Source organism: Lepidochelys kempii, chromosome 6 (genome assembly GCF_965140285.1).
Source record: "Lepidochelys kempii isolate rLepKem1 chromosome 6, rLepKem1.hap1, whole genome shotgun sequence".
Taxonomy (NCBI): Eukaryota; Metazoa; Chordata; order Testudines; family Cheloniidae; genus Lepidochelys; species Lepidochelys kempii.
In genome coordinates, this window is record NC_136385.1 from 109,146,189 (window position 1) to 109,268,084 (window position 121,896).

Sequence of the window (121,896 nt, forward strand, 5' to 3'; positions counted from 1 at the left end):
GTCAGACAAATTAATTATCAATGGGGTATGGAGTTAAAAATAATGGAATGAGATCATCCACTTATTTTCAATGGACTGCACCTCTATGAACCTCTTTTCAGTTTAGAAAATTCTCTGTAAGTCTGTGAAACTAGAATAATTACCTGTTCAATCAACATCCTTTCTGTTACCATCTTTGTGATGTAAACTCTCAAATTCACCTTGTCAATCCTGACCTCTAGCCCACTGTTCAGGCTCACTTCACCTCCTGTCTCTCCAGTTCCTCCTAGTGGGTGCCCCATTGCTTCCTTAAACTAAACATGGCAATAACTGAACTTCAAATATTTTCTCCAGATGCTTCTCCCCTTTCCAGTTTCCCACTAAAGTTCACAGCTTTAACTTCCCCCATTTTACTCTTCTCAAATCTGGGTTCTCACAACATTTTATTATTTCTAAAATCTTTTCTCCTTGCCAAAAGCCTGGCTCACACCACAGTCTCTCTCACTGGCCTACTATAATCCTTTTCTTCTCGAGCCTTCCTGAGTTTCACCTTTCCGTCATTCATCTATCCCATATTCAACAGCTAGAACAGACCTTTACTCTTGCTATTTATGTCGCCCATCTCTTCAAGTCCCTTCACTGGCTCTTTTTCTCTTTCTGCATAAAGTTCATAATCTCCAGTCTTAAGGTTCTGCAAATCTAGAACTCATCTCCTGTTATTCCCTTCTGCATGCCCTACACTCTGACTGCATATCTCAAAGCCTGTGGGCCAGATTTCCAGCTGGAGTGGTACAACTATACACTGGCCCTTACTCAGGGCAACACCTAATGTCTCCAGGTCAGATGCACAGCTAGTGTAAATCAGCATGGCTCCAACAATGTTGATTTAGATCAGGTGAGGATCTGATACTTAGTCTTGCCATTAGGTAGCATTGTGGCACAACACTGATATCAGTTTAAGAGCAGAATTCCACACTGATTGCACTGGGTAGACCTGTTTAAAAACCAATGACACAAAATGACTTATGTTTTTAAAGTGGTGGCTCATTCACCATTTTGACAGATACATAATAACCAGATTCCTATAACATAACAGATGCACAGCTCCCACCTACTCCAGCATGCCTGAATCCAGTGTCTCAAAGAACCCCATGGTGGGATATGAAGAGGGTTTTGACCCCCTTGCATGGGCATGTAGACTCCAAGTCACACTCTAGTCCGAAAAGATTTCCCTTCCCTGCTTTAAAATGGACTGAAATGTTCTACACATAAATGCTCTGAATAAGGGAAATCAAATTAACAAGACCCAGATCCTCAGCTGGGAAAAGTCAACATATTTCCATTAAAGTCAATGGAGCTATGCCAGTTTACACCAGGAAGTGGATTTGGCCCAAATATGTTCATATTTATTTTCAATAGTGAAGCCATTGTCCAGCAGATGTTTAGGGCATAAAACTCTGGCGAAGAAGCTATTACTTTGGCAGTTCTTTTTTTTTTTTCCAGAATCCTTATTCTACATTTTGACCAGATCTGTTTTAAATACAAAACATTATATGTACATAATATTAAGGCTGTGATGCTAACTGGCAAAAGCCAGGAAATGGCAAGCTCAGACTAATCCCAATATCAGTGCCATGAATGAAGAAATAGCAAAGGTTTTGCAGACAGTTGCCAAGAGAGGCTGAAATGAAGATGCCAGATAAAGCCAAGGTTGTATCTGAGGAAACAAGGAAAGTGCTACAGATAAGGAGTGAAATATAAAGAGATTTAAATGCAAGAAACGAGGCAGATTTTTGTAAATCTGTATAAAGCTATAAAAGCAAAGATGAGAGAGGAAACCAGGAAGAACAATATTGAACTTCTCAAGACAACAATGAACAAACAAAACAAAAACTTGAAAATACAGTAGTTGGAAAACAGCACAAGAAAGGGACATACCATTTTATTACAGTGCCAGAAAAAAAACAGAACTGAATCAATGACAGGGGAAAAATCATTAAAAAGACTGAAGAATTCTATGGAGAGTCCTGCATTTAGTGCCAATGGCCATCAAAAAAAGCACCTCTGAAATCACAACCGAATAAACTGTATGACCTGCACCAAGCATCAGGAGCTGCCTTCCATGTTCTATGGAACGTTCAGTGGATAGTAGAGAACCTCTTCTGATGCATGGTTGGTGTCTTTTGTAAGAGGAGTTGTTGGTCCCCAACCCCAGAGAAAGTTTGTCTATCTCACAATAATCAGCACAGTTGGTATGAATTGGTTCTCTAAACAGAGAGGACAAGAACTACCTCATGTAATGAAGAGACACAGGGACTAAGATACCCTCCAGGGATGAATGAATATGGAAACTGCACTATGCTTTCACCCCTAATGATGATCTCCCCAGGCCAGGGTTATAGTACTTTGGTAAGCTGTGTGAGAAAGCATGTTCTCCTGCTGCCTGTATTGTACCTACTCTGTGGACAAATGGAAGGTGGCTTCATTTTTAAGAGCAGCCAAGCTGACATCTTCCAGTAGCACTAAGTGCACTGACATTTTGGGTTTGTTTTTGTTTTGCTTTACAAGGGATGGTTGCTGGGGGGTTAGGATTAGAGGGAGGGAGGAGACTGAAAATGACTTGCTTAGTGCCAAATTGTTCCTGGTCCTTCTGCAAATGTGCAATGAGGGGCTTAAGGAGTAGGAAGGAGGGAACTTGCACAGACAATATAAGGTCCAGGCAGGAGCACAGGGACCACTTTGTCCTCATCCCTTGGGGGTGCATGGTGCCCTAATGGGGCATGGAGGGGCAAAGAGGAGGTGCAGGCCCACCATCCCACCCCTCTTCTACACTAACCCACAGAACAGGACCAGCATGCAGGTGAAGAGTAAGCTATACCCCCTAAAGGGGTGTAGTAGCATATACTCCCCCATAATGTACCAAAAAGCTCAGTGAAGTATTTCCAAGCTAGCCCAGGGCCAGGCAACTCCACCCAGACCCTTACTCTGGGCTTTGCTTAACAGACATGATCTAGCCTTAAGTCATTCACTAAGGAGCCGATGCTGTTACGCATACGCCTATTAAGTAGTTCTTGTCTCTGCAATCCCCACTGCATTACTCAGGATGCATACGGATGGCACAATCTGGCCTGACCTGCCCAATTTCCTTTTAAGAAGCAAAGCCAGTGTGGAATATTTCACAACAGGTGCTTTCTGACTCCACCCCATTACTTTTTAAAAGGCCAAATGGTGTGTTTTAAAGCAGATTATGTGAGCAAATTTGTTCCCAGACTAAGCACTCGAGTGCCAAGCTTTCACCCGGAGAACACAACAACACTGGCATAGCCTTAATGATCGGATGCATTTATAGCGAAAAAAATGCTTATAAATTCATAAACCCTCTCCTAACCTTACCTGTAACACGCTCCTGCAAATGTTGCAGTAATTACTAATACTGTAGGTATGAACTGTAATTAGACAATTTGAAACAGTAAAATCTTGCAACAGATCTTGGAGCTCTGCTGAATTCCACCAGCCAAAGAACTGGCCTGTGATCTGTAGTTTACCAGTGACAAAGGAGAAACAAAGTATGTTTCCTATACTTTCCATTAGCATTTGAGCAAACATTGTGTTTAATATTAGAAAGCAGTACGCATGTGGTTGCTTAGGAATGAAAAACATTCCTTGATGCCCTCTGATATGCACCAGGTTGCTGTGGGATGCTTTTGTGCATTCTACTTGAGCAGTTACTAGGGCCTGGAGTCCACAGGAACATGACATTGTAATCTTGGTCATGTTTTATTTATGGGAAACAGTGCAGCAGATAGGGTGTGTTAACAAACAAAAGATGATTGCTTCAGGGGCACTCTCTCGTCCTGAGGTAATTAAGACAAAGTAGTTTCACTGGTTGGGGGATTCATACTGCAGACAACCTTTTCCTTGCTAAAATGATCTGCAGCAACCAGGCCAAAAGGGCTAAATCAAAAGCAACACGGGTAGTGTTTCATCTTTGGTTAAAGTTGCATCATTAAATGGAGCTGGCATACATTATACTTCTTAAAAACCCAAATAACATTAAAAGCTACTGAGTAGAAAATGTCAGCTTGTGTGGATTTGAGGCTGGAGAAATATACAAAAGAGCATTGCAGTGACCCTACATCTCTTTTATAACCTAAATTGAAAATATTGGCTGTAATGCACTAGGCTGGCCCCTGAGAGGTGTTATACAGCCCACTGGCTTTCTGAAAAACCTAAACTACGAATCAAGCGCAGATGACAAAGAAGCTCAACATCTCAGGAAAAATGAATACATCACTGAAAGGTCACGATTCATAGACAATAGGCTGTTCAAATGTATTGGTTATTTGCAAAATATACAGCTGTGATCACTGCTGAGTGTTACTTGTCTGGTGACTTTACAATAGCATGGTAAAGACATAGTATGTATTAACTTGGAAAATATAGTAGGATAGCAGTTCTCAAACTGTGGGTTGGGTCCCCAAAGAGGGTCGCAACCCCATTTTCATGGGGTTGCTAGGGCTGGCATTAGACATGCTGGGGCTCGGGGCAGAAAACAAAGCCCAAGCCGTATCGCCCAGGGCCGAAGCCCGAGGGCTTTGTCCCTGGGCAGCGGGGCTCAGGCTTTGGTTTCAGCCGTGGGTGGCGGGGCTCAGGTTACAGGCTCCCTGGCCAGGGCTGAAGGTACGGTTGGGCCTCGGCTTTCTCTTTGGCCGCCTCACCCAGGGTAGCTAGGGTTCAGGCAGGCTTAGGCTTCGGTCCCCGTTCCTGGGGTCATGTAGTAATTTTTGTTGTCAGAAGGGGATTGCAGTGCAATGAAGTTTGAGAACCGCTGTACAAGGATCATCTTCCTTCCATGTCTCTCTGATCCCCTCCCCCGACAGGCTCGTCCCCTTTCCCCACAGCAAGTTCAAGCTTCAAGGTGCTTCACAAATTGTCCTTTCCCTCTCTTTTGTCTCCAAGCTTGTCACCCCTCCCTCCCTTTGCACCTGCTTTGGTCTGTCAATAATGGCAGCTTCATGCCCCATTTTTCAGCCTCTTCCCCAGCTGTCTCTATGCCATCTTTCATGCTGCCTCTTATATATAGAATATCCTCCCTGAATTAATCCATGAGGTCTTCTCCTTCTTCAAATCCCTCTTCAAGACCGACCTATGCTTTGATACCTACAAGACACCATCCAGCCAGTGATGGTTTGGTTCTGTGTCAGCAGGGCAGAGTGGATTTTAATTCCTGTTTTTAAAGTGATCTGGTATCTTCAGGAAGCACCATTCAGTGCAAAACCTGCTTGTGCAATTGTGTGACCTTATTTGTGTTACACTTCTCCTTTCCCTCTTCCCTCCTCTTATTTATCATGCTCTTTTGTTGCATAGTCTCAAGTTAGACTATAAGCTCTTTGGGGCAAGGAATGCCCCTTCCCATGAGTTTGTAGAGTGCTCAGCACAATGGGGCCAACACTGAGACCTGTAGCTGCTACCACAATATAAACAGAATGAAACTCACCTATGATAATAAAGGGCTTAAGTTTGGCTTTGCTGCAGGCCTCATAGATTGGGTAGTGCATGGTTACCCTGCCCCAGAAGCAAACTGGGAAGGAGCTAGTATCTGAGAGATCCACAGTCTGCCTCCAAGTTTCCTGCCATGTTTTGTGGAGGGGTAGGACCCTATATCAGCCCTAGATTTGGTGCAGCCCAGTTCCCTAATGCATCAGCACAGCTGCGCTGAATGCTGTGCTGAGGGCATGGAGACAAAGCTTTTCCCAATCCCTGCCCCTTCCCATCCACATTTGTGGGCAAGGGATAGAACAGCCCCACAAAAGCTGTTTCCCTCCTTCCCTTGCAGTATCTATGGTATGGGTAGCCAGCACAGGAGAGTAAAGTGATTCCCCTGCCAGGGTGTGCAGGACAGGCCACAATAAGGTCCCAAATACAGATCTAATACTATACCTAGATTCATGGCTCTTGGCACAGGGAGGTACAAATTGCTCTTTCCTGCACCAGTGAGGTCCAGAGAAGATTCTCCCCCAGGGAAGGGCAGGCAATGCTTCCTAGGTCACCCTCTCCGGGGGTTCAGCTTTCATTTCTGCCAGGGGCTCTGAGTAGATGCACTGAATCATATCAACCCCTTCTCCCTTTCAGACTGTGCTAGCCCCCTAACATTGCCTTGTGCAGAGGAGATTGCAGCACTCTAGTACTGATAAACCTCCCCCTTCCCCAGCCCCATGGGGATTTTCCATCGTTAGGGCCCCTGGTTTACATCAACAGAAGTCAGTGTAAAACAGCACTGATCTATCCCCTGGTGTGTATGTGTATGCCTTTGTGTGCATGCTGGAGGTTGAGTTAATAGAATGTGTTAAGGAAAAATGAGGAGGTGAGAGCAGGATAAATAGGATCATAAGTGTTGGAGATGAAAAAGACCTATTAGATGATTAAACTGCCAGTGCAGTTCCCCTGCCAGTGCCAGTCTCCTTATAGGGGATGCTTCAGATATGAAAGTGGGACTACATTTGATCCTGTCCTACAGACTCCATAATAAATAGAGAAAGTAGGCATATGTGTACAGAACGCGTATGGCTGTAGGTGGTGGCGTGGCAACAAGGCTGGAGCAGAACGGCTGTGCCATGCACTTGGCATCAGTCTGAAATGGTTAACAATAAACAAACAGGATTTGGCTGTCAGCACTTTTAAAGGAACAAACACAAAAGGTGACTGCTTTGGCTGCAGTGACTATGCAAAGGACTTCACCTGGCCCTGGAATTCTGGGGTTGGGTTGGGTTGGGTTGTGCTGAGCTGAGCTGAGCTCCTCTCCCAGGCTCACTCAGCTCCACCCTTCAGCCAATTTCCAAAGCAGGCAAGCCTTCTTAACTGACCTGCTGGCTCCCTAATGGTCAGTCTCTCCTGGCACTTCTAGGCCTCTGGAGCAGTAAATCTTGTTGGTAGCCTAGCCTGAGCGGTTTACCTTATTCAGAAGGCATGTCAGAGCACTGTCACCTCTAGCAGGGACAGAGAAGGCCTGATAGACCCCGTCACAGAAGACATGAAGGATTTATTTCCATGCACGTCTGATAATTTTCAATTCCTGTACACACCCTTCCCAGAAAGGTGAGGAAGGACTGTAGAATCCATGTAGTGGCACATTATGCAGCACCACCTATCCCCACCTTGCTCATTAACACCTTCTACTCATTGCTGAGCATGATCTGCCGTGCCACACGGGAGCAAGTACCCACTGACAATTTTTTAAATGAACTAAGCAAAAAAGATACACCTCATTACAGCAAAATAAGGCAGACACAAAAGTATGAAAACATCCATTGTATTTAGAAACACGCCTGATACAGCGTGTCGGTGGGATAGTGTATGTGGGGGAGGACGTACTCTTAAGGCACGTCTAGACATCCCGTGACAGCGAGCCTCCCAGCCTGGGTTGATAGCAGGAGCCCTGCTTGACTCTAAACAGCGCATTGAGGTCCCACCCTTGTCTTTTGGTAGGGTTTTGTTTCTCTATATCGCTATTGAGATTTCAACTCTCTTAGGCTGGGATTTTCAAAGGAGTACAAGGAGTTAGGCACCCAATTCCAATTGCAATTAAATGGGTGTGGAGCGTCAACTCTTTACTCTCTTTTTAAAATCCCTGGTTTAAGTGTTAAGTGTTTTGGTTTGTTTGTTTTTTTTAGAATCATAGAATCATAGAATATCAGGGTTGGAAGGGACCTCAGGAGGTCATCTAGTCCAACCCCCTGCTCAAAGCAGGACTAAATCATCCCATCCCCAACTAAATCATCCCAGCCAGGGCTTTTTCAAGCCTTACCTTAAAAATATCTAAGGAAGGAGATTCCACCACCTCCCTAGGTAAGCTTTCCTAGGTTTCTTTTTTTTTTTTTTTTTTTTTTATGGGTCATTCCTGTTTTGGAAGAAACTAAGATCAATTGTCTTTTTGAATGTGACTGATGACACAGACCATAGCCTTTATCCCATGTCCCAAGCCATCTGCATTACAGCTAGGACATGCCCGCTAGGTGGTTTGGAAGAGGGGCAGTCTCCTCCCCAAAGAAGTGCTCTTCTTGTCCCAGTTGAGATATTATGTGTTGGTGTCCACTTTCTGTTTTGCAAGAGCAGCAATGCCTACCTGCCCTGTTTGCAATTACATTAGCTAGCTGCCTCTTATCAATATTTGTATATTGAAGCAATTGGGCTAAATCCTCCTGATCTTGCTTGCTGCTGACAGTAATGGAACTACTTGCTTAAGTAAGGCAAGCAGCATTTGGTTCTCAGAGGGAGTAATATACACCTGATTTGCACCAGCTGATGATTAGGTCCTATATAAAATGCATCCTAGTGCATCATCTTTTGCGCTTGAGGCAGTGACCTTCCTTCCATGGAGAAATTCTTTGCTACCCCAGATACTTAAGTCTTCAAAGAGTCATTGGAGGCAGCTGTTACTTGCACATCAGGATGAGCAGATCATTCTGATGGAGTTTGGACACCCATTTTCTCATTGATCCAAGCTGTTCCTGTCACTGCTTACTGATGAAGGCTGCTCATTGTGGCCTTGGTGTCTTGTGTGTTGAATATAGATGGCATAAGAAGTTAAGTGCACTTCTCCTTACATGCAGACAAACAGTATCCTATGCCTGGAATCCACATTCATATACCCCATTGGTTCATCTCTACTTGAGGCACTTGGAAAATTAGGGTTTGAAAGCTCACTGCACAGAATGCCTTGAATGTGCAGGAAGAGCCTCCAATGAACTACAATAGAAACCATTGCTAGTAGACATAAACTAAAGCAAGAAGACACTTTATATTTACATGTATAGGTTGCTCCAGCAGTCTGTTGTGTGTGGAGGCAGTAGTTCAGTTGTTCCCAAACTCCCTAGACAAGCATGGTGTGACAGTGTTGTAATGGCAGAGGGCCAGATTTTTAAAGGCATTTATGCTAACTTCCACTGAGATCCATGGGAATTTAATTGCCTAAGTATCTTTAAAAATCTGGACCAGAACACCCAGACCCAAGGGTCTGGAGTGCCTCATCATAACTAAGAAATTCCCCTCTAGGTGATTCACAGAGGGGCATTAACAGGCTTAGGAGAGGGCAAAGTCTGCTCTTGCTTGGCTAGAGGAAGAAATGGCCAAGGTGCTGTGCTTAGAAAAACGTGATGGGGAAGAAAAACAAGTTGCCTTGGCATTCAAAAATCACTCGGCATTTGAATTAAACGGTTGATGTGAAATCATGTCCTTGCATGCTGGTAACAAATAAACCACTATCCCCTGCATTTTTAGAGTGGGGATAGGCATGTCACTTTCTCAGAGCCATGTGACCAGAGCCCTGCACATTAAGACAAGAACATACCTTTGGGTAAAAATTGCTTTGCAAATTACATTGGACTAAAATGACATGAAAGCTACATAATTCTGCAGTCTGATCATCCAGATGTATCACGGAAGTTCAAGCAGACAGCCAAAATCTGCCTGACAAACCTAGCACTGATGATTCGCCACTGCTCCTTTGAGGGCAAACCTATTTGAGAAGCTGGACTCAGCCTGACAAAACAATGTAATGAAACTTCAGACTGTCTTCAGAAACTTTGAAAGCTATTATACCAAATCAATCCTTTGGAACAATCCATACAGGTTTCTCTGTCAGGTTTTAAAACATCCATAGATCTAGAATGAGTAGTACAACATCTTAAACTAACTATAATTATTGGGTCATATCCTCCACTGGTGTAAATCAGGCTAACCCCATTGGATACAAGAGAGCTCTTCTGATTTATGCCAGCTGAGGAGCTAATCTGTGTGTTTTGTTGTTATGCAGACTGAAATGAAAGGATCAGTTTTCCATAATTTGCTTGAGAGTATAATGGAAATCAGAGATGGGGAAGACCTACAGTACCCCAACCTTAAATGGTAAACCTTAAAAATCACGAGGCAAGCCACCAAAATCAAGAGATTGTCTTAAAATCATGAGACATTTTAAAATACATTTTGAGTACTTTTTATTTGCCATCTGTTTTTTTAGCCTTTAGAACGCACTTGGGTCATTTTCATGCTTTTGTGCATAACCATAAGAGCTAAAATTTATTCTCTCAGATGTCTAAGGAGATTGGCCTAAAGTATTGATCTAGATCTGAACTTCCCCAAACACTGAAGGGGTTGATATCTGGTGTAGTTTTCAGTGCTTCTCGCTTCATGTAAAATTAAAAGAACACTGCTGAAATATGGCCAAAAATTTAGATTTCTATTTTAGGGCTTCATCCTGCACTACTAAAATCAGTGGGAATTCTGCCATTGACTCTAATGAGAAGGCAATCAGGCCATTAGAGACCAGTTCTGCAATTGGCTCCAGGTGGGCTCACGGTTCCACCTCTGTATCTTTCATTCCAGGATCAGGACACTAAGTAGCAAAACTTTGAAGTCTTTTATATCCATTGGAGATCTCTCTCTCTCTCTCTTTCTTTTTTTCTCTCTCTCCCCACTGGGCAAGACAGAGTGAAAGTAAATGGGACTTAGGCTCCTAAGTGTTTCAGACGTAGATTCTGAAAGATATTTAGGTGTCTAACTGCCATTGGGCTTCAGACACTTTGTAAATGGGACTTAGATTCCTAAATCAGTTAGCTGTTTTTGAAAATTATATCCACCATCTAACAGGCTTGATTCACCAATTCTCCATCTGGTTACAAATTTCAGCTGAAACCTAGTGCTGTTAAGCAATTAAGAAAATTAATCACGATTAATCGCACTGTTAAACAATAAGAGAATACCATTTATTTAAATATTTTTGAATGTTTTCCATATTTTCAAATATATTGATTTCAATTACAACACAGAATATAAAGTGTACAGTGCTCACTTTATATTTATTTTTATAACAAATATTTGCACTGTAAAAAAAAGAGAAATAGTATTTTTCAATTCACCTAATACAAGTATTATAGTGCAATCAGTTTATCATGAACGTTGAACTTACAAATGTAGAATTAGATACAAGCAAGTGGCTGAACAAGAAGTAGAACTGACTGGATTTGTAGGCTCTAATGTTTTACATTGTTTTGTTTTTGAATGCAGTTATGTAACAAAAAAAATTCTACATTTGTAAGTTGCACCTTCACGATAGAGATTGCACTACAGTACTTGTATGAGCTGAACTGAAAAAATACTATTTCTTTTATCATTTTTACTGTGCAAATATTTGTAATAAAAATGATAATATAAAGTGAGCACTGTACACTTTGTATTCTGTGTTGTATTGAAATCAATATATTTGAAAATGTAGAAAAACATCCACAAATATTTAATAAATTTCAATTGGTATTCCATTGTTTAACAGTGCGATTAAAACCGCTATGAATCACGATTAATTTTTTTTAATTGAAATTTTTTGAGTTAATTGCATGAGTGAAAATGCAATTAATCAGGTTTCAGAGTAGCAGCCTTGTTAGTCTGTATTCGCAAAAAGAAAAGGAGTACTAGTGGCACCTTAGAGACTAACCAATTTATTTGAGCATTAATTAATTAATTGATCGACAGCCTTACTGAAAACCATTTTCTCCTTTGCTTATATCTCAACATCTCCCTCCCTCTGCTCTTATTTTCCAATTGAACTCTGACATTGTATTATTTCACTCTACAGATCATTTTGGGATAGTTTGCAAGAACAGTGCTTTGCTCAATAAAGTTAAATTGTGTTGCATTTGTAATAAAAATTCAAGGCATTTTCTGCAGAGTGCTTGGTTTCTGGTTAGTTTGTTTTAGCCATCCTCACACTGGCAAAACTGCCATTGATATTAATATCATCTTCCCCTGGCTCTGCTGGTGGGATTGGGCTTGGTTCACAATGGGAGGTGTCATATAAAGAGTTTGCTCCCTTGGAGCAAGAGTTTGCCCCACTCCAGAAATGTGTCACCTCCTCAAGCCGTGGAGCTCTCACTAAATAGTGTTTGCTCTCTATGATAACCCACCCCACTGTGGCTTTTATGCTCCTACCTACTTTTAGTTGTTCCTCTGCATCACGCAGCAGGGGAACTATGAGTTTCTAAATTCGGTAAAAGATATGGAAAAGAGGGTAATTTACATACACTTTTCACATAAACAAAAAAGAAGAAGTGAAAGAGAAATATAAACTCTCCGCTCCCTTTTCCCCCAAAGGAATGAAATAGTTATAGCAGCTTAATTATGTATTTTAATTACATGCACATTAGAAAAAACTATTTATAGAATTATGTCTTTAAGAAAAGAACAGAAGGGCAGCGTTGCTATGTGTTTTACAGCGGCCCCTGAATATCAGATCAGGTGTTCAGAAATCACTACTTCCACTTCTTTTTCTGGGGCTGAATTTTTGTGTTAATTTCAGTTTATATGCTGGCCAGATGATGAGTGAGTTGTGCAAAACCCAAGAGTAAACAAAAGACGTCATAACCAGCAACTAACTGTCTCATGGAAGATCTTCCCCATTGTAAGCTTGACATGTAAGTTTTGCAGGAAGGAATGTTTTACTTACACCACCACTGTGCCTTATACCTGCACCCTAGTGGGAATCCCAGTTGACCATGTTCAGCTGGATCCTGTTTCTAGCTGCTAACTAGGTTCTGGAGCTGAGAAATAGGACTATTAGTCTACTGGTTCCTAACTTCTGCTTGCTGGGCTACTGTTTCTCCCAGTAGAAATCAACAGCTGAAGGATTTTGATGGTGTCCACAGGACAGTTCAGTAGGGATGGATTTACATCCTTAAAATGATTGTGCAAACTAAGGTTTCTATATGGGGTTTCAAATACATACATAGAGATTCATCACTGCATTATTCAACTATAATCAATTTCAGTGGAGTTACAGCAGCATAAAATTGGATAACACAGGAATGAACCAGGGCCACAATGTGTGGACTAGAATCTGATCTCAGTTACACAACTGTAAATCAGGAGTAACTCAAGTGATCTCAGTATTTTAGATTTTCATCAGTGTACCAGAGATCTGAATCTGATTTTATATATTATACACGCAAACTCAAACACCACCACCCCACACACACAGTACAGCACGGGGTTAACTGATAAACAATAATTCTCAATGGTAAAACCTTTTTTTAAAGAGCACTGTACATATTTTTGAAGTTATTTTAATTGATTGCCACTCTGTGTAGATATATGTATCACGACACTATGATTGCTTTCCTTCTCATTTTCATTAGCTTTGATGTGCTCTGATATACCAGTGACTTCAACCTTAATCAGTGCTGTAGCTTGCCAGCTCCACATGAAAATATCTAAATGGTCTTAAACTTGCTGCAGGAGATAGTCTCAAGTATCTAGGCGTGTACACACACACACACACACACACACACCCCTCTAAACTGTGTGAAGAAAAGGAAATCTGTACTGGGTATTTCATCTTTATGTAGCATACTTGCCCCTTGATCAGCAATTGATTGGAAAGCATAATTAGAACTATCTTTTCCTGAACTAGTTTTCATCCCAAAGCCCTGATCCACCTAAACACTTAAAAATGTGCATTACTTTGACCAACAGAGTAGTCCCATATTGTAACTTGTCATGATAAAACCTACAGGAAGTGTGACAGGGACAGAATAGGTTCACACTTTTTTTTAACAACCCTATATTTTTAGAATTAAAATATGAAATGATGTTTTATCCTATTCCGCCTATAGTAACATCTAGGAAATGTATTGTAGGGAACAATCTTGCATTTGGTAAGAGATGGACGAAACGAACTAATAGGTCTTTTCCATCTCTAACGTGTGATCCTTTCCAGGAAAGAATAGTCTGTCATCTGACAGAAAATGGAATACATGTTGTCATTGAATAACTAAAGGTCAGTGTTTAGCTGAGCTGGGAGAATAATTCATAGCAAATCAGCCACCAGACAAATATTGCCTCTTTTTTTGTTTTACAAATTGATCAAATTTTCTCAAATGCATCTGTTATTCAGAATTATTTCTGCAACAAATTCTTGGTCTGTTCACAAATCTCTCATTGTGAGTGCTCAATCTTCAAGCTATTTTGGCTGGACACATAGATCATATGTACATTTCTGTTCCCTGACTGGCCTTAGAATGCAATGCAACCCTTAGAATCCACTTTATGGTGTGAATACTAGTTATTATATTTTCTGTTAATATTCTGCAATATGGCCCCTAAAATTTATGTAAATTTCTTGCCAGTACACTCACTGGCTCAGATTCTGATCTCATATATATTTATGTAAATCAGGAGTAAGCCTATTAAATCCATAAAGCTACACTGGTCTCAAATTAATATAAGTAAGAATCAGGCCCTTCAAAATTAAATTGGTTGATAACCTCATGTTCCTTTATTACAATAATGCTAAGGAAGAGGTAATTTAAAGGGATTCTGAAAAGAAAAAATGAGTTAAAAGATTTTTAAGTTTAAAATACTTTTTGGTTCATTGCGTATCAGACCCTGAATACTAGGGTCCTGATTCTGATTTCACAACAGTTTTACTAAACCGGTGTAACTCCACGGATTTCAATAGAATTCTTCCTGATTTATACCCATGCACAAGAAAAATCAGAATACGGATCAAAGCTTGGCAAATACTGCAAAAACATTCCACAAATATTCATTTGAATTTGTGAACACGTTTGCTTTGCTAGTATTTGTTGTTTCGCTTTTCATTAATAGTCTAACAAATGGGCCTGATTCTGATCTTTCATTCACACCAGCGAATCTGAGGAGTTGCTCTGTTTAAGTCAGTAAAGCTACAAAGTGGTATAAAACAGTAGTAAGTGAGATCAGAATCAGGCCTTATTGTTTAGGGAAAATGAACACTGAAATGAAAAATATATGACACTTAAAAATAAAATACAGTGTCCTTTAAAAGAATTCTTCAGTTGCAGAGTGCCTTTAAAATGTACCTTACTTGGCATTTTGGAAATTGTAAGAGCATGAACTTTAATTCAATTTAATTGTCAAAGAGCCTGATTCTCATCTCACACTACCATAACAGTTAGAATAGTTTAACTATTACATCAGTCGAGCCCCGATTCAGCAAAGCACTTAAGCATACACATAACTTCAATAGGTTTCAGAGTAACAGCCGTGTTAGTCTGTATTCGCAAAAAGAAAAGGAGGACTTGTGGCACCTTAGAGACTAACCAATTTATTTGAGCATAAGCTTTCGTGAGATGAAGTGATCTGTAGCTCACGAAAGCTCATGCTCAAATAAATTGGTTAGTCGCTAAGGTGCCACAAGTACTCCTTTTCTTTTTGCGGATAACTTCAATAGATTCATAGATATTAAGGGCACAAGGGACCATTAGATCATCTAAATTGACCTCCTCTATATTCCAGGCCATTAAATTTCACCCATTTACACCTGTATTGAGCCCAGTAACCTGTATTTGACCAAAGCATAATTTAAGCATGAGTAGTCCTACTGAAGACAAGGAGATTACTCACAAGCTTAGAAATATGGTGCCTACCCACATATTTTGCTATATCAGGACCTAAGTGAGTTAAGAATCTGGCCCTCAAAGCTTCACAAATAAATCTTCAATTGTCTAATAGCAGTTTTGTATACAATTATCCCAGTCAAGGTTTTCTTACAGTTGTTAAAAGTGTTAGCTTGATAGGGAAGAAGAGGCTGGTGGATTCTGTTGAGCTATTGTCTCCATCCTTACAATACTCTCCAAACTGAGCCTTATTCCGCCTTTAGATGCATATAAGTAACTCCCCCTGCACTCAGTCAGAAGGGCAAATGTGTATCTAAAGGTAAATTTTGGTGTATGTAAAATATTGCTTGGAAGCCCATACTGAGTGGGACAAATTCTGCTCTCAGTTAAGTCAATGAATGGTGTTATTCCATATTTACATCGGAGAACAGAGGCCCTGATCCAGTAAAGCCCCTAACAACCTTTAACCACTGGGACTGCTCACCTGCTGAAAGTGAAGTATATCTTTAAGTATGTTGCTGGGTGGGGGCTTGAGTGCAAAGTTCAGCTCAGAAAAAATAGAAACAACCACGCTTACCTTCCAGTACTTAAAGCTACTTGTTCTGGGACATTTTAAGTGTTTAAAATATAGCTCCAGCTTGCATTGCTTAAGGCTCCAATTCAGGAAAGCCCTTAAGCACATGCCTTACTTTAAGTATACACTCAAGTCTCATTGGCTTTAGTGGGATTTAAGCACATGCTTAAAGTTAAACAAGTGCTAAAATGCCCTTCCTGAATAGGGATGCTTTCCTGAATTGATACCTAACTGAACTGATACAAAGATATTCCATAAGTCTAATGAACCATAATGATCCTCAGTTTTTCAGGTCCTCCCAAATTTAAAATAAACAGGAAAGACAAGATTTGGAGATCAAGTCAAATGTCCAATTTATTTTTATAACTTGAAACTGGAACAAACGTTGTTTTGAACGAGCGTACAAATGAAATGGTAGACACATGCTGAACTCAACATTGTGACAATAAGGGAAAAAAGAGGCCAAAAATCTTGTACAGAGAATAAAAGGAACAATAAATATTTCACTAAGCCATATTGAAATGACCTCCAGCCATCTCAACATTTTATCCATAATAAAAAAAAAGTGCTCTTGTTTTTTAAACAGAGCACCAAATACCAAGCAATAATAAATAGTTCCAAACTTGTAGTAAAAGACAAAACCTCCAAGTAAACAACAAAAGCTCATACAATAAGTAATAGAAAAAGGTAATAAAAATATTTTGCCTTGCCGGTACAAATGCAAACAACTTAAATCAACATTACTTTGCTTTGCAGTTCTAAAATACAAAGAGCACCATAAAAATGAGTTTGCTTGTGATAAACAAAACCTTGGACTGTCTTGTACTCAGGACTGGGATGAAATGCTGATTTTTGACCCCTTTTTTTCATATAGATATTTTCCTTCCCAAAAATGAGATTACAGGCCCACTCCTGCTCCCACAGAAGTCAACTGAAGTTTTGCTATTGACTTCAACGGAAACAGAAGCGGGCACTGGAAGTAATAAATTTCAACTTAATAAAATGTTAAACTGAATTGTGAATATAAATATGGCAGCATAATAGCTACTGTATGTCTATGTAATATTGTGCTTATGGCCTAGTAAAGTATGATTCTCCTAAACAGGAAGAAGAGGGTCTCCATTGTCACTACAGTCTGTAGAAACACATTCCTTGTGCTTTTTGGGTGACTTACCGTTGGTTTATGAATGATTTAAGTCACACGATTAGACAACTGCTGGTTTAACTACCTTAGTAAGAAACAATAGGACTAGCGGTGCTCCCAAGCAATTTGCTTTAAAATGAAAGTTGATGGTTTTTTTTCTTTCAAGGAATTGGTCTTAGACTGGAAACCTAGGATTCAATGCTGATCTTCATTAGACTGGTGTGTATTCAGGGGTACTCCACTGAATTCCATGAGGTTACTCCAGATTTACACCATTGTAACAAAGATTAGAGTTTTCACTATAAAGTAGTATACACCTTTAAGGGGCCAGATTCCAATCTCAGTTACACTGGTATAAATCAGGAGTAAATCTTATGAATTAATCCTGATTTACACCAGCGTCACTGAAATCAAAACTTCACCAATAGGTAAATCTTAGGATAGGGTGAGGTCAAGCAAGAAGGCAACATCTGCAAGATAGCTGGGTCAAATTCTGCTCTCAGTTCCAACCATGCCACCCCAACAGCTTCAACTGCATTGCACAGATGAAAGTGAAGGAAGAATTTGGCATGGTGTTTTTTTACCACCTTTTTCTGAAACAATGCAATTTCCTCCTTCTCTCCCACCATAAAATATTCAATAGAATGTCATCGCCACTTCTGCTACCTGTCCCCATCCCAACCAAAAGAGAGAGAGAATAGAAAAGAGAAATCAAAAGGCACAGAATTTCATCCCAGTCCCTCAAACATTCAGAAATTTATGGAATGTACAGTTAGGAGTACAGCAGCAAAGCAGATAATAACATGGACTGGCAAGACCTGTACATGGAATAGGTCCTGTTCTGACAGGGAAAACGAAGGCTGTGCCTGGACCAATTTTACTTCAATCCAAATTACAATTGTACCAAGAGCAGGTCACTTTAGCTGTGTCAAAGCAGGTGTAACAGCTTTTAAAGAGTAAAATTACTTTATTCTGGAGGGCAGGAGTTAGGGAAGTGAGTGGGAGGCAGTGGTGGTAGAGAAGATGCTATAAACAGCTAATCATTTGCAAGGGGGAAAAAAATCTCCTCTCTCTCTCTCTCTCTCTCTAGAAGGGGAATCTGTGGAATGTTACTTCAAACATCTTTACAAAAACTGAATTTCCCTTAACATGAATAGGCAATAACCATTCAGCCTGGTTCACCCATACCTGGTAAAACCTTGATGCAAGGGGCCCAGGAAACTTTGAAGATATTAGAGCCCTGTGGGAACAGCACTTTTTTTTGTAGGCCATTTCTGACAAAAAAAAATATATATATACAACTAAAATCATTTGTGAACAAAAAAAAAAATAAAATGAAAAAAAGCACTTAATTATTTTGTTTTGTTTCTTTTACTTAAAGGTCGTCTAACAACCCCTCCCCCCCCTTTTTTTCCTGTACAATAAGGACTTAACATACAAATTTTTTTTTTGCAATATTTTATCCTGCCAAATTAAAAAAATATATTATTGGCAGCCTGTTTGCTTGTTTTTATTTTTATTTCCAAATTCACTAACAAAAAGGTACATTAAATCCCTTTAAAAGGACAAGCGTACAGTTAAAAAATTACAAGCTTCAGTAAAAATACAGCGAGTGCCTACATCATATGAATCAACCAATATCAATATCCATTCCAGAAGGGGGGGAGGGGGAAGAGAAAAATAGGTATAGGTCAGAAACGTGATTTTTTTCTGCAAAGCAATAACAATATTAAGCACTTTTTTCTACATACTTTTTCTACATGGTGTAGCAATCACCTTTTAATCCCCAAATACAAGTTTCTATACATTTTTTGAAATAAAAATTCAACACCCAAGGCAGAAAAAATTTTACTAAAACTCAAGACTTTACAGTTACAGTGACAAGAACAAATTTATAGACCCACCATTTAAATTTTACTGCAACATTTTCAAGGAAAAAAGAAAAGGTTTTTTTTTGTTGTTTTTTGTTTTTTTGTTTTTTCTTTCTGGTTTTGTAAAATGCCCAAGCATTCTCCATTATTACAAATACTGGTCCACTTTTACAGTAATCAAGAAATTTTAATATATATAATATATACTAAAACCCCGTCACCAAAAGAAAACAATATACACATGGCCATCATGGCATTTTTTTAATAACCTATTAAGCAAACTTTGAAAAAAAAAAGATTGCTCAAACACACATACACACAATTTTTTTTACCCTTGTATGTATTCAATACTGTAAACGTATTTTAAGACAGAGTGCACTAAATTTAACTTTTAAAAAAAATTAGCCATTGTTCCTGAATTGTTTTTTTCTCATTCAATGATAACTTGTAATTTGTGTCATATGAGTTTTAATTCAGCAGTAAATCATTTCCATTCCATTTCCTAAGCAGCGTTGTCCTGAAAAAAAAAAAAAGCTGAGAATAATTCAGCTAATGGATGTCCGAAGTTGTGCTGGGTATGCATCTTCATTTGATTGGGTCTTATGGCATTTTCATGTCCACTATCTTCAACCAGTAATTTTTTTAAGTAAATGTGGCTCTTTTTTTTCCCCTTAAAGAATGTACTTTCCTTGTTTTACTTTTTTAAAAGTCTTTTCATTTCACAAAAACGTTTTGCATTTGTCTCAAGAGACTCAGATAGGAAGATCAGTTTTCAAGGCACTCACGTCAAATTGAATGGCAGTAGAAAAACTGTCCAATAAATTATTTTTATTTTATTTTTCTTTATAGTGACAGTATTGTGAATGCCATGCTTAGCAACACTGACACTTAATCTCAGCTGTTCCCTTACAGTTTAACCCACCTTTGGGCCAAGGAGAAGAATATGCTGTAATTTCTTGTTCAGAAGCCATTTTCTCTTAAACACAAACAAAAGTTTTAAAGTGCGGGTCAACATAATCAAAATGTCTAACCTTAATTGTCCACTCTTTGTTATCATTAGTCCTAATATGCTAAAAAATAAAACAATTGGAAAAACTGAGCAGCTGCATTCTTTCCCTACAATGCTTTGCTCATATAGGGCTTGCTCCTGCTCCCAATTAAGTCAATGGGAAAACTCTCAACTCAAAACTCTCTTGACTTCAGTGGGAGCAGAATCAGGCCAATACAGGTATTATGATTAATTTTTTCCCTTCCTTACAATAACATTGTTGTGCATTATATGAGATAATCCTGATATTTTCTACTCGCCATCCTTATAAATTCTATTCTATCAGATTGAGAAACTACCAATCAGCCCTAGTTACAATTGCCTTAATTACAGCGATTCTAGTTGCAGTATACTACTGAGCTAAGTAAGGGGTTTGTACATATATCCAAAACTCGGTTAGTTGTGTGTGTGTGTGTGGTAAACTAAAAGAATGGCATTTCATTCATCCAAGGGTGGAGAAGATGCTAAAATACCTTAAAAGAGCTTTTATTACAACTATGAGGATTCTTTCGGTTATCTTAATTACTGAACCTGGAACAAGTGACAAAATGGCGGCGTCTCAGTACATATCATTAATAACCCGAATAAACTATCTGATAATAATCCACAATTAAGAATGCTATTGCTTTGTTCAATGTAGCTGCCTTCAGAAAATACCTGCACCCATGTCTTTTTAGTTGACATAACTTTAATGTTGAAGTCTACATAGAAAAGGCCTCTATCTTTAGCGACATTGTCAGTGCTACATATCAGATCCAATTCCAAAAGAAAGTGCTAATTTTAAAGATTGTTATCCGCTGTACAATTTTATTTTCCCTAATCTCCAAGGTTATTTTACAAAAAAGGAAGAAGAAGAAGAAGAAAAGAAAGAATTCAGTTAAAATGTTGGCTTCTTCACAAGAAATTACACATGCTTAGCTTAAATTTCAACAAAGCAGCGGCCCCAAAATTATAATTTAAAAAGATATGCCTCTCCCCCTACAATGCAAGTAATCTCAGGCTACTACTGGGTAAAATTAAAAAGGGATACCCAACAAAATTTTAAAAGAAATTTAAACAGAAAGAATAAAAAAAAGTACCTGCACATGCCAAAAAATTACAAAAACCCAATAAATACAGAAATTATTGCACAGTTAAAAGGCTCCACAATTTTACTGCCTTAATCAACCCTCAGGTTTAATAGAACTTTGTAGACACAGGTTATATTTAAGTGCCAAGGTCTGGCACCTACTATAGTTATGCTAAGTTATGTTTACGGAGGCAAATTAGGTCAGCTTTTCTCAGTTGGCAATAGTTAAACTGTACAAATTAAATGTTACCTAGACCCCTGATTTAACCCAGTGGGGGTCTTAGCTTCTTTCTGCCTGCTCAATTTTGACGTCATTTGTCAGCAAATGTTCTCCATGCCACTTTTTCATGTGTTTCTCCAGGGTGCTGTAAACACTGAAGGGCATCTGGCAAATGTCGCAGCGGTAGACCTCCTTCCCTATCTGGCCATGCGTTTTCATATGACGTGTCAGCTTACTGCTCTGGGCACATGCATAGTTGCAGAGCTCGCATTTGTAAGGCCGCTCTCCCGTGTGGCTCCGGCGGTGCACCGTTAAGTTGCTGCAGTTCTTAAAGACCTTGCCACAGTACTCGCATGTATCGCTCCTCCGCCCTTCCTTTGAACTGGGTCGACCGGGACCAGGTCCACTGATGTGGGGAGTGCTGCCTCCACTCGCTGTCCCACTGCGCCCTGAGAGACCCCCATCCAGCATGTCACCTGGTGGAGTGGAGAAACGCAGGCTTCCATTCTCTGAAGAATGCTCAGAAGAAGTTGCAAAGGGGGATTGTCGGGAGTCTGTGAATCCTAGAAAAGGATCCTTCATGAAGTGCCTTGATGCTGCATACCCTACCAGCCACTGGGAGTAAACATTTTCAGAAGGTATTATTGTTGCTGGTGGTAAGTCCAAATCTTTCTCTATTTTTATTCTTTTAGAAGAGTTGTTTAAACTGGGGCTCGTGATAGGTGTTGGCTTGCGAGGAAACAAACCTGGGAAGGGTTCACCTGGGCCAAAGTTTCTTCCATTGACCGTCCCTTCCTCAGTGCGGTCAAGTTCTCCTGCCACTGAGTCTTCATCGCCTGTGTCTCTCTGACAGAGGTCTCGAGGACACAGGTCTCGCTGATCAGAAGACCTTTTCATGAAGCTACTCCTCTTCTGTTTTTCAGCTAGCATGTCATTGTATTGCTGGATGGCACCGAGACTTACATTCTCTATAACTTTTCCAAGGACAAGGGATTTTTCATCTGGTAGCGATTTGGAACCGTTCTCTCGGTTACGACTTAGCTCTGAGTCCATGCTGAAGCTTGACTCTGGCCTGCTCTCGTTTTCAAGCTCCTCTTCCTCCTCCTCTTCTTCTTCCTCTTCTTCATTGTCATGGCCCAGGGAGGGATCACTCTCATTCCTGAAATCTGTCTCACTGGATTTTAGTCCCTCTCCAGTGAGCTCACTTGTGCCTGGCTCAGGAGAACTTGTGGTGGAGAGTCCATCATCTGACCTGCCTGTCATGGAGCCAGCTTTGTGCATATGTGTTTTCATATGACGTTTTAGCTTGCTGGCCTGGGAGCAAGCATGATCACAGAGTTGACATTTGTAGGGCTTTTCTCCTGTATGACTGCGTCGGTGCACGATAAGATTACTCTGGAACTTGAATGTTTTCCCACAGAATTCACAGGACTTACTCTTTGCCTGAGGCTGCGGCGGCGTAGTGCTGCTTGGGGGCATTGGTGGCAATGGCGGGGTGCTCAAAAAAGGTGATTTAGGGCTAGGCTGAAAAGGATTCAACAAGCGATGCATAGGGTTGCTGCGATTCGGTGAGACTGGAGGAGGGGTAGAATTGTTTCCTGCCAGTTCTCGAAGCCTTCTGGAGAAATCCATCGCTGGGGACTCAATTGCCATGGGGTTTAAACGCATAACTCTGTCAAAGGCACTGGGATGCTGGGCAACTAACCCCATTTCTTCGGCACTAAGGCGATGTGGATCCAGATGATGACGAGGCGGTGGGCTGAACAGTGGAGGTGTGTTGGGGAGCCGACCCTCACCAAAGCCAGGGTGATCACGTAGGATGGGGCCCGTCATCCGCAAAAGACTAAAAGGGTTGTTGTCTCCAAGGAAATTCATCAGCGGGGACTGTGCAACAGTCTCTGGTCCCAGAGGAGGAGGGATGGTGATGCGTGGAGTAAGGGAACTGTTTGAAGGGCTGGTTTCCAGGTAGATGCGGAATCCATGTGTGTTCTGGGCATGCTGAAGCAAGAACCAAGCGCTATTAAAAGGCTGCTTGCATGTTGTGCAAATATAGCTTGAAGGCTCATCTTTACCTAAAAAAGAAAAACAGAGAGAACACTCAAAAAATAATACAGAGGAGAATATTTAAATACCATTGGCATGTACTTTATTTTGTTAACAGATTTAGTCCTTGGAATTTCTGAAAGGGGATTTAATTGCAATGTACTGATTGATATAACATGTTGCCCAGCGTATTTACTCATCCAACATTTTTATTCATTGAATATGTATGACATACATTACACATACTTGCCTTCTGTGTATATCTTTATATACTATATCATATAAAACCTTGATTTTTGGCATATAGGGATGAAACTTGCTTCACACCTTTATTCCATGTAAAAATATTTGTTTCAAGGCATCTAATGCTATGTATAAAGTCAAAAGAAAATGTGATGTAGTAGGTAGATCTGTTTTATGGTACCTAAATAGGCTGTGGTATCATGTTCAGTCTTTAATTTTATATTTGTATACACTTTACTCAGCAGTCACCCCAGATCTTTGCTGTATTTAATGTATACATGCTTCAATCATGCTGTCCCCGAAATTTTTAAAGCAGTATGTGGGTATTTATCTGCACAAGTCCCATTAAAGTGAACAGGAGCTTGGAAAACGTATCCCTTTGACATTCTCTTTGCCAAAACACCAAGAAGCCACTCAAGTGGAATATCCGGTAATCAAAGCTAACAGAACAGTTGCAATTAACAGTAACAAATGTCGGGCAGTGCTTGAACTGGATCCCAAGAATTTCTGAGCCTGCCCTCCATCACAGAAATAGTAACCAGAGCCAAAAACATGGCTCTCTATTTGCCTTTCTAGCCTACTTTAAACAACTGTATAAGGTGGGAAACATTCCTTTAACCCTGATTCAGTTTACATACAAGACAGGTGTAGACAAGTCTGCACTACAGTCATAATTTTACTATCTAAAATATTCCAACCCTGGACATCATATAAAATTTTTACTATCTTCAAAAACATGGTCTTTTCCCCTTTAGTGCTCCCGCAGCAGTCTAACCCCTATACATGCCTACACACACGTCAGCTTGAAAATCATGCTTCAGAACATTTTTTTTTTTAGAAGTGTGTCTTTGAAAGTAGCTACCTTTTATGGAAAAACTAAAATTGAATTTTTGATTTCTTTCTATGACTTAATATATTCTGAGCAGTGATGGACCTAAACCAGAGCTCTGAACCCAAATGCAATACATTTTTTGAAGAACAGAACCAGGACTGAACTTCCTCTGTCTTGCCCTATGCATAATGAACTGAACCAAATCCCAGCTCATAACAACTGCAAGAGTTTGGCTCTGGATCTAAATTTTACAACCCACTTCCAGTTGTAGGTATTAGGTTATGCAGAAGCCTGTTGCTCAACCGTTATACTTGAAATCAAAAGTGTTAATAGGTGAATCAACTGTACTATCAAAACTGCCTTTTTAAAGCTAAGTGACTCACAGGGTATGTCTACACTGCACTAAAGCACCCGTGGATGGCCTGTGTCAGCTGACTCTGGCTGCGGGGCTATAAAACTGTAGTGTAGACATTCGGGCTCGGATTGGAACCCAGGCTCTGGGACCCTCCCTTCTCATGTGGTCCCAGAGTCTGGGCTCCAGCCCAAGCCTGAACACCTACACTGCAGTGTTATAGCCCTGAAGCCCAAACCCAGCGAGCCTTAGTTAACAGACACGGGCCAGCAGCAGGTGTTTAATTGCAGTTTAGACATGCCTATAGGGACCAAGAAAACTTAAGCCAAAACACACCATGAGAAGAATAACTGCCACTGATTCTATTCCACTGTTCTAAGCTTCCAGAAATGGCTGCTGATGAGGAACGCTTAGACAGAGGGAAGATGGGGGATATCTATCTATCCACCTATCTATCTGGCCTTATCATCATAGCATCTGAGTGCCTACGAAAAGGGAGAATAGAGAAAATTATATCTGATTCTACCACCTTGACTTACATAAATAGGCCTATTTTTAACTATATATTCATTAGATTATTTATGGGGGAGTAGTTCCTTACACCACAAGCACTGCTACTGATTTTAATAGCCTATTCATGTGAGTCAAGGTGGTAGAATCTGGGCCTTTACAAAAAAGAAACCTGGAGTGGAATACACTTTTGTCTGATTGACATGATCTTTTTCCACAGGTTCTTATTTTGTGCTCGGAGGGGAGATAACTAGGAGTAATATGCTAAACTTTTGTGATTAATCTGTAACAATAGCTATTGTAAATAAAAGTGCGGGGGCTATATTCTCCTTCTAACATGCATACAGAACTCCTATTGACATTAATAAGAGCTGCATGCACACACCAAATGGAGCAGATACAGTATCCTTTAAAATCTACTTAGCGATGAGGCAGTTATAGGGTTTTATGTCAACTCTGAAGTCGAAGCAACATTAAATGCTCCCATTATTACTTCAACTATTTAAATTTCTGTTTCTTATAGAAATATGATGAAAATGTCTAGACTTTTAACTTTTCTTGAACAGCAACATGTGTAGTATAAAAAGTGACAGAAATCACTGAAGCACACTGAAGTATATAACATATTCTGTCAAAAGCTTTTTTTAACAATATGTTTTACCTCAGCTCACCCTAGAATGGATTTTAATAAAGCCCTTTCTCAAGTGAGATCTAATAGCAAACGAAGTGCAGTGTCTTACAAGGTCATGTATCTTCAAAATAAAGAGTGCTCTGCACCCTTCACCTCCATTTTATCCACTCTAATTAATCCATTTATTACCCACAGCTGTTCGATTCTTTCATTTTTAAAAGTCACACTGTGCATTATATTTTAAATTGTGTGTGTGTGTGCACGTGCATGTGTGTGTGTGTTCTTAAAAGCTTGCTCATCTAGTACAAGAACTGACAAAATCCAAACAAAACAAGAACAAAAAATTAGCTGTTGGTTAAAAAAAAAAGTTTACTTCAGAAAACGCACATATGTAAGAAAAAGAATTCGTGGGCAGGCTGAGGATCAAGGCTAATCTAAAACTGAAATGGCTGATTAAAAAAATTAGCCTCAAAATGGCAGCTGGCTAGGAGCTTGCTACTACATGTTATATGAAGCTCAGATGTTTTGTTTTGTTCTCCAAAACTTCACCTCTGTGAAATTCAAGTGAGGAAAGTTCCTTCTCCCTGACTCCTTTTTAGTTTTCTTTCAAACAGAGCAAATTAGTGTTTATTGCTGAGACAAGGTTTATGAGATATCAGTCATAACAGAAACAGTATTCTCTCTTTTTGTTTTATTTCGCTTTTATGCCCCTAAACTCTTCTGTTCAGGAGACCGCTACACAATGGCAAAACTGACTGCAGGCTACCTGGCTACCATGGCTCTGACAGCTTTTTCTTTTCTGTTTTTTAAACTTTCACAACGCTCAAAGGCTCTCCCTAGATGCCTCTTTTTTAAAAAATAAAATAAAATGTTCATTTCCATATTATCACTTCATGGTTATCTTGCCTAGAAGTTGCCCTGAGCAGTGTAGATGCTCACTTTTAAGTACAGAACAATGTCAAAAAGTCTTTGAAGATCCACTCCGAACATTTTTATAGTCTAAAACTTGCTAAATATTTTAAACATGCCCAGGAACAGTCATGTATTTCTCAAAAATGATTCGTATATTTAATAATGCAGTGCACCTACACTGTAAAACCCTTTGTTATAAGGCTACTTTTGATATATGGCATAGTCTCTTGCCCACTTCACTGAAGTTAAATAACCACTTTATAACATCTTGCTACAGTGGCTATGCCATGCACTATCTCTTAAGCACATGCTTAGTTTTAAGCCACATGAGTAATCCCACTGAAGTCAATGACATTTAAGCATATGTTTAACTGCTTCATTGAACGGGCATGGGATTACTCATGTGCTTAAAGTTAAGCATATGCTATGTGCTTTATTGAATGGGGCCTGAATTTCAAGAATGTGGGCATGACACGATTATCTTTAAGCAGACATTTCTGATTTCAATGTCTTTTGGGGGAGAGAAGGAGGGTTTGAGTTTATTTTATTATCCTTATTAATTGGTGGGTATTTATTTATGATGAGAAGATCAGTCCCCCATGCTGTAATTTATATGGTGGGATGAGAACCCAGAGCATAGGATGGGCACCTATAGAAAGTAACATGACCGGGGACATATGTTTATAGATTCACAGATATATAGATTTTAAGGCCAAAAGGGACTGCTATGATCTCCAGTCTCATGTCATGCATAAAGCAGGCCACAGAGTTCAGTGCTAGATTATATCTTTTAGAAGGACAGCCAATTTTTGATTTAAAGACTCCAAGTGATGCAGAATCTACCAAAACCCTTGGTAGTCTGTTCCAAATGTTGATTATCCCCAATATTAAAAAATTGTATCTTATTTCCAGTTTGAACTTTGCTGAGTTCAATTTCCAGCCACTGGATCTTGTTATGCCTTTGTCTGTTAAATTAAAGAGCTTTCTAGTATCAGATATCCCCTCCCCGAGTAGGTAATTATAGACTGTGAATTTATTGAACACTTCTGTCTTGTCTGCATATTATAGCTAAAGGTGGTCTTTGCCAGAAATATTAACATTTGTTCCCTCCCTTGCTACGTGACTGATTACATTTCATTCAAAATGTCAAAACAATAACAAGACTTTTTTTCTTTTTAATAAATGGTAAAAAACAGAGCTAAATTCAGTTTCCTTTCCCCCTCCCCACCCATAAAAGTCTGGTTTTATGTTGGGCACCTAGTAGACAGGTAGGTGAAGTAAATTCCACCCATCTGAATTTCTGTTTAATGCCTAGCTCAATGCTAGAGCAACTAGATTTTGTGGGTCAGCTGCTCCAATGCATTTGCATAATCATGGATCCCCTGACCGGCCCTCTGCAAGCCTATTTGTGACCAATGCACAACTCTTTTTTGTGATGTAGAGGCCCTCCCCGTGCAATCAGTTCAAACCCTCCCTATGTAGGCTCAACCTTGAGCCATCAGCAGCAGAGGTGAATTTCCCCCTGAACGCCTTAAAATATTCTGTGCCATATTAAACAATAATCATAGTGTGATCAGAACTTGAGAAAATTCATTGTTTTCTGTTTGGGCTACAGAGACATTCTCTGCCTTACGAACCCTCTTCTCAGCAGGACTGAATAATTCCATTAGCTGTAACAAGAGAATAAACTCCCCCCTTTAATCAGCCACCCATGACCCTCACTAGGACTGTGTCATACACAAAGTTGGGTGCATATAACTACTGCTATTCTTTACCACTAGGAATACATTCTAGGTAATGTTTCTGGTATGCTTTACAAAGTTATGACAGCAGCAATAAAAATGTAAGGAATTTTAATGCTGCTTTACTGCAGCTTTAGAAGTTCAGGAAAAGTAGAAATTTGCAAGCTTTAAAGAAAGGACACCATTAACTGTAACACTCAGGAACAGACATGTATCCGGTTCCTACAATCATTCCACCAGTGTTACTCTTGCCCTCTGCCACTTGATTTTTTAATGAGCATTTAAATAATTACTCCTTCTTATTATGCTGGTTACTCTAATAATACCTATAAAGGTAGCGTAGATGCTCAATAAAAACACACCTTTAATTGAATTATTATTAAATTAAAATGCCATAATTGAAAGCACTGGTTTAACAAGTCTCCTTATAAGACCAGCTGACATTAAAGAGAAGGACATTAAACACTAAAAAGATTTAGTGTTTCATGGTGAACAAGATCTATGGGTACATAACGTTTGACAGAACATTGAGGCTGGGACCAAATCCTTCCCAGGATCCACAGTGGGAATCCCTGTTGCATCACCCACATGCCAGCTCTATGGAGCATTCCAAAGAGATCTGTGATATGGATCCAAGAGCAAGATTTTGCCCCTAGTGTATTTTCTACCTGAAATAGTTTCACAAACTGTGCCATTAATTAAGCTATCCAAAGCAAGCTAGAATATTTATCTACTTAATTCTTTGACCTCATCACCATAATATGTGAGCACCTCACAAACATTAATGAATTTCTTCCCACAATATCCCTGTGAGGTAAGGAAGTATTTTAATCTCTGTTTTCTAGAAGGGCAACTGAGGCACTGGGAGGTTTTTTCAATGTCCGTGACATGGTATGTGGGAAAGCCAAGACTTGGACCTAGATCTACAATTCTGAAGCACCACCAACCCAGTGCTTTAACCTGAACCCCAAATTTTTAAACAAAGACTGAACTACTGACTTTTACATTTCTTTAGTAATAGCTCAGTTTGATGCCAGTGAAAGTTGATGAAATGACACAACCCCTAAATCTTCAGTCCATCCATAGACTACTAGTAGAGTGCATACTTCCCTACATAACCCAGCCAATGTCAGCCTTGTTCTGAAGGGATGGCTCATTGGGTGTTACTAGACAATAGCCTTCATGTCCATTCAAATCTTGCATTGCCTATTGAGCACTGATGTTTCCTGTGAAACTGACACTTGTCTATTGAAAACAGGACTAAGACTACCAATGCATTTCACACAGATAACAAATCAGCCATCAGACGGCAGAAAATGTTGGACTCTTGTGACTTAGGTAGAATGTCTCCAGACCTGATTATTACTTTCCTGAACCACTCAGTTCCCAACTCAGATAAATATTCATTCCCTCTCCTGACTCACAACTAACCTACCTGCTTTGCTAAAGTCCACCTCAGAGCACATGAGAGTTAGCATTCTCCTGAGCCGGTAGCTGTCTTCAGTCATATGAGATCTTGGTTTAAGAGCAGAAGGACATGAATTCTGGGGTGTCACTGTCACAGGGTACCCTCAACACCTGGGATTACATTGGCTGGCCTCGATAAGGCAAAGAGTGCCTGATAGACCACTCATCCCACTGCACCTAGGGATTTAAACAGGTGCCTGCTGGAAGGTCAGAGAGAAGGAATTGAAGGTAAAGGAGAAAGAGAGCAGGAATGAGTGTCCAAGGAGCCTCCTGGAATCTGGGGAGAGGGAATTTTGGAATGAGGTCAGGTGAAGGGAAGAATTGGGGATGGAGAAGGATCAAATTGATTTGGGAGGTGGGAGGGGAAATAATGGGAATGCATTCAGAAAGAAGGCAAGGCTGTTTGCTCTCCATCCCCATCCATGGCAGTCTCTTTATTTCAACTTCACTCCACACTTACCCTCCAACCTCCTATATCCTTGTCCTGTCCTCACTTCCCTTCCCTTCTATATCCCCTCCCCCTTCACTTGTCTTTTTCTTTCCATCAGTTTCCACCATCCTAATTAAATCCCTCCCCATAAAAAAATAAATGGAACTAACATAACATTTGGTGTTATGACATTGTTCACTCTGCTTGTGCATATTATACTCCTTTTTCCCATCCTACATCTGTCTTGCCTAGTTTACTACTCTGTGTACAGCGCCTAGCCCCATTATTGGTTGGTCGTTAGGCACTGCCCTAATAAACATGATTAATAATAATAATTGCTCCGCTGTGATTGGAAAGGCTTCAGATCAGCTTTCATACTTCCTGAGTATTCTCCAACTCTGTCAAGGCTCCCCCATCTCCAACATGGCCTTTAATTAATGAGAAAATATTCAGAAGAGAATTTGTTTCTCCCAGGTGGAAAATTTACAATAGCACTAACTGATTTCATGACTTCTTGCTCCAATATATACTAATATTTTTATGTATAGCCAAATCCTTCCCACACTGAAGCCAGTAGCAAAATATTGTCTTCAGCAGGGTTAAGAGCTGGTCCACAAATAGGGTCTACTCTTTATGCTCACTGAAGTCAACTGGAGTTCTCCATTGATTTCAAAAGGCATTGGGTCGGATCCTCACTGAGCAAATGTTCAGCGGGACACCAAAGCATCTGTATTGCAATCAATAATAAACATTATCTTCTTGCCAAATAAACTCTTTTACCCAACACAGGGAAAATCAAAAAGACCAACTGCCAGTCACACACCTTAGCTGTCACTTTGGGCCAAGTTATGCTCAGATACCCATGTGTATCTCCTGCTGAAGTCAATAGGAACAGAGTACAAGAATCCTAAGGAGAACTAGTGATGTAAAGCTTACTGTACACTAGCATACACTGAGCCAGAGTCTGCTTTCACTTGCAGGGATATAAATCCAAAGTAATTCCATTTACCTCCATCACAGAGGCTAAATTAGACTGGCACAACACAGATCATAATCTGGCCCAGATTGAACAAATGAACAGAGTTGTTGATTTTTTTCATTAAACCTTTTTTCCCAAAAATTGTTGAATATGTTTGATGAAATTTAACACTCATAAAAAAAATCAGTGGCTAACAGCTCAGGCTAGAGCCATGTGTAATATGGGTCAGTGCATGTTGTCTCTTGGTAGATGTAGACAAATCTCTGCTAGAGACAGGGCTGCGTGTCCAACAACTCATTTTCAGTTGTGCCCTAATCAAACTTCAAGTTTGCACATCTAGGGGCCAGTACATTAAGCCATTAGCTGTACATTTCAGCTTAATTTTTATCATACCACATTATAGCAGGGTTATACATCCAGATCTCAAATTTCAAAAGTGATCTGTGATTTTGGGAGCCTCAGTTTCTGGGTGCGACACCTTGGAGGGGCCTCAGGTTCACAGAAGGTGGATGCTCAGCACTTTTAAGAGTAAGAAACACTTTTCCCCTCCTATGTAGTGGAAAAAAAGAAAAAAATGCATAGCAAAAATTGGACCTGACAATACAATATTCCCTGAATGGAAAGCACTGCATAAAATAGAAGAGGAGAGCACGTTAGTCATCTCTGGACCACACTCATCTAATTGGTGTTAAACTCTAAAATACAAATCAATTTATAAAACAGAGAAAGGGAGAGGTGCAAAAGGTAAGGAGAGGACAGGAAAATCAATATTGAGAGATCAATAGTGAATGAGCTAACTTTTAAATTAGCCCCTTGTGATATAACAGTTTCAACTGACTCCATATACACAGCATCTAAACAGTTTTGCTTCTTTTAGGTAGGTTCTATGAACCTTATATACCAGTTAACAGAGAGTGGATGGATGCATGCATTAGAAACATGGCCTATAAAATAGTGAAAATCATCAGTACCTTAATATTGGGTGGGAAAATGTACCCATTAGTGAGATGAAAAGGCTATTGGATGTATCTATGGTATGGTAGTTTATATATAGGATCCCATTTATAGCATTCATGAAAAACCACTGTACTTCTCAAGGACATTTTTAGGGCTTTTTTTTGCATAAGGCATTCAAATACATTTGAAATAATGTCAGTCTTTTCTACAACATATGAAATATGCCAGCAGCTTCCCTTTAAATCTGTTTCCTATACAGTAGCTTTGTTTGAAAACTGGCAAGCGTTTTTTTTGTTTTGTTTTGTTTTCTCAGAATTTTCTGAGGTGCCATTTTCTGATCTTTCAGGCAGCAATTGTGAGGCCAGAAACCTGATCAGGAACTTGAAGGGAGACATAAAGGAAATTGTCCATGTCATTTAATGGAAAAATAAAGAGTAAATTAGGAGACAATAAAATAAGCCAAAGGGTGAAAACAAATTTTACATTTTTTTCTTTCGGTGCTTGTGTTTGTTTTATTGCAGCTATCTCTTTAGGGTATTAGGTATCTATTCATAGCTAGTAAATGAAATAGCACTTTTGTTTTAATTCATTACTTCTTTAACAAATGCTAACTCCCATCTCTGCTTCTTTAAATCCACAAAATTTCCATGTTCAATCCTAAGAAGTATTATAAGGGCTGTAAATCTTGTTTTAATGGAATGTACATTTAGCTATGAGGAGATAATTGACGTTATGGAGAGCCTAGATACTGAATTATATAGGTTATCTAATACAAAGGGGACTCATTACTGAAGCACTACAAACAAGTAGTAATATATGTATATTGTTCTGAGTGGCGTTATAGCAAAAGTGTTCAGGTCTACAGGGATTTATAAAACACAAGAAAACAGCAGACATGCACTTGTAAATTTGTCTCATTTGTCTCTGAAGTTAAAGGTTATTCCCTTGATCTGAATTTGTAATAAAAACATGCTAGACTAAGGTTTGTAGAGAATGTTTGAATATGTAAATTGTGTATAATGATAGGCAATTATAGGGTAAAAACTGGACCTTATGAATGTTACAGAATTGCATGAAGCACCAAAGTATTTTCCTTCAGATGAAATATTTATCTTTTGTGCATGCTATAAGCACTTTTTCAAAGGTATTCAGCAACCTATTTGAGTGGAGAGTTAACAAAAATCAAACCATTACAACAGACTAAGACCATGGGCTTAAGCACAGGAGAAACCTTGGCTTTTATAAAATATACAGACTAAATCTCTTGAACTAATGGTTCTGGCGATGTATCCTCAAGGACAAGTTCCACTGATTTTCACTTGCTTAGATGAAAGCTGGTCACATGTTTCTGGATATTTTTTTTTAAAGAGGATGTGTGGGGGGGTAAGAATTTGAATTTCCTTGGACTGATTGAACTAAGTCCCATTTTTATTTTTAGTTGACGGCTGTACTCTTAAAAATAAAAAGGGATGATGCATCAAGATAAGAAGGAGTAAAGCAGAGAGATGATACTGCAGGTTATGCTGCTGAAAATAAGGTTTTCTCCTTCTCCGAGCATGGCAGTCTGTTCAGGTTAACCAACTGCAGTGTTAGAATAACTCCAGCCGACTTGTCACAGAGTACAAAAGTCATCAGCAACTGAATGTTCTTTTCTGCACCGCAATTAAGACGAATCAATACGACGTGCCACAAATGGTATTTTACTCTCAATAAGAACTCGGGCTGAGTTTATTCAGAATATTTTAGCGCTTCCCCAGGGGATTTTGGTCCGACGCAGATGGCAAATAAAGTACTCAGCCTAGGGCTAGAGCACATTATGCTAATTCTAATGTCAGATGTACTTTAATATACAGCTCTATTTAATCACCCCATTATTTCACATTTCCATATGAAAAACCTGCGGCACTTCTGCAGAGCTTTCACTGTGTGACAATGCCAGCTTCCTTCAACTAGCTCACTGCAAAACAGAAAAGAAGACTGGTCATTCTCACCAGTCAAAATGTTACAGTTTCAAAGTTTCAGTATTCCTGAATTTAAAGTGGATCTTCTAGTGTGATTAGCAAACCACTCTGCTAGGATGCTGATATATGCAAAATGCTAAAGAGGTGTTTTTAAAAAAAATGAGACCAGCCTTCCCTCCCCCACACGTGCGTGTGTTACACCCCCTAAATAAGCTTGGAAAAAAAATAAATCTGTCATAGTGCACCAATATTCACAACACTGTCACCAACAAAAACGCTAACATTCTCGAGTTCATAGCTTCAGTTATTTAAAAGAATTGACATGACTGGCACAGCTGCCAACCTACAGATGTCTCTGAATAAAACCCTCCTCGTGTATTGGTAATTTTTGCTATATCAAACTGCTCGGACTGGAAATAGAAACCACACACCTTCAGCCCAGATCACAGGCCAAATTCTCTTCTAATTTACCCTGATGCAACCCTATTGACTTAAATGGGAGTGCGCCAGCACAGAGCCGTAACCAGGGCGGGGCAAGCGGGGTAGCCACTAAGGGTGTAAAGCCATGGGGGCAAAAAACGGGGTGGAAAAATTATGGGAAAAAACGGCTGGAGGCACAAATATGCTTGCCCACTGCTTTTGAAAGTGAAATAGTTAAATGAAATCTTTGGTTTTATACTGGAAATAATTAGTGCACAATCCTTCTCTGTTGGGTGATTTTTTCATAACAATATATGGACTAGTTGTGTAGCAGTGGTAAGTGATACTGGGAATTGTGCCTGCAAATTCCCATTCCTCAGTCCTTACTCTTTACCTTGGCAAGTCTACTAGGGCACTCTCCATGAATGATAGTTAACTCAGCGTTTCAATATGGAAGGGACACAAGTGAAATGAGTTCCATGGTCTCAGCTGTCTATATCACCAAACCAATCACCAGGGTTGGAATAACTGGGGCTCTGTACAAAAAGGAGGCCCAATTCAGGAAGGTCAGAAAAGGGATCCAGGTCAGAACTGAATTACATCGATGTGCTGTCTGTCAGCTTCCCACTGTTGTGATAAACCCACCCAAACATTTAGGGGGAAAAAGCTGTTTTTTTTCTTTTCTTCTACAACCATCCAATCTACATGCCTTGAAAATTGTTCAGCAATGCATGCACAAGCCAGCACCTGGGGCCAGACCTCACCTGGTTCCACTGTTATGAGTCAACGTTTAAAGATGCAGAACACTATTGCTGTGACTGATATGGCATATGTCACACAAATTAAATGTTCTAATTTGAACACAGTGGGTAGCAATCTTTATATTCATGGTTGGAACGATGACTTTTTAATCTTCATTTTTCTTACCGTGAACATGGTTGCAATACTCCCAAAGGGGAGGATGCTGAAAAGCACAAGGCACTAGAAGGGCCTCCTTAAACTTTTCTATTATCCTTTCAAACATGTGGGGTCTGATCCTGCAGTCTATACCCTGTCCATTCACTCCAGAGGAAGTTTTGCCCAAGTAAGGATTTCAGGATCGAGCTGTCTAGTGGTAGAAAGTTTATTTTGTCAGCTTGGCCAGGGAAACTTGGATAAATTAATATTTGTTAAGAATAAAAATACTACCCTAAATTCAATTAGTTAATTTCAAAGGGCCAAAAAAATTGTTTATTTTTAAGGGCCTGATCCACTGTCCACTGAAGTCAGTGAGAGTCTCTCCATTGATTCAATGGGCTTTGGATCAGGCTTTTTTCTTCCTGGGATTTGCTATTCTCAGGCCATTGACTTCAGTGCAGGGATAAATCTGGCCCGCTACATGACAGTTAGTTAAGAATACAGGACCAAGTTCATCCCAGCAAAAAGCCCAAAGACGTCAGCTGAAGTTACACTAAGGGTTAATTTGGATCATCTCTGTTAGGTACTTTTTGTTTCTTCAGTAAATGCACATGTTAAAAAACAGGAAATGCACTAGCTGAATATCAGTCCCTGACAGATTTTGCTGTCTTTTTTTACTACACTATTATGCAGGGGGGCGGGGAGGTCTCTCTTATTTCTTTTGCCCAGTTTAGATAAATTGACTCCACTTTTAAGTGCCATTATTAAGACTTTGCAGGAACTGTAGCTGAAACTAGCAAAACAGTTTAAAAAAAAAGAACACATACATTATTTATTCCTGGCAATAAACAAACTTGTGGAATCCCAGTCAATTTCCATCATTATGGAAATTATTTGAATGCCAGAATGCCTACGGTTGCATCTTACAGTGAAGTTGCTCCTATAAAATTCTAAGTCCTGTAAAGGAAAAGCCCAGGCTGCATGAACAGAGAAGCAGAATGAGCAGAAACATGAGAAGTATAAATATTAAGGGGACAATGCTATCAAATACTACAAACTACAAAAAAGGTTCAGCCACAGAGGCTGGGATTTTGGGGGCTGTTCTAGATCAAGCAGTTTAGATGTGATCTGTGTGAGCGTAGCTGCAAAAGATTAATAGACAAATATATTTCCTGAAGTGCAAAGATAAAAAATACAATTTCTGCTCCTTAAAACTGCTGTTTTATGCTGTTACAACACTGCAGAAAAAAATGCCCATTCAGGCTTAAAAAACTTCCAAACCCTACAAACGTCATATTTTATTTCTGTACAATCCAGATTGATCACCTAAGAGAATCACAATTAAAGAATGCTAAGTATCCCAAGCCCTCTGAGAATGTGCTGCCTAAAAATATTTTTAGAACAATCACTGTAGTAATTCTTCTTAGTTGTAGAAACACTCCAAATCAGAAAGTCAATTTTTCCTCTATTTGCAGAAGTGTGCTGGTTTTCACTGGAAAGGCGCCTGTGTTTTGTTTGGCTGCTGTTCATATACTGCCTTGGCAGGATTTCCTTGGATAGCTTACAGTGAATATTGCTCTTGCACACAGTAGCACTCCCATTTTAACTGTCCCAGCCACACGGTTTCTAATAACACACGGAGAGCTGCAAAATCCCTGTACGCGTGGTGCTTAAGCAACACCACCAGAAAGGGAGGGGGGAGGAATTTCTGCCCCTTCAAAACTGAGCACTGCAAATGGAGGATGGTCCCTTTAAAAACAACCAATGTGAATTATGTCTAAGGCACAGTTTTTTCAGGAAAAAAATGAGAGAGAGAGAGAGAGAGAGAGAGAGAGAGAGAGAGAGAGGAAACAACTCAGTGAAAAGTCCTGATTCTGCTGATTCATTAAAGTCAATAAAAGTTGGGTATGCTCAGCAACTCGAAGAATCAGGCACTAAGAATGATCTTCATGTGACAGCACAGACAATTTAGTGGTTCCTGATGTCTCCTAGCCTGCTACAGCTCTGATGTCCAATCCTACGGTCCTTGCGCAACCAAAATTTCCACTGACCCGAGGGAGATTTGGGGGCACCAGGAAAGCAAAAACAAGCTGTTGAAAACAAACAGGCATAAAACGTAGAAGAGGAAGAAATCTAGATCACTGAAAGATCAGTAAGAAACTCAACCACTATATTTTCACCTAAGGTTGGAAGAAGGAAAAACAAAAGAACAAAAAACCAAGCGGGGATTCCGAATGCACGTTAGGAACAGCACTGACTTGTTAGGGAACAGCTGCAGTACTACACAACTTTCCAACTTGGTGTATTTGCTGCCTTGCTTTCGGAGATTGACAGCAATTTGCATCACCATACATTTTATCTCTTGTAAAGTAAACTGATTAATTTGGCCAATGAAGGATGTCACTCAAAGAACAAATTTCCAGGTACAAAACTGTATGGCATCTAGACACCTAATATTATTTCTGGCTTTAAAAACTCTCCTCCAGCAGCATTGCCTCCACTGCACACCTCTCTCTCTCTTCCCTTTCTCTATCCCCACCCTCTCTCTCTCATTCTCTCTGTTGTTTACAAAGGTTTCATTATGTTTTCAACTAATCGGAAAGGCCTGCTAATGCACAATTAACGTGTGATTATAAAAAAATAGCTTCCAGAAGAAAGAAAAGTAATTAAGTAGAGAATGCTCTTCAATCAGTGCTCGCTTTAACCCATTGTCAGAACACGATCTAGGTTAGTCCACAATGGATGGAACAGATGCCAAGGGCAGAATGTTAAAAGCAAATCAAAAAAGGACATTATTTTCTTTGGGAATAATAACCATCAACTCCACAAAAATGAACATCGAAATTCAGTTGTTTCTCTCTGACCTTCTCCTCTTTCCTCCACTTTTCTGAAGTGTCTTTTATTGTTTCATTTAATTTTTTAAAAAGGTATTATTTATTATACCTGGACTTCCAGGGTGATAGAAAACCAAATAACAGTCTGAACCATCAAAAGGGCTTAATGTATTGGGTTTTTCAAAAATGTGATTTAGGCCTAATCCCCACCCAGCTTTCCACAAGCCAAACTCCCAGCACAGTCAATGGGAATTTTGCCTGCGTAACAACAGCGAGATTAGACCCTCTGTGGTTTATTCTGTGTTACATCCACATCTGTAGCACTGATATAGTTAAAAGAACTGCAGTATTTCTGTTGCTAACCTTGCTTTGCAGGGGCTGACAACGCATCTATCTGCAGTATCCTTAGCCCAAGACATGCCACACAGGTTCACAGCCTGGAGCCATGGGTTTGGGGGTTTTTTTATTTTATTTTAACAAAATTTCATCTGAATAGGTTCAGCCATTTTTGATCTAGAGATTGTCAAAACACATCCAAATGTATCTTGTGTTCCTGATGCTTTCTGCCGACCTCCACAGCAAAAATGGTTCCCCTTGGAAAAATATAAATTCCTCTGGATGTTTGTCCTTGAAGTGGCACATTTGGTGTATTTTTATTCCTGCTTTTTCCCCCAAATGCATTTTGAAACAAATGAGACAAGTATTGGTATGTCTCCAGCTTGTGTGGTACTCAATATCTCTCGCCTCGTATTGAGCATCCCTCTGCTGCTACTGAAATCAGGGGTTCACAGGATCAGGCCTTTCCTTAAGTCAAAACTAAGCCTATGGAATAGCAGCTCCATTTCCTTAAATTTTTTGCTGTGTGTTTATATTCCAAACTCCGTGTCACATCCAGAGGATTTTTTCTACTCCAAATCCCATTAGTTTCATTGGCATGTTAGGTAATAAGATTTGCATGGTAAAAATTCCATTTGTATTAAATCGGGTCTAAAGGACTCACCAGCCTGATATGATTGCCAGGGGAAAGAGAGGATTTGTCTACACACAAATTTGCACTAGTTTAATGAAACGTGTTTAGTTAAACCAATGCAAATCCCTGTGTGGACACATCAGTTTAAAACTGGTTCTGTCTGTATAGCTTGTCACAGAAGCTAACTTAACCAGTATAAGCCTGGTTTGCATCAATTTAAGAGTGTCCACACACAAAGTTGCACTAAGTCAGCTGGAATACATCTTTAGTTAAACCAATGCAACTTTGTGCGTAGGCCAGGCCTGAGTATTTAATTCATTTCCACTGACAAAGTTACTATGAGATATAATGGAATCATTGGGCAAATCCTACTCAAGGCCAGATTGAAATCAATGAGATTCTGCTATGCTCATTCATGTTGCTTTCAATGAGAGTGCTTGTGCAGGTAAGAACTATTCAATATAAAAAAAGGCAGCAGAATCAGAGTACAATATTATTTGAAGTACAGGTGACAGGATCAGACCCTCAATTTTTACCAAGAATTTACTCAGGCAAATCTCCTACTGAATTCTATGGGAGTTTTGTCAGAGTAAGAAATGACTTGAGGATTTTGCCCACAGAAATTAGAAATGGAAAAAACCTATTTAAGTTGTTTTGTCCAGCCCTTTTCTCCTGAAAGATACTGTGTGGCTTCTGGAGCTCTTCCCTGGCTAGTTTTAAATGTCCCAAGCAATGGGGCTTTCGTCACCACCCATTGAGAGAGAGTTGATCAGAATTTTTTTTGTTCAAAAATTGTCAAAACTTGAATTTTTTCAACCACCTCTACTTGGAAGAATAGTCCAAATCCTGATGTAAGTCATGGTTTAATATTGAGCCTAAATTTCTCATTGATTAGTTTTATCCTTTACTCATGGTTATGAGCCCCCATTCAGGAAAGCACTTAAGCATATGCTGAATTTGAAGCATGTGGTTTAATCCCATTGACTTTAAGTGCCCTTCCTGAATAGCAATGCCTTCCTGAACTGGGGCTTTTATGCCCTTGGACCACCCTCAGGTATTCTTCTCCCACAATGCTATTTGCAGAACGCTCCTCAAATGCTTGCATCATATTCCCATCCACCCTCCCCTTAGCCACTTTATAGTAATACTACTTGTGTATACATACTTTTTATCTTGCCTAGTGAATCAAGCCCTCCAGTCCTTTAATCAATTTTGTTGTTGTTCTCTGAATTCCCTCCCATTTACTGACATCTTTCCAGTATCAAGATACTCAGAATTATACACTATGTTGAATCACTGTTATTTTTTCAAACTCACTTTAAACAAAGCCCAAAGAGAATTAAATGCTGAAATAATGTTTAAAGTAACACCATGGATCAGATTCAGATATCAGTAACATTTACCATGGTGTAAATGAGAGCAGACTCTGGCCCAAAGTGGAAAACTAAGGCTGACAGAAGCATGTAAATTCAGAGGAAGGAGTACTGTCCATAACTCAACCCCTTTGTTCCTGGATCAAGCAGTGATCAAGAGAGATCACTCTTTTAAGACTCCTGAAACAGCAAGACACAACAGAGTGAAGGGAGGATTAAGTGGCAACCTTGACTCTGGATTGCCTTGCCATTGTCAGTTTGAACCAGTTGCTTAACTCTATATGATCCTACAGCAAGAAGTTATTTTCCATCTAAGACGCAATAGCATAGAAGATTTACAAAGATAAAACTAATGGATGTAAGAGGCAAGCAGCTGCAAGAAGAACCCGGAAGCATGCAGGAACCAGGCCTACGTGTGAAAACATGCATTTTTTAACCACAAAGCTTGGCTAGGTAACAACTGTGGAAGCGACATGATAAGTACCCACAAGTTTCTGAATGGGGTAGATAGCAAGGATGGTAAGGAATTGTTTTGGGTGATCCAAGGGGGTACAACTAGAAGAAATGGGCTAAAATTGTGCCAACGACAGGACAGGCTGATTATCAGGAAAATATTTCCTAAAAGTATATAGTCTATAAACCTCCCAAGGGAACTGATGGAATTCCTATCACTTGTGTCATTTAAAACAAAACTGTGGGGAAAGTACTTAAGAATACACTGTAGGCAACAATGTTACATTGGCATAATTCCATAGGTATTTTCTATCTTCGTACTTATGGACCTGATTCACATACTTAAGCATGTGCCTAAGATTAAGCACCAGAGTAATCCCATTTAACCCATTAGAGTCAATGGAACTATTCACCTGCTTAAAGTTAAGAACGTGCTTAAGTACTTTGCTGAACGAGGTCTCTGAATAACACTGTGCCTTTTTAGGCAAAGCCCAGAGCAAAGGGCAGACCAGAGCCACTTTGTCTCAGGAACACTCCAGGGGTGAAATCACAGATCCACTGAACTCAATGGGAGAGCCTTTATGGTACTATGTAAATGGTACTTACCAGTAACAATCAATAGGAGCTCAGGAGAGAAATGAAAATAATGCATTCTCCACTTGAGCCACACATCCCTTCTCTCCAACGTATAAGCACAGACTTACTATTTGAATATTTTGACAATTTTTTGTATTTTTAAATCAAATAAGCTGATTCACATAAACTGATAATTATGAAGTTTAAAAGTAAACCTACTATATATATATATAGTATATATATAAAATCAACTGGTATATGTTTTTCTCAAGGCAACTATTCTATAACTCACAGATTTACTGAATTATTCCATTTCATATCTGCAGGCAATGTAATTTCTTACCTGTAAGTTTGGTTACTGTGATTTGGATCCATCCATAATGGATATGAGGAAGTTTTTTGTTCACTGGGCCAAAATTTATCCCTGGTGTAACTTCAGGTGGATGAATCTGGCACAACGTCTACTTATGCTGATCTGTGCACCATGGACTCTGCTCTGCACAAGGAATCCATTCTCAATAATTCAGTAGAACAATCAAGTATCTGCAAGGGCCTGATCCAACACCGAATGAAGTAAATGAAAATATTCCCACTGACTTCACTGGGCTTTAGATCAGCCCCTGATGCAAAAGTAAATCTGGGTCTCAGAAGCTAAATTTACAGCTAAATCACTACCCTTTTTGTGGTCTATATGGACTAATCCTGATGATGAACACTCCAAGGTAAGAGCCAAACACTAAAACTCAATGTAATGCTGGGAGAAATAATGGACTAATTTCTGGGTTACAGAAATCGGAAAATGCCACCCCTAAGCCAACTCTTCTGTCCAGGACGTGGACAAGATCACCTAGATCTAATAGTCTTTAATCCTAAAATGATAAGAAATCTCTTCCACTTTGTAGGCCTCTTAATCCATGCACAAATGTTCTCAATGCTCTGGCACTCATATTTGAGGGAAGAAACTAGGTTTCATGCAGAAAACTACCTTGTCTTCCTGAAAATGACAATGGGACAGTGGCATGAGAGATCCCCTAATTCTCCAGCCCTCTAAGCAGAAATAAAAGTGGTCTTGTATCTTTTTATCAAATCAAAGAGGACTTAAACCAAAGTGGTCAGTCCTAGTTCAGTCAACTGCCCTGACCTCCCTTTAAGATTCTGAGAGTCTTCTCACATCTTCTTCTCAGTATAAAAGCTCTGAAAGCCAAACGATATAACCAGTGAAGGCTGGAGCTGCATTTCACACTATTCCATCCCTTCACCTGTTCACATCTGGGTTCTACCTACTGTTTGGGTCAACAGTAGGAGCTGGAAGCTGGCTGACACAACTAAAGTTCTCTTGCTACCCTGCCAAAGACCTTGTATCCTCATCTAGGACATTCCTTTATAGGGGAAAAGCAGTGCCTCTATGATGCTGAAACGCAGCAGAAGAGAGTTGAGTCAGAAAATTGCATGAAAATTGTGAAACACGATTGGCTGGTTTTGCCTGAGTGAGAAAATGATCACAGGGTGAACAGTGAATCCAAAAGACACAGAGGTGAGATTTCAATTTTGTGTAGGGAATTTGTACACCTGATTCCCATTGAAATTAATGGAAGTTGGGGAGAACACTAAGTGGTTTTCTGAGAAAAGTACATAGAAATCCAAGTGGATGGAGCAGATTTCAAACACAAATCTATAACAAACATATTCAGTTTGGGCTTTCCTATTGATTCCTACATAATTTTAAGCCAAATGTCATTCCCCCCACCACACAACTACCTCTTTATTTTCCTTCCTGTAATCAGGGTCTTTCTGGGTGCCTTTTGTTTATTTTACTTCCATCCCAGTTGGCATCATACGCACAATGGACCAAATTCTGCCCTGGTCTAAACCCACTGTAGGTTTACACCAGGGATAAATTTAGCCCTCCGTTTACAACAGGATTTGTGAAATGGTGGCACGAGGAAATAACAGTTTTTGATGGTTGTAAGAATGCAGGTGGCAGTCATATGGTGATTATTATATATTCTACCCCCTTGTAATGGACAGGCAGAAGTCAAACTTGTGCACTTTAAGTACTAAAAGGTTTACAAATGGGCCTCTTCCTTTAATGTAAATAGTTTCCTCTATTTTTTAAGATGCACCTATTGTATAGTGTTCTGAGCAAACAAGCAATCTTCAATTGCCACCTCGTGTATCTGCAATGCATAGTACAGTTCTTCCCAGATAAATATCTGGAAAGAAGCAGGAAAACAATTAAAACTAGAAGGTAATAAATGATGAAGAAGCCTATGAACAGAGTTCTGGCCCACTTCCCAGTCTTCATTCATGCGTCAGAAAAATCCCATAGCTCTGCGTCTTTGAGAGGGCAGCTGGGCAGTAGGGGTGTCCACAGTAATATAAATGGGAATTAGATATGATCGAATGTGCTCACTGCATTTTCAACAGCACATGTAATCTTCTCCCACCCCCCCCACCCCCCACACACCTCCCGCCCTTTTACCAGAATACATGACAAATGATTCTGTAACCAAGCAACCGGACAGATGAAGAGTTTCAAAGTTCCAGCACATGACAGCTTAGCTTATTATCATTTGGGTGATCAGGATCTGACTAGAGGGGCCATACCCATTTTCTGAGTTAAATCCATTCACACACTCAGAGCCTTGGCTCATGCTCTAAGCCAAATTCAACCCTGGCAGTTTGCATGGGATGTGAAGGTAGAATTTGGTTCTCTGTCCTTAAAATCTATATTCATTACCTTTGTTGTTCCCTGACATATACAGGTGCGTGACATCCACTGGTGAAGTAGAGTTGCACCCACTTGCCAGCCAGCTCCATGGCAGCAATGGAACCGCCCCAGGTATCCCCACCAATTAGCTAGTTAGCCCTTACATTAGAAGTGCCTGGGAATGTTCAGAGTATTTAGCATAGCTTAATCCCCAACCAATATTTGTTTGCACAATATAGGAACATTATTTATAAAAATTTAGTAACCTAAAACATCTTAAAACAACAGCATCTTTTCCAGTGGCCTGTTCTAACTTGTAACAGCCCTCTCCACTGGGGATTGACGATGAGATGACTGATCTTGATGTCACTAGGTGCACCCTTGTTTTCAACTCAAGACACATAATGCCCCTGGAGGTCAATTATCTCACAGTACAGTCCCCAGTAGCAGGGGCTATTGCTTAAGAGATCCTCTGCTAACAAAGTATAGTTATCCCATACTGGCATGAGTTTACAAAATCTTTTTATTGTTCAAACTATGTAAATTACATATTTTTAAATAAATATATATTTATATAGACAGAGAGAGACAGAAATATATTATGTGTGTTTATTTTGTATCTCTTTCAATATCAGTACTTATGTGACCCTCAGAACTGAAGCATTTGTGTATCTATATGTAGAAAAATTATAAAACATTAGATAGATAGATAGATAGATAGATAGATAGATAGATAGATAGATAGATAGATAGATAGATAGATAGATAGATAGATAGACAGAACCACAAAAGGTTTCGCTCTTACTAATTTGGATCAATAAAGCCAAATTAACTAAATGAGCTTTGAAATACAGTCCAGTGTCTGTTCCGCTGTTTGAATTCTGAGTTATATTAAACATTTTAAAATCCATGACTACCCAGACAATATGAAGTCAGCATTAACATATTACATTTAGTAGTTAATTGGCCACCATAGTAGAAAAATGCTAATAACACAACTAGAAACTGTGAGGTTGGAATGAAGTGAAATTCTCTGGCTGATCACTGAAATGGGGGGGAGGGGAGGCGGCAAGGGGAATCTGCATTGGTACATCTCTGTTCAACTATAATGAATCAGCAGAATGTGTTGTTATCCTAAAAAAATGTTATCCTTCGAGTCAAAGACAGCTAATGCTCACAGGAAAGCCCTGACAAGGCACTTTAAACTCAGAAGGCTTAATCCCAAACTGGCAGAGGTGACTTCAGCTCCCATGAAAATCTCCGGACCACATTCTTTGGTGATGTAACCAGAGGGTTAAATCACATATCAGACATAGTTGGATGAGAAAGTGGGTGTAAGTGGCCTAGTTTTCACCAAGCTGGCATACTAGGTTGTGCAGAAAGAGTGTAGATTACAAATCAAAAGGGAAAAGCAGCTAACTGCAGAATGTCGGCTAAAGCAGAGCTTTCCTTTATCTTACACCATCTTCTTGGTTGCTATTCCATATGAACTCTCCTCCAGCCTCCTCATCATTTAAGTTACACTCATTTTCCATGCCCAAGCGAATGACAAAACTCTCCAAGTTACGCTTCTTTAACAGTTACACCAGTTTTTGATGTCTGACACCATTGGTAGTTCTTATCTTAGCAAGTGGCCCACAGTGTAACAGTAAATACCTATAGTGCACTGGCTGCCAAATTGCAACCCCAGCAAAGTCAATGGGAGACTGGTCAGTGACTTCGATGGGACCAGGATGTGACTCAAAATAAAGACAATTAGGGAAATTATATCAGGAGTGTGCATTGCTTGGGGTTTTTAAAGCAAACTCACATCCCTATTCCTTTTAAAAGTCAGCATATGAACTAAGTAACACTCCAATAAATAAATATAATGCCGGAAATGAGAAGTTAGCACAACTGAGGTTCATCATCATGGTATCTAGTATAGGTTTTGTGATCACAATTAAGTAGATTCAATGGTGTTTAGCAGGGACCATTTATTGGGTGCACTGATTCGTGTTTGAAAAAGTTAGCAATCATACTTGTGTGCATAATTGCTATTAATATTATTAAGAACAAGCTCTCCATCACAGTTAGAATTATTGTAGCCACAAGTAATGGAGATATGCTGGAGAAATTTCAACAGCTTATCAGCCTTTCAAGGTAACTGTCCCCATAACACCTCACGCACTGATTACGCTTTGTCACAGCAGAGAATAATAATTGAAAAAATCTTGTGAACTATGGCAAGTGAAGTAGGCTAGTTCCTAGTGGAGTCCAGTTGGATAAATAGCAATGGGATGGCAAGAAAACAAGAGAGAGAGAGAGATACAGAGCAACCAGAGTTTGCAAGAACAATGAACAAAATATCAATCACGGCACAACTGACAAACCTGTGTCAAGTTTTCATCCTTATTCAAGCTAAAGGCCTGAATAATTTGCTGCAATATAAAGATAGGATTTAATGAAACATTATGGCTCAAAAGGATGACATGAGTAGGATGCTTGGTAGATTATACTGTACATTTAGCACACAGGCTATAGTAAAGGGCAGTACGTAGGCTCCTAGCGATGGAGGAATAATTTGCAACATCTTTTTATAGGGTGCGCAATACTTCCTTTCTCATTGACTTCCACCATGCACAGCCACCATTTCCCCTGACCAGTGGACGGGGCAGAGCCATGACTCCCCTTCCCCACCCTCTCCTCACCCAGCTGCTCCCAGGGAAAACATCTATGCTCCCCAAAACCACTGTAGCTTTGGCAGCTTTAACGTGAGCTGCACAGAGAAGACGTTGCTCCCCTCCTACTTCCCTGCCAGGTTGTGTTAGACGAAGGCACAATCTATCCCTACAAGACCAATTCTGCCACCTCTACTGATGCTGTGTAGTAGTTTACTCCACAAGCAGTCCCACGGTTATCAGTGGGACTATTCATAAAGAAAGGAACGACTCTGCATGAGCCAAGGCGATGGCATCAGGCCCTGTAGGAACTGCTCTTCTCATTCAACATGAGTCACTCAAACTTTTAATCTGATAAATCATGTCCAAAAAATTTCCTATTCTGGCTTTGAATATATGCAACTTGCTTGTCCTGTGTTTACTATTGTTTTTCCCATTCAATTTACAAACAACTCAGTCTCCCTAAGTGTATCATGAAGCCCTGTGCAATGCATACTGAACACCACTGGCCCATCAATTTAGCATGACACAAATTCGCTCAGTGGAATAATGTTTTGCACTGGGCTATTGTCCACAAACCATTATTTGTCAAAAAACAAACAAAAGGAGAACATCACAGATACTTTTACACGATACTTTCCTGGTTCCTGAAAATGTGAGATAATGAATAAAAATGTTCATTACAGAATTATTCACTTTTCTCCATGATTCACGTCCCGGTAATTACCGTGACCAGCCTAATAAAAACTGCTACAAAACGAAGGTCAACTAGCAGTTAGAAGTGTTCATTTTCATTTCAATGTATTCATCTCTGGCTCCTAATGGCCTCATTTTCTCCTATGCTCTTTAATAAATACCACTGAATTACAGGTTAAATAGCTAAATTAAATTATTGCAATTACAGCGTGCAGAGCACTGAAACTGGTTTACCTTTCCCAGTTCAATTAGAGGGGAAGTTTCAACAGCTTGAGAATCCTGATTGCTGTCAATATACTGAATCGCTTGGAATCTATACTGAAGCACCAGATATTTGGTAACAGACCCAGTATTTATTTTTTTTACACCCCTCTCTCCTGCTTCCAGGAGAATGACTGGAGCACTCTCAGCTGAAAGAAAATCAGACAACCAAAGTGTTTTTTTGGAAAGCAACCACAAAGCATAATTGATTTTTGACTGAAAAGAAGGAAGCCTTTAAGTGATGGGGGCTGGTGCAGAGTAAAAGAAAAGATAATCTTCCTCTTCTAAATAGGGAGGAAAGTACATTTTAATAAATATGAATGCTTAACCTGCCACCGGCCTGCAATTATTTTACATGTACAAATTAAAGAAGTTCTTCATTATTTAAATATATTCCAGCGTTTGTTGATGTTGCCCCCTCCATAGGCTTAATTATTTAACATCCCTTATAAGAATGAATATCTTAATAATCAGGATGGTTGGAAGAGAAATTAAAAAAAGAAGATTGTTTCCAAAAGATCCCATGGCATGTGGTTATATTTGTAGTGGAAGAGCTCCCCCTTACTTTTTCATTTTTGTGTGTGAACAGAAACACCAAAAAATGTATCAAGGATGGGAGATTCTTTTCTGCAACGATAACAACACATGAGGCACGTGCACTTCAAATTCAATTAGAACCATATCAGAATATTTCCACTTCTCATCATTTTTAACATCGGGGGGGAGAAAGTATGTTTGGCTTGCACCAAATCAAGCCACATATTCCACATTGCACTTTAATGAAGAAATGATACTGTGACTGGGAAAACTAAGGAGAGAGACTGCTCTGCTCAATCATTCACAGCTTTTTATCATTTTTTCTTACGATGCCTTAGGGCAGCGGGGAGGAGAGGAGCTGCTTTGTGCCAAGTCTGGGAGACATTTTAAAGTATCCCTAAAGCCGAGCGAAAATTAGTCACAAAGGAAGTCAGGAGTGTACACAAAATTATGCACTTTTATTATCTTGACTCTAATAGGATATTCAGCTCCATGGGTGTAATTCCCACTGAAGTCAACAGGGTGCAAGTCAGAGCAGAATATGGCCAACAGTGTGCAGCTAAAAAAAGGAATTACTTCTCAAAGTCATTCAAGCAGAGGAAACTGGTCGGAATACTGTTGTGAGGCTTGATTCCACCCTTTCACCCAGAGGATTTCAAATTATCGCCAGATCCTTGGCAGTGTGAGGTCAAGGCAGTGAAGCATGGACAAGATTCTGCCATTTGGCTTTCTTGGAGCCGTGTATGTGAAACTGGCTGAGAAGATCGTTTACAGATCGCAACATTGTCACCTATAGACTATATTTCAATGTTTGTTCTCTGAAGTGTGGCCCTTGCTGGATCCCTATTTAATTTTTTCCACAAGTTTTAAATTACAACTACTGATGAACTTCGTAACGTACCGAGTGAAAGAGAGAAGACAGACCTGGAGGCTGTAGTTTTTAAATTTTTATTTCAAATTGTGTTATTGGGGCAAAGTCTCAGGTTCTGAACTTACTATATAACAATAATGATGACAATTGATTACTGTACTTCTGTAGCACCATCTACAATATCCAAGGCTCTAGAAGCACTTTACAAACACTAATGAATTAATTAGAAGCACTTTACAAACACTAATGAAGCTCCATGCAACCTCACTGAAGTCCCATCAAGAACAGAAGATATGAGGAACAGCTAACCATAGTCCCCTCTATCTTTCCCTTCCAAACCCGGAAAGGTGGAATTTTCTGTAGTATCTGGCTGATGAATCTTGCCCATATGCTCAGGGTTTAGCTGATCGCCATATTTGGGGTCGGGAAGGAATTTTCCTCCAGGGCAAATTGGAAGAGGCCCTGGAGGTTTTTCGCCTTCCTCTGTAGCATGGGGCACGGGTCACTTGCTGGAGGATTCTCTGCTTCTTGAAGTCTTTAAACTACGATTTGAGGACTTCAACAGCACAGATATAGGTGTGAGGGGGGTTTTTTGTAGGAGTGGTTGGTGAAATTTTGTGGCCTGCGTTGTGCAGGAGGTCAGACTAGATGATCATAATGGTCCCTTCTGACCTAAATATCTATGAATCTATGATATTCCCAGGAGCTCCTTGAAGACAACAAATCCTAAGTAAGAAATCCAGGGTCTAAGTGGGGGTGAGGGTGAGCTAGGAGGGATGAAGAGGTCTGAAGTTCTAAATTTATCAGACTTGAACCTCCAGGCAAACCTCAAGGGTCTGGTTCACCATCAACCCCTCATGAACCTGAAAGCAGGGTTTGCTCCACGTACACCATTGTGAATGGAACCCTGCAGGGTTTGAACAGTTCTAGCCAAAAGTGCAGCAATGGAAATAAAATGAGTGTGCGTTTTGTGAGAGCTGACAAATTAAGTTACATCTCTCCAACAGACAAGTGCATTCATTCTACAAGGTATGTTTCCACTATTTCCCTCCCAGGTCTGAGAGGGCATCCTTAGCAGCTCAGGGCTGAATGGCCCATGTTCTGGACTTTCAGATCCTATTTGGAATCTGGCTAAAATGTGCAGGACATGGGGGAGGTAAATGGCATGTTTTTCTTGTTTTCAGCACATTAAAAAAGCTATTTCAGGGCAATTGTATCACCCAAGCAATGCAATCTTCATACATTTTTAGCTTTTATTACGTTCTATTGTACACAAAGATCCTGACTTGTGTGTTTAAATGAATGGTTTTATTTAAAGGTGAACTTGAAAGTTCTTTACTAAAGCTGGTCAAAACGTTTGATGCAATTTCATTGTTGCCGAAGCTAAAATGTCTTTCAGAGACATATTGGTTTGAAGATTTTGTGAGCAGGAAAGAGACTTTCACACTGTGGCCTGGTGGTTGGGGCACTGAACTGGGATGTGGGAAACACAGGTAAGGTTCAAATCCTTGCTTTGACTCCTTCGTTGTGTTCTGGGATGAAAAATTCTGCTCTGAAACAGAAAGTGCAGGGGCTCCGAAGCCAATGCCATAACGTTCCCCCCGCCAATCAAAAAGATCGGGTTTTGATCCAAAAATTGACATTTCAACACAATTCCATTTTTGCAAAAACATTCAAAGGTTTGGTTTTGTTCCAAAGTAGAATGAAAACAAATTTCCAAAAGTTGCTGTGAAACAGAAATACTGTCCCTCCAGTCGCCTCTCCTCCTTACCCACTAGGACCAGAGTCCCGGGGTGAAATACTGACCCGACTGAAATCAAAGGAATTGGTTTGAGTGTGGCCAGAATTGCACCCCTGGCTTCTGTGTTTCTCTGCAGCAGTCAATTCCATCCTGAACACCTGAACCAGCGGAAGGAGCTGAATTCCTGGTTTATGTGCTAGGGGTGACATCAAATGAAGCAGGAGAAACCTGAATCTTAAACTCAAGCATTGGCAAGTAAAGAGAAAATATTTTGCAAATGACTTGGTTTTTTAAAAAAATCTATGTATTTGCAATGTTCAAACCTTAACAGATATTGTGTTAGTGAATTGTGATCTTAATGTTTAGTACTGAGGAGGCAAATAGCTAAGGAATAATGCTTCGATGTCTGTAGCTACTGCTGCCTTCAGGAGGAGTTACAAATACATTTCCATGGGACAGTTCACAGACTAAAGACCTTAACTGATCACTGATTTGTAACTTGGCCCCAACACTTTTAGTAGCAGAGGAGATGACTGGTTTAGGACGGATGATCATGAGGAATGCCTGGAGCCACAGATTCAAATCCAGATCAGTTTGAGTCATCCCCTGCTCTTTCGGAAGAAGATAACTTTATTCTTGACTGGGGGTTCAGGTGATGCATTTAAAAAAACAGGTATGACTGTGCTCTTTGTAGGCACTTAAGCTCCCATGGCATCTTTCAGAATGGATGGGGTTCGCCCAGATGTCCTTAGCCAAAATTGCATCTCCTCTCAATGTCTTGTGGACAGTGCTGTGTGAGATATTTGCCTCCACCCCAGTGGTAGCTACATTTCAGTAGTGTGGCATATTTACATTTGGTGAAGTGCTTTAGGATAAAAGGTGCACTGACAAGGTACAATATTACCTTACATGATATTATAAATACATTCTAAAAGTGCCAAGCGTGAATACCAGGGGGTACTCTCAAGAGTAATTTGGCAATTATTTTTTGTTTGTTTGTTTGTGTGTTTTTTGAGAAGGGCAATGGGAACAAGTAGATTTTTAAATGTGTATGCACCTTCCTTCCTCTGCACTGAATTAAAAAAAAATGTTCTTCTAACCCTTGGATATCTTTGAGGACTTTGGGCTACATCAAGTTTTGCTTCCATTCTCCATTTTTTAATGCAATTGGGAATGGTTAAAATAAGACCCAGCAGGAGCCCCCAAAACTTGAATTGATTAAACCTTTTCTTGAAGCTAAAATGATTTTTCCTCCTAAACCTCCAAACCTTCAGGGCCTGGCCAGGATCAGAAGTGGCAATATTGAGATACTATGAGAAAATTTCTAGCTTCACTGGTACCAGAAAATAGAAGGAAGCTCACTTACAATTTCAAGCTCAATTCTGCAGAATTGACATTTCAGGCAGTTTGGATAAACTTTGACTGTGAACTCTTTAGGGCAGATATTGTATCTTCTATTGTTGTTTGAACAGTCTCCAGCACAATGGGGTACTTACCCTGACTATATAAATAATGAACAATAAGGACTAATCATGGTGTGCTTCTCCAAACTGAACTGTTTTTCTGAAACATTCAAATTTCCCACCATTATGATGTCCAGTTTCCCCCAGCCGAACGTCAAAAGGGAAGGTATACCAGTACTTTAATAGAAGTACATGATAACAGGGAAAAAGAAAATCTGTATTTCTAACATTCTTAGACTCTTTCTCACTACAAACCAAATACAGAACAAAGAACTTGGAAACACACCAGAACACATGACCCAATGTTTGGATTATTTGCTTATTTATTTCTGAGCATGGATCATCCCTTTCCAATGCGCTTCCCAGGAAGGGGATATCAGCGTTACAGATCACCCATTTCCGAGTAACAAGTGCTGTGGTTGAATTGCCACTCTCTATTTCTTCAAGGAAAAGAGAGTGGGCAGTCTCAAAAGACTACAAATGCAGGTGAAAGAGTGCCCACATTGCCTGATGCAGATCAGGTGCGGTGAAGGCTGGAGAGCATCAGGGACAGCTGTTACTTTAGGGCAGTCAGATGCAATTATGGATTGGAAGAGTAGCATGGAAGTGAGTGATAGTCACCAAGTGAGTGGAAAGGCCCATGAGAAATAAGCCCAAATATTAGTAATGATAAGTCAGAAGCTAGGTTATTAGGTTTATGCATTACATAAAAGTCCTGATTTTGCAACCTTTACTCAAGATGAGTAACATTACTCATAGTTCCTTCACTGCAACTAATCGCTTCAAAAAGTGCTATCCACTGTGGGTAAGTATTGCAGAATTGGGCCGGAACCTCTTTCTCAGTTCCGCACAGAAACACCACACAAAGCAATAGTTCCGGATTACTGATCTCTCAACAATCACTGGGATACACACCATGGATCCAACCCGTAGAGGCTGCTTCCCCAACAAGTGCAAGTTCACTCGTTCTCAGTGTCAGCAAGGCAAAACTAGCTCTACTTAAACTTTAATGGCCTTTTTTACTGACTTCTCATTTAGTCAGTCAGAATAAAAGCTGAATGGATCCCATGATTTAACTATAAACGCCACTAGAAACACATCTGTAGAACATAACGTTATTTATTTCCTTTTTTTTAACCTGCTGAAGCAGAAATTGTTGTATCTCACAAACATGCTGGGACAGGAACAGTTTCTGCTTCTGTATATTTTGCCATGTGTGTAGTTTACTACAGAAAGAGAGGTGGTCTGACTAGAGGCTTGCAAGCTGGGAATTCTTCAGTTCTGTGCCCAGCTCTGCTATTTATTAAGTCTGTGCCTCTGAGCAGGTCACTTACATCAGTCTTCACCTCTTTCCCCATCTGTAAAATGGTGATAAACCTACTTACCCATCTCACCAGGGTGTTGTGAGGGCTGATTATATAGAATCAGCAAAGATGACCAACCTGTATATTTTCACAAAAGTTGTGAGGTTTTAAAGAGACATGATCCCATTTCTGAGCAGCCTAAAGACCACATTTCAAAATGAAAAGAAATAAAGAAATGAAGCAAACACAAGCCACTATTCCCCTCCCCCCTCCCCCTACACTTAATTTCAAAAGAATTCACAGATCAACAGGATGCTGATTATTTATTAATACTAAACCAGTCCAATATACATGTATAATAAACTGATCTGGGGTGCTTTCCAAACAAACAAAAATCACACCATGCATTACCAAAAATATTTACTAATGAAATGACTAAGAAAAACGGGTGAACTGTGGCTGCCAGAGAGGCAACACATTACTGGGAAGTATTATTCTTGTTAGGGAGCCTGATAATGTTTTCTGCTCTTTATGCCTCATGTTTCTTCGGGAATACAACACCAATCCACTCTGGTAATTAGCATTTCTCAATCTCAGTTTACTACATGGGGGAGGAGGGGGGAATTGCTCCTTGAAGCAGCAATCTCCCTGAGGGAAAGGCATCAAGAGCAAAAAAATACCAATAGCAACAGAGGGATGGATATAGAACAAGTTTGTCCAACGGAGCCTAATGCACATGCTGCCAAAGAAATGGCATCAACTGACAGAAGCTGTAAAAAGAATTACAGCAGAGTCCTCTCCATCTCCCTGCTCAGGATGGCTGTCATTATGGACAGAGATGTAAGGGAGCACAGAGGAGAGGAATGGGGGAAAGGCAGAGAATGAAATTAAAACACTGAACAGAATCTGCTCCACCAAAAAAAAAAGTGAAGTTTGCTGGACTGCAAATGGAATAGGGGCCTGATCCAAAGCCCAATGAAATCAATGGAGGTCTTTCTGACCATTTCAGTGGGCTCTGGATCATGCTCTAAGAGAGTTAATTTTTTCACCATTTCAATCATACTTTGTATCCTGTACACACTGTTGTTAGCAACACTTTTTGCATCCAAATCTCAAAGTGCTTTATGAATATTGGTTAATTCTGTTCTATACCCTGCTCTCATTGCTACGGCATCTGAGCATCTTGAATTAAGCCTCACGACACTGCCTGTGAGATAGGTATTACCTTGCGCTCTCCCCACTACAGCTATACAAACGGAGAGACACAGAGGTGAAATGACTTGGCCAATCTCTCTCAGGGAATGTGTAGCAGAAATGAGAAAAGAACCCAATTCCACTTCCAGTTCTGTCCCTTAGCTGCAAAAATGTCTTTCCCATAATGACTAACTCAAGCTTATTGTTTACACCCAATCCAATCAGAAAGTGCTCGGGGCTCCTTGGGACAAAAGGTACTAAAATAAATGCTTATTATTTTTATTATTATTATAATTCACAAATAGAGATGTCACAGTAGTTGCAGAACAAGTTTTGGGTGACTGCTCCTGGTGAGGCTCACATGTCTTCCAGGCATCTATCCATGCTGTTATATTGTATTAAGGTGTGGATAGGGAAAACCATCTACCTACTCAGCACTGTGTTTAAGTGGCCTGCCAATTCCGGCTAATCACCAAGTTATTTACTTGCAGTTTATTAGGCCGAAACTGCCACTAGCCGTTGGCAGCCTCAAATATTTCCACCTTGCTTTCCTGGGGTCTCTTAAAGCACTGCTGTAATAAAAAAGCCATTTCTTCCAGGTTTAGAAGCTAGAATTAACAAAGAAAACCCAGTGCAATGCCAAGCTAAATTCTGGTCTCAGTTACAACCATGTAACCCCACTGATTTCCAATGAGCTTCATTTGCAATGTGTTTGTGCTGTTATACCTGAGAGCAGAATCGGATACACAGATGTAATTCTCTTATGCTTGTGAAGATTATAAAACAATAATAGTCAGACAAATATCAATCCCAATCAGTCTCATCAATAACCTTCAGTCTTGTTTCCATGACATCCAATAGAGCACAGCAAGAGCAGTATCTACAAACTAACTACATTCTCCATGTCTATCTTAAATACTTAGATGACCTCCATCACCGCAGTATCTGAGGACCTCACAATCTGTAATGTATTTATTGAAACCGCCCTCCTTTGTGGTAGGGAAGTGCTATTATCTCCATTTTAAGATGGGTAACTGAGGCACAAACTCTGCATGACTTTCCCAAGGTCACACAGGAAACATGTGGAGGCACAGGGACCTGAATCTGGGTCTCCCAAATCCTAGGGATTAGGGAATAAAATGCAGAAACCATACGTCTGTTTTTTAACACCTTCCATTATTCACCAATTAAAGTCAGGGCCAAATTCTCAAATCCATCCATGATAGTTCTTGGTGCAGTTATTCTGCTCTCACTAAATACATGGTTTGGTTCTTCCATTGGAGTCCTCTGGAAAGGAGAGTTTTCCTTCCTCCCAGCTTTAAAGGACAGTGGCTGGTTTGCTAAGGCTGCCTCTCCCACAGATTGGGTCTCAGGGTGTACTGCTCTTCTGGGTGTCTGGTCCCATCGTCATCCTCTTCCAAACTCACGGATATGATGTATGAGAAGCACAGAATATCAGATTCATGATTCACCATATAAATCTAAGAACAGAATTCTGCCCTTAGTGGATTCCCAGTGAAGACAAAATTTGAGCTTTCTGATGCTGAGCCACTAATTCTGGATATACTATGTGCTTTGACAGTTCTTGATGCCTCCACACCATTCGCACTGCCACCAGTGTGGAATTCCAGCATTCACTGGGGGTCATATACACTATTCATAGAAAAGCCTTGGAGAGCAATAAAACAAGAAACGGCACAAAAAGATTCTGATTCATAATACACTGGTACCCAGTCAACTGACCACATTCAGAAACTGTATGCAAACCAGCAATGGGCCCTGCATGGCAAAATCCACATCCAAATTTGGAAATCCAAACAAGGAACTCCTCAAAGATTGTTTGTGTCTGGCGATTTGGTTTGGCCCAATGGAACAGTGAACAGCTGCCAAACTCAAAAAGGTAATTTTATTTCACAGAATCATAGAAGATTAGGGTTGGAAGAGACCTCAGGAGGTCATCTAGTCCAACCCCCTGCTCAAAGCAGGACCAACCCCAATGAAATCATCTTCATCTAAAACATCTAAATCTTCATGCTCCTACTATAGTGACCTGGGAGCATCTCACTTGGGTTCCAAACCAGACAACCAAACACAATACAGCCCTTAAGAGAATCCACCCAGTGCAGTGGACACCATGCCAGGACTCTGACAGTAAAATTCCGGTCCCATTAAAGTCAGTGGGAGTTTTGCCATTGACTTTGACGCGGTCAAGATTTCACCCTGGACGTTTAGTGAGTGCTCCTCCCATACAATGCAGACATAACCAGTAAAGTTCACAGACATGTAACTCACTATTGAGTCTCACTAGCTTAATTTAGAGAGTAGTAATTGTGTTCACAACATCCACAGTTTAATGTATTTCCATGTCAAGAAAGGAGAGCTTAGAAGAGGGAGAAAGGGAAAGGAGGACAGAGGGGAGACGAAAAGAAACATTTGTTTTGAACTAATAGGAAGCTATTGTTAGACAGTGGAAGGCCTAGCATTTATTTCAGTCCACTTTAAGCCTAACGATCACTTTGTGGGGTATATTGGTGAGGGGCAGTTGAGATTATAGCATAGTTGAGTGGAATTAAGTGGCACATAATGGGCAGGGACAAACTGAAAGGGTGAATTTTGTCCCCAGAAGGGATGGTAACTCTAACTCCCCAGGGTAAGAATGCTGCTTTGCTGTTCTTTGCTGCTCAATTCCTTACAACTTCAAAAGAGTTACAAGAAACAAAGGTATTTTTTAAAAATATAGTTACATAAAATTAATATTACAACACAAACAAATGCAAAATAAATCTCTCCGCTGTTCTCACATACCTGGAAATATACTTACATTGCCGTGCATATAACAGGTAAATGGAAGGTCACCATGGAAGTCTTGTTCATTTTTTGCAACTTTTATGCTGCTGCAGCAGCACAGAAGCTGGTCGAGGATGAGCCTTGGAGAGGCTAATATCCACACTGTCCTTAAGGCTCTCTCTCTGCCCGTCTCTCTTTTTCTCCCTCACACACACATGTGTACCCCCACACACAGCCAATAGCCTGCCATACATTTAACTTTTTACTTTTGGCGATTTGTGATATAGCTTTTCAATTAAATGCATTATATAAATGATGACTGAATCTAAAATATAAATATAAAGCCCATTTCAAGAATAAATTCCAAATAGCTAATTATCTATTCAATTACACTTTTTTTCAGTCACCCTCTAGAACATGTTAACAGCACATCACATATCCTTTTACTGTGACTTCAAAAACAAATCCTGTCTGCTCTTTGTGAACACTGATGATCCTACCAGTTTTCAAAAGCCTCTGGCCTTTTGTTCTTGGCCAAAATTTCTCCTCCCCCACCCTGAGATGTACATGCCTGCTACCTCAGAGATGGTTGTATTAGATGGGTGAAGAGAATCTGCCCTGTATATAATTCAGTGGTTCTCAAACTAGGGCCGCCGCTTGTTCAGGGAAAGCCCCTGGCGGGCCGGGCCAGTTTTTTTACCTGCTGTGTCCGCAGGTTCAGCCGATCGCGGCTCCCACTGGCCGCGGTTCGCCACTACAGGTCAATGCGGGCTGCAGGAAGAGCAGCCAGCACATCCCTGGGCCCGTGCCGCTTACCGCAGCCCCCATTAGCCTGGAGCGGTGAACCGCGGCCAGTGGGAGCCGCGATCAGCTCAACCTGCGGACACGGCAGGTAAACAAACCGGCCCGGCCCACCAGGGGCTTTCCCTGAACAAGCAGCGTCCCTGGTTTGAGAACCACTGATATAACGGATAAAGCTGAGAAACTCTTGAAGTGAAAAGTATTACAGAATAAGCACTGTTTGTAGTTATTGCTATATAAAATCTGTCTCTTTCTGCACGTGTTTGTGTGTGTGTGTGTGAGTGTGCACGTGCGCACCTCAAAGCTGGTTGGATACGATAAAAATTGTCCTGGAATCTGCCTCTTTTCACAAATTTGCATGCAATCGAATTTTACTAGCAAATTCCAAAATCACAGACACATTCATTTGCAGAAGCCAACTTTGAGATGTGCCTGACTTCCTGTGCCAAAAGTGCTTGTGCACTTGTCCAACCCACCAGTAACATCCCAACAACATGAGCCCGATTTCCTGTGAGGTCGCACAGCCTGCACTGACTTAAACCTGAGGACTGAGCACCTCTGAAAATCAGGCTCTGCGTGACTCATCTGACTTCTGACAAATAACCAGCAGCACTCGACTGATGAACACTGAAGATTAAATCCTCACAGAGAACTATTTGCAATCAGTCCATGGAGGCTTTTTTTTAAAATGACATTAAAGTTTGTCAAATACTTCTGAATGACAATCTGAGGATATTCGTTTACAGCTCACACTAAAGTCCCTCGATAAATTGTTTGTTGTTAACTGGTCGCTCAGCTTTAAATGTGTATGTGTGTGAGACTATGAACTGTATTTGGCATCTAACATCTATCTATTGATAGATAGCTATATCTCAGCAGCCTGCTCTGTGAGCCTCTGCAGACAAGGAATGGGGCGCACACTTTCATCAAACTAGCATCTGTTTTCAATTCTCATTTATGGATGTGGAATCCTTTCAACTGGACATTAATCATTCTCAACAGCAGCAATTAGATACTTGAGACACATCAGAACAAATCAAATTAGCCCTATTTATTAAAAAAAAAAATCCTAAGAAGTGAATTAAAAAGGCAATAGACCATCCTATGTGTAGCAACACAAAAAGAAAATTAAGACACTGAATCTCAGGAGTCTGAAAATTTTCAGGTGCTATTTTCAAAGCCTGAACTGTAATCGAATAGCAGAGGGGTTCTACTGCAGAATGCCTGATGGATTATTTTAGCAATAAGGTATAATTGAAAGGATTAACTTGAATGTAACGTTTCCCCTCCAAAAATTCCAGGAATGCTGAAATGACTCTCATCTGCAGCCGTATGACTCATGTTCTTAATACTGGAACTTAATTTTTACTTCTGAGCTATTCGGGTTTAGGGAAACATTGCCACAGAAATACTCATTCAATTGACAAAGGAAAATCTCTCTTTTAGTGTGGTTAAATCCTAGGAGTCACATCTTTGGAGAATCTGGCTTGGCTTGAGGTAATGGACATACTGCACACAAACAAGAGAGGATCTTCTTTTATTAGAATGGAAAAACCAAGCAGGATAGATCACTGTAATGAACTCAAACTTCTTCAAGCAGACCAGACAATGTGACTTCCTACTGCTGAATTTGTCTTGCCTGATATGGCAGGCTACTGTCAGCAGGTAACATGGGAGACCCAACTCTGCTCCCTTGGAAATAAACACCTAAACTTTCATGATTTCAACAGGAACAGGATGGTGCCCAAGTCAATCCGATGTCAGGCATGCATGCATGTTGCTTGCCAATCACAATGAGCTAATAAAAAAATCATAAATGAAATCTGCTGATTTTTTAACCAGGAAAAACACAATAGATATATTTGTAAGGAAAAGTTACAGACGAAGGAAATTCTGGGCTAAGATAAGCTACTGTTATGAGCTCTTATTACCTGTACTAATATGTACCTCAACAACTCTTAGTTGCCTTTACATTGGAGGCCAAATCTTATGCATCCAAGCCATTCCACTAGAGACAGTGGGAATGCTTATGAGTCCAGCAAGCATGATTTGGTCCTCTATGGGCAAAACTACCCTCACAGATCCACCCAGTGGATCATGATTCTGACCTCATGTTCCCATTTGGAAAGTCAGGCCCATGCCTGGTAGTGCATGTATCTGGAAAGTTTTACCCAGTGGAGCACAATATTGGAGGAAAGCCCATGTGCCATGAGAGTCTGGAAATGGAATTTTGCCCTCTGCTATAAAGGAATTTGCTGACTCTGGAGTCTTCTCTCTTATTAGTGCCCATACAGAGCTGGGCTTTTGCAGGGAGGGGAGAATACACCCTTTTGAATTAAGCAGTCCATCCTCTCCTCTTCGTTAAGTATCCACCAGTCCAGTCACCTCCCATAACAATTCTTTCCTCCTGCTTTCCCAGCTCGGCGTACACCCGTCTGTAATAACAACTGGAATAAGATTTGGGGTTAGCCCATCTAATATTTATTGCTCCCTTGTTTATTTCTTCATAAATAAAAATCATTGGTACCTGCACACAGTTCCAGCACTGTCTCTGGTATTTCTTAAAAGCCCCAAATAGAAAATAGTCTCAAGTTATGAAGAATTAAAGCAATACAATCCAAAAGGCCAGCATGTGAGCAGACATATCTAAGGACTGCCATTGCAACATACAGAATTCACGTATGGTTTTATGTTTAAAATTCCCTGGTTTAGAGAAACTGTATCAGCTAGTTAGATGTAGCTATAAATAGAATCGCCTGCTGACATTAATCACAATAATTTGGCAACATGACCACCAGTGACATTATGAAAGGGACAGGTAACTTGCAAAGCAGAGTCCAAATCCATTCCAACCATTCATCAGGAGGGGGAAAATGTTTTCCCCATATACTGCAACCTCATGAGAGCATGTGGTACTGGAGTCCATATTTTTTTCTTTTGATGAAATGTGACTTTAAAAAATATTAATCTGTTCCTTCATCTAATTTCATCTGTATGATCGGCCAAGAGAAATACACTAATTTATAAGTTGAAGTGAGCCTTGAGATAATGTCACCCACCATTCATCCAAATTTGTCACTAGCATCCCATTAAAGCTGTAATTATTTTTTAATTAAAACTAAGGAAACTGGCATGCGTGTGCCTACTTTATACATCTGTTATGGGTTAAAATAGCTTTTAAAAAATGTTTTTTTAGACCGCAGTCTTTTGTGGCCATGGCCTATGCCAAAGAAAACGCAAGCTTGCTTATTTTCTCCATGGGGCGCAACAGCGCCTGTGTGTGCCTGAACAGATTCGACTGGCCGTGAAAAGAATTCTAAATAAAACACAAACATGGAATTTGGCAACGCCACAGAAGCAAGCTTAAGACTAATTCCAGCATGCGGACCGCTCTCACACAGCAAGTCTGGCTCCACTATAAATGAAACCAGGCTCTGTAAAATATCCAGTAAAGTTTGAGTTCAGATTTAAAGGGATAGTGCTCTTATTCCAGTTTAAAATAAAAAATCTTATTAAAGAAGCTCATGCTGGCTCAATAAATCTGCATGTTGTGAGCTGTGTTTTCTTTCAGCTGATACTTCCATTTAAAAAAAATTAAAACAATTTCACTTTGGGATTGACTTTTGTAGAGGAGGTTCTGAAAAATGTGTTTAAAAGTAATTCAGGGAGGGCAAATAAAGAGAAATTTTCCTAAGGTGAAAGAAAGCAAAGAAAGTGAAGGGAATAATTTAAATATATATATATATATATATATATATATATATATTAAAATAGGTCCCTAAAATAGGAAATTCCAGAATAAAAATTAGGTGTGGATTAAGTTTGTGGGTCAGTCACCACAAGTCAAGCGGGCCATTGACAGAAGAGCTTGTTCTAATCACGTATCAAAGCAACAAAAAAGTTGACTCATGATGGGCTGCTGGGGCGGGGGTCTGTCTCTTTGTCTGTCTGCGTGCAATATGCTCCAGCATTCCCAAGAGAACTACAGAGGAGCAGGGTCAGTGGTGCTATCCCCAGGGGAATACAATCACATGGGCAACCTTCCTCTAACAATCTCAGTTGACCAGATTGGTTCACCAGAGATAACAGGAATTTGTGAAGAAAGGGAGGCGGTGGAGAAAAAGAACTACCAACAATATAAACAACCACAGACAAAAGATTTATTGGGTTTTGCCAATTCTGGTGTAATAAAAAAAATTAATAATTGATTACCATCTCAGAGAGATGTGCAATGGTCCTGGCAGACTTACTGGGAAAGGAAGGAGAAAATTATACAAGGCAGCCTTCAACCCGACATTAAAAGGCAATGGCTTTTTTCCCAGTACATCTTCATTTTCCCTCAAAGGTCTGGATGACGTTATGTTGTGGCATTCTATAATCACAAAAAACCTACCCTCCACTGCCCATTCCCAACCCGGATCATCTGCCTGCTCCTTGAAAAGAAGATTTGCTGGCCAGTGGCCACTGAATGTTTCAAGACATTGTGCTTTTAAGAATGTATTGACTATATCCTAATGATCTTTGACAATGATGGTGAAGAGGAGAAATAAGAGAGCTTTATTGCCTCTCATTTCAATAGCATCTTTTACCCTACCCGTTATGGCAAAGCTCTGCAGACTGTATAAGGATAAAACCAATAGATTTCTACAGAAATTTAATAGGGTTTATCAAAATTATTCTACAAGCCAACTGAATGTAATAGAAAATTATATCCATACTATAGGGCTTTTTTAACCATACTACAGAATTTTATATTTTATAACAGGGATATTATTTTAATTCAGTGAAAAGGTTTAAAAATTTATAGAATGGGTTTATTTTCTATTAAATTCTATAGGACTTCTGCATAAGGGTAAAGTTACTTATTTTAATGTTGTCCTCACTATAGGCAAAACCACAAACATCCTGTTCCCAGCTCTATCAACAGCACACATTTTTTTATAAAGGATTTGGATTAATTAATCTGTAAACACTCTAACTTAATTTTTAGACACCCTTTAAATGTTAAACAATGTTAGGTCATAATACGTGCACTTATTCGCTCCCTGTTCTACTGGAGGGAGGGAAAAAACCAGAAAGACCTTTTAGAAGATGTGAACTAAAATAACAGTAGTTCTTTTAAAGATGGATTACATGTAAGCAGGTTTATTGCTATTTTAAGATCCTATTCAGTTCTGTTAATTTTTATTTCTTACATAACTTATTTTTAAATGACAGATCCTTCCTAACCATATACTAGTTCTCATTTAGAGCTATATACCTTCCTGGGCTGCACAGGCGAAATTCACAGCTTGCAAAAACGGGTGTAACACCACTAAGTTGATGGAAATGAAAAGCACTAAGGCACCTCTCAGGAAGACACACTCCCAGGACTAAGTACCACATGTGCTCCCCCTGTTGTCAACAAGAATTCCACACACAGACTGATGGCATTGTATGATCATTGTTCTGCCTGGCTCATGGAAGATACTGCATGGCTCAGTGTTAGGGCATGAAAGTGGGTACTCAAAAATTACCCAGAATCCTCCTGAAGGTGAATGACTTAGAGGCTTACTGAAACCCAGGAAATAAACAAAAGGCAAGGGTATGTTTTTGTGAGCACTGAATCATCTTTGGAGTGCTTTATAAAAATAGGTTAAAGAAGCAGTTCTATGCTAAAATGGACCATTTTTGTTCTGAAAGAATTATAACCACTCAAAGCAAGCAATTCAAGACACAGACAAAGAAAACAAAATAATCTGTCAATATTATGAAAGTTAAAAAGTCAACCACCCATACAGAAAGAGTGAGATTGAAGGACAAAAAGACAAAGGGCCCAATCCCGCTCCCCTTACAAGCCACCAGGACTGTTTATGTGAGTAATCAAGTGGGATATGGCCCAAAATAAGGAAGTGGTGTTTAAACAAACCTAAAGGGAGCAGGTGTGTTGTATACATTGACTTCTCTCTACTCACGGATTCCTTAGGTTCTTATTAGCAAAGAATAATTTTAGAAGTACAGTTTTATGGAAAGATTCCAAATGCCCTGTCTCCTCAAATACTCACTCAGCGCCTGCATTAACCTCATTCCAAAAGTCCCAGGACCTCTGACTCTTACAGCTGAATTCATAAAAAATGAAAGCCTTCTCTATGTGGGATTTTTCCAAGTACACATTTTACTGATTCATCAGACCTTCCTTCCCTAGTCCTTGCTCTGGTGAATGGCCTTGTCTTTAGTACACAGGCAAGGACATTGGTTAAAAAAAACAAAACAAAACAAGAACAACAACATCCGCAGGGCAGAAAGAAGACGATTACATAAGGGACATGCCACACTCCGGTGTACTAGATACACTTATGTGTTACAAAAAATGTATGGAAACCATAGAGCAAATAAAGAAGAAAACAAAAATGTATGCTTCAAATATGTACGCAGTCATTTTTCTATCAAAAGAAGTGCAATGGGTAACTCAATAAACTCCTTTGACTTCAATGGAGTTATGCTGTGATACTGCAGTGGGCAATCTGGCACAGCTCCTTTAAAAAACTAAAAGGTTCACAAAGAAATGTACACTTACCAATGCTTTTCACACTGGTTTGTGGGTCAAACGGTGCAGGCTTGATAACATTTATCGAAATGATATTTCCTAGATTAGACTACCTGCCCTTGATTGTGAGAGATATGTCTACACACAAGACACTAATCCTCCTCACTGAGTCTGAAAAGCCTAGTTAGCACATTTCCTTACACACACACACACACACACATCAAATCGAAAGTGCCAAGAAAAGCAATGACAGAAAACATTTCTGAAGGGACAGAATAACTCAGTGCTACACATGCCAGGTGAAGAAATGCAAGCAAACGGTTTGGCATATGCTACATACAAATGAATGGGATTTTACTGAGGGAAATAAAGAATAATTGCAAACATCTACGTATTGTGTGTCTAAAAATCTCAGTGCTTTAAAAAAAAAAAAAAATCCCTGTGCACTGCACAGCCAAAAGGCAAGCCCAGTGAATTCAGACAGGCAGTGCGAATCCTAATTTGATCCTTCATTTCCTAACAGATTATTGTTTCACACAAGCCTTCCACTCTTCATGTTTTTAACATTTTTTATGAAGTGTTTACGAAGAGACTGGCTGCATTTAGGGAAAGAGTGGAGAGGTAGGGGGAAGGTAGTGCCATCAAACGGTTGATCTTACAGCACAAATTATCTGCAGTAGTTACCCTGTTGCTCCTGCTGCAAAATAAAGTGGATCCCTTCTTTGTTGAGTAAGAATGTGCACAATATTTCAACTAGAAAAATACGTCTGCTCTTGCTACTGGCAGTGGAGGTGTTTTCTGATATGATTTCTGTATGCAGCTATGTATTCACCTATACATTCCTATTAGTAGGGGCGTCCTCTTTTTATTTTGGGCCTCCTGAAAAGTATGGCATGAGCCCCAATTTGCAGAGAAAAAAGCAGAAGTGTAAATGGGGTTGTTTGTGAGTGGGTCCTTTGTCAGAGCAGCAGCAGCTCCCCCATCAAAGGTGCTTCCTAATCCTTCTACTTACTCTCATTCAAACTGACCTTGCTCCCAAATATGAAATGATTCAAGAGAAGAAATTTGGGGTTTATTTTTATTGTGACCGATAAGATGCCACAAGAAAGAACTCTTTTTTAAAAAAGGGGTCTGAAGGAACTCTAATGTGTATCCTTTAGTTTCGTTTAACCTCACATCCCACTTTGCCTTTTTCAGTAGGCTTCTCATTTGATACTGACAAGCTATGGTCAGGATTTAACAAAGACCGGTCACTAAAAAATACAAATCCACCAAGCTTACTGCTTAGCCTAATGGTGTTTACCTGCTCTGAAAACATTTTTTCCTAAACAAGCCATCATTTACCATACAGTGAGCCCCTCAGTAATGGGAAATTCATCCATTCCCATAAATAAATTAAAAAACACCTCCATCTATCTTGTTGCAATATTTTTAAATTTAATCATAGCCAGAGAACTGCTGGTTAATAATTAGCCCTTCCCCACTCACTCACACACACACACACATACACCCTTTAAAAATGCAAAATCTAACCCTCTATTTTAATATTTCTGATGTCGGTGACCGATGTCAGCTCTCCCCATACAGTAACTGCTTTAAAGCACTGCATCTAGCACTGCATTAAAAATTAATTACACATGCTATTTTATTGATAGTGCATAATGTAATGAGCACCAGCTGTGCTAAACGTCCAAACTCCTTTTTAAGACAGCTATAAAAAAAGAAAGAAACTGCACTTCCAAATGCTTCTCCTGTCAGAGGAGAAAAACAGCAACATCTTGTATGGATTTGAAACAGAATTCTTTGATTTAGCTCTACATTTGGAACGTTTGAAGAATTCAGACTCTCGGGCTTGGTGTAGTGGTATGCAATCCCGTTAACTCTCTAAATGTTGGAGCCATTGTTTCTACGGTAGGCAATGTTTCCTTGAACCCCTTTGTCTTGAGATTACTGGATCCAGTTCCACCCATTAATATTGCAATTAAGCACCTGTCTTTTTCCTTGGATGTCTGGAAATTGCAGGCATCTAGTTTTAAGCAACTTTAAATACCCCTTTTGCCCCGCTGGTTTTTAACTTTACATAATTAGGACTTACTAAGTTATACTGATAGGGTGTCTTTCTAGAACAAAGCCTAAGCCTCACTTATATTGCCAGCACCACTGCCCTGTGAAGCGCCCTAATTTTAGCTGCCTCTTTGCTGTTTTATAGTCTCCTGTTCATCTCTTGATCAACATACCATGTATTAAATATAGGTTTATGTTGAGGTCTAGTTTGTGACTGGATATGAGATAGACAGATAGATAGATAGTGCATACTTTAAACACTGCATGAAGTAAATTCTTCAAAATGCATTAAATATTTCATTAAAATAAGTAAATAAATATAACTTATCAGTGACTAATAGAGACGTCTCTTTGGAGCACAAATTTTAGTCAGTTCTACTCTTGCGTGAATCTTTTTTTTTCACAGTATAATGAGAAGAAACATTTGCAAATGATTTTAATGTAGCTGTAGCTCTTTGTCTGCATTCACACACACAGTCCAACTCCTCTTTCTCCTCTCCAAAGAAAAAGGGGGGGAAGTAGATCTGAAGTCTAATTTGGATGGGTTTTTTTTTTCAGATTCCACTCAGTAAGAGGGGGAGGAGTAACATATCAGCCATCGTCCTGGGACTTGATGAGTGAGGAGGCTTTTGCAGGATGAGTTTGCATTCTCCATTCTGATTATTGTTTTGTTTTCCATTGATCTTCCAGTGTTAATAAAACCCAGTCTGATATGAAACAAAAGCTTGCTTCTTGTTCTAGTATGAAACGTGCAGAACACATACCATATTATTAACATAAAAGTTTTTGAAATAATATTGCTTTCTAGACAGACTGTATTAATTGCATCAAGCTTTTTACAGCAGTGTGGTCTTTTCTAGCACTTCTCATTGGCCGACTCGGATTATAAACCAACACAAAATGAATAGTGATATATAACTAAAGGAGGAAAAAATATTCTACTGTTAAAACCTATTATTTGCTTACAGCTAGTTCTTTTAACTTTATTGTCACTTTAACCCATGCCAAGAAAACACCAGACTAGTTAAATAATACAGTGAGCAAAATTTTAGTAGCAAAGTAAATTGATGTTAACTTTACAAGATTACTGGGTAATTATTAGAATGTCTTAATGACTAATATGGTGAATGCCTTGAATTAACAGGAAATTGTTCTAACCATGTGATCTAGGGCCCCATGGCTCCTCTGTGTTAGACCTTGAACCTCACAGTTCTTCCCGTTTATCACTGCTGTCAATGCCCACTTACTGTTTTTAAATATGCAACTGAAGTATTACAATAGCTTTCTACCTCCTTATAGATATGTCTGTGTGGGAAGGAAGCTGTTTCACTGATTGATTAGATATAGATAGATAGATTTAATTATTTTTATATACGTATATAAAACCCATGCTCACAGGGCCAGTGCCAATGGATTTAGATCAGGCCCATAATAACACAAGTATAATGGGTAAATTAGAGACCCATGTTGTTTCAATGTGCCTTGCAATGTACCAACTGCAATTCCATTTATAGCGCCTTTGGATTGTACCATCTTCAGGGCAGGGACTTTTTGTGTTTCTACAGTATGTCATAAAATGTCATGTACTCTCGGGCTGAGATTTTCATAGCCCATTTCTCTTTTATTTTAATGGGAATTGAGCATCCCAGTTTCATAGGCCTCTTTGAAAATCTCAGCCTCAAAGTATAATATTAATAAATCAGATCTTGAAAAAGACACCTGTATTTATAGTAAAGATGTATTGTGAAAAATGGCTTCAGTGAAAGTTTTCCAGAGCGTCAGTATACACAAACATACATATATTTTTACATACAATTATGTCACTCAATAATCATTTGCATGTCTTTGTTATGTATTTTACAGTTAAGCTAAGCTGTCAGAATTGATTTAAACAAAATAAAAAAGATTAAAAAAAGCACTCTGATCTGGCAAGACACAAAGCAAAGTGAATTTTGTGCCCATTTATGTTTTAGATCCAACCTACACAACCCTGTGAATTTCATGACTCTGTTCCAACTTCTAATTAAATAGGCACTAAAAACGTTTAAAACAAGAGAGCCCAATTCAACAGACAGAAGCTTCTGAGGCACAAAAGACACTGCAACAGTGATATGTGTAGATATTAAAATAATAATATTTTAATATGTAAGCTCTAACTGGCTAATTCTACATCCTGTGTTGACTTAGACACAAAAAAATTAACAAAAGCGTAACAGAATATGCAACTAGTAACCAAAAAGTGGCCCAGCACACACCACAGCAGAACTTCCATAGCATCCATTTGTTGCGGTTATTATTGACTACTTTGAATATTATCAGCATCAAAATTTCTAAAGAGCACAAACAGTCCGAGATGATGCAGGATGAATTCCCATTTGCACAACTTAACAGTGTCTTGTGTACAAGAGAAATCATATCTAGGACCAAATTTTCAACAGCAGCTTTGACATGTGGATGCCCATATGCAGCCAACAACTCAGGTATGCCACCACAAATTAAACAGACTCCTAAGGACCTAACTTGTGAGTGACAATCAGAGATACTACGTGCCTACAGATGCACCTGCAACTGCTTGTCCTCAGATTTAGAGATGTTGAGGCTACACTGAAAAATGTGAGGTCCTTACTATGCATTTAAGCAAGAGCTGAAAAATACAAAAAGGTAAGAAATGGAGGAGGAAGGAGAGAGGAGGGAAATGTTAATGGCTTTTGTTCAAAGAATGAAACAATTCCTCGGAAACAGAAACAAGGCTGACAGAATAAAGAGTTAATCGAGTCAGGGACACAAGCAGATCCCTAAAGCTGGAGTAAGTGACTCTCCAGTGTAAATGGTTTTCTTAAGAGGAAAGAAAATAAATTGAGATCATCACCAGTATTATTATACAGTCAACACAAAGTTTCATTTCCACAAAACATTTTGGGTGTAAGAAAGACCTTGCTCTATGTTCTCAGTGTTATACATGGAAGACAATAAAGGGTTAAGTAGATATGCGCCTCCTGTCCAAGGGAAGAAAATGCTTCTTTCAAGCAGAACTTGACCAACTACTGTCATAAACACTTAGCGTGTGCTTTGATATAACCTATTCTCTAAGTGCCATAGACTGTAGCAGTAATTATAGGAAGCCATGATAACAGGTCTATCTCCCCACAAAGCTGGCATCACTCTTTTAGCAAATAGATCATTCCAAACACTAACAGCGCACAACTATAAAATGCAAGTACGTAAAATAGAAAAGCCTTGTGTTCCAACATGCTGTAATGAGTTAGTCCTTCCTTCCTTTTCTATTTTTAGTTTTACTTTCTTCTCTCTCCATTAACTGTCTATGTTTGTTTTAGAAGCAATAGGGAATAAGGGTATCAGTTCATTGTTACAACTACCTACATATCAAAGACACCCGGGTCTATTCTATATTAAAAAAAAAGAGAGGGGAACAGACAATATGAGCTCACCTCCAATATGTTTTACTAGTTACAGGAGGAAACTGCCTACCTTCACATAGTGTGTTAATTGTTTATAAGGGCTTGACTATATTAGCTTTATGGCAATGTCAGTCCACTGAAGCCAATGAAGTGAAGCCATATTAACAGAGTGGAGAATCAACCCCACTGAGAAAGCAACCTGCTTATAGGGAACTTGGATATAGTGCAACTTCACATATCGCTGGCAGACATTATTTGAATGCTTTGCACTGTGCAACATATCATGCTGGTTATAGAGAGTTTGTGCTGAGAGCAAAGTTGATGTATGAAAACTGACTGCACAATGGACCCAATCCAGCATCCACTGAAGTCAACTGGAGTCTTTTCATGGACTTCAGGCTTTGGATCAGGCTCTTGGAGGTTCTGTTGTGTATTTTTAAACCTCCTCTTGAGAACTCTTCATCCTTCAAGACTCAAGGTTTAAAATACTTGCAAAACTTTTGATCTGTTCATCACATTAAATCTGAAGTTCCTAACTTTCTCCCTCAGCCCCAGTATCGCCCAGTGGAAGACCGCAGACATTTAAGGAAATACAATCAGGTATTTTCCAAAGAAACTGAACCACAGGGACTCTGTCTTGATATATAGTCACTGTTATACTGTGGTAGGGTTTTATCTGCACATGCTACAACGAAAAGCTGTATGTGAGCAAGCTTATGCTGGCCCTTCCAAGAGGTCATAGGGGCCAACTCTTGAAGGCTTTACTCACTTCTCACTCTGCTCAGTCCGTCCTGACTGTCCAAATTCTGCAGTCCTTATGCAGTATTTACTCAGCATTATTCTGTGAAACTCCAAGTAAGTTTGTCCGAATAGGGACTGCAGAATTTGGCACACACGGGAGTTTTTCCTGTCTAAGCACTTTAGGATTTTGCCTTAGCTGAATTTTCTTTTAGGCCCTTCCCATTTTCACCTCTAACCCCCTAAATTCACTACAGGCCTGACCCCTCAACTAAGCTGCACTCTGAACACCCATTGATTTCAAAGAGATCCCGGTGTCTGAAATGGCAGGGTCAGGCATCAACTCTTTAGTCAGTCACATGTCAGAGTCCTCCCTGGCAACCTGGGTTCCACTAATCTCCACATTGCCTTTCCTTCATGGCAGTGACAAGACTCGGGGTTTAAAAAATGAAGACAAAAAAAAGTTAATGAGGAACATTTTCTCAAAAGCCAAGGAGAAAAAGTGCATGGAGCACATACATCCTGCATGCACATGGACTCTGAGGAAAGCCCTTAATACAAATGATTAGGAAAAAAAGACCTCAGATGTTAAATGTTATCCAATTAAGCTTAAAATAAACAGCCCAGAGAGATGAAATCTTGATACCAGGGTATCACATTATGTAAGGATTCTCAGACATTTGCTCACAATGTGGCATAAACAGACCAGCAGCAGCTGGTGGTGACATCTGAAAGTGGGTAAATGGGGGGCAGGGGAGGAAGGGGAGAATGGACTCACACCCCTTTTCCCACTCCCCGACCTCAGTGATGAGGGAATGTTTACATTTTCACTGCCTCCCCCACACAACCCAGCAAAGACGACTCTCCCACAGTACAGATGACATCACTTGGCAGCACTACTGACCTTCAGATAGCAAAAAAAAAAAGGTTTCTATTACCTGACAACTGACAATGACATCCAAATGTGCCTGAAGTCTCAGTCTGAGTCTCAGTCTGAGTCCCGCCAACTGAGACTGCACGTGCACCACAGCAGGGCAGGCTAAGGCAGGGCGGGAGAGAGGCCAGTGCGCGGAGAGGTGACGTGATCACTGATGTGTGAGGGTGGGAGGAGGCAGCTATGGGAGCCCCCGGCAGCTTTGCAGGCCTGGACGGCCCTGGAGAAAAAACAATAGAAAAAACTGTCAGTCGGATCTAAGTTTGAAGGGACAGAGAAGGCATCATCAGGGAAAACAGGAGGGGCGGAGGGCAACTAGGCCTAACTCGCTACATACTTTTAGTTAACTAATTTATATGTCAGGCTGAGACCGTTGTGGCTCGTTGGAAAGCCAGGGAGGAGAAGCCAGGCTGGGGGAATGGGCAGGCAAGAGACCTGAAGAACTACAAAACCACAGGTTGCTACAGGCAATTTTCTGAAAACAAACTCAGACTGGAGGGGCCCAAGGGAGGGAGACATCGAAAGGGGATGAGGTGGCCGGTGAGGGAAGCTAGAGAAGGTCAAAGATGGTGCAGATGAGAACTGGAGGTGGTTACCAGACCCACCAGCACGTGCTTAGGGACCGAATCAAAAGGGGGATTCTTGTTTTATGGCGTGTTAATGCATTTAACTGACACAAAACTGGGTAGGCTTTCTGCCGAGCTGCTGCTGAAACACGATCAACCCACCAGCGCAGACAAAGTGCAGCGACTTACAGCTCAAATGGTTTCACAGAGGTGCCAGAAATCAAGCTCCCAGAATAAAGCATTCATGGGCCACTGTGCTTCCTTCCCATTTGAGCTGCAGCCAGTTACGCATTTTGCATGCCCCATTTGTGTATTCTGTTTCCCTATCAAGCCTATAAAGAATGAAACAACCTTTTTCCTAATAGCTGAAAAACGATATTGTAGCCTCAAACTGTGTTATTTATTTTTAACGCATCTAGAAATCTTCTGCTATTTAAGCTGTGTTTAGAATCCTCTCCTGCTTCCCTGGAAACCCTCTCTTCTCCAGGCACTAGTCAGAAAGGAGCCCTATGACTTAAAAAAAGAAAATAAAAATCTTAAAATATGTGTATACACACACATACCTATGCACAAATGCACATGCAGACTCACACACACACACACACTACTGTAAATCAGTATAATTCCACTGAAGTCAATGGAATTACACAAATACTCCAACAGAAGATCTGGCGCTATATTTATTTAAAGCCATGACTTTTATTTAATTACTCAACAAGGAGTTGTAACTAATCCAGGGTAGCTTCTAAATAAAGCTATGTGGTGCAGTGGTCACCGTTCAAAAGCTGGCATTTGCCAACAATTACCTCACAGTGGTACCTCGGAAACCACAGGTTTTCCCCTACATTTAGATCAGGAAACAAGTGTGTTAATTGTAGGGTATCTTTTGGCAAACGCTGTACCTATTTTGTTTTAATGGTGACAACTCTGTCTGTGCATGCAAGTACATGCATAAACATATACACACCCGGGCATCAAGAACTATTTTGCCACAAGCCCTATAACATTAGAAGCAGCATGTTATAATGCATCCTCTCCATCTCAAGAGTCCCAGTTCGAAAACTATGCCTACATGTTGATCTGACAGTTACACATGTGAGGCAAATAGGGATACTTCATCCTTGGCACAGCATCCAGAGTGTTAGTCTGCAAGGACTGCATTTGATTTTGCCGTTTATCTTAAATGGCTAAGAGACCACCAGTGCAAAACATTTGTGTGAAGCTTTTGCCAAAACCACAAGTGAAGAATCTAAATTCCCTGTGTAAATACTTGAGCTCCAAGCATCAAGGATAAAATTTGTGCTCTTTTACAAGGACTGCTTTTAAATAGAAGCCATCTCTGCGGCTCATGGGGCATTTTTTTGGAACTGTTTGATCTCACTGCAAATGCTTCAAAAACAGGTAAAGATAACCATTGTATCTGTACTACATTCTGAGTATGACTGTGTGCCAGGCAAAAAGAAACAGATGTCAGACATACACACATAGGGGCCGCTTCATTGTAATTTTAAAGTTCAATAATAAGGGAAGCATTTTTATAGAGCAATAAAGACCTGCGAACGGGGGAAGGCATCCTAAAGCTATTGAATAATTGCACTTTTATTTTTAAAAAATAGTATAATGAATTAGGTTGGCACTCTGCTGGCCTGGTTCAGCCACCTGGTTACTGGGGAACTTGTGTGTTGTGGGAAGAGTTGTGGGCTTGACATCTGAGTACACAGGGTGGCTATTGGACATTAATATTCAAAATTATATTGCAACCTCCAACTATCCATGTGTGGCACCACAATGTTTGCACCATAACGTTTCTAAGAGACAGACTGGGACATACAGAAGGAGTTCAGGTCACGTGTACTCCAATCACTTACACCTTTCAACAGAACCAAAGCTTACAAGGGAGTCTAGGGGGGGGCCAAAGTTCTGTCTATGGGCCATATGGGCCTACAGAATTCTATACTACCTGAGGGTGAACTCAGCTTTAATACGGAGGGGAGGCCTGCAGGGAGCACAGATCCCAGCATGCAGCATGACCCAAATGTTGGGATCAAAACGAAGCACAGCAGTCTTTCCTAAAATCTCAACGGACCACAACTCTCTGTTAAGGATCAGGATGGCTGCAAGCTGCTCCATTTAGCCACAGCCCTCAGGATCATGAAAAGACGCAATACAGCCCTCAGATAGGCACACTGAGTCCAAGTTCTAGTCCAAGGTGTCCTGCTCTAGTAAGAGAAGGAAATGAAGTATCAAAAAGGACACTCCTAACAGGTGCAAAAAGCAAAAGTGGGGCAAAGAGCAAGTAAAGAAGGGAGAAGCAATAAACAATAAAACACAACCCTGGCAGGTCTTAAATGCCACTACTGCACAGATTGGTGCTGTGAGAGAGGAAAACTCCCAGGGCTTACAGACCAGCACAAGGCCATGCCTTCCTCTGTCAGCAGTTACAGACCAGGTGGTGCCATCTTTTTTCTCACTGCTCCCTTCATTTTTAATAACTTTCTGAAGCATCTGAGGATCAGACAAGGTGGCACCTTGGCAAATGCAAAGTGCCTGGAAAATAAACTCGCAGAGAGACCTCATCCATTGGGTTCAAAGGAAGTGGCCAGAGAAAATTAGTGCATTTTTTTAAACAAACAAAGCTTCCTTCTGGTTGTATAAATTGCGGAGCTGGTGCCCAGCAGCACCTCAATAAGTACATAAAGGATGTGTCTGGGTTTTGCACATCCAACCCATTTTCAGTGAGTACCAGGCAACCCTAGAGTAAGGAGTGTTTTAAAGATGAAAACAAAGATAGGGTAACTCCTCATCAGTTTAACTGCTTTAAATATAAACATATTCAAGAAAAGCAGAAATCTGCCCTTTTAAAACAGTGGTGTGAGATACTGATCATTCTCAACTCAGCCACAAGTTACAGGTCTCGATGCAGGAATCACTGGCTTGAATTCTATGGCCAGGGTTATCCAGGAGCTCAGACTGGATGATCAAAATGGTCCATTCTGGCCTTAAAAAATCTATGAACTCCTTCCTATTTCAAAAGATCAGATACTCAGCATTTACCCATTCTTTACTTCAGCAAATCTCCCACTGAGATAAATTCTGCTCCCAATCACACTATTATAATTCTGGAGTAGCTTCAATGAATGGTTTGGAGTTACTCTGGATTGACACCAGTGTAACTAAGAGCTAGAATTGTCTCATTCATCACTGCAAGATTTTGCCAGAATGGGGACAGAGTGGAAACAAAGTAGAGACTTCCAGATTGGCCCAATCACACCTAACGTGTAGGTTTGCAGGCTCTGGACTAAAATTTGACAAGTGCCCAGTCCATAACTGGCCTGTCAAACTGTGTCCAGGCTTCTTCACATCCAAGTTTTGTACATATAAAAAACTCAAACCAGGATGAGGAAATCACATTTACACATGAAAATCAGATACTGTACTTAGAAATCTAGACACCCAGACTGCACAATCTGGGCTCAAGGAAGCCTGGATGTAAAGAAAAAGTGGGTGCAATTTTAGAAACTACTTTAGAAAAATTGATCTAATTGTTTTAGTGTATTTTATATATCCCTGCCTAGATGTTTGAGGCATAATTCTCCTCTGCAATCAGTATGGGAGAATCACTCACCTGCACTGCAGATCTCTATAGCATATTTTCTACTCATTCTGCATGTGTAGCTCCCATTGACGTCAATGGGAGTTTTGCACGTAGAATAGTGTGAAGCAGGCATAGAGAGATCACAGTCCGGATAAAAGATGTCCAGTGCATATGGGAGAGGAGACATTTTTCCTTACACTTTAAAAAGGCTCTACATTGCATATATATCACTGTTGAATAGACTCCCAGATACATCTGAGAGTCATTTTTGTTCCCCACTAATTTTACATTTACAAAGAAGAATTACTACAGATAATTTTCCCAGGTATCTGGCTGGTGCGTCTTGCCTGCATGTTCAGCGTCTAACTGATCACCATATTTGGGGTGAGGAAGGAATTTTCCCCAAGGTCAGATTGGCAGAGATCCTGGAGGGTTTTTGCCTTCCTCTGCAGCATGGGGCAAGTTTAAATTAGTGTAAATTGTGGATTTTCCGTAACTTCAAGTTTTTTTATCATGATTTGAGGATTTCAGTAACTCAGCCAGAGGTTAGGGATCTATTACTGGAGCAGGCGGGTGCGGTTCTGTGGCCTGCCATGTGCAGGAAGTCAGACTAGATAATCATGATGGTCCCTCCCTTCTGACCTTTGAGTCTAAGAGTATAAGAAATTAAGTTAAATTAAATATAATCCCCCAAAATTGAAATGAGTGTAAGGATCTTGCTGACAATGATAAAACCCTGGAAAGTCACAACCCCAGCATAAATGTTATCCTTTCATTGTTCCTCTCACCTTGCCTAGGCACTGCTGGACATACTGTATTGTATATGAAAAAACCGAATTCTCTCAGACACATCTGCAGAACAGTACCCAAGCACAACAGAGTGGTACAAGGGTGGAATTGTAGCCTACCCTTGGAACGTAATGTATCAGAGTTTTTAAGACAGCCAACAAATTAAGAGAGATCTTATTTTATGTATTATATTGTGATCAATGTGCATGTATATATGTGTGTATTTTTATATTCCTTTCTTGGTGTGTTGTGTTTGCCTGTATGTTTTTGTGTGTGTACATTTGTTTAAGCCTTTCTTCCAAGTGCATGCGTGCCTCTGTATGTACATACTTGCTTCTCTGTACCCACGTGTGCAGGTAGACAGCTCGATAGGCAGTCAGAGAGATTCAGTTACATTATATAAAAAAGCTCTTAAAATAATGGCAGATGTCAGTCCCAAGCAGGAAATTCAGAGTGTAGGTTGCAAACCCATCTTTGCACCATCCCATTGTGTTCAGGTACACTCCTGCAGCTATTTCTGAGAAGTCTGGTATTCTGTATTTACCATGCAGCAGCCATGAGCCAGACACATCCGACAGTGCAACGAGAATCTATTTGATAATCTCTCCCGCTGATCTGAAAGCCTTTCCTAAAACGAGTTGTTTCATCTGTGTTACATATTACAATATGGACCTTTTCCACCTAGTATTATAATCTCTTAACCATGGATTTTCTCTCTCACACACATGCAAAGGCACACATATGAATAGTAGCACACACACAGGCACAAGGAAGCAAGCACACACACAGAGCACGTACAGTACTGAGGTTTACATAGAGGCTCTAATCTTTTTCAGTGGTAACACACATACCATGGCATGTACACACAGAGAGGCAAATACCCCTTTCTCACACACACAGAAGAGTGTATGCAGATACACACATAAAACATGTACATACGCACATGCGCATGCATACACCCACACAGAGAGGCATGTTCACACACAAGCACTCAGGGGTACGGACACCCCAGCCACGCCACCTTTCAAGACAAAGTGCACACAACAATTTGTGATTATTCAGATTCACACACCGCCTGACTTATATTATTCTTTCTCCAGCTAAACTTTATCTACAAATATGAAATGCAATGTTGTAAAGGACGGGTGTTCTGCGTGGGTTTTTTTTTTTTTTTGGCAAACGAGGCTTCCCTTTGAATAGATACGTTTCTTTATCCCAAGGATTCCAACTGATAATGCATAAATGAGTCACAGAAGAACAGCGACGTTGTGAGCATGAAGGAGAAAGTGTGTGAGTGAGGGACACTGGCACAGAAACTTGACAGTACCCTAACTCCCCCTCTTTCTCCCTCCCCCCCATGCCAAGACATTAATTCTCACAAGTCGGAGAAAATTACTATGCATGAATGCAAAAAGCATGATCAGGAGTAATTAACATGGCTTCATATGCAAATTTTATTAATGCAGAAGTACAAAGTCATTATGCAAATGAAACTTACGTCAACTCTCTTGACAAATATTCATCTCTAAAGCTCAAGTTTCTCCCTTCTAATTTTTTTTGGGGGGGAGGGGGTAAAACAGAAAAAAGTGACAAGAACTGTTTGACAAGTTTGCAAAGTTGTTTTTCAACTAGAGAAATTTATTCTTGCACTGTTGATATTTTGTTGTTGTTGTTGTTGGCAGGTACACGACAGCTCATAGAGAAGGGAAGAGGAGAGGTGGGGGGCAGAGGGAGGGAGAAAGCTACCAGCAGCAGGCAGCCAATCAAAACGCCAGCGGCTGTAATGAGCGCGATTGATGACTGTTTGGCTTTACTGCAGGGTAATGAACTAGAATCCAGTCTGAGGAGGAAAAAAATATGAATATTCATGAAGCTGTGCTCCTGCCTTTGATGATTAAAGAAATTTTTAATATTCAAATAAGCGCTTGCCAAGTGATTAACAAAGAACAAGCACGCAGGAATATGGAAATGGAGCTGTGGAAGATTTGGGAGTCACAGTCTGTGCAGCAAAGACAGCACAAAATTTCATAAACAAGATAGGCAGATAACCCAATTCAAATTCAAGCAAATAAAGAAAAAAAAATAAAATCCAGTTTCTTTTCACTGACTCAATATTGTACCAGCCACTTTATTTTAAATTATAAGGGGGAAAACAACTATACAGTAAGACTGGGGGGGGGGGAATATCCCCATAATTAAATGTACTGTTTGCTTATTAAGTGCGAGTCAATTTTGTCAAATCTACCCTGGAAAAGGTTGGGAGTTTTCTGGTTACAAACTGATCGGAAAATACAGAATAACTTCCGTGTCTGTTCTGGGGCATTGCTTTTTAGGTGTCTGTTCCTGCATAGTGCTCAGCACTTACAAAATGTGGAAAGCCCTCACCTTATTGTATATAACTCAGGCAGGAATCGAGGGTGCTTTGCTAACCAGACCAAGCCCTATAGTATTATGTGTGGTCCCTATGCTACAAAGTCCATCCTTGGGTGTGGCCAAAGTCTGGAAACAAAAAAACGTACCAGGTAAGGAATAGTGCGCATCCTTGGGAGCCCGGCGGCAAAGAGGAGTTCAAGAAGGTCCCAACCAACTAATCAGTTGGTAGGAAATGTGCAGGCAGCATTCTCCAAGTGAGAAAGGTCCTTGCCTCCCCACAGGGTTTATGAACAATGCTACAAAAAGCCAGCAGTTTTACAAAATGTCTGGTAAATTCAGGCTCTCACACTTTAATAGCTCCACTAAGGATTCACACTGAAGCACATAACAGCAGTATTAACTGCCAAAATCATTTTGCAGTGAAAATACATCTAATTAACAGCCGACAACATCCACTGTTTTGAAATTTCAAATACCAGATAAGTTGAGTGCCATCTTAACTGAGCACCAGATAGCTGAGCTCTAACTGCTGCTCCAGGGACAAGGCATGTAGGTCATCATTCCTTGGGTCTCTCTTAAGACAGCGGAAATCGGACTCACCTTCTTTGTTATTAGATCCCAGGTTACACAGGCCTGTTTGGCTTTTCTGCAGATTTTTACAATCTGAGGTTAATTATTCCCATATTTTAAAACCTAAAAAACATATTCTAGGAATCATTGAAGAATTAGCTGATTTCTTCAAACTGTATCATTTCAATGCTATTTAAAAAAAAAAAAAGAACAAGGATGAAGCCACAAATTGCACAAAATTGCCACAGACAAGTCTTTCTAAAAAGGCAGAATGGATTTGATGGGATTTTCTCCCATAGCTGATCTATTTTTATAGAGACAAAAAATATCTATTATTTAAGCACTGTGAGGGGGGAAAAAGCCTAAATGTAAAAAAGTTAAGGTTAAACATCGTCATTCAGGAAATGCAAAGTTATAGCTGAGACTTTTATCTTCTGAACAATGCCAAGCTCTTCCTAACATGCCCTGTTGTGGCTAAGCATTTGTAGGAGTCTGAAGTATTATGTTACATAACATATATGCTGCAGTGGTTAAGCACAACAGAGCTGGTTAAAAAGAGTGAATGTGACCTCAGCTTTACACTTCCTGACTTTTGTTAGTTTATGTCAGATCCTTAACACAATGTAAACATTGTCTTTTGTCTATGCAATTCCTTGGTTTTGTTTTAATAGCAGTATTTTTTTTTAAGTGCCTTGGAAGCAACTAACAGCTCACACAGTCAGTTCCTTTGCAGCTCTGTCTTTGGAGCTTTTATGCTCTATCATAAGAACACATATTTATATGTAAGGCAAAGATTTACTTAAGCTGTCTTTAAAAGGCATTTTGAAGTCCCTATTTACTCACTTCTGGACAGAAAATGATCTTTCAGTGGATCAGCTGAATACACACATTCAGTACAAGGAGTCAAAGTGAAAAGTATTAGGGTCATGTTTTTATAATCACTCTCTAAATTTAAGAGCCCCAAATTGTGCATGCAAGTTGTAGGGTCCTAGTAGTAGTCAGATGCTATAATAAAATAAATAAATTAATTAATTAATAATAATCATAATAAACAACTTTCATTTCACTAATGCCTTCCATACAAGGCTCTGGAAGCACTTTACAAACATAAATAAACTGAGCTTAAAACACCCCATGTAAGGTTACTAAATGCCTAAATATCCGTTTTGTGCATGCAAATCCTCTTTCTGTGTACATATCTATGTTTTTGATCATCCATATACTTGTGTCTCCTATTTTGGGTGTTCATGTTTAAAGAGTAGGATGAGGATATTTTTACTTACCCAACAAACCATCTGAATTTTCACAGGTGACCCCTAATATCCCTGAAGATTGCTTATGGAGTGCCAAAACCTGCCCTTTAGAAGACAGGTATGTTAATTGTTATTTGTCCCACTATTTGGCAACAACTGATGTCACGGTGCGTATTTTGTATGCCACTCATCAGTATCCATATAAAACACACTCTAGATCTCATGCCTGTTACCTGGTCAATAGACATGGCTAGAGAATCAGGTCAAAGACTTTATACTCCACTTTGTCTAATGTCACGGCTGGGTCATTGAACCAAACCTGCTCATTTATCTTTGTTATTTTTTTAATCACTCAGAGTTTAAATGCAAAATAATTAAGAAATAAACCAATATTTATTATTTTAAATTCACCCCCCCCATTAAATATACGAAAAGAATTACTCACCAAAACCCAAAACTATTATGGTCCAAATTAAACCATGCTCCCTCCTCCTCAAGACAAGCGTGTTTGCATCATTGGTAGCTGCCTACATTTCTATAGGGGTGTATTAAATATCAGGGAGCGACACGAGGAAAGGAAGGGAAGGGAAGGGAGGGTAAATGAGGGCAGAATCAGGCCTAAAGTATCTAGCATTAACAAACAGGACATCAAAATCATTTCTCATTTGAGCTAGTGTGGTCCAGTAAAGCAAGTATTGGACTGGGAGTCAGGATAGTAGGGATCTACTCCCAGTTCTACCACTAACCTCCTGTGACCTTGGGCAAGTCACTTCACCTCTCTCTGCTTCTGTTTCCCCTCCCATCCTTTGTCTGTCTTGTCTATTCAGACTGTAACCTCTTCAGGGTCTTTTACTACGTGCACGTACAGTGTCTAGCACAATGGCGCCCTGATCTCAGCTGGCGCCTCTAGGTGCTACTGAAATAAAGTAATAAATAATAATAATCACTCCGATTGTGGAAGTTTTTTTTTTTTTAAAAAAAATACAGGATTGACAATAAACAGTGCATGAATATTCCCCTGATTTCATTCCCCAGCTCTCATAATTAAGTCCTGAGGAGTTTCAATGGTTATACAAATCCTTGTGGGGATTTAAATTTTTAGTCCTGAATATTCAGCAAATATTCCTGATATAATCATAATATTAAAACATATCGCCCCAATAGGTGATAAGAGCAATTTAACCAATCCTGGAATTAATGAAGGGAATTAGGGGGTGAAATCAGGGCTGCATGTGGGCAAAAATACAAAGATACACACACACACAGTATATATATAGATACAGACATACACACACACATATACATGATAGATAGATAGATAGATAGATAGATAGATAGATAGATAGATAGATAGATAGATAGATAGATAGATAGATAGATAGATAGATAGATAGATCGTATAGCTCTTGTCATTTTAAGATGCAAAAACGAAGGGACATGGGTAAGCAGGACAGGAGCCTGGACTAACCAGTGGTCAATTATGCTGACCATTTGGCTTCTGAACTTGTCCATTTGGGACCAAATTTTGTTCTCAGCTGCTCGTATTTCAGTGCACACAAGCATCCTCATGCAGAATTTGGCCCTTAGAGAAGAAAGCAGAAGGAATTTGCGGCTTGGACAAGTTCCTCCCACCAACTGCCCCTAAATTTGTCCCCATTCTATTCTCACCCCTTTTTTCCTTTCTCCTCTACCCCACTTTTTCATCTGCCCCCACAAATCACCCCTCACCAATGAAAAACCCTGGTGGCAGAATTAGACTGTAGTGGGGCTTAAGCAGCTCTCTAGCTGCCTGGTCTCAAAAGTGATTTTCTTATTATGGTGAATCTCAGGAGACCTGCGGAACAAGAAATGTGGTGGTGGGAAACGCACAGAGAGAGTGAGACCAAGGAGAAAGGAAGGCCGGAGCGAGAAGGGAGAGGCAAAGAGAGACGAGAGGACCAACAAAAGAATGAAAGGAATGAACAAGAGCAGAAAGTTATGGTATTCTGTCTCTTTTTTTCTGTCCCCTCCTTCTTTCTTTTTGGCTTAGAAGAAACCAAGGGAATGTAATGTTTAACCCTATATTGATGCAATGTTAAAGCCATGAATGGGCACAAAGGAAATGGAAATGTTAAGGTGCTCATGGCTGGGGTGGAACTGGACCTGTTCATGGTCTGAACGATACCAACTGGTGCTCCAGAATCCAAGCCTCCTTTAAAATAAATAAATAATTCTCTAGCCATTAGAGTTGCAAAGAAAACTTTCTGCTGTGAACGGGATGTAAATCAATGAAGTGCTGTTTGTCTGAGGCTACAGACATTGTGAAACACTATCTGAGAGCTGTGAACTGCCCCTATTCACCTCTGCAGCTGTTAACTCTGAAGACTAATGACAACAGTTTAAGTATCAACAATGTCAGCTGTTTCACTGTTGACTCAAGAAAGTGGAGGGAGGACGATCAGCTCGTATCACTGTATGTAGAGAACATACACAAGAAGATCTGTGCTATCTTCTGTAATTGACATCTACAAGGGCTGCAACTTAGCATATGGGCAGGGCTTGGTTTGTGAGCAAAGTTTGGGAGAGTACCACGTATTTCTTTTTCCAGTTAGTCTCCTGCTAACAGCAATGTTAACTTACCCAGTATTTATAATGTGGATATTAAGCTATACATTTTATACCCCCTCTAGTCTTCAAAAATTGCACACACGTACAATGTGGATGAGTTAATTACACTACTAGCAATTTCACTTTTGCTTTTCCTGACTTTTTACATACAAATCTGTAACCACAATTTTCCCCTGTGTATAAACACTACTCACAATCACCGTGACATTTCACATAAGCAAACTAAAACATAGCAAAGAGTGGCAAGTAGTTAGCAGGAAAATATTCAATATAGATTTAAAAAATAAGGGTGGACTTTGATTTGTGGACCTCTCTGGGAAGAAAACTCCACTAGTGAGGACCTAAAATGTCCCAAAGTTTGATACCTTGAATGTACAAATGAAGTGGGTAAAGTGACCAACAGGAAATTTGACACAATCCACAAAGCTATAAGACTCCTGAGGATTTTAAAAGTCAATAGCAGGATCTTAAGCTTAATTCTCAATTCAATTGTCAGCCAAAAAATCTGAATAAGTAACAAAACGATACATGAACAGAAAGTATTCCAGAAAATTAACCAAGCAGGTTGGTTTTGATTAGCCATCTAAGGTGGATAAAAAAAGCAGGAAAAGACTATTATAGGGATTTTAAAAGGTGAAATAATCGAGGAATGAATCAAATTTTATTTGCAAAAGGAAGCTGTGTGTTACAAATTTTGGACCCAATCCTGGTGTTATATAAATTAATCAATTATAGTTTTGCCCAGTGCTTCAATCAGAGCAGCAGCAGACTCTTTAGGAATGTTGACTAAATGAAGACTGGATGATCAAATTCCATCTGGGAAGGTAAAAGAGTAGCACAATCAAGAAACAACCCTTGTTCCTCACCACCGGTGCAGAAGGATAACAGCAAATTCAGCCTTGAGAAAGCAAGAACCATTTGACCACAGGACATGCCGCTGTAATTATATTCTCTTTGGGCCTGATTCTATGTCATTTACTCATTTTGAGTAGTATCTTACTCTGCAAGTAGTCCCACTGTGAGTACAGCCAAATCAGGCCCTTTCTTAGTATGTCTGTCTGAAACTGAAGCCAAAATGATTTACTGTATCAAGAAGGATGTTTACGAGGGCAAGCAAAAGACCACCATTTTAGCCATGTTCAGCATAAAGAAATTATAGTCAATTCATCTTTATTATCCTAGTAAAATAAATGCCAGTGGATTTTTTTGTTTTGTTTTTAATGAAACTGTCTATATACTCAAACTGGAGCTCACTGCTTTGTATCACACTATAACAAAATCTTTCTATGGCCTCTTTGGTTTCAAGACAAGTTTCTGAAATGTCACTGACTACAAAAATTGAACCACCCTGTAATTAGTTTCAACAAAGTAGTCCTTTTAACCCTGATTTTCTGGATGTAGATGGCATTTCAATATACATATTGTGAACATTTCCTTAAAGGATGAGTGGAATCAAGACTGCGAAATCACAAACTGTGTTCTGATGTATCACTTAAAACAACTTCTTGATTTTTCTGTAACAGAATTCAATCCATTTTCCAGTCTTTTAACAGGTGATCAGGCAAAATGTATTCGCATATCAGCAGTGGCAAAACAAAGTAACACCTTAGAGCACTAATTTGATAACGATTGTTATAACCAGTTAACACTAGTATCATTATTCCTTATGATTTAATATTCTACTGGCTGTAAGAGAGGTTTCTGTTCTGCTGAGGTTTATACCACTGTTTAATGTAATTAAACAAACTGGCAGCAAAAGCCTCATGGAAATATCATTTTGATCGCAGAGTATTCCCACCAGAAATTTAAAGGAATCATAACATACAAACTTTGATTCTGTTTTATTTTTCCTCCCATTCTGAAACTGATCAGGCATTTCTGGACTTAGTAAAGCAAAGGAAAAAATTAATTTGGCTTCTCAGGACATGTGGTTGTTTACAGTAATAATCTACTGCGAATAATGAGCTCATTTAAGGTGTAAGAACAAAGCCTGAGTTAACAGGCTCTGTGCAGTGAACTGAGTTGGGAGTGGGAATATGGAATTCACCGTCTCCCAGCGATGGACAGGGCACAGCCTTCCAGTGTGCTGTGTTCCCAGCCATTGACTCCAGCTTGCTCCCAGTATCACCCCTATTCTGCTTCAACAAGCATGCACAGAAAATGGACGCCCTTCTGAGTGGCTGCTCACTTTGTACGCTCTCCCCAAAAAACTCACCAGCTAGAAAGGGCCTCATAGGAGCCTCCACCCTGGGGTGGATATTACAATGATGGATTTTTAGGTACACCACAGAAATTCTATTTTCATGGAGGGCGTGATACCACTCCTACTGAAATCGAAGGTAAAACTTCCACAGGCTCCCATGGGGGAAGGGTCAGGCCCGACCAGTGTGACCAAAGAACTGCATTTGAGGCCTTGGAGGGAAGGAAAGGAGTATTTTTCTAGTTTTTCAATCAAACTGAGGGTAGCGCTACACTTAATACAGCTGCACCACTGTAATGCTTCAATGAAGACACTACTACGCCGATGGGAGCGCGTCTCCCAACAGCCTAGTTAATCCACCTCCATGAGAGGCAGTAGCTATGTCGACAGGAGAAGCTCTCCCATCAATACAGCACTATTTATACCAGGGTTAGGTTAGTATAACTGTGTCGTTCATGGGGGTGGATTTTTCACAGCCCTGAGCGACATAATTATACCAACGTACATTTTGTAGCGGAGACCTAGCCTGAGTAAAACTCACAAGAGCGCTGACTCTTGTGAAGCTCCCATTGGTTTCAACAGTAACTTTGCTGGCATAAAAGATTGCAGGATCATGCCCTACAGTTAAAATAATCTCAATTCCAAATCAGAGGGAGCTTTGCCTACATTGATTATGCAGCATTGGGCCCACAGTCTGGAGACATAGGCATGCTTGGGCATCTCTAGAGGACGTAGTTCACTGACTACAATGGAGCAGCACCACGGATGAATATGGCCCTGTATGTCTTTGTGAAGAAGGGACTTACCTTCCACTTCTAGGGTGTGAGCTCAGGCCCCATTCTACAGTCCTTACTCAGGTGAAACCCCTGTCAAAATCAGTGGAAGTGTTGCCTAAGTAAAGACAGATTGCAAGATCAAGCCCTTGGCCTGCCATTTGGAATCCAAAAGGAAATGGAATGGCAGCCACCACTCCTACCCCTAACAGGCACAGTAACAAAAAGAAAAACACCCCGCTTCCTTCACAACAGCAGAGCACATGAGGAGAGGATGGAGTCAAAACTCAGTTAAAATAAAGGCTTAGTCACCTTTCCCTCGCATCTGAGAGGGTATCTGGAGGGAGGAAAAAAACACTGAAACGATATCCATACCTATCCTGATGTGGGACAGGGAATGACTAAGGGAAGAGAAAAATGTCTGGTTCCTATTACTGCTATCGTCAGTCCTTTCTCCTTCACAATCACAAATAGTTTGCTTTAAAAAAAAAAAAAAGCTTCTGTAATATATGTTCTGATTTCCTTAAATTGATCTCACAAACTGCTAGTATCTAGTTACATCTCCCCATACTGCAGGTTTTAATACCGATATTCTACAGCCTCATTTCTTGCAGGGGGAGGTAGCTCAGTGTCACTGGGTTTTGCAATCCAGCAGCTTACTTGGCAGAGCGAACTGCTGGTTGGCAAAATCCACTCCTTTGACAAAACTACTATTTCTGGGCACTCACTCAAAAACAGGTAGGAAGCAAATGCTGAGAAATAAGGAAGTAAAAACAGCCAATAGATTTTTCACTACCAAGAACTCCAAGAGTAAACATGATTTATTAGCTGTGTTTAACGTGTCTCCTCTGCACTAGACTGCAGAAATCTGCTTGCATTTAAAGAAGGAAGGAGGGGGGCGGGTGTGGAGGGATAAAAAGGGAATCCATTACAGAGCTTCGCTAGTACTTTCTGAATTGTTCAGTCACCCAGTTTTATTGAGTACAAGTATTTTCTAACCCAAAATATATTCATGTGTCAGAAGAAAGCAGCACTAATCTGCTGTTAATTAACAAGCTGCTGCTAACAAAAGATGAAGGACCCAATTCATACAAACAATATTTACGTGGGCGTCGCACGATTTTGCCACAGATCTTTTCTTTTTTTCTTTTTTTTTTCCTTTCTCCCTTAGCACAGGAATTGTGGGTATCTACAGTGCAGGAATTCTGACTCAAGCTTTGGACCAGTCTACGTGGTTGAGCTGAGAATCCCATCCTGCACCTGCTGAACTTAATGGCTAGATTCCCAGTGTTTTCAATAGAAGCAGGATCTAGCCCACAGCTACAAGAAAAATTACTGTTGATTGAAAAAGTATTCCTTTTTTCTTTGACTGCTGAAGGTGCCAAGTGAAAATTTACTTAGATCCTTATTCAATTAAGTAGCAGCAACCATCTTTTGGCTTTGGGCCCACAGCAGCAACAATGCTGTGCCACTGAGAAGTGACACCTCAAGCCCCCTCCAGCATTCACCCTATACATGTAACCAGTGGAAGGGCTGCAAGGGGGGAAGGAGAGAAAGGGTCTTAAACTTCAGTCTTTGATTTTACCTGTGTTCACATGTGCTGGGGAGATGTGTGTGTGGAAGGGGGAATGTTTTCACAATAACAGCACTAAAACCTGGACGGGATATGGTCTTGCTGCTCAAAAATAGCAAAACATGCAGACAGGTCTAGCAGCGTGAGCACAAAACTGAAGGCCAGGAACTCCTGAGGTCTAATCCTGTCTTTGACACCCACTGCCTTCTGTGGCTTTGGACATGTCACTTTTGGTATTGAGTACCTGCGGCTCCCATTGTATTTCACTCCATGAGGAGGCACCTCTGAAAGTCAAGCCATTACCATCTTTCTGTCTCGTCTATAAAATGGGGATGCAAATACTTTCCTCACATAGTCATCCATGATTTGTTGACGTTTGTAAAGAGTTGGAAGGGAAGAAGCACCATACACTCTGGTGCTCGCTAGATGTTTACAAAAACATCAGGGACAGCTGTAGTGCAGAGAAAGGACCAATGGCCTCCAGTGTTTTAAAGCATAAAGCCAAGTAATCCTGCTCTGAGCTTAAACCGCTGGCGGTTGGATGGAAATCTCTGCACAAGAGCTTCCATAACTGCTACCACTGGTGGAACTGCCTGGGTCGTAGCCACATCAGCAAATATATCCTAGTGGCTGCAAGTGCTAAGCAGCGATATTCAAGCATGATTTTCAAAATGCAAAGGTTCCCACATAATTGCATACTGGGGAAGGTGTTTCTCCTATGAAGGTTCTTTGCATACTAGTTACCATTTCACCCAGAAGGGTCACATTGGTCTCTCCCAATAAAAAACAATCTTCACCTCTTGCCCTGCAGGCTTTACCTCTGCACATTAACCCTAATTCTCTAGAACACTCATTTCTCTTTGTTAAATTCACCATGGATCAGCCAGCTCATTTGCTGGGTATCCTAGCCACACCCCATCTACAGCAGGCTTCTCCCACTTCCTGGGCTGCACAGGCAGCCTCTAGCCTTTGCCAGGCTACAACCCCCAACTCCTCAAGGCAGACTTTTTGCTGGTAGGGCCCAGAGCCTGTGTTTGCACAGGCAGAAGCGTGTGAGGGAGAACAGCACTGAATATACATTCGTACATGCTGTTGCACAAACCTATCCACCTCTTTGCATATACAGCATCTCTGGAGGGCAAACCATCTTTGCCACTTCATCAAATCAGTTCAAGGGAATCTAGAGCTGCATTTATAATGGAGGAGAGTTCTGAGTCCTCTTCTCAATCCCTCTGTGAAATGCCAAAAAATTTTAAACACCAATAAATATATTATTTTAAAGTCCCTATTACCGTTTTAAGAAGATTTTCAGAAGAGCTAACTAGCAGAGATTAGATAGATAGATAGATAGATAGATAGATAGATAGATAGATAGATGTTGCATTTCTCCCCTAAATAATACAGCATTCCAGATGAGCAGTGGAGACAATGGGAATCAGTTTCCAGGTATCCCTAGAGAGGCACTGAAAAAAGCAGAAGAGGGACAGAATGCAAGATGGTACAATACCACCCCCACGTAACTAATGCTATAGTTCTCTATCCCTTTGAACAAATCGGAACCTTTGATGACAGCTGTACAGACTGCAACAATATAAGCACTTAGATGACAAACACTAACCCTTCAAACACAAACAAGTGTCCTTGCTCATGATCTCTTATGATCATTTCTATGCATTTTTCCCCCAATGGATATATTTAGTCAATTTTAGGGGTCTGATCCAGAGCTCTGGAGACTGAAGTCCGCTGGGAAGATCCAGCAAGGACAGCATCAGGCCAGACTTCCTCTGCCAACGTACCCTGACCTAGAGGGAACACTGACGGATAATTTTTGGTGGTAAATAAATCCCAGTAAATAAACCAGATCCTGTACAGTATCAGTGAAATCACATAATGCCTCTCTTTCAAGAAAAATTCCCCCATACAATTAGGCACCCTTGATCAACTTCAAAATCTAAAATAAAGCACATGTCCCTAAACGATGAACGCTGCAAAAATGGGGGAAGGGTGGTTGGGGGAGGAGAGGTTGGTTAAGTGATTTATCTTTTTCTGCAAAGAAATCCTGTACCATAAACATTAATCAAACACTATATTCTGCCTTTTAGTCTCGAACAATTATGAGTACAGTTTTGTGATCTTTAGCCATATTTACTGATATTCAAAGGCAGATTCTATCTTGTTAGATTGTTATAAATGGGACCCCCGGGAATCAGCACACAGGCTGAGACAGATGTGAAAGCTTTCTTAGAGTTTGTGCGTGTTTGACTTTCCAGTGCTGAAATTATAAATGTTTTATAAAGAAAAAAAAGCCATCTTCAGATTTCTCTGCCAGGTCATTAAAGAGAGCAGTCCTTAGACTAAAAAAAGTTCAGTTTTGCCGAACTTTAGATTTTTAAGGTGAACTATTTGTTAATAAATTTTCAAGTGTGGTTTACATGTGCTTGTCATTTGTAAACTTAAAAGTTTTAAGAGACAGACAGACACAGAAAAGGCCTCTGGTTATACCCCATAAAAATAAAAAACCCACAAATTCTACCTTGTTCTCTCTTAGTTAAATGCATTGTGTCTGGTCCAGACCTGTTTCACAATATCATAAAATAGAGACATGCTTCCGACGCTAGACTTGAGAAGCTGTCGCATTGAAGGAAAACTTTTAATCTGCTATAGGCAAACAGGGTACCTTTTTATTTCCTAAGGAACAGCTTTGGGGAAACGTTTAAACAAGAATTTAAGAGCTTCATTATAAGGATGCATACAGGGGATTCAGACAGCTATTGTTTTGGGGTTGGTGGTGGGGGTTGGGTTTTTTGGGTGGGGGATTCTTTAAGGACTTTTGAGTTCCTTAAATTACTAGTTTAAAGTAGACATTTTTTTTCTTCGTGCCTGGGGGTAAAGAAGACCCACAACAAAATGACCACCTACACCCCATTTTATTTCTGATTAATGTAAAAGACAAAAAGAAGTGAAAAACAGGTATGAATCTCCAGCCATTCATCCGAGTCTTTTATTTTCTTGGGATACTTTTAAGAACTTAATCGTGTCACAATTCGCAACACGTTAGTCCTCGGATATTTGTAATAGCAGCACAGGGTTTTCCCCAGGGCGCTTAAACATGGCGGCCCCGCTACAGCTTCCTTATCTACCCCCATGCATTTCCCACACACAGTCCACTTGGGCTGAAAATATGAACGCAAGCCAGAAATCCTGCAAACACTTAATGGACGTGCTTAGCTTTATGCACGAGTAATCCCAGTGAATTCATTGACGCTGCTCACATTCAGAAAGCTAAGTGCACGCTAAGAATGAAACTGAGGCCCCACTGGAGCTGATGGCAAAGCTCCCATTGACTTCACAAGGGCCAGGTTTTCACACTAACGTCATTGCAGGATTGGGGTCATAACCATTTTAAGCTACCTTTCTGCAGTTGTCCTTCTGTTGCTGCTGTTTGGACCTATGCCCCTTTCCCACCTCGAGGTCCCTCTTTAAAACCCTGCCATGCAGGAAACTGCTCGCTGTGACAGGAAACATCCTTTGCAGGTAAAGCTGAAAGAAACTATTTCACCCCGCTGCATGTGTTTGAATATATTAATTAAAGCATGGGAACTTTGAGTCCAAATGCTTCCAAGAAGCAGTTGTTAATGGAAGTTGATGTGAAAGGGGAAGCCCCAGACACTTAAAACTAGCTGTGGTAAAATAACAGGAGGCAGAGAAATTTTGTTTTTTAGTGTAAAGACATCGTTGTACAACTCAGCCCTCAAGTGGTTAAAACAATGAAGCAGAGACGGGGGAATCGCTGCTGAAAAGTGGGGGTGAAGCAGCTGCAGCCACCGCTTGCTGCCTAGGAAGCAATGCAGCAGCACTGTGAAGAGGAGGTAAAAGTGAGCAAACCAGCTGAACTGCTTGCAGAATTAATCAGTAACAAAGAGGCTGGAGCGGTTGGCGGGCTTCAGCCCTTGAACCTGGACTCTGCTCTATAAATTTCAACTTGGAATGGCTCTTTACTTGATGAAAGACAGGTTGGCACTGGGCCAAGTCTAGCTACCACCATGGGGCGGCGGGGAGGGGGCGTGAAAGAAAAAGCAAACCTTACTCCGGAAACTTCACTTCAGTTTCAAACTCTTTTTATGAGCTAGTAACAGGGAACTCTAGAAAATGGGAGGGGGGGGTGGTTAAGAGGGAAAAAATTAGCAGAGAGTCCTTTTAATAAATAAAACAAAACAAGTAAATGCTAAATTCTAATCTGGATTTGTCTGCGCAGAATAATAGCAGCTATAATCGAATATTTCAGGATTCCTAGCAAATAATGCAAACAGCAACTTTTACAGTTATATCAGCTGGCTACGAGTTTGACTCTGAAAATAATAAATGTCTTAAAAGGAGACTAGCAGTTTAATCCCTGTTTGCTATTCTACTGTATCCGCTCCTCCCCCATCACCCCGCCCTCTTTAAATGACCAGTAAAAAACATCAGCTTGGTGTAAAAATCCAGATGAGTCATTTATTAAATAACGTTTAGTCTTTTTTCAAATGTTCCAAAGGGAAGCACATAGAGAGAGAGAGCAAGCTGGAATGCTCCGTCCGCCAGCCGCCCTTGTGCCTTGCAAAGGCAGTTTTCGTCACGAATACCTTTCCACTTTGGTGTGTATCGAATGAGAACAGACGAGGCGTGGGCTGGGCAAGAGTGTGGAGAGGAGAAGGGGGGGAGCTGTCAAAGTGGAAAGAAAGCAGGCGAACATCTATTCAGAGGCCAGACGCACTGACCAAGGTCAGCTGCAGAGGAACAGCTCCCTTGCAGCAGCAGTGCAATTATGCCCAAATTATGCATGGCACTGACGGAGCTTACAAGAACCTGCATGGCGAGGTTGGACAGGAGGATCTAGGACAGCAGGAATGAGATGTCTAATGATTTTAATTGCTCTGCAAGTTTCTAAAGGCTAGATGAGATGCTCTCTAGCTAGAAAAGGGTCTGATGCGCCACACTGTTTGCAAGAATAAATGCAGATAAAAGACCCTAATGAGAGACTGGAGAGAGAGAGCGGTATGGTAAGTGCCACCCGTGATCAAAAGGTGAAAGAAAATATCAAAATAAAATGCAGTACAATCAGCTGAGAGGGGGGAATGATTTCTTCACAAAAACCAGCTGCTAAGGTAAATTAGCTTAATTACTGACGGAAAAAATCCTCTTTTTGCTAATGTGTTCTTATGGAAGTCCTTGGTCCTGTAATCTTGTCAAGGATGCAATAGATAGAGATACCCTGCTCTTGCAAAGGGGACAAGGATCAACAGCTTGGTCTTTTCCATCTGTGACTTTCATGACCCTGCTGAGAGACCAACAAGCAGTGTCCCCCACCCTTCTCGCTCAAGATATACGCTAACGAGCACAAGAACACAATACTGAAGGTCCCGAGATGTTGGACTCAGCAATGGTTAGTGCTGAGCATGCTCAAATATTCTGCAAAGGCAAACATGCAAAATGAAAAAAGAAAAAAATAGCAACCACCAAGAAACCACTTCACATCTGCCATTAAGATTATTAAATTTCTTACAAGTGGCGTCTCCTCCCAACTTCCTCACCCACCCGGAGCCCTCCAACATGCCAACTGAGAGCCAAGAATGCTTTGCATCTGCTGCAACCACATTCATTCCTGTTAAGGGGTTAACGATTCGTTTCCACTACTTCTCTCGAGAAAACCTACAATGAAAACATTGGCTCACGAAAGCGTTCTCACTGCCAGAATGCCACAGCGCGAGTGAAAAGTCCGTTTTGTTTTCATTACATCTCTGGGATTTCCGGCTTAGCTCCTGAGCTTAGACATTAAGTCCCCAGATACCCCACCCACTTTTTCTAAAGATTTATACAGCACAGCCCACCGATTACCAATCTGAAGGTGGGAGGGAATGGGGACAAGAAGTGATGCTAAAGACGGATGCTTTTGCTTGAAATCAACGTGCTCGTCTCTCAAACTGCAAACTACTCAGTTTCTCTGGGGCTCTGGATTTATTTCCAGCCTTGTCAATTAAGCAACGCCATTTCATATATATGACTTTTTTTCTTCTGCTTCTTGCCCTCCCCACCCCCAACTCCCTACTCGTCTACATGCTCGCAGGTCTGAAATTCAGCCTAAAATCAATGCCCTCTGAGTGAGATGAGGTGACATGACACAGAAATCTAAGTCTTTCTAGTACAAAATGTATGATTACTTCATGATTTTTAGCTACAATAGAAAAATGTTCCAATCTCAGACACCCTAGGAAAGGGCAACCTGTGTCACGGTGACCTGATTTGGTCACGGTGTGTTCAGGCAGCACAAGTTCAGACATGGACTGAGAAATCATAACACTCTTCCACAAGACATGATGGGAGCCTACTCTTGTGGTACAGCAGTCCTGTCCCGCAAAGGCAAAGGAGCATCTATTTTTATTTACTTATTTATCATAAAACCATAACCGTGGCTTTTATTGATCATCCATCATTCTCAAACAGTCCAATAATTTGTACTTGCAGGCTGGCTTTTCTACAACACAAGGTCTGCCTGTAAATGTCCTTTCCAACTAGGTTTCAGCGCAGCCTCTAATTCCTCAGCAAACTCACTTCTACGATCAAATACTCCACTAATCATACCAAGTATTTTTATTATTATTTTCCATGCAGTAACAAATGCCATAGCAGGTTTTAATAATTACTGGGTAAGTCTTTATTTTGCAATGGACTGTTTTTTTGCAAGAACATCAGGAAAATGACTTATGATTGGATGACCAGCACTTGTTCATCTTTTGCCATCATATTGTCATTAAAAATCTATCAACCTGTCAGTAGTAATAATTATCAGACATGCTCACTTGTCTCATACACACGCCCGATGTAACTGTAAAAGAGGTCCCAATGAAGGCAGAGAAACATTTTCATGGGGGGAGATTTTGATTTTGCTTAGTCCTGGGCAAATCAGGAGTCATTCCACTGAAATTAAAAGAGTAATACCAGTGTAAAGCTGATGTAAATGAGGGGGATTCAAGCCCACTGCTTTTAAAAAAAATGTGCAAATACTGCTCTGACACCAACGTCACAGAGGAATTACTCGAGATTTACATCAGTATCAGAACAGAACTTGACCTCCAGTACAGTAGGACCTTCTTCCAAGTTGAAAAAAAACCACATTTCTGTCTGAAAAAGTTTTACCTAGCATAGTCACAAGATAACTGTAACTGAAAGAGTTTGAGAGAAAAATTATATTTGTTCCTGTTTTTTTCATTTTTTTACTTTGTGCATTTGACAGCATGCTGGGCTTGAGTCACTGCTCCGTTATCCCACTCAGCTCAGTGTAACACCACTGGTTTCAACAGTTACCCTGTTGTGAAAGTGGAGTAACACAGTGATGTACTGCCCTTTGTGAGTAATCATTTTCACTGTTCCTCCTGCCCAGTCAGTCAGATAGCCAGTTTCCCTTGTTGTTTGTGTGGGTCTATCATGATGCAACAGGAGACAAAAACATTTATGAAATATAAGAAAATGTGATTATAAAACCACAAAAGTTGTCAGGGAGAATCTGAGATGGATGTTTTACCAGAAATTACTTTTTTTATTTTGTCTAGATTTCAAATTCATAGACAGCAGTATCCTTTTAAAAAAATGTTCGCTCCAAAATATCTAAACAGCAAAATTTCAGCCATCCAGGCTAAATCCTTCTCATCTTTCTCAGCAGTAGCCCCTACTGAAATCAAGAGAAGTCATTGTCAGAGTAAGGAGAGTATGATTTGGCCTCCTTGTTTGCTTTGATAGGATGGACTACTGCAGGCTATTCCACTTCAATAGCAGAAAGTAGCTCAAGAGCATCTCTGAACTTCCCCCATTAACTTTCCTGTCCCCTCAAGGGACAACTTCTGCATTGTGTTTAGAAGTGGAAACCCATCCATTAGGAGAGTTACAATTCCTGACCAAGCCAACGGCGGTGGAAACTGAACCAGGCAAAAAGTTTTATACTTTTGAGCAGCTAACCTGCCAAAGAGGAACCAATAAGAAATCTATTCTAGGAACACAAGACTTGCCATACTGGATCAGATTCAAGGTCCATCTAAGCCAGTGTCCTGTCACTGACAGTGGCCACCACCAGACTGCAGAGGAAAGTGTAAGAACCCCACAACAGGCAGATGTGGGATAATCTGCCTTTTTCACATAGGCCTGATTCTGGTCTCTCACAGTTAGAAATTGGTTTAAAACCTTAATGCTGTAGTATATTTCTGCAGTTGCTACTGGAGAAATTCCCCTCTCAGAATTAGTGTGTACAGCTGACAGATGAGTGGAACCACAGTTATGGCACTGGGGAGAGCAAGGAATAATGCAGGCAGGCACTGTGCAATTGTTCTCACTTTGCTGTATGAATGCACTTCAGGACTGATTTTCGCTTCTCCATTCTGGACTAAAGAGACTCCCCAACATGCTTTATTTTGCACTCGTTTGGTGATGTGCACAAACAAAGATGAGATCATTCAACTTGTTTTTCCCCTTGTGACCCAAGTCAGGGCCTCCACCGAGGTCTCCAGAGGCAAAAGATTTGTTCTTTAAACCATTGCAACACTGCACTCGCTGTTCTCATCAGGTTTGGGGTGATAGGACTGGGCTGTTTTGTTGTTTCTTGGGGGTGGGGGGTTTCTGTTTTCCAACGTTAGATATGCAAATTAGCAAAATATATTGATAAATGTCTGATAAAATCATAGCTCCTGATTCTGGTCTTACAGCAGGGTACATTAAGGTAACTCCAGTCACTTCACTGGAGTTACACCAGGAGAAAACAGCAAAAATGAGAGGAGAATCAAGCCCATAATGTTTTCTCTAGAAGCCTAAGGTAAAGATTCCTACAGTAAGCTGGTTTTCTTAGGCCCTCATATCATTTAGTTCGGAAGCCTTTTCTTCCTGTTTAACACTATTTCTAGCCATCTCCTTTCCTTGCTCTGATAAATTATCCATGCTACAGCTATTGTATTGAAGAGCTACTGGTGGTAGGATCAGGTGCCACAGCAGACTTCCTAAAGAGATCAGCCAATGCTGACTGGTTTCCAGCACCGTATGCCAGCTCAGTGTTGCTCAGACCACCTGTTCCCAACCTGTCTGACATCACGGGCGATCAAACTAGGTTTTCTCCGCTTCCATTTTCCTTCGCTGGCGTACTAAGGCATGGTGATGGCTGGCTGAGTCCTATAGTTAATATGGGTGCACGGGCCCATAATGGTACATTGTAAGTGAATGTCTCAGACTAGACAGCAATAATAATTAGCTGTCATGATTTGAAAAAAGGATAATCCATGCCATTGAGTTAACAATCACTCACACAACACACATGGATTTAACTAATCTTAATTTGGAGAAAAATAACAATTCTAAATATATCAAATAGCCTATTTCATGGCAACCTGCAGCAGTGTTTATCTCTGGCTTCCAGCACATGCCGGTTATTTAGTTTCTCTACAGGCAGTTTTACCATTTAAAAGCCTGAAATGCACATTCGTGGAGCAGGGGTTGCAGTTAAATCCCACATTTGACAAGGAGGGTTTTTTTTCACCTTGCACATCTAGTTTGAATCCATAATGGATGGAGCCCAGCACTGGTGGCCTGAACTGGATGAATGAGGAATTCAAATTAACTCCTACTCCCAGCACTGTCTTTGCAGAAATTAACTCCACCGTCTTAATGAATTTCTGCTGTTGTTTTGGTCTCATTGTCTGGAAATGTATGGCTCCTGGTCTACACTTGTGAACTAGAGACAAACACCACAGAACCTATCCAGGGAAGGCAAGACAAGCTACAAAACACCACTGTATTTCTCGTACTTCTTCTAAAACAACTGACATTTATAAAATACATGCAACAGTGATTGACAACTCCTAGCTAATTCACTGGCCTGGCTTCATTTTGTTGTGGAACAATCTGAAGCATCTGTTAATACAGTGCTTTCTGCAGAAGAGCGAGAACGGGTTTCTAAACAGGTTAGCCAATTTAAAATAAACAAATATTTTGCAGAATAAACTGCCTGTAGTCAAGTCATGTCTTTACACTGGCCATGTAACATTCAAAAGCATACCTTATAGACAGTGATAACAAAAAGAAAGCTCTTTGATCAGCCAAAGTTTGGCCTAGCAAATTACAAGTTAAGAGAACACTACAGATTTCAATATCAAAAGGTCTTTTAAATCTATCCTGATTCAGGAGACAAAGTTACCTCCTCTTCTATGGCAGTCTAGATGTTCTGGATTTGTGTTACACACACACACACACACACACACGTCCACACGCACACACACACATACTCTCCTGCAGATCCCCAGGATCCACTGGCTCTTGTTAGCTATGCAAGTATTCTAAAACCACCCGTGATGTGGTCAAGTAGGATTCATTGAGCATATTAAGTGGAGTCACACCTGGCTGTGAAGAAAGAAAGAACGAAAGAAAGCTATCCATGAGTCTATCAAAGAAAGAAGAACTTGGCTAAATCATGGAATGTTACAGAACAAAATTCAGGGCTTTGGTAATTGAGGCCATGAATCCAGCTGGAAATTTGCAATATGGAACTTTGTAACCCAACCATTCCAAAAAAGAAAAAAATCTCACAACTTCAGAGCACCCTGAATTAGGATTAAAGTTTTACAATGCGCTGCCTCCTGGCACTCCAGCGGAAACACCCACGCCCGCAGAGAGTAAGAGGGTTCTGTGGCTCAGCCAAGCTCGTTGCTTGACTTACCTTGGCTACGCTCAGCCATGGAGGGCTGTAATGTCGTGCAGCTTAGTCACGCAGCAGAAGGCCACACAAATCATTTTGACTGAATAAGAAGGTCTATGAAAACAACACGGGATCAAGGAGAGTAGCTGAAACCTATCTGAGGGCAGCAGCGGTGGCAGCATATTTCAGGGAGCCGAAGTGGCGAGTGGGTGATTTCTGGTTTCTCTCTTCAAATATAAAGACTCAATTATCTTTGAACAGCTTGCTTTACACATGAATTGACACATTTATTTTACAATAAATAACTGAAAGTTATCTATGTTTCCTTTACTGTTAATCTACACAAAGAAATAATAAACAGAGCTTGTCTACAAAAATGCAACTATTGCAGTCCTCTGAATTCAATTAAGCTAAAATAATTAATGCTTCCGCCATATTAAATTACTTTATACATTTGAGCCACTGAAGTTTTTATTCTTTAATCTTTTCCTTTTTATTTAATAAAAAAAAAAGTTTGTTTCAAAGTGTGTGTGGAGGGGGGCTGGTTAAGAGCGGGGGAAAAGGAGCATGATTTGCTGTTAAAATGTAATGGTCTCCTCTAGCTGACACAGCATGTAGAGTGTTTTGTGCCTTTGATTAAAATAGCATTTTAAATGCTTTGAACAAACATATCTCCCCATACTTCTAAGGGATTATTTTACATATTTCTTGGTGGAATAAAAAAATTCATTCTTCCTGTCACCGTGCAGAAGGGCTAAGAATATCTTTCGTCACATACAAAGTAAAAATACTGTAGGCTGCTGCATTATTCCCACAAAAATAAAAAATAAAATAACGGGAGGAGGTAGGGGTGGGGGAAAGCCGCCTTCGAGATTAAGTTTCCCTTTTATGAAATCGTATTTAGCCTTTTTTTTTAACAAATCTAACAACAATGCTCTACAGCCTCTCACTGGGAAATACCTTTTATGTTAAATGGAGATTCTGATTTTCTTGGCTAATGCAGAAAGCCTTTCTATTGAAATATAAGTAAGGGGCCTGGTATATCCCACTAAAGCCTTTCCAGTGAATGACTTCTGTGGGTTTTTCATGGCTACCCTCCATGGCTGTAATGTGAGGCTTTTATCCTACTATTGAAAACTATCCTCTGCTATTTAAAAAAATAGAAGGACACTACCTTTTTATCTGAGAGTTCAGTTCCTAATTGAGAAAGCATTATTACCGCAGTATTTAGTGGTGAGTCCCTATCTGCGTGCAGTGCAGAGAAAATCCCAATCAATCTATAAACCCCTTTTATTTTTGTAAATTCAGACTATCCCATACACATTTCCATTTGATCTTCAGGTTAGTGTGAAAGAGATAAGGAGCTCTGGATTGGCTTGCTTTTTTTTTTTATTTTTGGATTACATTTGGGCATGACATTTGGAAACGTACAGCTACAGAAAAGACTCTAGGCCCAATCCTGCCAGGCACTACGCAACTCCTGCAAGGTGCCAAAAGCCTTCGACTCCCATGGAGGTCAATGGTTGTTCAGAGTGCTCAGCACCTTGCAATATGGGTTCAGTGGCTGCAAAATCGGGTACCAAGTGCACACTCTGAGCTCTCTCTTGCTCCCATCAAAGTCAATGCCTCCATCGATTGATTTCAATGGGATCTGGCCCTTTAATAAGGTATTAGACCACAAAGAAGCCCTATCTGCCAGGGAATGCAGGCACAGGGGCCTCTTGGAATCACTGAAATCATGGGTGGGAGAACTACCACAGGGCAACCTGCTCATGATGCTGCCACTTCTGATGCCCAAAAACCTGCCACCTTCACATGCTCCACTTCAAAAGCCAAGGCACTCTTGTGAGGAAACGGGGCGAGAGCATGTTCTGACTAATCACATTCCAACGGGAAAGACAGAAAAGTACCTGCTCAAGATCTAACTTGGGGGCTAAGTGCATTAACTAAGGGGAAGACATGTGTCTGTTACAATGCCTAGCTACAGAGCCTGGCTCTTCAGATCGTCTGATAGAGACTCATGTGTTTGGCTTTGGAGGTTCCCTGATTCGCTCTCCAGTGTCAGCCAAGATAGCAGCTGTCACAGGGCGAGCGGCATAGCACACACCAGCAGCGGTTACATACTTCCTCTCAACAGAGAAAGCTCATCTGGAGCATCCGATGCGCACACCGGTTCAAATCCCATTTATGTAACAGCAGATACCAGGGCTTGAACCAGCAGCCTCTGCTGCTAAAAGCATAAGTCTCTGTAGCTCAAACTAAACAGACAGCCACTATAGCTAGCAGATGTAACCGACACACATTTTCTGTAGATCAAGCCCTGCTGAGGACACGTAACACTCACCGACCAGTGGGGTTGTGCTGTGGTCACTAGCAGAGAAGGGATACTGGGCCAGCGGATCTGATCCAGTATGGCAATTCCTAAGGAAACCAGCATACTGAAAGCAATAACCACATCCTGTTGCTCTTCAGTATTGGATGGAGAAAGTGGAGTCCACCAGGAAGACAAGTTTGACTCAAGATCCCATGCTGAGATAGTACAGGAAACCCGCGCACTAAGAGAAAGAGCAAGTCACATAATTGTCATAAGCAGTGTGTGCTTATTAACCGAGGGAAGCATAGGTGCAGAGCAAAGGAACACACTATATACTTCATGCTACAGAAAAGCTTTCCCGTGCCATGTACGCTGCAGAAAAAGTTTCAGAACAGCTCATCCAGGTAGATACAGTCCCCTGTAATGTCCCGGTCAGCGAGACCGCTCGTGATCTGCCGAATAAGTGCTGGCCTCAGGGCAGCTTTAATCTACCCATCCAATTTCTCCAAGAAATTCAAGCATTTTAGAAAAGAAAATGTTTGTAATCTGCTCTCACAGGCCAGCGTGGGTTCATCTCTACTTTCAAAAACCACTTTTGGGGCATGTTTTTGAATAGCTCCCTTCCTTTCCGCCTAAACCTATGAAAATCCAGGATATACAGGGCATCGGTAAACACATCCCCAACAGCAGGTCATTTGGATAATGAGACTGAAATTCACCCCATTGCAGAGGGAGTGAGGAAGGCCCTATATACCAGGTAAGCCCCACTTTATTCCTCAGGACCAAATCCTCCTCCCATTAAAATCAATGGGAAAATTGCCATTGATTTCAATGGGATCAGGATTTGGCCCTTTCCACAGGCTTTAAGTGTTGCATAAGGCCTCTGCACTGGGATGAATTTCCCAGGTGTGTAATGTTCTGTTGTCTTTCCTGGGTATCTGCCTTCCGACTTGGGGAAGACACCACCAAAATGGCCTCTCTGACCCTGAGACTTAAGCTTTTTTTGTGTGTACAGGCTGTACCTACAGCTATCCCAGCAGACCAACTTCAAACACTGAAAACAGTCGTTTCTCACTGACAGCTGGCCCTTCACAGAAAGGTATTGCCATATTAAAAAACTGGTCAATATTATTGCCACAGCCCTGACTAGTGAGGTTGCTCCAGGCAAATGGCTCCTATAAAAACCTGCTATTGAAGACTTCGTTTCATAGCACTTTCTAGAGGGCTTGCTTTAAAAGATTACCTAGGTAGTGGATTGAGTGTAAAACATGCTGTACCTGCAATGTTCTCCTGCTTGGGGCAAATTCCTTTTGTAGGCGTGAGAAGACGGTCTTCTTCATCGGGTGTGACTTGGATCCCGATTTCCACTGGCTCTGACACTTTCCTGAGCTCGGAGCGGGAGGAGGGGGGAGGGCTGCTCTTATCCAGGCTCTTTTCATAGCAGACACCACCAGTGCCATTGCACTGTTTCTTCTTGTGCTCTATAAAAACCAAGATGTCTCCCAGGGGGAAGTTCATCTGACACTGTCCACAGGTTAACAAATCGGGGTCTGTCCCACCTGGGGTGATGCTGATGCCACCTGGCTCCGCTATTGCCAGGCTCTCATCTTCGTCGGCAAGCACCGTTTCCACATGGTCAGCCTCTGCTTTACATGGACAAGAAGAAAGAGGGAAAGGGGGTGGGGAGGAGAGAGAGATTGGTTTGAATGTTCATAGAATCTGAATGATGCACCATGAGGTCAGCCAAAACAGCCTGGTTGCATCTTTCTTTTCTTTTCCATATCTTCCTCCCCTCCCCAAAATGATTTCAATATATTTTGCAACCAAGACTGTCTGTGAAACAAAATGATAGGCTGACCTGACGTAGCTTTACTGACAGCTCCTTCTAACTGCTGCCAGCATCGCAATAATATCAGCAAAGAGCCATTTTGCAATGCTCAAGTTTCGTTCTGAAAGGGTTACTTTTTTGTCCCATCTTCTCATTCCTACTGCATCTCCCTGCCATCCAGCACAGGCCCAGTCCAGCAATCCTTATACACTCAAAACTCTCACTTGACTACCATGGGTGTTTGGGTGCTTTGAGGAATTCACGGTTGGGCTCCCTATGGCACACACAAATAGCACTTATCCAAACACATAGACAGCAGCAAGGCTAAGTGGCAGCCAAATAACACTAGTTACATTAACCTACTCATGTGAGTAAGGTGATATGGCCTGTGGTGACAAGTCAGGGACTTTTCAAAAGCATTTGCAAAGAGAGAGAGAGAGAGAAAGAGAGAGAGAGAGAAACTCACTTATTTCCATGTAGGAATATTAGCTGGACTTTAAATCTTCTGATCATTATTCTACTACCAAATTTCAGTATGGTTCTACAGGTTACAGAACGTTTTCTTATTAAGTTGATAGAGAATTAAAGTGTGTGGGTTCAAATAATTACTTTAAAACTTTCAGCCTCAGAAAATATTTCTTTATCGGATCACCCAAGTCAGTTTCAAAGGAACATGTAATTTCTATTAGTTTCATAATCAATCACTAAGTATTCTAAGCTAATTAATACATCTAAAATAATTGTAGTTCACAAACCACTTCTAGAGCAAAATGTTTTGTTTTGTTTGTTCTACAGCCGAACTGACAAATCCCACAAACCTTAGTCTTTACTCAGGCAAAAATCTCCACTGACTTTTACCTGAGGGAGTTTTACCTAAGAAAGGAGTATAGGATTTGGCCCAAACAGTACACAGGGAACTAGCAGTATGTAAATCAGCAAGTAGAGAGACAACATCATTGAACCTGGAGTAGGGAATAGTAAGGAAAAAGTTCTACATTAGCATCAGTGCTTTGTTTTTCAGTTTCCTGGAGAAGGGAAGGCGTGCAAATCTCTCAAAGCAGTGGGCAAACAGCATGTCATAATATAGAATTGGATCCTCCTCCCTTGAAGTCAACGGGAGTTTTGCCCAGATATATAGCAAGCTGCAGAAAAAGTATACAAAAAGGGATGAAGGAACAGGGGAAACATGCTTTATAACTAGGAAGTTATTGAACATTCTGAGCCACAGAAAAAGTTTAGAGGAGGCTTCTCCCCTGCCTCCACCTTACAAGATAAACTGCTGATTAGTACCTCCACCAGCTGTATCGCAAGTTGCATCAGGTTGCAACAACCAGCTCAGAGCAGTGGTTCTCAGCCAGGGTGGGGGACGTCAACTCATCTAGATATTTCCCTAGTTTTACAACAGGCTACGTAAAAAGTACTAGCGAAGTCGGTACAAACTAAGATTTCATACAGACAATGACTTGTTTATACTGCTCTATATACCATACACTGAAATGTTAGCACAATATTTATATTCCAATTGATTTACTTTACGATTATGGTAAAAATGAGAAAGTAAGCCATTTTTCAGTAATAGTGCGCTGAGACACTTTTGTATTTTTATGACTGATTTTGTAAGCAAGTAGTTTTTCTCATGAGGTGTAACTTGGGGTACACCAGACAAATCAGACTCCTGAAAGGGGTACAGTAGACAGGAAAGGTTGAGAGCCACTGGCTTAGAGTATGCAAAATGAGAACAAATACTGTGCTTCGTATATCTACAGTAGTAAGAGCAGGACTAGCATCCTATGAAACAAAAATGTCTGAGCAAGTCACATCCTATTGACAGAAGATATATATTGTAGGGCTCTGAATTTACTAACTTATAACAAAATAAATCTACAAGGTAACTAAACTCTAGGCATAATACACATTCTGAAAACCATTAATTACTTCCCCCCCTTAATCTAAGTTTAAAAGGAGTTTGAAGACAATGCTACATAATTAATTTACCAATTTATTTTCTGAAAAGATGCTATGCCATAGTGAATATGTAATCATAACCCTGTGCTGAACAAAGATTGCTGGGGAGAGAGTGAATTTCTGTGAACAGCATGTCAGAATGCAAAAGATAATTATTTAGTGCTTCTGTTCCCATTAATGATCTAACATTGAGCAATACTGTTTATATTGAAGAAAGATTGCACCTTTAATTACCAATTGCATATATATAATTTTAGAGCCAAACGAAAAGGACTGTGAAAAAGATCTTTAAGAAATATGTGTACCATTTCTGGCTAGAATTCTTATAAATGGGAGCAGAGTGTCAAAATATTAAAACACAGACACACTAAAGGGAGATGGGACAAAGACCTGCAAAAGACAAAATAAAAATGAGAGCTGAATTGAATTAAGGAAAAGTGGTAGGGAGGGGGGGAAATGCCTGTTACCAGGTTCATATAACATCCCTGTTCAGCTTTCAGATTAAATATGCCTCTCAAATTACAAAGGTTTAACTCTGGTATATGTAACTGATAAATAAAAACACATATGGATCTCAACTTTATTATCTTTTTGATGTATAGGATTTTTTTCCCCTGCTGTTTCAGAAAATATAGCAAATCTTCTTCATTTGATAAGGGTTCTGACTATGCTTGGGTGGAAAAGACGAAGTATCTTTTAGTTGTTAGCTGCTAAAATTTTTCAAAATTCCTTCTTTTCAATTCAACAATAAATCTGAATATTAGTTACGTCCACATATGTCTGTTCATTTATACTCTATCTCTTTTTCCAAGGATTCTGCACTGGTATTTTTTAAAATAACATCTGGTATTCTTTCATATTTTGGCAGTCTTCACGTTACAGAAAATCAACTTTTCATTTTCTGGGTGCACTAAACCCTCGTGATCAGTAGTAATTGGGTTCCAAAGTATTCAAAGATTCTCACTCAACTGTATTTCTGATTTTAGTTTAACAAATCGTCCGGAACAAGATCGGTATCGTAGCTATCAATCCAAAGCGATGTAAGACACACACACACAGCTTTCTACGGGGCCTGGAAATGGTCACAAAATAATGTCAGGCAAAACACTGACTATATCTTCAAATGCGTTTTATCCCAATCAATTTGCATATTAATTTTTTACTCAGAAAAGAACAAAAAAAGCTTCCTCTCAACAAAGATAAGCCACTAAAACCCTATATTCAAATAGCATTACAGGACAGATGTAAACTCACAAAGGTAAGGACAGAAAAGGCTACACATCCAGCCTTAACTTATGTGCCAAGCTTGGACAACACCACAAATAAAGTCCTCCACCATTTAAGATCCCTGCAGTTTCAACTGGGCAGTTTAGGCCAGACTCTGAATGAAAACTCTGACTCTGCTTGTGGGTTTAAAATGAGACGCTCCTTCGCATTATTTGAACTTCGCTTTCTGTGGTTTCATTTCTGTTGCTGGGCTGCTGGGTTTCACCATTCATTTTTTGTTTGTTCTTTTCCCCCTAATTTTTATTTATTTAAAATAGAATGTTAAAAAGGAGGAAAAGCTGAACCACAAAAAAGAGAAAGGAACTAAAAAACGCCTGCTGCCCTCACATGGAAAAGGGCAAAGTGAAAACTAATTGCTTCCAGCCAGGTGGGTTAAGGTGTGCCCAGCCTCTCACCACACCCCGATGCATTCTCCAAGCAACCCGTCAGTAATCGCTCACGGGGAATATTGTGATCCATGGAGCAGAGATGGTGTCCAAAGTGGGAACCCTCCGAAACTGGTGTCATTCAATGGTTTCATGTGCTTAAACAATGTTCATTCACAGCACTGTATTTGTCAGACTCCTAGCGGAATCTCTAAGCACTGTTACTATCTATCGCACCAATCTGCATTAAAAATAAAGTGTTTTTTCATCCAAGACTGCAACGGCTCTATCACAATACCACTGACACGACACTTTTTAGCACGGTGGCACCATTACAGCATTTATACACATGTGTATATTATGCAACACACAATATTAAAATTACTACACTTGCAATGGTTTCTGACTTTCAGATGCTTCAAGCTCATTCATAATACCAAGAGAGCTTCAGCTACTACACCCAGGGCCTGATCCAAAGGCTCTGGAACTCAATGGAAAGACTTCCCACTGGGCTTTGGATGAGGCCTATAATAGGGAATGTTACATTTCTTTCTATATTTTAGTTGTACTTAAGTACTAAAAATACAAAAGAACCCAAAAGCAATAAACTGCCCTTCTTCTTATTTTCCCTCCCTTATCATACAGCATAAAACATAAGATATGTTAATATATTTTATTTTGTTTAAAGAAGTGGGAGAGAAAAAACTGATCACGGAACAAGGTCCTGCATGTCAAATTTCTTCCCCATGAATCGTTTCTACAGCTCAGTTGCAAACCCATAAAAGCAGAGGTTGATGGAAACACGCCACAGCCTTCACTATAGAGGCGCTAGCAGGTACCCCAATTGCCATGGGTACTGTAAGATCGGTTACCATGTAAATCTTCCACAGTCCCAGATGAGCAGAGCACAGATTAACCAGATCTGACTGCGACTTGCCAGCTGCACCCCATCTACAGGGAAATTCTACCTTCAAGGGTATGGCAAACACTCCCTCCTGCCTATGCCCCATGTACGTGGAGTTACCAGCTGCATGATCCATGTGACAGTCATTGCACTGAAACCCAGGCAACTCTACAGTGCTTTGAAACCAAATCCCTACTTTTAATGTTTTACCCTCATCCTGGTAAAAAGGCACAAAGGAAAGACTGGGCCCTCAAAGAAGTGGATTTCAACCTGGGGTCCGCAAACTATGTCAAACAGATCCGAGAAAGGTAGTCATAACCATAAAACAGTGGTTTACCACCTGTGGACCACGGACCCCTGGGGGTCCACAGACTATGCCTAAGATTTCCAAAGGGATCTGCACCTCCATTCAAAATTTTTTAGAGGTCCGCAAATGAAAAAAGGTTGAAAACCACTGCCTTAAGGTGTTACCCACAAACTAGACTTTAGAATGATGTCCCACTGACAACACCTGCATGTCACTCTTATTGTAATATCATTGCACTTATAGAAATAGAGCAGACAACACACACTGGCTAGGTTATCGGAAGCACCCAGTGTCATGATTTTACCTGCTTACAACTAATACTTTGGAAAGCAAAGTCTTCATCTCCTCACCATCCAAAGTCTAGCAATAACCTGCATACAGATTATTTTCATCTTCGCAGCTGTGAATTGCAGTGTTTAGATATTGTATGATGTCTAAATTGCACTAACATCACCCTCAGCAGCACTGGCTGGTTTTAGCTGCCATCAATATTTAATTTTTCTGATCCACACGATTAAAGATCAATTCTTCATAAAAAGAAAGCTGAGGATGGATTAGTAAAGAGAAAAACAACAGCAACGGGGAATAAAGCTCTACTGACAGAGAGACTCATATTTTTGTATTACTTTTAAGTGAACCTCATGCCTGTGAAAAGTCCATGATGACAGCCCAAGAGATTCAAATTCTCCACTTATCCACAGAACAGCAAAGGCAGCAGCTGTATGAGCTTCCCCAAGCTGCCCAGCCAATATTCCTCAACCTTGACCTGAAGGGACAATCTCTGGGTGTAGAGGACAGTTTAGTCTCTTTGGCCCATTCAGTCTGCTAAGACAGTCACACAAGCATGCCAATTAGTTCCAACTGTGGTAGAGAGGGGCGTTTTTTGCTATGATATGAACACCTGTCCACTAGGTACTGGACAGAGATCCCTGCTTCACATAGCCCACTGCACAGCCTTCAGATGTTAATGATTTTTGATCACTAGACAGCACAGGGACTAGTATGCGGGGAGGGGAGAAGGGAATAACCCATTTAGATCTAATGCATTAGCAAACAGAACACACAGCTGTGAGTTTCAGGGCTCTTCTGCAACACAGTACATCAAACACCTATTTCAGAAGTATCCTGAACCTCTCAGAGCGCAGCTTAACCCTCAGTCCACACCTGAGACAGAACAAACCTCTCTGCCACTGCAGAAAATGTAATAAGGATTGCATTATAAGAAAAATGCAAATGGAAATGAAATAGTAATAACAATGAAAATACCAAACAAAACAAAAGCCAGGCATATCCAAATGCGTACTTGAATCTTGGGCATTTCTCAGATGTAATTTAATCAGAAGCTACACACACATAATGTTACAGAAAGGGGTGATGTATGCTTTCCTAAATAAACTAGATGCTCTTGAAAAAAAAATATTCACTGCTACTGAGAGCCTAAAATGCATCGGTTCTTTTACAGACCACAAAAGCTGTAAATCTTTACAGATAAAACAGGGATTGTGATGATGTGATGTAAAAGCATTCTTTGTTCCCAAGTGAATAGATTTGTTTTATTTAAAACTAAACACACATACAAAAAAGAAACTGGATACACAAAAGAAAAGAAAAAAAAACTGTACTGAGGTACAATCTTTTAACTGTATTGGAAAAGAATCCCTGAATTACAGACACTTAACAAAATATTTAAAAAGCATGGTCGAAATTAGGTATTTTGTTTCCCGTGTGGATTTAAACAAACAGCTATATTGTCTTTTAAAATTTCAGTCTCCAAAGGGGTTGTGTTCTGAATGAGGCATAAATCACTGTTACTCGTATACAACTTTCTCGAGCCATTTTTTTGACTTTCATTGAAGCATATTCATTACAACATTCAATGAATTTATGGCTTATGCCAGTGGCTTAGTGGAAGGGGTCATAAAAAAGTTAGGTAAACTAGTGATTTTTTATTCTCCCCCTTAACTTTGGATTCCCTTTTAATAATGTGCTGTCTAGTACTGAGTCTCTGGAAAGTACCCTGGGCACATAACAGCACACACACAAATTATCAGCTGCTTCAGACTAAAAAAAATTGAATTTCTTCCATTGAGGCAACTACACAAAAGACTTGCATATGTCAAAAATACAGAACTCAGTCCCTGTGAATGCCATACCATTAATCAAATCCCCGATCTGGTGTCACTTTTGCCCGTAAAATGATGGTATTCTTCTAACCCCCTCCATTGGCGCGTGCCTGCGATGCGTGAAGTGCGTCCCTCTGCTTTAATTTGTTTTCGAATAGCCTGCTTTAGGCATTTTTTATATATTCCTTGGGGAAAGCTGCTGCTGCTTAGAGCTCTATCAAGGGGATACGGTATAGGCTAGGCAACAGCTTTTTGGGGAGGAAAGCAGCGAGCAAATTTAACTGATGTTTAGAAGCTGTAACTTACTCTGAATACACAACTGCCTTTGAGGGTGCAAAGGAACAGTGCGCAGTGTGCAGCCTGCATAGACACATTTTATGAAAGTAAATAAACATGAAAGAGGAAGGTAATGTGGTAGCAGCAGCTGAATGAATCATACATTTATCAATGCTTCACACAGTTATTGATGTCTTTTTCCCCCCTCATAACAAAGATATATATAAATCTATCCGCATAGAACAGCGGCACACACTTCGCAAGGCGCTTTTATGGCACCCGTAACTTTACTGTGCAGCATGATTCAGCCCCAAAAGGCAGCTTACTTTTCCTCTAGCCTTCTCTGAGGCTACCCGACTCTTAACCTTGAAAGACCAAATGCTACAGACAATTCTAACTCAATGTGTTGGGCCCGGAGAACCAAAGAGGACTGCTGCGTTGCAGAACAACCACCAAAAGGAGAAACTGCTCAGCGGAAGTCGAGAGCCATTTTGGTTGTAGTAAGTCTCTTCAGCGAGACTTTTTAAAACGTCTTTCAATCTCAGAGGGTTTCTACCCAACTATTATGTATGTGGGGGAAGGGGGGGAGGGGGGACGTATTATGTCTCTTAGTAAAAATTTACAGTCGTGGAATTGAAGCAAAGCCACAAACAGCAAAGTTTGAGGTTTCTGCAGAAAAGGTTTTCCCAGAGCTGGAGAATGGTAGCATCATCAGTGTTTGAGCCACTGTGCTCTTCATCTTCCAGGTCTGTCAAATGAGCTGGCTGCTGTCATCCAACTAGCTCAATTCAAACATTAAATGAAGTAGAGAAATCATCAGATAAATTGCTGGCCCTCTGTACTCAAGAGTGAAGGCTTTTTCTACAGTTGATGACAGCCCTGATCTTTTGTCTGACCTAATTTATTTCTCTTTCAGGTTAGAATAAAACACTCTTTCCTGTCACGGGATAACCTCCACCCACATATTGTGCCCGAAAATAAGAATAAGTCATTGCTATGTTAACAAAACTATAACTTGATGAATTTCTCGGACTTGGTGAGGTAAACTTTATATCCTAACATCCAATGATCAAAGCTTTCTATGCGTATGCCATTAAATTATATGTTTGGGCAAGAAAGTTTCCCACTGAAGTCTATCAACAATGCACAGGCAAACTAAAACAGTGAATGGTAGAAGCCCTGTATATTAGCCTATCGCTCATTCCCCGGAAAGTTTTAAACGTTGTATATGACTTGTGTTTATTTCTTTAGGGAAAGACGTATTTTTATTTACAGGAACTGCAGCCTGTATGTTAAAAGGACTCAAGGATCAAAAGCAATACAAGCTATCCCCAAAATTTGATACAATCAAGTGGGATTTCAAGCTTTATGACATGTAAGCACACACAATTGTATGAACGTGCATGTGCATTTTTAATGTACACAGTCTTCTTCTCTATCTAATATTCGCTGTATGCTTATACATACGCTGGAAGCAGATAAATAGATGCACAGGTCTTTTTACAATGAATCCATACCTATGGCTATCATCAGCCTGGTCACTATCTGACAAAAACAAACTGAGAATTTAAAGATTATATGTTGATGATAAAAAGCACTGTTAAAAACTTGTTTTAATTAAAGACTTCTAACTGCAGGAATCCGTTAATCAGTCATGATTTGTTTAAAAATAGATTTATCTAACTTGCAATCCCACTCATCGAATACCATATAGATCTTTGCATAAAAATCAATACTTCAACTTTACACTTAAAATATTTTGCAGCAACATAAACTGCCTCAGATACAGCTATTATTTCCCAAGCTATTGTATCCCACCCACCAGTACTAGAGTACTGGATGATTCAAACCATAATCTACTATGATACAGGCTATGAGCTCCCCCTAGTTGTCAACACATGTCACTTAAACCCAGAGGGCACAACTGAGACTTGCAATTCAACTAAAAGCCAGCAAAGTTTATTTTGGAAAGTATTTTATAACAACAAACAATCCACAGCGCAAAGCAATCTAGATAGGAAATGTGAAAGGGAAATAAATGCCTTTTGCAAAGCATTTTTAAACAAAAAGATTACGCTAAAAGCAAACAGTTCTGATAAAAACAACAGAATAGGTGTCAATGGAAGTCAGTCATTGATATCTATAATTTGCACTATTTTACCTAGCACACACTCATCTAAATCATAATTATTGTCAGATATGTCACAAGACATCCTTTTGTTCAACATAGCAAGATACATTTTGCCCTAGACAAGGATTCAACAAACCATTATTATTAACACAGCCACGTAGGAAAATCTTAGACTTGTTTGCTAAATGTTTAAATAAGCTTGACAAAATATTCTCTGTATTTGTCTACCAACGAAACAACATGAAACACTTTCTAATCTATCGTACAGCTATTTAAATCACTAAGCAAATCAAGCGAAAACTAGGAAGCAATACAGATTCATAATACACAGCCACAACATCTTGGCTTTTTAAAATATGGTATTTTTTAAAGCCAGGAAGGCTATGAAAATGAACTGTTTTTATCTCATGAGTAAATTATGAATAAATTTAAATAAAACGCATCCCAGAGACTGATAAAGAACATATCTTTTGTATTGTCTTATTTAAAGCTGTCATGTAACATGTCTTTAAAAAACACATTATGCTTTTGTATGCACAGCTATGTGGGTATTAAGAAAAACGCAGCCATCTCCAAAAATCATTTCCTAGCTAATTCTTTAGTAATATCTTACATTCTCAATGTGTGACACTAGGTGAAATTGTTTTCTTTGACAGCAAAAAGCACATTAATTGCAGCAAATCTACATGCATCTTAAGTGGAGTTCTTTGCACTTAGAAGCATTTTGCAAAACTTTTATGTACTAGAAATTTTATTAGTTTTTTCTTTTGCTTAAATTACTTTGACAACATACGAATTGATAGGGTAAATTATTAATATTCTTAGGGAACCTGTTGACCAGTTATGGAAGAAATCTCATTGGGGAACTCTAGTTCTCTATCTGGAATTTTACCCTTTTACTGTGCTTTTCTCCTCCATATTTTCTACTGTTTTATTAATTTTGCTTATTTTGCCTTATTCTGCAAAACTGGTAGAAGCAGGCTTTTCACATAGAGTCTCTTTCACATTTCCTTCAACTCCAAAATATAGTTCAGGTTTTAAAACACATTTCTCTAGTTTAAAAATTGCTAAACTGAAAAATAAGCAGTTAAACCAAAATAATCATTCTTGATCTGGAGCAGTTCTACAGCATATCATCATCTCTTCTGTATAATACCTTTTTTTCACTTTGTCTATAAATTTAACTAGCTTGGGTACAAGTTTTTTGTCTCCATCACTGGATAAAGGTCCAGTTTTTGTTTTAAATTTTTCTCTTATTTGCATTGCAAGTATATCTATTGCAACATTGTCTGAGGAACCTAGAGAATGGCAAATAGGCCACTCAATTTTGAAGATTATCAATAATAATAATTGTTCCAATTTTGGAATAAACAAATATTTTATATATATTGCAGCCTGCTTATCTGCATTCACTATCTAAATGTTTCTTTGAACACCAAGGTGAAACCCAATAAATACCAGTGGAACAGTGTCAGAAAAGCTGCCTCAATGGAAGAAATTCCGTTTTTGGTTTTTTGTTTGGTTTTTTTTTTTGGCCTGTCACAGGACTCCCATCCACCCTGCAAACCATTTCTCCTGACGGATGCCAAAAAGGCAGAGCTAAACATCAAAAATATGCATCTCAGTCAACAATATCAAATTCATTCCGGGTTGTTGTTTTGGTTATTAGCTTAGGCTTTCCCCCTCCCCCCAGCTACTCTCCAAACTCTCCTTTTCACAGGACAGACACTGGCTCTTTAATAATGAATTAAAGCTTCCTGAAAACTGGTAGGACTACTCCTGTCTGGCAAAGCACCCTTCTGAAAGTCTGCAGCTTAGGCTCAGTGTATGTGTGCTAAAATGCCCGCATTTCCTGCTTCCCTCCGCCCCCCCAGTTGATACCTTTATTTTTTTCTGCCACTATTCAATATGCATCCTGATTTCTCCGCCAGCTTCCTCAGGATGGAGAGATAGATAAATACAAGAGGGGAGGGAGGGAAACTGCATGCAGCTTTGCCTTCCATTCCTCGCAGGCTCCCCTCCAAACCCATTGTGCCCGCTGCTTCTTGGAACCCCTATTAATGATTCCCTGTCTCATTATATCCTTTCAAATAAGGCGATATGAAAACAAGATGAAATTGAAGAGCGAACCTACCTGGCTCCCCTCCCTCCCCCCCAAAAATATGTTTCGCCCTTTTAAGCAAATTCAAACGTACGCAACAAACCAGATTATCCACACAGTCCACGGCCCCTTTCAAAACCAAATATCTCCTTGCAAATGAGACAGAAAATAAGTAGTACAAATTGCAATAGGTGATGCAGATGGTTTTAAAAATCAACAATCACCCTCCCCCCACAAAAAAAGAAAATGCAATTTCCAAACCAGATGTTTGGGTGTTTTTAAATGCAAATAACAAAAGGGGGGGGAGGAGAGTCACCTTTTTTATGGGCATGCAAATCTGGTTGCAAAATAACAATGAAAAATAACAATGAATTAAAAACACCCGGCCCCGAAAAAGAGTCAAATATCAGATGCATCCTCATTTTGTTGCACCAGGTGCTGGTTGCGGGGGGGGAGGGGGGAAATGGGGGTTAAAAAAAAGAAGTAACCAGATGAGCTAAAAAAAATAAGAAATTGAAATTTCAGAAGGCAAACGCCACCCAAAATATCTAATAAAAAAAGTTCCAATAAATTCTTACAAACAAAAATGTATCAGCTGTAACAAAGGAGAGATCGCAACCACCAAATGCTCCTGGCAGATGGCTTCTATTCTTGGTTTTCAGGGGAGGGGAGACTCTCGTATATATTTATTTATTTATTTATTTATTTATTTAAATTTTTTAAAATATAACATAAATATTCGGATTTGCAGCGTTAGAGACTCAGCCCTTGGCTTGCTCCATGCGCAACACTCCTTTAAAAGCAAGTTCGGGACTTATTTTGTTGTTGCTGTTTGCTTGTTATTTGGCTACATTTTTTCCCCCACCTCAGACGGTGGGATTTCGGAGAGCCATGCAAGGGAAAAGCCTGCCTGCAATCTTCACTGCACCTAGAAGAGGCTTGATTTTTACTGCACTAAAACTGTGCATGGAGAATTAGGGAAATAAACGCTAAAAACGGGGGTGGGAGGGGAAGAGAACGTGCCCAGAGAAGGTGCAATTGCAGCCGCTTCTGTAGCACGCGCGCACACACAGCTACACACAAACTGCGCTGTCCCCCGGATCTTCGTAGAGATTGTTACACCTTATTATCTTCTCTTTCTTTTACAATGGGAGCTTTTGCAAAGTGCAGCTCTCACGCCTGCCCGGGCTTTTGTGTGGCGGGGGCGGGGGGGGGGTTCCCAGCGTGGACCTAAAGCTCCTGCTTCATTGTGATTGTGACTATTAATTATTATTATTATTATTATTGTTATTTGCTGCAGCTGAATCCTCGTGGGGTACTTCTCCCCACCCTCACCCCCTTGCAAATTGGGTCCTGGCTCTCGCCGGCCCGCTCGCTGCCATGCCTGGGTCGGTGGCCGGTTTCCTCGCGGAGGGGCAGGAGCCCCCTCCCGTGCCTTGGCACCTGGGCAGCTCCTTCCGTACGGGGCATGGGGAGGACAGCCGCCTTCCCAGCTACCTGGAGCCTGACAAGCGTTTCGGGCGGCCGCTGCTCTCCCCTCCGCCTTCGCCTCCCCCAGCCCCCATCCCAAGGGCTGCCCCGGTCGCCAGCCCCCCAGCCGGCGATCTTCCCGCATCGTGCCGGGGACGGTCCCGGCTTCGCCTCCCGGGGCGCGCCGGCCAAGAGGGGCTCCCCGGCGGCAAGCTCCGTGGGGTCGTCCCCCCCCACACTCCGTCCTCCCGCCGCTCTCCTTCACTGCCCGCCTTTCCCCCCCTCCCCCCTCCGGCTCCCCTTGCCCGCATTTCCCCCGGCCGGCTGTCACACCGCCGCGTGTGCTCGCCAACTTTCCCCGGCTCTTCCCGCTGCAGCCAGCACGCGCGCTTTGCAAACCAAAACACCGAGACCCCACCGCCAGCTCCTTCCCCGGCCCCTTCTCTGCCCCACGCCGCCTGCCGCCTCCCTCCCGCACCGCCACAGCCTGCAAATTCACGGCAAACTTTGGTTTTCTCGAGTTCCCCCCTCCTCCCATCCACACACACCCTCCCCCCTTTAATTCCCTTCTCCTCTCCTCTCCCCCCCCCCTTCTCTTTCTGGCTCTAAAGTGACTTACTAGACTTGGCTTTTCCTGGACTTTTCCCCCCTTTTGAGCCTTGATTTCTGATCGTTCTTGTTTCAAGTTCAAACTTACGTGTGATAATCTCTCTTTGTGACAAGTGCTGCGGGTTTCCCTGCTTGCGACGGGACATTGCCCTGGCATTTACACTGGCATCGCCCGGAGAGCTGTACTGGGTTGGGGGGGATGTGTGGGGGAGTGGATCTTCCTCCTCTTTTTTTCGTTCACTCTTTCGTCTTCTTCTTTATTGATTTCTTCTTCTTTTTAAAAAATAAAATGGAGACAAGAAAAGCCCTCTTTTTTTTTGTTGTTCTGGTGCACTGGGTGGGATATCCCCCTGAATTAAAAAAAGATCATCATCAGGAAAAACTCTTTCTTTTTCCTCTCTCTCTCTCTCTCTCTCTCTCTCACTGTCTTTTCTCCACTGCTTCTGCCACTTGGACTTCCAAATCTCTTCTTGAACTTAGGAGGATTTGCACCAACAGTGACACTTTCTCTCTCTCTCTCTCTCTCTCTCTCTCTCTCTCTCTCTCCAGAGTGCTTGGCAAATTGGCAAGTGCACTTCTTCCACCAGGAGGGTAAAAAATCAGGATTTTTTTTTTAAGTACAGAAGGGGGATTGCCCACACACACAAAAATGCCCCCAAAAATATTTTTTTCAGAGATTGACCCTTGCTGGGTTTTTTTAAAGGGGTAGCCAAAACTGTGTCTCCTCTTTCCCAGTTCAAGTGGCTCTGCTTTGCCCAAGTGCTTTTGGATTGCCAATGCCTCTGCACCACTTTGCACTGCTCCCCCTCGCCTGGCACTGGGACTGGAAGGAAGAAAGCCCCCAGTGCAGCTGGGTTGGTGCTGGCTATTACTATTATATATTGCAATGTGAAGATGGCGGAGTCCTGGTTCTCTGGGAGCGCTCTGTCTCTCTATGGCTGGGGCTGCCTCTGTACAATGGGATAAAATTCAAGTTCAAGTGCGGACGTGACGTTTAATCTGCACTAGAGACAAAAAGACCCAGAGAGTAGGAGCACTGGGGGCGACTAGCGGTGGCTTTTTAACATTGTACCCTGCAAGAGAACAAGAAACACACACACACACACAAACTAAAGCACATGCACGGATTGGGAGCAGCTCCGGGCTTTGTGCCTTGCCTCCTTCCCCGGCACGCCGAGTGCCGGCGAAATAATAATGATCAATAATCACCATCGTGATAAACAATAATCATTCAAACTGAACTCCCCCCTAGCCTGTTCTAAGTGACCTGTCTGTGCTGAGACCAGCGCCCGGGGGGCTGGGGAGCTGAGGGTCTAGCGGGTGGTGCGCCGCGGCTGGGGACTCACTGTGGGAGTGACTTGGGGATCTCCCTGGGGCAAAGTGCCTGGAGTGGACTTCAATCGGCCAGGGGGTTATGGCAGGCGGCGTGCCACCGCCGCCCGGGCGAAGAGAGGTCAGGAGCGGAGCGGCCAGCCCAGGGCGACGCAGGCAGCGGGGCTGAGGCGGGGGTCCTGGCGGAGTGATCGTCCCGCTCTGTTATTAATGATGGCATAGGATCTCCATGGTCCGGGCTCGAGGCTGGGTCTTGCTTCGTTGTGGTCCATTTCTAGGATCACTGGCGTAAAGGGCTGGGGCGGGCTCCTCTTTCCTTCAGACGGCACCGCAGGTACCCAGCTGCAGGCACATCCCCACTGTATTTCAAACAGTTTGTCACTAACACAAATATCTGTGTGGGCTGGGGAGAGATTTGGTCTCCCTGATCTACGAGTGAGGCGACCGGGGAACTACAGGGAAACACAGCGAGAGACTCATTTTGCCTCTCTCACGCACTCACACCTCTCCGGCCTTTGTTTGTGGCGATGGTGGTTGTTGGTGTGAAAATTCCTGACAGGGAAGAGCTTTGTGTGAGTTATTGGCACTCGCCCAAGACAGGGAGAATCCAGAGGCATTTAGATCACTGCGGGACAAGACACTGCATGTACTTTTCATTTGATTTCACAGGCAGGTAAATGCCCGGCTGAGTGCGCTTCTAACTTTAAGATTCTTGGAAACCAACTTTTCTTTCCCCGCCCTCTCCTTCTTCCCCTCTTCCCCGCCCCCCGTATTTCCCCTGTTTTCCCCCACCCCAGAAAAGCAAACTGTTCGTTGCGAAGTGCTTTTCAGCACTAGGTCTGGACAGAGCGAGGGACGTGTGGGGGGCGCACTTTGAAGCCAAATAGGGGGAGTACAGTGAAAGCCAAGAAAAATCATCAGCCTTCCCTCTGAGCACGCTGGGCAGGACATTCCGCATTCGTGTCATTCGCTTTCTACGCTGAATGAATATTGTTGTGTGTGAAGTCGCAGGGGAGCCTTAGGGGACCAAAATTCATCTCCGTGCCCTTAATCTGCTTGGAGCAGAATTTGGCTAACCAGCTACACTCGCCTCCTCCAGGAACTGTCGGGAAATCTGCCTCCCCCTACAGAGAGAGAGATCCTCTCAGATCTATGATTTCTCCTTCGTCAGCCCCACTCTCTCCATAGACCCTAGTTCTGAGCTGGGGATGTCACATGGGGAAAGCCAAGGAAATCCCACCACCAGGCCTGGGGATGGGTTTTGTGGGCGGACACAGGGCCAACCTTGCCTTGTCCTCTTCTCCCTGGCTCGGCCATCGTTCTCCGTTAATAGCAACTCTGGAAAAGACAGTTCACCCCCTAGCACGAGTTGCCTAGATTCTTTCTGGCGTTTGTTTGTTTTGCTTTACAGGGTCCTACAAAGAAAATTAACATTGTGATTGTAACACAACTCGCAGCGGCTGGGCGGGCATTCAGAGATCCTCTGGCTGCTTTACATACACACACACACACACCCCAACACACACGGAGCCCTGGCAAAAAGTTGTGCAAACAATCGGGTGAGAAATGGGGAGCACAGCAAGGGCCTGAGTTGGAGAAAGGTCCCAGGTAGCCTGCAACTGGAGAGAGGGGAGGGAAAATGCCTTCCGCGGAACCTGGGCTGGGGGAGCAGCAGTGTCCCCTCCTGTGCCTTTCAGGGGATCTTTTGCTGAACCATTCTTCCTGCAGCTCCACCCCCGTTCTGCCTAAAGCTTGAAAAGCACCAGCCCCACCTGGTGTCAGCATGATGGATGCCACAGGCGTCGGTTGTAGCCTTTCCAGGAATGCAGCTGAAAGTCCCAAGAAAAGACAAAAAAAGCAACAAATAAAGTTTAAAATATTTCTACCGGCTCTCTCTCTCTCTCTCTCTCTCTCTCTCTCTCTCTCTCTCTCTCTCACACACACACACACACACACACACACACTGCACTTCATGCATTTCTAGATACTTGAGTCATATTTCTACGGCCATTTCCTATAAGGGTTCGCTTTCATTAATTCCAAGAAGAGTCTTTCTTTCTTTCTTTCTTTCTTTCTTTCTTTCTTTCTTTCTTTCTTTCTTTCTTTCTTTCTTTCTTTCTTTCTTTCTCAGTCCCTCCATGCCCCCCCCCACACACACACACACACATATCCTTGCACTTTGCTTGGCGTGGCAAACAGGCTTTGAGTGTGTGACTCTCATACAAAACGTGTCTCGCGATTCTGGGGGAAGCATTTGCAAACCCACTGGCTGCTCCTGGTGTAAAGGTGCAGCGCGAATGGCGTTACTGGCAGCCAGGGGAGTGGGGTGGGTGCAAAGTCCATCTCGCCTTACTTTGGCCGCTTTCAGATCGTTGTAGGAAGCTGCACGTACCTAAAGCAAGCCTTATCAGGAAGTTCCTGGGCATCATTTGTTGATTCACCACTGTCTTACAGTGGGCATTCAAATCAAAGATAAGGACACATAAATGATTGACCATGCTGCGTTCCCTTATTGCGTCTAATGGTTCAGCCTGGGGTGGACGCGGTCTTTCTTCCTTTGAAGTGAGATCAGGACTAGTGTAAGAGCTGGCGTTGTCTTACACTCAGCTTATCTGAACTATTTTTTTTAAAGCCTGCCTTCTCTTCCACCTCCTTCTAAAATATATCGCAATAGAGGAAAAAATTCCAAAGTGATTTTTCAGTCTCCTCTTTTCTCCCGTCTGGCACTTGTGATCATTAGCACTGAAAGCTGTTAATGTCTTGTCTCACAGCTCCCCCTTTAGTCTCTTTGCTCTCCCTGTCTCGCGTTCAAAGCCAGATCAATAGCAGTCTCTTTCTAACCTTGACCTATCCCTCGACCCCGCCTCCATCTGCAGCTGGCCCACTGTTTTGTTTTCCCTCTCTGTCGATATCCAAGTCACAGTCGGTGACAGCAGACAAACAAGAGGGGCTTGCTTCTCTCTGGGGGCTAGCTGAACTGCCCCCCCCAACTCCCTTCCCCCAGGCGGCCAGCCACAATAGCGCTATGGTCAGAGGATTTCTGTCCCACTGATTATTTTACTGCTTTGTCCAAGTTCCTTTTCTCTTCGCTCTCTCCCCCCATCGCACTGGTTTAACGCATAACAAAAACACGCACGCAAACATTAAAGCTAGAAAGGCAGCTAACAAAAAGGAACCAGAACAATAATTGAAAAAAGAAGCGCTGTCTTTGTACAGGCTTTAAAGATGTTAGTTTCTTTATTTTAAACTAGAAACAGAGCCAAAC

The 121,896-nt window shown here is 40.7% G+C and overlaps 1 protein-coding gene across 4 annotated transcripts; it reads right to left on the reverse strand.

The window, feature by feature from the left end:
* Positions 1-19,668: 19,668 nt before the first annotated feature.
* On the reverse strand, positions 19,669-118,233 carry BCL11B (BCL11 transcription factor B). Of its 4 annotated transcripts, none has more exons than XM_073349609.1 (4): positions 117,388-118,233; positions 103,211-103,576; positions 72,620-72,835; positions 19,669-23,399 (listed from the first exon to the last, which is right to left on the reverse strand). In XM_073349609.1, exons 1-4 carry the CDS (start codon positions 117,443-117,445, stop codon positions 21,388-21,390), a joined length of 2,652 nt encoding a protein of 883 aa, XP_073205710.1. In that variant the 5' UTR covers positions 117,446-118,233; the 3' UTR covers positions 19,669-21,387. The 4 variants fall into 4 exon arrangements, with proteins under 4 accessions (XP_073205710.1, XP_073205709.1, XP_073205712.1 ...); XM_073349608.1 differs by having other exon boundaries at positions 103,211-103,579; XM_073349611.1 differs by lacking the exon at positions 72,620-72,835.
* Between the last annotated feature and the right edge of the window lie 3,663 nt (positions 118,234-121,896).

Coding starts and splice junctions, on each gene's coding strand:
- BCL11B (XM_073349608.1), bottom strand. CDS start 117,445: ATGTCCCGTCGCAAGCAGGGAAACCCGCAGCACTTGTCACAAAGAGAG. Junction 72,836..103,210: donor CAAGCAGGAGAACATTGCAG/GTACAGCATGTT, acceptor TTTTTTCTCCAG/GGCCGTCCAGGCCTGCAAAG. Junction 23,400..72,619: donor ATGTCATTGTCAGTTGTCAG/GTAATAGAAACC, acceptor TTTCTTTTTTAG/GTAAAGATGAGCCTTCAAGC.